Source organism: Staurois parvus, unplaced genomic scaffold, assembly GCF_062004578.1.
Source record: "Staurois parvus isolate SC_StPar_1 unplaced genomic scaffold, SC_StPar_1.0 ptg000015l, whole genome shotgun sequence".
Taxonomy (NCBI): domain Eukaryota; kingdom Metazoa; phylum Chordata; class Amphibia; order Anura; family Ranidae; genus Staurois; species Staurois parvus.
In genome coordinates this window covers 8575542-8685000 of record NW_028317811.1, presented here as the reverse complement: position 1 = coordinate 8685000, position 109459 = coordinate 8575542, and the positions used below count along the sequence as shown (strand labels likewise).

Here is a 109459-nt window from a genome sequence, read left to right as displayed (position 1 = left end):
AACGGAATAAATTTTGGCTAAGATTTATGATGAAATATTATTTATTTGCAAAATTTTATAAAAAAAACACTTTTCAAAATTTTTGGACATTTCATTTACATAGCAAAAAAAATACAAATCCCAGTGGTGAATAAATACCACCAAAATAAAGCTTTATCTATCTAAAAAAAATGGTAAAAAATTCATTTGGGTACAGTGTTGCATGACCGCGCAATTGTCATTCAAAGTGTGATAGCGCTAAAAGCTGAAAATTGCCCTGGTCAGGAAGGGGGTAAAAGTGTCCGGTCTGGAAGTGGTTAATATTGCTCAGAAGCTAGTTCTGCTTTAAGATTTGTTTTACCTTGAGTTCACACTGATGCGGTGCGGAATTAGCAGCGGTTTCTGTGCAAATTCCGCACTGCATCACAATCACACCCCGTTCATGCGAACTGCTGCGGGTGTGTATGTTAACTACACCCCAAATTGGTCCCGGACCATGCAAAGCGATGTGTAGAATTGGATAGCATAGGTGTGAATACCCATGCGATCTGATTCTAGTGCGGACCGAAAAAAGGGTCCTGCACCTTTTCGGTGTGGATGCGGTGCGATTTGAGCAAATCACATGCGATATGCCACACCGGACAAGTGTGAACCCAGGCTCAAGCATTAAGGTGAATGAGGAACGAACAAACAGAGGGCGCACAGGCCTAGTCCATTACCATAAAAAATGTTTAATAAAAAATAAAGTAGGTGTTGTACTCACAAACGACAATATAGTCAAGGCACATCATAAAGGACAGCTGACTCTGAGGAAGAGGCAAGTCCTCGAAACGCGTCAGCCTATTAGATGTCTACACTCCCTATTGCAGACTGTTACTCAGCGCGGTGTTGACCCAGCTGTTCTTTATGACGTGCCTTGACTATATTGTGGTTTGTGAGTACAACACCTACTTTATTTTTTATTAAACATTTTTTATGGTAATGCACTAGGCCTGTGCGCCCTCTGTTTGTTCTTTCCTCATTCAGTATATTTGGATTCCCCCGGTCTATTTGAGGGCAGCAAGGTGTGCATGTTCCAGGACATTCTTAATGTGGTTGTAGCCTGCATCAAGTCCATCCCCAAGCGCAGGTTCAAGCATTAAGGTGTTCTAGAAGGTTATTCAAAACTTACACATAACAAATGTATCCTTACACTGTAGCATTTGATGTGTGTCTGTTAACACTGACCGATGTGGCAGAAACAGATCGCTTTACATAAGAGCTTAGCTGCTCTATGTCCAAGTGCTACTTGCTCGGGGGCAGATTCACTTTAAGGTTTCTACTGTTATTTTGAAGCCAGCAGGTTGGAAGCGCACTCCCTTCAAAAAGACCAGCAAAATTTGCAAGCTTTTTACTTACATGTGAATATCTCCTGGTTGTCATGGTAACCTTGCATTGTAAAGGCTGCGCCTGCACTCTAAATCTGTGAGTCAGAAGCAGTTTGTTTATCGAAGAAAATTGACAGGCTATTGAGTCAGTTGTCTTTCTTTTTTTTGCAACCCACATAAAGCTGCTAAAAATAAATGCTAGTGGAAAGTCACAGCAGGTAAAACTTGGACAGATCTGTAGAATATTTACATAAAACATTTTCTCTAACCTTAGTAGTTTGATAGAACTTTACATGAGCTGTTAAAGCATAGAAGGCAAAAATTTAGAAACAAAAAGCACACACATGCAGCACATCTCTGCAATATGTGCACATGCCCAAATGTCTTATCCCTTTACAGACCCTGCAGATACAGAAACGTACTTGTTGATCTAGCAGAAATGCACTCTGCTCCTGTTCTGGGCTGAAAACACACAGCATTTTTATGGATTAAGTGTTGTAAGTCCTGCCCAGTTTATTTTGCTAAACTACTAAAACCCTCCCTCTCTCGTATTTATACAACATAGGATACAAATTCTGTAGTACCGGATAAGAAATAGGAGGGCTAAACAGCCTCTTTGAGATCAATGATCAATGTTTATTTTTTTCCATTTAAGTTATTTGTTAGAGTTTACAAACACTTTAAAGAGACAATGTCGCCTTGCCCATGCAATATCTTTACAAAGGAGCCTTTCTAACCTAGAAATACTCACCTTGGCAGCACCCCCCTCACCGGCAGAGTGCTTTCAGGTATGGAGGAGCACTGGCTTTCCTGCCATGTGACCGTATTAGTTTCCAGCTTCCAATAGGTAGGTTTGAGGAAGGTTCAACCACTTTCAATTAGTGTTCATTCTCAAAGCAGACAATCACCAACAGTTTAATAAATAAAAAAAAAATGTAAAAATCACATTAAAGTCAAATGTTATGAATCAGGTCTTCTCTCCTGAAAGACAAATCTGTGCTGTGTGACAGAACTGTGGAAATCTTTGGACTTAATGGACAAAAATACAAATCCTTTGGCTGGTAATCAGCTCCCATACATATGTATTCCATCTCCGTATTTAGTAGTTTTTCTAGACTTCCATTTCAAGCTGGCTCTTTTGCATGCATACAGTACAATTTTATGGTAGCATATGCAAGCCTGCTTGATTACAGCAATGCACACATGACTGCATATGTTTTTGTACACTGCATATTTGCCATAACCTGATAAAAATATCCCCTTGCAGTGGGGTTGCCCCTGCATTGCAAGGGTTAAATGCATATTTAGATATATGGTACCAGAATAAGCAGTTCTACTTACCTATCTCCGCTCTTTCGCAGCTGGCCATTTCCTGTTCTCCCCTTAGTCTCTGGCTTCTTGACTGTTCATTGGTGTCCTCATGTCCAATGCAGGGCTATCGGCCCTGCATTGTACTTGATGACAGCAGAGGGCATACGACCACTGGATCATAGAGGAAAACAGGACAAGGATGACAGTATTACAGCCTGGAGGAAGCCTGCCAGAGCAGGGGTTCAAGTAAAATCTTAATCACACAGTGCAGGACACAGGCTAGGTATTCACAGACCAAACTGGCAGCCCTCCAGCTGTTGCGAAACTACAAGTCCCATCATGCCTTTGCCTTTGAGAGTCAATCTTGCATTGCCTCATGGGACTTGTAGTTTGGCAACAGCTGGAGGGCTGCCAGTTTGACACAAGTGGGTTACAGGCTGGCACTTTCAGGTGATTGGACAATGGCAAAGCTTTGATGGACACACCTCCCTCCACGAGTGCCCCAAGGATCTCTTTTCCCTACAGCGAAATCCTTTGTGTCACTAGTTTATTACTTTACTTTGGATTCTGCAATCAACTCTTCACTTAACACGGTCTTCTAATATAACAATACCCTATGCTGTGGGGACAGCCTGTAATGTTGTTTCTGACACTGGATCCTACACAGGCACTCAACTCAGAGCTTAGTGCAATGTGTGTAATTAGCAGCAGGATGCTATAAAAGTCCAAGGCCATGGTCTATCTCTATGGCACTTAGACCCGAAGACCCCTCCAGGGGTGTGCTCACTAAGACAGGCGAAGCCTGGATCCTGGTTAAGATCCAGTGACATGAATATGTAAGACAGGTTTACCCTGTACTGGACAGGTACTGTAGCTTTGCTATTTACAGTTTTCCTAAAAAGTATCAGTTTAACGTTACATCTATTTTGTCTTGAGGATGTCGTTATAAAAGACTGTCTACAGCAGGGTTGCTGCACACTCCTTCATGGATATGCTTACCCCATTACTGCACTCCATTAATACTCCATAGGGGAATATCCAAACTGTTTGCAATGGTGGAAGCCAGGTTCAATGGAACTGTGGCAAAAGCTCAGGCTAACATTTGCTCTGTTGAAGGCCTACAAAAACAAACTATGTCACTGAACAATTTGAGTGTCTTGCAGGACTTCGGCAGAGCAAACCTTTTTCTGCACTTTTTCTGCACTTCCCTTGCATTGATATTGAGGGGAAAGTAGGGGACTTAAGAGGTAGTGTAGAGGAGGCCATGGAAGGTTTTTCACCCCTAGCATCTCATACATCTTATGTGATGGCTTCATGCAACATGCTTGCCAATGTGGATATGGTCACAGAGCGTCTGCATTGTCACATTTGGTGCTCTTCTATCTTGCCATGTTTCCTTGGGTAGTAAGAGACCTGCAAAGTATAAAAAGACATTCCCCATACATGCACAAATAGAATGAGAAAATTACGACTGGATTAACCCCAAAAGGATTTCCACTCCTCCCAGAATCATTGCTGAACTCTACCAAGTAAAAAAATAGTTCACTAAAAAGTGGTATGTTCTGGTAGTTCAGCTCGAACTTAAGATCAAAGAGACATTCCTCATTAAGATTCTCTAAGAGTTCTGGGCCCCATGGTAGCCTCATTTGAGGAAGTACCCTTCGCTCAATGTCATTCAAGGCCTCTCTAGCAAAAGCATCTTGTTGGGCCAGAACAAAAATGCTCCTTCTCTCGACTTCCCTAGGTGTCTCTCTAGGCAAGCACCTAACTCCTAAGCTTGGTGCATTCACAATCCAGCCTTGACAAGAGGGAAGTCACTTCTACCACACCCATGCAGAGTAATAACAGATGCTAGCCTCACAGGCTAGCATAGGAGTGTTCCAATCCCTCCCAGTTTGGAGAACACGGTCCCCCCAGGAAAGCCAAGCTACCACATCAACATCCTGGAGTTCAGAGCAATAAACTAGCTTTGTTTCACTGGACCCCCGTCCTTCAGAGTCACCTAATCAGTGTACAATCATTCATTGGCACAACTGTGGCCTTAATCAACTACCAAGTAGGTAGCAGGAGAAAGGCAGCCTTAATGGATGTATGTCTGATCATCTCATCAGCAGAAAAACACTATCTAGCCCTCTCTACTGTTCACAGCAGTGGACAGTTGGAAGGTGGATTACCCTAGTCGTTCTTATCTGGACCAATGGGAATAGGCTCAACATGCTGACATTTTGAAACTCCTATATCAGAAATGAGAAAATACAGATGATGACATCCTGGCCTCCAGGTACAACAAGTTCCCCGTTTGTAGCCAGGACAAAAGATTCTCTAGCACTGGCATTGGATGCTCTCAAAATTCCCTGGACTCTGTTCCAGTCGATATATGGCTATCTTCAAGTGCAAATTCTCTGTCAACTAGAGTAAGAAAAGACACTGGTGATTCTCACTTCACCAAACTGAGCCAGCAGAACCTGGTACACAGACATACTCATACTTCCAGGAGATGATCTCTGGCCTCCAAACAGGCCACACCCTCTGTATCAGCGCCCCCTGTTCTGTCCTCAGGCACTGGCATTAATAGCATGGCTGTTGAATCCCAGAGCCTGAGGGACAGATGTGGCTCTAATTATATTGTTCCCACATTAATCAAAGCCAGAAAAGACACTTCCAGAAAATTTACTATCAAACCTAAAAATCCTTCTTTGCCTGGTGTGAACACAGGCATTTCAGTCCAAGATTTCTCTGTGTTTTTTGGCCTTCCTACAATTGCGACCTGGCCAGAATTTGTCCTTAAAGCAGAAAAGTGCTGCTATTCCTCCTCCTCCACCCCTGCCTCTTATAATTTGGATTTTTTTTTTAATGGGAAGGAGGGTTCATTTTTTGACAGATAAATTCTCCACCTTGCTCAATTCTTGCCTAGGCTTGAAGGCAAATTCCATATCTTGAAATACAGTAAAGGACATAGGTCAAACTTCATGGTGTTCCTGCATTACTCTTCATTGCTTTCTAAAAAACTGAGGTCTCATGGAGTGAAGTAGGGTTATAGGGATATGCCCAGGGGTGAATGTCCAATCTCTATGCTCTCCACTGCACCTGGTAGCCAGTGAGGTGAGGGCACTATAGAGAAAGACATTGCCAAATGAAGGCTAAAAGAGATCTAGGACTCTTTACCAGCGGAGTCTAGTCCAGCTTTGGAAGTCACCACACTGACGTTGATCTAGAAGAAGCTTTGTGATATCATTAAGTCATCAAGCATAGTTTCTGCATATGTGTTGGGCAGCCTCAGATAGAAACAATTTCAACCTAACACCTTTACTGACTGAATATTCAGATTCAGGGTGAAATAGGGGCCATGTAGAAGTTAGAAGCCCATAGCAGTCAGAGTGGCATCGTACAAATGAAAACATTTGACATCATTAGGGGCATTAAGAAATTTGCCTTGTTGCCTCCAGTTGTTTGCTCAGTTCCAGTGTCTGTGGAGCAATCTTTTACATCACATTTTAAAGCCAGTTCATTTATATGTCCAGCTCAAACCTACGCTCTCCCAAAGTGTTCATAAAACACAGAGTTTTTACATCTTCAGTAAAGGAGGATACAATATCTGCAGTTCGAATAGGTGATCGAATATGTGGTACATGACATTTATAACAATTGTATCCTGTGTTTTTTCTGGATTTTTGGTTGATATTCTGTCTCTATCATTTAAAATACATCTATGATAAAAATTCCAGACCCTTCACTTCTTTGTAAGCGGGCAAACGTACAAAATCTACAGGGGATCAAATAATTAATTTTCCCCACTGTATATGTATTTTTTTTGGATATTATTTTTATGGAAAAGAAATAATAAACTATTGATTTGACAAGATTGGGTTTGTGTATGTTTAATTTTCCATTTGTTTGTATTAATAATAGTGGTTGGAAAGGAGTAGGGACGATGGTACAATGAGGGTATATACCTTTGGCAAAGATTGAGCTGCAACTTTGCAAAGTTCATTTTGCAAGTGTCCGGTACTGAAAGATATGGAATTTACAGGCAGATCAAAATTCCCCTTTTCCTTCTTAAAAAGAAAAAAAACAAAAAAAAAAAAAACTTTTCCTGGCACTCTAAACATAAATGTGCATTTAAACCTTGTAGTGCTGGGGATGGGGAAGCCCGACTGCATGGGAGGACTTTTGTTTTTCCTAGAATTTATCTTTAAAGGTGGAACTCCACTTTTTTTCTTACCATACATTACGGGTACAGCTTTGTATATCATATTTAATATTTTTTCAATTATACCTGTGCAAACAAGCAATGGCTGCAAATGTGAAGCAGTTAGGCTAGGCATTCTGCAATGGTGTTCTGCCTTCAGCTGACTATCATATACACAGTCACAACATTCTAATATATGTCTACAGTTTCTACAAGGCAATAGGCAAATCTGTCCACTTATTACTGGGTACAACACATACCCTGAGAAAGCCTGTACAGGCATAACAGAACAACCTATGCAAAGTGAACATCAGCCAAAGAGTGTACCTTAATCCTAAACCAAAAATGTGATATTTTGCAGGTTACTAATGTATAGTGTGATAATTGCATTTGTTTTCTTTTTATTCCAAGCTTCTCTTGCTTTATTTTCACCTGGCATTGCTGCAAAATAACACACTTCCTGTCCCTGGTTGCTATGTCACGCTATTACTATAGCTATGAAAAGAGTCACGGCTGTCCATATCTTTATCTCCATTACATGGAGGGCAGGGCAATTGGCACCTTACAAAAGACAGCTAGGAAGGAAGGTATTCTTCGGTAGAGCTAACAGGAAGTGACAAGTACACTGCATTTCTGGCAAGATCAAGAGGTATTTTTTGAAAATGTTCTTAGCTTGGAAAAAAAAAAAAAGAAACCAAATGCAGCCACCACATCTAAGGACTATTTGCTGCAAAATTTAGCATTTTTCTTTTTAGGTTTAGTTATCCTTTAAAATCTGGATAGAGAAGGGAAAAGTTACTTCTTCCCACTCAACTGAAAAATACACCCCCTCAAAAATATTGCCGTTTTTATCTACATTGGAGACAATTCAGAAACCAAGGTAAATCTTCCCAGTGAAGACACAGACCGTATACACACCTGACAGTTTCTGACCTTTTTACAATTTACCCCAAAAAATAAGGTTTTGTCTAGAATTGGGTGTTAATATATACAAATTTTCAAGATTGATTTGAAGCTTTCTGGCATTAGGATATAAAAAAATCACAATAAGATGAAAACATGTCAGTGCATGTTACAATCTATTAATAATACATTGCAGGTATATCCCATTGTTTTACAAAGCTGCCCACAGCTATGTCTGCCTCTGTATATGTCTATTAGTGTTTGAGTTTAGAGTTTCAATATTTTTCTTACTTTAGTCTGTTGCAGGGCAGGTTAAACCAACATAAAACTTGGTTTATATAACTGAACAGTTTGTAACATTTACAGATGCAGATGTTGTAACTTCAAAAGCGTTTGTAAACACACTGACCACTTGAAGACACCATAGTCATCCTCTGCTCAGGTTGGCCATAAATGACCTGATCTTCTCAAACGATGCACCTGATTTAAATTGTTACTAAACCCGCAACAGTAAAATCAGTGTGTATACGAAGTAAAGCATGCTTGTTATACTCACTGTGGAACCTAAGGGTTTAATGTCTTCTCTGATCCTTCCCTTCTACTGTCCCCCATCCATCTGCTGATAGAAAAGAGCCTTGGGGGCAAGCTGCACATGCTCAGTTTGGTGTGTATTGCTAGAGAGTTTTTTTTTCTTGGGAGAGTGCATGTGATCAGAACAGGGACAATCAGTGCTGTCCAGACAGGTGATCATGGGTTCTGCAGCCTTACTGGACAATCAGGGCAGAATGAAAACTCCTCCCACAAGCTTTAACCAGTGCTCTGAAGGACACTGACAGAAGTCACAAAACTGCTCTAACTGCTAATGAGAAAAGGTATTTAGCAGTTTTATTTACTAAAATAATTGCATTTCCAAGTTCTGCTTATTGTGTACTGTGGGAGACCAGATATAGTGAATGCAGGATCCTGGGTTTAGTGACACTTTAAGTACTGAATGAGGATCAGGCCATGTGGGGCTTCCCCAGGTGACAGTGCAAAGCTTGGTGGACAATCTAGGTAAGCAGGTGACAATGGTGTTCCTTCAGAAGGAGAAAAGGAAAGGTATTACCATACATTAGCTATATGTTCACATCAACCAAGCCGCACAGAACATGCCACTAAGCAGATCTATGAGAGGCTTAGTGATGGGCACACAAGTGCCTACTATTCTTGATATAACACGTTCCCCACGTTTCCTATTTCTAATTTTGCCTAAATGGAGAATAAAACCAACAGCTGCACCTGACTTTGCAGAAAATATAAATATAGTACCAAATATCTAAAGATTTATACAGATTTGGTGATAAACCTGTGATTGCAATGCAGTAGTACAGTGTAAGATATACATGTGCGCAATAGCTAGCCTGTGATACTTATGATAGACTGTTCAATATAGTCAGTTGTCCTGTTATTCCTTTTATTCCAAACATCCTTTGATTGAAAATTTGAAAGAGCAGGGCAAAACATCGTTGGCCAAACAGCGGCAGCATCCAATCAGATGCAGCCATATTTTGGTTTGTCCTAGCTGCCAGTTTATAACATTTCATTTCATTTAGTACTTTTGTAGCCACCTTCTAGCTAAAAGCACAATCTCCTATTAATATAAAATTTCCTAGTTACAATATGTCAAGATGAATATAAGGCGTGACCTCAAAATGTACCTTGAAGTAGAAGACTTTGGTACATATTACAGTCTTGCAGAATTTGTTTTAAGTTTGCAAATTAAAATTAGTAACAGCTATTTTCATTACTAGTAAGTAAATTCTATTTAACTTGGCAATTTATAAAAGAGATTAAAGCTATTGTAAGACACTATGATTTTACTTACCCAACATGAGCACAGTCTCGATACGGCAACACTGAAAATATGCTACAGAAAGATCTTCTTCCACTTATGAGGACTATTCTGTAAATGACATCAAACAATGAATTCAATTGAAATTACAGTTGTGAAAGTTTGCTGTGCATCTCTACTGACCATACCCCACTGGACTAATTGCAAGATATTTAAGCCGGCCATACATGGATCGAAATTCAGCTGCTTCAGCAGGGACCGGCCAATTTTTGATCCATGCATGGGCAGGGTGGTTGTACAGAAGTTGATATACCAAATCGATTTCTTTGGAACCGCCCTGTTTGAAAATTTCCACTCAATCAGTTATAGCCAGCACTGGTGATCAATGTATTCTGATAGCCAGGAAGTTTCCTTGCTGTCAAAATACGGAGCCACAGCGGGAGAATCCCCCCTCCACATTGAATGCATGGATGGAATTTTTTTTTTTTTTTCCATTCAACCCTCTGGGTGAACGAAAAATAAAATCATTTATGAGCTGCCTTAGTAGTGTTTGCCATAAAATTTGACAACTGACAAAGTGCTATTTAAAGAAAATGGAATGCCTTGCAGTTAAAGGATCAAAGCACTCAAAAGTGATGCTTCAGTTAGGCAGGGAACACACAGTGAGTTTTTTTTCCTTCAGGGAATACACAGTGAGGTTTTTTTTCTTCAAACGGGGTTGAAAAAAAAAAAACTCACAGATTTCTGCATCCAGACAAGCGATGTGGATGCAGGAATCTCCCCTGCTGCACTATTGTATTCTGACAGCAGGGACTGTCCCCTCCTTTCCCCACCAGAACATGGTTTTACAGTAGGACCGTTCAACAGGAGTTGATGTTAGACAAGCTTCTGTTGAATAAAGAGGGATACACACACATCGAAATTTGGCCATTTTCTGCTGAACAGGCCAAATTTTGATATGTGTATACCCTGCGTTAGAGTCTGGTGGGCTAAATCACTTGTTAGCTTGTAAAACCTTGAGTGCTGATTTGCATACAATACAAGCCAAGCGTTTTTGCAGAATTGCATTTAAAACAAGCACGCCACTTCCTTCAAACAGTGAATGTACATGCCAATGATTCAATAAAAAGTCAATATTTTTGCAGTTGGGATGTAATCACAAGCTCCAATCTGATAAACACAATAATATTTTGTAAAGCGCTGTGTAAACTGTTGGCGCTATATAAATCCTATATAATAATAATAAGAATATTTAAAATCTTTATTTTTATATAGAGAGCAAAATTTGCCTTATGGTTTTATTTCTGCTGTCAGGCAAGGCTTGATTACTGCGACATTTTGTAATTTTCATAAACTAAGGAAGTCCATACAATAGTAGACAAAAAAGTATCAGCAGGTGAAAAAATAAATACAATTAAATGAATTTGTAGTTTGTCTTGACAAACAGAGGAAGTGCTTGTTTGTAGTGTTACCTGCCACTCCTTGTGTCGTGCTGCCTCATGCTCTTAATAAAATGGACCTTCTTGAAGTTCTTTGGTCTGGGTGAACCGGACAGAGTCCGACATCTGAAAAATAAGGCAATTAAAGCCCGAAGTGAGACCTTTCTTGGCATGTCTGCACAAAGACAGGAAGGAAAGATCAGACAAATGGCTGCAGTCTACCCACTTCTCAGACAGCAGAAGTGCACTGAACAAATTACACAAGACAACAATTAGGAGGTCTTTCCCCTACATTGTAATAGTTTCTCATGGAAAAGTCTTTACCTCTCATCCAATGCACATGTTAAAAGACAAATTCATTTAAAATAAAGTGCAAGGACATCAGTGCAGACCTTCCAAACTGCACCTAATTAAATGAGCAGCCAATGAAAAACATCACAGATGAACCTTCCTGAGCACAAAGGCATGAATTTATGAGAAATGGAGTAAAGAATGCACTAAGCACTGCTTTTCCTTTATTCAGTCAACACTTATGATATGAAAACTCAAACCTGACTGGATGCTACGAGTAAGAGCTCTAGTTTTAGTCAAAGTTTCTGGAGCCACATGTCATTTTTACATTTGATTTGTTCTCCTGGTTTTCCTAGTATCATTGTTTCCAGACCAGTAGGCCAAATTTATGGAAATGTATGATCTGAAAGCTAGTTGTGCAAATCTGACCAACAGTGAGTGCTCTTTAGACTTTCAGGTGAAAGCACATCTTGCTTAATTAAAAGCGTATTTTTCCATGATTTTATTGAAAAAAACTTGAAATTATGTCATGTTGATGACCAAGGACTGAAGTTGAGAATCAATGATCCAAATTATAATTTAGTGCACCAATTAAAATGAAGCTATTTTATACACTGGCCAATATTCTACTTAGAGCATTTCTTTAACCACTTTGCAACCGCGCTATAGCCGAATGATGGCTACAGTGCGGTTGTCCAGTCATGGGAGGGAGTCATACAACGTCCTCCCAGAACACGCCCTCCCGGCGATCTCAGTGATTGCTATGTCCTATGGACACAGCTGATCACATGATGTGGTAAAAGGCCAATCACAGCAGCCTTTTGCCACGTTATCAGCTGTGTCCAAAGACACAGCAGATCACCAGTAACTGCAGTTGCCGGTTATCAGCTGCACTTTCCTCACGCTGTCACGGCGTTAGGAAAGTACTGCCGATAACCGGCAACTGTCAGAGGACGGATCGGCACCAATCATCAGGGAACTGATGATCAGTGCCCAGCAGTGCCACCCACCAGTGCCCAGCAGTGCCACCCAGCAGTGCCCAGCAGTGCCACCCAGCAGTGCCCAGCAGTGCCACCCAGCAGTACCACCCATAAGTGCTGCCCATCAGTGCCCATCATTGTTGCACATCAGTGCCAGCTTATCAGTGCAGCCTCATCAATGCATATCAGTGAAGAAGAAATATTACCTGTTTGCAAAACGTTTTTGCTTTTTTTTGCTTATAGCACAGAAAATAACACCCAGCAATGATTAAATACCACCAAAAGAAAGCTCTATTTGTGTGAAACAAATGATAAAAATTTCATATGGGTACAGTGTTGCATGACTGCGCAATTGTCATTCAAAGTGTGACAGCGCTGAAAGCTGAAAATTGGCCTGGGCAGGAAGGGGGTATATGTGCCCAGTAGGCAAGTGGTTAAATTGCATAGTTGGGAACAATTAGAACTTGTGCCAGGGTTGGCAGTATCCACTTCAGAGAGATTTCCCCTTACGTCCTGTTCTATAGACATGATTTGAAGTGAAGTGCAAAATTCCTAAAAAATGAGGGGAAATAACACTTTTGAAACATGTTACCGTACACTTTCACGAAAGCAAGCCAATCAATTAATCAGGAGCTTACAACATGACTATGAAGTAAAGCAACATTATGTATTCCCACACTGGTGGCAAGCCTTTCTGTCCTCTGAAAGGATTACAGTTGACAACCAGTTTACAGGCATTAACAACCAGCCGCCCAGCCACTGTATAAAAACGGTGGCAGGGCGGCACGGCTGGGCAAAAGCACGTTTTAAAACGTGCTGTTTCAAAACAGGTAGGGGGCGCGCGCGAGGTGCGCCGCCGCCCTACCTTTACCGCCGATCTCAGCCACAAGTGTCAGTCGCTGGGTAACAGCCGGTTATTATCAGCTGTGTCTCGGTGATTAGCGGCAATCAGTGACAGAGAGCAGGGCTACAGTAGCTCTGCTTTCTGTCAGTTCCCTGACAGTTCCTGACAAGCTGACCAGGAGAAAAGAGTTTCTCTGTCCCGATCAGCATGTCTCCCTGCAGTACACACCCCCACCCCCTAGTAAAACACTCCCCTCACACAGTTAACCCTTTCACTGCAAAAAAAAGTTAATCCCTTCCTCCCCAGTGCCATTAGTACAGTGTCAGTGTTTTTTTTTTTTTTTGCACTGATCACTGTATTGGTGTCACTGGGGATGTCAGTGACCCTAAGTCAGTTCCCTCCCAGTGTCAGAATGTCCGCCGCAGTCCCGCAGTCCTGCCATAAGTCGCTGATCGCCGCCATTATTAGTATAAAAAAAATTAAAAATCCAAGTATCTCTCCCGCCATTTGTAAACGCTATAACTTTCACGTAAACCAATTAATTTACACGGATTGGGTTTTGTTTTAGCAAAGACATGTCGCAGAATGCATTTTGGCGGAAATTTATGATGAAATTTGATTTTTAAATTTTTTTTTACTGGACATGTTTTATAGCAAAAAGTACAAAATATTGTTTTTTCTCAAAATTGTCAGCCTTTTTTTTTTATAGCGCAAAAAATATAAAAACCGCACAGGCGATCAAATACCACCGAAATAAAGCTCTATTTGTGTGAAAAAAAGGACATAAATTTCATTTATGTACCGTATTGCATGACCGCACAATTGTCCGTTAAACTAGCGCAGCGCTATATAGCAAGAAAATGGCGTAAATTGCAGTATCTATACCATAGTTTGTAGACGCTATAACGTTCCCAAAAAGCAATCAATATACACTTATTGGGATTTTTTCTTACCAAAAACATGTAGCAGAATACATTTTGGCCTAAATTTATAACTAATTTTGAGTTTACTATATACTTTTTATAGCTGAAAGTAAAAAATATCATTTTTCTTCAAAATTTTTAGTCTTTTTTTGTTTATTGCGTGAAAAATAAAAAGCGCACAGGTGATCAAATACCACCGAAAGAAAGCTCTATTTGTGTGAAAAAAGGACATAAAATTTGTTTGGGTGCAGCGTTGCATGACCGCGCAATTATCAGTTGAATTAGTGCAGCGCCGAGTAGCAAAAATAGGCCTGGTCATTAAGGGGGGTAAATCCTCAGGAGGGCAAGTGGTTAATGAGGCGATACTGCCACCCCCTGCATCCCTGTTTGATCAAGCTCAAGGGAGATTTTACATTGACCTACCATGTCACAGCAATAGCCATGTTTGGTACAGTTCTGTGGTGCATTCCCGTTGTCTTCAGTTGTTAACCTAGTCTCTTAAATAAGCTGGATAGGCAAGATTGAAACTCTTGATAGACAAAAGCTATTTCTGCATGTGCCACCCACCTGTGCCCAACCACATGTGCCCACCGGCACATGCTGCCAGTCAGTGCCCAGTGGTTGTGCCAGTCAATGCCTATCAGTGCCGCCAGTCAGTGCCACCTATCAGTGCCGCCTATCCGTGACACCTCATTAGTGCTGCTTATCAGTTCCCATCAGTGCCGCCTATTAGTGCCCATCAGTGCTGCCTCATCAATGCACATCAGTGAAGGAGAAAAATTACCTGTTTGAAAAATTTTATAATAGAAAAAAGAAACTTTTTTTCAAATTTTTTGCAATTTTTTTGTTTATAGCGCAAAAAGTAAAGTGATTAAATACCACCAAAAGAAAGCTCTATTTGTGAGAAAAAAAAGATAAAAATTTCATATGGGTACAATCTTGCATGATCGCACAATTGTCATTCACAGTGTGACAGTGCTGAAGTTGAAAATTGGCCTGGTAAAGAAGGGGGTATAAGTGCCCGGTAGGCAAGTGGTTAAAAGTACCAAAAATACCAAGAATACTTGAAGTAAATAAAGTTTAATTTTACCATTGCTTTCGCAAAAGGAAGCAAACAAGCCCATACCCATAAACAAAATACCAATACCTGAGACTTTCACTTCAATCATTTTCTTAAGTTAAATTTAATACAAATCCAATAAACACCATACAAAATACAACTCACAAGTAACTTAAAGGCCATCCCTAGGATGACTGCCACTGGAGTCACCAAGAACACAGCATGTTCATTCAACCTACCAGCAACCACACAAAACCAAAAGTTATTTTTAAATGCTAATACAATAGATTTTTTTTAAATTACCTCCGCAAGGGAGCATTTTCTTCAATGTCTTCAAGGGTTTCTAGTGAAGACCGCTGAGAGATCAGACGTCTCCTGTATGGATAAAAAAACAAAACCCCTCATTATTAAAACGCAGTTAACAGGGTAAAACCAAAACCGTACAGGTGACATTTGCACATATCCTGGAGATATCCATTATGCAAACACTAGTTCCAGCAAAGACTTCTGTATTGGGAACCCCACTAAAGCAGCATCAATTAATTAAAAAAAAAAAATCATGACCATGAAAACAAGCAACAAAATTGGGTACATACTGTAGGTTAGTTCAGATCAGGGCAGTGAAACAGATGTTATAGGACTGTGTTTTAGGAATTTTAGGATCTACAAACTAGTAAAAAAAACAACTCATATTACATACACAGTATAGTTAAATCATATTTTTGAAAAAGAAAATATTACAGCTATAAAAAACACAAAATGCTGTTATGGTTATCTGGATGTAGATGTGCTTTCGGGAATGTTGCTGCAATTTCTAAGGCAGGCAAATCCACAGACATGAGAAAATACATTATTTTTTTTTTTTAGTGGAGCCTGTTTCCATTAGAGTGCTACATTGTCACATGCTGGACACACGTTACAATTTGGTGGGCAGACCTGATTTTTATCACTCAACTGAGGGAAAAAGGGGGGGGGGGTGTTTAAAAAGCAATGCAGTACATTAAAAACACATTTCTAATGCAATACACATTATGGCATATTGCACAAAGTTTTCTGTCACCTGACCATCACACCTATATGAGTTTGTTAAACATGCCATTCCCAAACCATGGGCATTAATTTCAAGTCAACACCCCCCCCCCCTTTTTCCCCCTCTGCCCTGGTTGCAGCTTTAAATTGCTAAAAACAGCGCTAAAAAATGATAAGTACCAATAATAATAAATGGTACAAAGTAAGCGCTAGTGCAGCGCCTATAAAATGGTATCGTGATGAATCGTCTCTTAATGACGTAACAGAAAAATATATATAAAGTCAATACAGTTGCAAGAAAAAGTATGTGAACCCCTTGGGATTACGGAGTGGAGTTTTGCATGAATTGGGCATAAAATGTGCTCTGAACGTCATCGAAGTCACAACAATAGAACACAGTCTGCTGAACATAATACTACACAAACATTAGATGTTGCCATGGTTTAATTGCACATAACATGTAAACATTCACAGTGCAGGGAGGAAAAAGTATGTGAGGCCCTAGCTTAATGACTTCTCCCAGAGCTAATTGGAGCCAGGAGTGAACCAACCTTGACTCCAATCAGTGTGATGATTTTGGATGTGTTGCTGACAGCTGTCCTGCCCTTAAAAAACACACACCTGTTTTGGGTTTACTGGTTTCAAGAAGCACTGTCTGATGTGAACCATGCCTCGCAGAAAAGAGCTCTCAGAAGACCTACGATCAAGAATTGTTGACTTGCATGAAGCTGGAAAGGGTTACAAAAGTATCTCCAAAAGCCTTGATGTTCGTTTGTCCATGGTAAGACAGACTGTCTACAAATGGAGAAAGTTTAGCACTGTTGCTACTCTCCCTAGGCGTGGTCGTCCTGTAAAAATCACTGCAGGAGCACAGCGCAGAATGCTGCATGAGGTAAAGAAGAATCCCAGAGTGTCAGCTAAAGACCTACAGAAATCTCTGGCACATGCTAACATTTTTGTTGACACATCTACAATAAGGAAAACATTAAACAAGAATGGAGTACATGGGAGGACACCAGGGAGGAAGCCATTACTGTCCCAAAAGAATATTGCAGCATGTTTGAAGTTTGCAAAAGAGCACCTGGATGTTCCACAGCACTACTGGCAAATATACTGTGGACAGATGAAACCAAGATTGAGTTGTTTGGGAAGAACACACAACACTATGTGTGGAGAAAAAAAAGGCACAGCACACCAACATCAAAACCTCATCCCCACTGTAAAACATGGCAGAGGGAGCATCATGGTGTGGGGCTGCTTTGCTGCCTCAGGGCCTGGACGGATTGTTGTCATTGATGGGAAAATGAATTCCAGAGTTTATCAAGACATTTTGCAGGAAAATGTACGACCATCTGTCCGCCAACTGAAGCTCCGCAGAGGATGGGTGATGCAACAGGACAATGACCCAAAGCATACAAGTAATTCAACAAAACAATGGCTGCAACAGGACAAAATACGCCTTCTGGAGTGGCCCAGTCAGAGTCCTGACCTCAACCCGATGGAGATGCTGTGGCATGACCTTGAGAGCGATTCACACCAAACATCCCAAGAATATTGCTACACTGAAACAGTTTTGTGAAGAGCAGTGGTCCAAAATTACTCCAGATCCTTGTGCAGGTCTGATCTGCAACTACAGGAAACGTTTGGTTGAGGTTATTGCTGCCAAAAGGAGGGTCAACCAGTTATTAAGTCCAAAGGTTCACATACTTTTTCCTCCCTGCACTGTGAATGTTTACATGTTATGTGCAATTAAACCATGGCAACATCTAATGTTTGTGTAGTATTATGTTCAGCAGACTGTGTTCTTCTATTGTTGTGACTTAGATGACGTTCAGAGCACATTTTATGCCCAATTCATGCAAAACTCCACGTAATCCCAAGGGGTTCAAATACTTTTTCTTGCAACTGTATATAAAGTGACTGTAATGCATCAGAAGAATGAGAAATGCAAATCAAGTCCAGATAAATTGGTGATCCATGCTGGTGATCTCTATGGTGAGGGCCAGTAATATGAATGCACTCACCAGAAGCTCAAAAGATATGCGTATGTGTATATACAACTCTCCACCAGTGGTCATCAAGGTCTGGGCAGGGGCTGTGGGGTCATCAGGCACACAGGGTAACACTACTCCCTCACAGGACACACTCTGCTCCCAGGGACAGCTCCACGTTATCATCAGACCACCAGATCAGAAGTATCCCAAGGACAGCTCCACATTATCATCAGACCACCAGATCAGAAGTATCCCAAGGACAGCTCCACATTATCATCAGACCACCAGATCAGAAGTATCCCAAGGACAGCTCCACATTATCATCAGACCACCAGATCAGAAGTATCCCAAGGACAGCTCCACATTATCATCAGACCACCAGATCAGAAGTATCCCAGGGACAGCTCCACATTATCATCAGACCACCAGATCAGAAGCATCAGAAGTTGGGGGATATATCTCCACCTTAGGGGCGCGCATATCACAAGCCAGAGACAGATAGGTACTGATAGTGTAGTATTTTTATTAAGACTCCAGCAAAATATGTAATAGAAAAGCACGCACATGTATCTGGGATCAAGTAAAATGGCCGCCGGCCTTCCTTGCGGCGTGACGTCACTCTGGTAGGCTCCTCCTGACGCATTTCATGCACCAGCACGTTATCAAAGTTCCCTTGAACAGCACGGAGCATGGATCACCAATTTATCTGGACTTGGTTTGCATTTCTCTTTCTTATGATGCACTACAGTCACTTTATATATTGACTTTATATATATTTTTCTGATACGTCATTAAGAGACGATTCATCATGATACCACTTTATAAGCGCTGCATTAGCGCTCACTTTGTACCATCTATTATTGTTGTTACTTATTTTTTAGCGCTGCATTTATACTTTATTGCATTAGTTGGAGGTCTAGAGGTTTACCTTTCATGCCAGCTGCTGTTCTTATTTTGCACTCGCATAGTTTCCTCATTTTAGCATTAAATTGGTTGTAAACCTTTAGACATGAATTATAAAGCATATCCCTCTATAGTGTGTACTTATCTCAATCTAGAGCACTAAGTGTCATTTCTGTCTGATGCTTTGTTCCTGTGCTATAAGCATGAGTCACTTCTGATGAGTTTTCCTGACACCAAAGGAAAAATGGTGACAAGGAAGGGCACAGCATGTGATTGACAGCCTCAGTTCTGTTCTTCTGCGCTGTGTGAAGGGGGTGTGTCTCTTTCCTCCAATTAGCTCTCAGAACTCTCCTCAGGGATGTAACTTCGACTGCCCACCCCCTGCTTTCAGAGCAGAGAGATCCTTTGTAAATTCTGCACTTAACTGTATGTAGGAGAAAGGTAGCTGCGCATAAACAGGTACAACGTATGTAAGAGGATTTGTTTCACCTTTGTGTATCACCGGAGGCTGCTCACTTCACTGGGTATACAGTATGTAAGGGTTTACAACCACTTTAACAGCCTTCACCCTTCCACCTGATATTGGATAGTGTCTATGGGAATTCATGATCATTCAGCCAAAAGAGCATTTGATAAAGAGACCAGTCGACCTCACCACACCCCCGTCTTTATGGAGCTGGCTTTGTACACAAGGGCACAGTCATACTGGAACAAAATAGAGCCTTCCCTAAGCTGTCATACCAAGCTAGAAAGTGCACATTGTCTAAAACCTCTATATGCCATAGCATTAACAGTACCCTTCCCTGGAAACGCCTACACTTAATCATTTGAAGATTCTCTACATATTTTCAATACATGCGTAAGACATATATTATATGTTCAAGAGTGAATGAGCTCTTAGAAAAGAGCACAAGATTCTGCTTTCACTCTGAACAACACTTCTTACTTACAAAAGTCTTATTATCACTTGTTTATTGAGCCACAATGCCCAACTATCACGAGTGAGGCTAAAATCAGCTGCATTGCAAGCAGAAAAGCCTACCTAAAACTTCCTGCAGATGTTAGATGCTGGCAGAACATGCAAATGCCACCTGCCCGCTGAATTATCAAATTTGGAAAACTTACACGTCTGTGGTATGAAGGAGGGAAGATACAGAATTGTGTGTGCTAGCCTAGCTAAGTGGGGAAACAATAGTGACCGGCGCTGTCTTCCACAGTTCAGGTCCTCTTTAAAGTTGAATTCCAGGCTCTAACTAAGCCTAAAACTGCTCTTACCCGCCCTCTCTCTCCCATTCCAACTACACTGTATAAGGAACAGGCTTATACTTACCTATCGTCAGGGTGCTTCGGTCCAGTTGTGTGATCTCCTGGCCAGCTTCAGAGCAGAGAGTGCCGACAATAGATGGAATGCCTGGCCGGTGACCTCACTCATAGGCATACTATGGGGCTTCCATTGTCTGCTGTCCCTCTTCTTCCATGCTCTGTGCAAGGGTATTGCACAGAGCAGCCCTGAACCTCCTCTTCTGGGGTCCCCCACCCGGCACTCTTGGCTTCTCCTCTTCTCCATGCTCCACCATAGAAAGCTGCTGCCTATGGTGGCACATGTGCAGGCTTGCTCCAGAGCTGGGCTTTGTGCATCCATTGCCCCTCTCCCCCACTCTCTGGTTTTGACTGACAGCAGCAGGTGCTAATGGCTCCCATTGCCCTCAGCCAAGCCTGTGAGAGGGGGGAGAGGGAAGAGAAGACCTGCAGACCAACACACTGCTGGATCGATACAGGTAAGTATTTAGGTGGTGGTGGGGTTTTGGGGGCAGCTACTGAAAGGTTATTTACCTTAATGCATTAAGGTAAAACAAACTATTTGACTTTAGATCCACTTTTAGTCTTGACTTGAACAAATTCTAGCCCAAGTTTTTAAACTGTGCACTGTGTTGCACAGCATGAATGTATGTGAACTAGCCAAACAGAAATGAATCTGATTTTTACTTGCAGTATGCCTTCATACAAATCATGTGTTTTACAGCATGAAAGTGAGTGAAGACCTTATTAACTGGGCTACACAGCTATCTCAGTCTTGCTAATTGTAAGTAATCATACGTTTTGAAACGAAGAACAGGAGCTGTAATGTGAATCACAGAGGGATGTGTAATATTGTTGCGCCATTGCATGATCTTCTATGATTATCATGCCCAATGCTGAACCTCACAAATTGTAATGGCTGTGTAATAGTGCAGTATTCGTCACAGCATAGCAGCACAATAAAGAAATTACTTTTTTACAAAGACCTATCAGCCTGCCTTTTTTTTAGCAGCATTACAAATATGACATTTTTGAAAGCCTGCTATTATGTAGGAGTAACTACTGATTATATTTTCCTCTGCAGAATGATAAAGTGAAGAAAAACTTGTTTGTGCTGCACTTGTGAAGTGAAGCAAGAGACATGTGCAAAGCTGATACATTGCCAACTCTTCTAGTCCCGGTCTGTATTCTGTCCTCTCTTGTATTGTTCTGTCAACAAATGCTTTCAGAGCCCCTGTGTACACTGGAAACAATCAATTGACTGACAATGATTGGCTTTAGTACTGAGGCTGCCACTGTTTGTTTTTATTCAAGAGATGCTTGCAACCTTTTCACAGGAAAGCTCAAGCTCATCTTAAATAAGATTAAAAAGAAAAGAAAACAGCTGGAAAGGGAAACAGAGGTTTTATGAAAAAGGTAGGTGAAAAGGCACATCTGTGAACAGACTGATGCAATATCAACAATATGTAATAACATTACAGCACCCACTTTGTGCACAATGGCTCTTCAGAAAGGAATGCATTTACCACACATCTATACAGTGCAGAATTCACAGTTAGGGCTGCCCATAGACTGTCAACGTTTTGGCCGATTCAGCAAGAGCCATGGACGGCCCTGTCTATACCACCTGGTTTAACAAAAGTTTAGTACCACTTGCCATCCGTCAACAGTAGCTATACTGTGACCGGGCGGCATCTGCAGGCTCAGCAACATAAACACTAAGAGCCCACCTCCAGGTCTGAGGCACGCACGTTTCCCGCTGCTAACCTGCTCTGTAGTTGGACACAGTGCAATTTTGTCAGCAGGTCCCAGCCAATGATTTATAAACCTGCTGATTGGCTGTGTCCAATCACAGCACACAGGCCTCTGTTTACAAACAACACAGGGCTCTGTACACAGAGAAGCGATCTGGCTGTTTCTTCTCCCTGCAAGGCAGGAAGGAAAAAAAAAAAACTTGCCAAATCTCTTAGTACAAGCGGCACACATAACCCACATTACACTTGTTAGGCACACAGTTAACCCTTTAATTGATCCTTTGTGTTAACTCCTCCCCATCTAGTGTCATTAGTACAGTGAGTGTACAATATTAGCACCGATCACCACACTAGTGTTGCAGTCCCACTATAAGTCGCTGAACACTGCCATTACCAGTATAACCTCATAGCTGCATAAATTCCAGTATATATACACTATTGTTTGTAGTGTGTATACCCTATCGTTTGTAGGCGCTATAACTTTTGTACAAACCAATATACACTTACTAGGATTTTTTTCTACCAAAGATGTGGCAGAAAAAACATTTTGGCATAAATTTAAGAAGTAATTTAATTTTTTTTTATTGGATAGGTTTATAACAGAAAGGAAAAAATATTGTTTTGTTTTTCTACAATCAAAAGAAAAAAATTAATTTGGGTAGAGTGTTGCATGAACGAGCAATTGCCAGTCAGTCTAGCACAGTGCTGAATAGCACAAAAATGCCCAGGTCGTGAAGGTAAAACCTTTCCAGAGGACAAGTGGTCAAATCAACTTTTTAGGAAAAGAGCCAGGTGGAAAATTGTCAGCTGAACAGTAAGTGCATCCAATCAAATGTAGACACTGTTGGAGTATTCTGACAGCCACTTCTGCCAGCTGTCAAATTACATTAGCCAGTAATGGAGATTCCTTCATATCTTTTTAAAGTGATAAAAAAAAAAAAAAAAGCTAACAAAAAGGTTTATACTTACCTACTCTGTGCATTTACACTGCACCTCCTCTTCTCGGGTACTCCGCTGGTGCTCCTAGATCCTGATTTCTGGAGAATGCCCCAATAGGAAGCTTCTTTATATGGGGGTACTCATGTGGGCTTACTCCCGAGCCTCCCGACTGTCTATAGACACATACCACAGTACTTGCCCCGCCTCCACTCCATCACTGGATTTGATTGACAGCAGCGAGAGCAAATGGATCCTGCTGCCTCAGCAAAGCCTGAGAGACCAGGAAACGAGGGGAGAGACAAGCTGAAAACGAGCACAGCAGTGGATTGAATGAGGGCTTAAGTAAAGAGTGCCATGGTAGGTCATTGAAAACTACAAGCGAACAGCTGCTAAGGCTGTCAGAACTTGTAGTTCATTCATTCACAGAACTTTGTGAATGAAAGAGAACGTTGCGTGGGCGGAGCCTCGCACAGCTGTGCTCTATTCAAAAAGTAATAGCTTGTACTGCTGTCACAGGTGGGGGGGGGGGGGGGGGAAATCGGGCAGCGGCTGCAGCATTGTGAACATAAAAACGGGTGGAACATATGATATGTTCCCAAAGGTGAACGTATCCTTTAATTGTCAGCTGAACAGTGATGTACATCCAATCAGATGTAGACCCTGTTTGAGTATTCTGTCAGCCACCACTGCCAGCTGTCGAAGTACATTAGCCAGTAATGGAGATTCCTGCATTTGTGTATGGCTAGCCTAAAAAAACAGGTTTATTTCAACTGTTTTTATGAACAAACTTTTTTTTTGGATAGAGTATGCCATGGCTAAAACCCCTGTCAATTTGTTTACTGTATCTATCCCAGTGAGCAGATTACCATTCACTTCCTGTCTATGAGACACAATAGGAAGTCAGAGGAAATCCCTTCAATGTGAGGGGAAATCATTTTGACAGCAGTCACTGGAAAATGTGTCCAGATTTATCTTGTATTCTTATTGCAGTGATGATATATTCTCCCATCTACTTTTCCCTCCTGGCAGAAATCATTTTCAGGACAAGCACAGAGGATGACTGTACCCAACAAGGCACAGAAAGCAAAACATACGAGAGGGATTCCCTTCCATGCTGTACCTAAAACTAAATATCCTTTAAAAAATGTGCAACGAGCAAGGATATAATCAGAGCTATTAGTTGATGTAATAAAATGCTAAAGACTGATATTTGATAGATTTTCATTGATCCTAGTCAAAGATCTCTCCTTATAGTGATTGTTATTGGATTTTTTTTTTTTTTATTTAAAAAAATAATTTATAAACAACAGGTTTATACTTACCTACTCTGTGCAATTCCACTGTGCAATTCCACTGCACCTCTTCTTGGGTCCTTCGTCTATAGCCACATACCGCTAAGGCTGTCAGGACTTGTAGTTCATTCATTCACAGAACTCTGTGAATGAAAGACGCGGCCGTGGGAAAAGGGGGGGGGGGGAGGGTGAAATCGGGCGGCGGCCCCTAAAAATGGGTGGATCATGTAACGTTCCCAAAGGTGAACTTATCCTTTAATGCATAGAAGGCATTAAGGTAAGAAAAACAAAATAAATTGGGAGTTCAAAACCACTTTAACATGGCTTGCATTAAGGAAGCCCATTCGTTTTGAATGAGCTGTCCATGCACTGCAATGTGGACCTGCACCATTTTTTCCAACGCAGTGCACCACAACGCTCAGGTGATTCAAGGCTGTAGTACATTAAACCACAAATGCTGGGGTGAGCTGGTTAGATGTGTTGGGAGTGCCATTTATAGTGATTGGAATTGCACTGCATGGACCTTATTTTTGTGCACTTTGGAGAGGTGCAGTAAAATGCACATATTACCACGCGATATTGCAATGCATATATGTCAATACAGCATTAGGATTTAGGTCTACATTAACAAATGACTGGAATCATAAACAGAAACCTCAGTTTTGTGAAGTAAAAACATCCTCGTCCGATCATATATGCACACTGAAAAGTTTTAGTTTATTTCACATCCCTACTAAACATATCTGTAGATGCCATGTAAGGCAGTACCAATGCACTTGCTGAAACTAAAATCGGCAAAAGAGTATTTATTAATCTTTGTGTGGATGGACTCAGTTTATGAACATTGTGTTTTGTATAGAAACACCGTGCTGCTCAAAAGCAAGGAGATTGTTATAGGGAATAAGGATTATGGGGGATCTAGTGTTAAAACTTACTACTATTGCCAGGGCTGCAAAAGAAATGTAAACTTTTTTTTGAGTAGCTCTGACACAGGTTGCAGATTAAAATGCAAATGTTAATTTAATTAAAAACAAAACTGAATTTTCTGTAAAAGGAATGTGACAGAATCAAAAGAATTAGGGCACAATGCAAGCTCAAGGAGGGTAAAGATGGTCATAACAATACCCTTATGTAGGGGTTAAAAAAATTGCTGCCATTTGCGCAGAATTTTCAACAGAGGAATTAAATATTCAGTTGCACAATTACTACTTTGGAAATAGCCATGACTTTACCTATAATTTTGAACGCTTGTACCAAACATCTTGGTGTTTCAGACATGGCTGTTTAATCAGTTATGAGAACTCAAGATTTAGTTCATCTAAAAATAATATTTTAGTTCTGGTTAGGCGCCATCAGACTTTCCAATCATGAAATCTCAAGGCTTCCCACCTGTCACAGGCAGTACAAGGAGACTCCAGAATCTATAACAGAAAAGAAGCTTTCAGGCATGGGAGGAAAGCTTTGGTTTACCGTGTTCTTTAAAATTAGGTTTATTTGACAAAGTATACTTGTTCTTTCAACCTTACTATCAGTGTAACCGGATCTACACACCTATAAATTAATTTTGCCTGTTATGAAGGGAAGCAGAAATATAGATAGGATTAAAGTTAGGCAATCTTGGGAAATGGTCAATACAGAAGAATGAGAAGTCAGGGAAGACATCCAAGTTGTTTTCATCCTGATCAACAATGTTTTCCTAAAACAATAATGCCTTCCCTCCACACTTCCAGCCAGGATACTAATACTCTATTTATTATCAGAGTCTTTATCAGCAACTTCTGTTGACTTGGGTACACAGGACAGGAAACCAAGGCAGAAACCACGTATATTTTCTAAACAAAGTTTGGTTAGCATTGACAACATTTTGTGTTTGGGATAAACTTAGCCTTTCTCCAGATAAGGGTCTGTGATTTTGTTTTGCTGAGTTTAACAACCTCACCAATTTTGCAACATGCCTGTTTTATCTCAGCGGAGAAGAAAACAAAACACAGTTTCTGGCACTCTGCCTCCTCATTTGGGTAGTTTGCGGAAAGACGAGGTCAAACAGGGAAAGTAGAGTAGGAATGTTTTAAGTGATGACTACTTCTCAGTTATAATAAAAACAAAATACAGAGTTTCTTAATGTTAATGCAGTTTTTTTTAATAAAGTATAACTAAAGACCTTTTTTTTTCCATTTTGGATAGAGTGGAGAGGAATGAGAACACCTGTTAGGTATTCATTGCTGTCTGTGCCCCCATAAGAGAGATTCACCCTCACTTTGTCTTGTTTACTGTTATCACCAAGAGTGAAAGTGAAAGTATGGGTTGTCACCAGAACAGAAATCGATGAGTAATCTTCCAAAGTGGACAGTTACAGCCTATGGGAACTTAACGGAGTCACCACTTGCTGCAAAGAAAACTGCAGAGGGGAAGTTACAAGCCCACTGGCCAGAGGGCGAAGGAGACTGGTTTTCTTAAGCAGGTGTTAAGTGGATAGAGGCCTTTACATGCAAGCATGGGTTTCTGACTGCCTGAATACCTAATACTACAAAGAAGAACACATTATTTAAAGGCAGGACAGCACCTTTATACAATATCAATACAATTTCTTCCTGCAGTTCAGTTTTAAAGTGATATCATATAAACATGCAAATACAAAAGAATGTACACATTCAAATACAACACACACACACACACACTCTGACAATGGCGGTGTGAAGAAGCACAAGCTGATGCCAACATCATTTCCAAGTATGGGAAACAAACCAGCTCAAATGTGGTGCTCAAGTATCAGAAGACTCTCACTGTTACTGTTTCAAGTTAAATTCCAGTCCTTAAAATATCCACCATGCTTTGCTGCGCTCTTAAGACTGGGGTAGTCCAAACTCACGTAACACTGAAAGAACAAAAAAAAAAAAAACCCACACAAGAGGGCACACTAGCCTAGCACATTACCATTATACACCATTTATTGAAGTAAAAACAAATATTATACTGACAACCCAATGTATAAATATGCTCATCACAGAAATCTAGAAACAGAAAAGCAAGAACTGCTGCGTGTACTACTTGTCTTGGAAAGAAGCCACAGGGGTCTACAGAGGCCAACGTGTTTTGAGAAGGATCCTTAGAGCAGAGGACAGCCAAGTTGAGGAAGCTACAGGCAGAGAGTTACAAATGAGATGCACAACCACACTTGGATTACGTGGAAAAATGCAGCCACTGAAACGACATACGAGCATCCTGTAAAGCTTGAAGAAACAGAAAAGACAGAACCACTCTCGGGAAGAGCCATGTGGGTCTACAGAGCTTAAAACACATTTTGAGGGGGATCCCATCCTTAACAGAGCTTCTTGGGTCCACTCAAGATGGGGAATTCTCCGCACTGTGCCTTTGTATTCTGACAATAGGGAGACTTCCCTGTAAGAATACACTATAACCTGCTGATCGTGTGGAAATTCTTTAACAAGGTCACTGAACAGAAGTTGATAGGTGAATTGGATTGCTATCAACCACAATGCCCATACATGGATTGAAATTCAGCCTGTTTAGCAAAGACCAGTAGAATTATGATCCATGTATGACCAGCTTTAGGCTTTCAACACTTGAACTAACACACACAAGTAAGAAGACCAATCATATGGTAATGAACAACAAATAGGGTATTTACTGCCATCTTGGATTTTATCTCCTGAAAAGAAAAAACTATTCATGGAACTAGTTGTAAAGGTCAGCTAGATTGGTCAAAATGTTGCTGAAATTGTGTGACTTGACCATTGCCTATGACAGATCTATGTTCACTGTATGAGAAAACTGATGGCAAGGGAATGTTGGATGATATTAACGCTGACCACTTCTTCTGAAAATACTAGTTTCCTGGCTGTCATGCTGATCTAATCGCTAAAGTACGTTCTGTGTCACTGACTTCGCATCAATCCACACACATTAACATTCATTTGGATGGGAGCTCAATGCACAGTTTAGTAAGTGCTGATGGACCAGCACCATAACGCACACACCATGCATTGGAGTGAAATGTGTAAACACACAAGTCCTGTTTTTGTTCCATTGCCATAAAGCAATGCAGGTTATTTTGCAAAATAATCTTAATGTGTGCACAGTAACACGCTCCAATTGAACAGCACAAAGTGAAGGGGGTTTGATGATTTAGTTAAGTTTATCAGACAGGGTCAGGGATATGTGGGCACATACTATTTTTAAACTTCTCTTTTGGCACTGAAACCCCAGCACCAAGAACTACCACTGCTAGAATAAAAAAAAAAACAAAAAAAAAAAAAAACGATATAACAGACTGCAATATTACTCATGTACCCCAATTAATAACAGAAAACACGTGGAAGCCTTTTTTTCAATGTGCAGAAAATTAAAAAAAAAAAAAAATTTGAAAAACAGTGTGCAACATACAGTGTATCCTTTTCACAATAACTTTGATTTATATTTCAGACAATATACAAATAATGTCCATTTAACAAAAACATATCTTCCTGCAAAGTTTTCTGGGTTTAAAGGATAAGTTCACCTTTTCACAAAAAATAATAAAACGCACAGGAAATTTTTCTTTCTTTCTGGAGCTTCTAAAGCATTGCACCAGTGACTCATAAAGTCCCACTTAGGGGCATTTGCTTGGCAGAAAAACACAACCGACACTTTGCTTATTCTGAAAAAAGGTGCACCCCTTAAAATAAAATGATTATATGACATCCATGATTAGAACAGTCATAAGCATATAAATGGCATTGTAGTGCTTCAGCAGCATAACAAGCATTACCTCAACGAAACAGCACAAATCCCACACTAAGCTTTATCAGAGAGAGAAAAATAAAAAAATTGTTTACACAATTGACAGTTTTTGCTTATTGGTGAGATAGAAGGATAAGCAGTAAGAAAAGCTCCATATAGAATGTGAATACTCCTCCTTTTGTACTCTCTAAAAAATAAAATGGACACAAAAAAAAAGAGCACAAGTAGGACCCTCACAATGGTTGAAAAAGGTGCTTAGCCATTAAGTGGAACTTTTCCCATAAAAACTTGATTTAAAAAAAAAAGTTCTTTAATAAGAAAAACATTCTCCATTATTAATTATGCTACCAAAATTAGTGCGTGTAGTAAATTGCCTCCAGCAATTTTCCATTTTCTTCTTGTCGGAGGCTGCCATTTTGCTGAAGCTCAGGGCCCCTGAGCAGCAATAAATCTTTAGGCTGTCAGTACAAAAAAAAATGCAACTGAGCATGTGCAGAGCAGGGTGAGACAGTGTATTCCTGGATTTTAAACAGTATAGGCACTTATTTGTAATATTTTGCTATACCTGCAACAGGAGTCAGCATGAAGTGATCTAGCAGGACTTAATTTTCGGACTAAAGTTCCACTTTAAGAACTAACTCCTCATATCATATGGAACAAAAAAAAAAAAAATCAGCAAATACATACTGTATCTTATCTACATTATCGAACATATCTTACCACCAAAGTCCATGAGACTCATAAAGCAGAAATAAACTCCCTGCTTCTCTCAAGTGCAGACATCTTCACCCAATGTTTCCAGGCTTGCGATTTTTGGCCATTTAGTTTGGTGGGAATGGAAGGAGTTTACTCAATCTGGCACCAAGTTATGCCTAGAATGTACACTGAGTAGCGCATGCACAGCTCAGTGTAAATTTCTAAAGAAGATTGCAAAGAGGCACATATATTTTATAAACTGAAGAGAATCCAAAAAAGGCATTCAGGGGAGTTGATATTAACGTTTGGCCTGTGTTACATTGTATCCCTTAGGCACACAAGACTGTTTTATTATAAAAGAGGCTAAAGCATGTCTCTTCTGCAATAAAGAGCTTGCTAGCTTGAAAATTTCTAAATGTTTTAGTTTACTTATACTTTAAATTGGTAGGTTGTCTGCAGATGTAAACTATATGCGATACCACTCTCTGTCTTACTGTTCACATATTCCCTATCAATAGCACTGGCTATATATGGCTACGCATTGACTTGTGATATACTGGTTATAAAATCAAGAAAATATATATAAAAAAACGAAAAAAAATTGTTGTTAGGTCTTTTCAAAAACTGAAATACTTGCTTTAAATGGACTGACCAATGATATCTGGGCATGCACTTTATATGGACATGCGACTCTTTTCTTCTTTATTTTATTACAGGTAGTAATATAGCGCTGACAATTTATGCAGTGCTTTTACATCTATATTGTATATTCACATCAGTCCCTCAAGGAATCCAGCGACAGGTACACACTTCTGTCATAAACATAAAAGTCCCACTTAGAAGCATTTACTTGGCAGAAAAGCACAACACTTTGCTCATTCTGAAAAAAGGTGCACCCCTTAAAATAAAAGGATTATATGACATCCTTGATTAGAACAGTCATAAGCATATGAATGGCATTGTAGTGCTTCAGCAGCATAACAAGCATTACCTCAACGAAACAGCACAAATCCCACACTACGCTTTATCAGATAGAGAAAAATCAAAAAGAAATGTTTACACAATTGACAGTTTTTGCTTATTGGTGAGATAGAAGGATAAGCAGTAAGAAAAGTCTGCTTATGTAATCAGGTATGGATGCCTCTATGAACACACACAATTACAAAACCATGCATTAGAAAAAGAAACATACATTAAATTTTTTCCTTGTTTGACAGACAATTTATTGTGAACGGTAACAAAATCTTTATATAATTTCTGTATATAGTTTTGGGGTTTTTATTTTTGCATTTTCTGCTAAAATAAAAATATTCCCCCTCCCTGATAGCAGCAGCTGGGTCCTCTCAGGATGCAGAAGAGGAATCTCAGGGGTGATGCCACTGTTGGGCCTTGGCTGGATTGGGCATACCTGCAGTGCTGGATAGGGCATACCTGCAGTGCTGGATAGTGCCATCAGTCCCATGCTCCTGGAAACAGCAAGGGTCACAGAAGGCAGACTTAGAGCCCATTAATGAGGGTGTTCTGCCAGTGAAGATCTACAATTTTTGCCAGTGGACATGCCCACAGTGTGTGCGAACAGCCACAGCTGTAGTATACATCAGTAACAAGCTGATAAGCATCACTGCTGCTCACATGTAACTGCACATCCAAAACTGCCCAGCCCTGGATGTAGACAGCTTGCTCCCAGGTACAGCATGTGCAACCACCCAAACTGGCTTGTCTGTATGTGCTGCTGCTGTGTCCGGGGTGACCTCTGGTGAACACAGAACCCTATCCTGCCCAGATCACCTGGCTGAATGAGCCCCCAAGCATGAGCTTCAGAAGGGGAGAACAAATTAACATATGTAATGAATTGGGAGTTAAATCCACACAGCTGTCACTATTTTCTACTCCATAAGCACTCTTGTTTGCTGTAGAAATATAACACCTCATTAATACGTGTCTTCTCTATGTAGATAATAATGATGTGATAAAGAAAAAAAAAAAAAAGTCAATAGCCCCAAACGAATAGGAAGCGAAAACAGCATCATGTTAAGAGGATACATCTAACTCTTCTGTCACTAAGCAACTGGTTAATCAGAGGAAGTCTGCAGAAATCCAGGATGTATCAATGCAAGGGCCAGCTGCTTTTATCAGATCGCCAACACCTGCCAAAAGGTGGGTCTGCCTGTGAGCAGAGAGGAGGAGTGGGATCTGTGCAGGTCGCACTGCGTGGGAATTACATGCATGCATGGGCATTAAGCCTGGCAGATGCGTGTGAGCTAAACCAAAAATCACATAACCTGTTTTCCAGAAACATAAAATGACAGGACTGTACAATTATATCTTCCATTTACAAAGGCAGTTGACAGATAAATACTGGTTATTAGGAAGTCAACAGAAGTACAGAAGTATTTAAGATTCATATGTAGTGTGATAATTATTTTTTATCTTTCAAAAAGAATACACCAGCCAGTAACAAAAAAGTAAAATAAAAATTTGGGAGCATGCAGCTTCTGTGTCCTGAATACAACTGCCTGCATACGGATGCATGGAGCACCTGTGTAGGAAAATACGGCCCTTACATAGGTGTATACTGAAGTATGCCTGTGCGGACAAGGCCTAAGGCAGCCCATAGATGAGTCCATTTTTTTTCCATTCAACCAGTGGTGGCAGCAAGATGCCTTGGGGATACTTCTCTGTAGGAGGCCCTATCAGGCTTCTGATGGTAGAATAAATGCAGTAAAACACAAATCTTGGAATGAAACCTGATTTGTGTCCTGCCTTGTCTTTCAACAAGATAATTATCCAAGCATAAACCCAGAACTATACCAGTAGGTCTTAAAAAATGTTAAAAGTGATACCAGAGTCATATTTAAAAGAAAAAAAAAAAAAACATGTCATACTTGCCTGCTCTGTGCGATGGTTTTGCAAAGAGCAGCCCCAATCCTCCTCTTCTTGGATCCCCTGTCGACGCTCCTGGCACCTCCCTCCTGCTGGGTGCCCCCACAGCAAGCAGCTTGCTGTGGGGGCACCCGAGCACATGCTCCCAAGCCCCATGCTCCATGTGTCCATTCACACATGGAGCCGCAGCTTGACCCCACCCCCTCTCTCTTTTCATTGGCTCACTGGCTGTGACCGACAGCAGCGGGACCCAGTGGTTACCTTTTGTACCACCTCCCCCTCCCTTTAGATTGTAAGCTGTATGAGCAGGGCCCTTCTATTCTTTCTGTATTGAACTGTATTGTTCAATTGTACTGTCCCCCCTTATATTGAAAACAGCTGTGTAAACTGTGGGCTCTATATAAATCCTGTATAATAATAATCCAATAGAGAATTTGTGGCTGTTTACTCACAATTCCTATGCAACCTGACATAATTGGAACAGATTTGCAAAAGAGGAATAGGAAAACACACCATACAAAGTGCATTTATTAAATACTGACTGAGAGGGGTGTATACTTCTATAGTCAGCTTTTTGGTGTGTGCATTTTGTTGTAATTTTCAGTTTAAATTTGTTGCAAAGATTCGTTTTCATGTTGTCATGAAACAGTATCTTGCTTATGGTCAATGAAAGGGAAAAAAAAAAAAAAAAAAAAGACATCCACTGCCATTTTATGTTCTTTTGCAACAAAACCTGTAAAGAGGTGAAACAGTTTGTTGGCACAGTATGTATGTATTTTCTAACAGCAAACAAAATGCCCAAAGTTAAATATGCAAGAATTCAGCAGATTAGTTTTCATTGTCAAAATACTCCCACTAACAGCTTTCATACACAGCTCATACAGGCGGACTTACAGACAAGAGATTCAAGGTCAAAGCAGCATTCAGGCACAAAGAGTTATTATGTTCACAGTTTATACACAGTTTGCAAATCTCTTTAGTTTTCCTTACCTAAAAATAAAATTAGTATTAGTGCTTAACCTTAGATTATCACATTTCAGAAAGAAGATGTTGCATAAAACAGCACTTCAATAATTACCATCTCCTACATGCCAAACTTTCCAGTTTGGGGTGTGAGGAAATAGAGTAGCAAAACTTTGGCAGAGCACATTTCACTAAGAGTTTAGATTTAAAGGACAATAGCTGGTTTACAAAATTACAAGTTTTTCTTTTAACCAGGTATTGTCCTTCCTTTATGAAAATATTAAACTCCCTCTGGGTTTCCAGCAAAGACAATAAGTCAGTCTAACCTCCTACCACTAGTATGATGCTTATTATCCTAGACATGTGTTTACGGTCTATCCAAAACCTACTGGAAACCCAAGTAATAGGAAAGGTCTTAGAAGAAAGCCAGAAGGATTTACAAACCAACCCGAGCAGTCAACGTCTCCTCTGACCTGTGGTATGGAAGACAGATGTGCAATTCCAATTTTCCCCCCAACTTCCACAACCATTAAAATGGGGGCCTCACAATTTCCTGATGAATTCATAATGAAGAAATAAACTGAGAATTCTAACTGCAACTGATATTTTATGGCTTTATGGAAGAGAACATAGATACAACCGCTACAGAGATATATTAAAAGCCTGTGGGTGATGCAACCCACACTCACTTTTGGGAGGGTGCAACCATTCAATTGAAACTCCAGGCTTTGATCTATGCTCTCAATTATAGCTTGGAAAATGAAAAAAATAAATAAATAAAAATAAATAAAAAAATGGTAAAAACAGCATATTATAAAATCTGAACTGCAAAAGTAACAGGTGAAATGTGGTTTCCGAACTAATACAGCTGCATTAGATCCTCTTTTGTTGATAATAATGGTAATGCACTGACACTTTGACACCATTTTATTAAATTTCATAGTACATAGGTAAAACCACAAGTCATTCAAAAGTCTACAGTCAAGCTAAAAGGTACTCTGACAAGCCATTAGGCTGAGCTACTTGTTTAGGGTTAAACTCCAAAGTATGAAAACAAGTAGCTCAGCCTAATGGCTTGTCAAAGTACCTTTTAGCTTGAGAAGGCAGAAGTCCTTATCTGCAGGGGCAGTAACTTCGCAGTATGGACGTAAGAAGATCATGATGACGTGCAGTTATTAAGGAAGGCTTAGCAATGGCAGCCTCCAGGTTTCTCTTAGGCCTTCTTTGAAGGCCTGGAAGGTCTGAATGTCTCTTCTGTGTTTACTTTGCACCAAGATATCCATCAGGCTGTCTCAAATATAGAATTCTGAACACACACCAGTATCTGACGACTTCAGCCATCCAATTATAACTGCTTTACTTCTAGGACAGTTACAGTGTCTGCATGCAACCATGGTCCAGGCACTGGCACATAAAAAAAATTAAAATAATACATGAAGTTTTGTATATGCTTTACCCTAGCTACCATTAGTCTAAATGAAACATGCACTTGCTGGAAACTACAATAAAAATGCAGCAATCTGGGTTTTAAAAAAAAAGTACCACACTATGAGAGATCACTCACTAGCACTGAAGTGACAATGTATTGTTCGGGCAGCCCATAGGCTGAGAACCAGCAGGGGCGATGCCTGAACAATAATGGTGCTGTTTTTCTAATGAGAAAATCAGAGAATACATTGTCAGAGTATTGTGAGAAGTAATGAATACCTGTGTAAAACATCACTTAGCATATATGCACTAAAAGAGAATGGATAGGTTTTTGTACAGCTTTTCTTTAATTACTGTGTTTAGGTCAAGAAATATGAAATATTGGAAATGAATATTAAAAACCAGTCTAAAAGCTAAATCTCCTTAAAAAAGAGTTAAAAGTATTGAACCCAAAATCAATGTAACTTCCATTTACTATGCAAATATCTAACACCAAGCCCAGTTTAAGAATGCTTTTAAAAAAAATTGCTTTAGTTTGCCTTGTCACATAATCAGTGCTTGCGGCCGTGACATAATCCATCCTTAAGACTTGCCATACAGGTCTTGAAAGCAAAAATAGGTCTGAAAATGTCTGCAGAAATTCTGTAACAGCAAACATCTCATTCCTTACCACCTGAAAGCCGTACTGATGCCTGAACCTGAAAATGCTTAAAACAGAACATCAGGCAAACCACGAACTACACCTTTAAACAAACAGGATTACTGTTCTGGCAGTAAAATGATATCTACCTCTGTACAGCCAATCTTGTGATTTACACATCTCTGTCAAATTGAACAGCCAGATAGGCCACACTTTTTTCTAGTTCTGTAATGCAACTTTCCATGTTGCTATTCCATCTCTAGCTTGTTCGATGGACCAGCATCAATAGCTGTATTCAATTAGCAGAGAGGTGATTTAGAAGTAGTAGAATGGTTCTCTTGGCTGTGCAGTGGTGTGTAAATTGCAAAACCATTTGACAGGTAAAGTAGTAACAATAAATGCATTTCTTACAGGATAAATCCGCCTTTGGGAACATGCTACATGTTCCACCGAATTATAGGGTGAAACAAGTAACATTTTCCCACCGCTGCAGTCTGTGCCTGATGTCCCCTCCAACAGTATTAAGGGGAGCAGTTCCCCATACTAGATGTCAGTTTCTGAAAACAGCGTGGCTGTGCGGGGCTCCACCCACACTGCGGCATCATTCATTCACAGATTTTCTGTGAATGAGCTACAAGTCCTGATAGCCTTTTTACAGCTGTTGGCTTTTAATTCTCAATCAACTACCATGGCGCTGTTGAGTGCTGTGGTAGTTCAGTCTTCTTGTCAGACTGTATCTGCTTGCCCATACGGGATATACAAGCAAGCAGATACACTAACAGTTTGCAGGAGTATTGCATGGCACTAGCAATCTGCTTTCCAGGCTCCAAAAAAAAGAGAATGCAATTTTTTTTACATGCAGAAAAATGGGCATTTATTTTTCTTAAGTGAACTTATCCTTTAAGTAAACATTTATTTACTGACCACTTCAGCTCACACACCTATATACCCCCTAGAGCCTTGAGCAATTTTCACATTTCTGCTACAAACCCATTGATTCAGCAATACCTGTGTCATAAGGGCCCTTTCACATGGAAGTTCAATATAGATCAGTCTGTCAGTTCATCTAGACCAGCGGTTCTCAACCTGGGGGTCGCGACCCCTTTGGGGGTCGAACGACCATTTCCCAGGGGTCGCCTAAGACCATCGGAAAACACATATTTCCGATGGTCTTAGGAACCGAGACACCGCTGCAGTCTCCGGCGATGTGTGGGCGGGATGATACGCTGCTGTCACCTGGCCACACCTCCGGGATCGCTCAGCAGCTCCGCCTCCTCGCCGCTGATTGGACACCGGAACTGTAGCTCAGGAGAGGCACACAGGCGGCCAATCACCGGCGAGGAGGTGGAGCTTGGAGAGGAGGAGCCGAGCGGCAGCGCGCGTACATCAAAGAAGACCGAGGGAGCTGCCGGAGTGAGTGAAGAGGAGAGCGGCCAGAGAAGGAAGACAGCTGACAGGTAAGTGAGAGAGCGAGCCCAGGCTGGAGCAGGGGTCAGCAAGGTAAGTATCATTGGTGTCAGTGGGAGGAATAGTGCCCCATCATTTGTGTCACTAATACCAACGATGGGGCACTATTCCTCCCCCCACTGACACCAACGATGGGGCACTATTCCTCCCCCCACTGACACCAACGATGGGGCACTATTCCTCCCCCCACTGACACCAACGATGTGGCACTATTCCTCCCCCCACTGACACCAACGATGTGGCACTATTCCTCCCCCCACTGACACCAACGATGGGGCACTATTCCTCCCCCAACTGACACCAACGATGGGGCACTATTCCTCCCCCCACTGACACCAACGATGGGGCACTATTCCTCCCCCCACTGACACCAACGATGGGGCACTATTCCTCCCCCCACTGACACCAACGATGGGGCACTATTCCTCCCCCCACTGACACCAACGATGGGGCACTATTCCTCCCCCCACTGACACCAACGATGGGGCACTATTTCCCCCCCCCCTGACCCCAATGATAGGGCACTATTCTCCCCTCCACCACACTGACATCAATGATGGGGCACTATTCCTCCCACTGACACCAATGATGGGGCACTATTCCTCCCCCCACTGACACCAACGATGGGACACTATTTCCCCCCCCCCCCTGACCCCAACGATGGGGCACTATTCTCCCCTCCACCACACTGACATCAATGATGGGGCACTATTCCTCCCACTGACACCAATGATGGGGCACTATTCCTCCCACTGACACCAATGATGTGGCACTATTCCTCCCACTGACACCAGTGATGGGGCACTACTCCCCCCACTGACACCAGTGATGGGGCACTACTCCCCCCACTGACACCAGTGATGGGGCACTATTCCTCCCACTGACACCAATGATGTGGCACTATTCCTCCCACTGACACCAGTGATGGGGCACTACTGCCCCCACTGACACCAGTGATGGGGCACTACTCCCCCCACTGACACCAGTGATGGGGCACTATTCCTCCCACTGACACCAATGATGGGGCACTACTCCCCCCACTGACACCAATGATGGGGCACTACTCCCCCCACTGACACCAATGATGGGGCACTATTCCTCCCACTGACACCAATGATGTGGCACTATTCCTTCCACTGACACCAGTGATGGAGCACTACTCCTCCCACTGACACCAGTGATGGGGCACTACTCCCCCCACTGACACCAGTGATGGAGCACTACTCCCCCCACTGACACCAATGATGGGGCACTACTCCCCCCACTGACACCAATGATGGGGCACTATTCCTCCCACTGACACCAACGATGGGGCACTATTCCTCCCACTGACTCCAACGATGGGGCACTATTCCTCCCACTGACACAAACGATGGGGCACTATTCCTCCCACTGACACCAACGATGGGGCACTATTCCTCCCACTGACACCAACGATGGGGCACTATTCCTCCCACTGATACCAACGATGGGGCACTATTCCTCCCACTGACACCAACGATGGGGCACTATTCCTCCCACTGACACCAACGATGGGGCACTATTCCTCCCACTGACACCAACGATGGGGCACTATTCCTCCCACTGACACCAGTGATGGGGCACTATTCCTCCCACTGACACCAGTGATGGGGCACTATTCATCCCACTGACATCAGTGATGGGGCACTATTCCTCCCACTGATACCAACGATGGGGCACTATGCATCCCACTGACATCAGTGATGGGGCACTATTCCTCCCACTGACACCAGTGATGGGGCACTATTCATCCCACTGACATCAGTGATGGGGCACTATTCCTCCCACTGATACCAACGATGGGGCACTACTCCTTCCACTGACACCAATGACATGGCACTACTCCTCCCACTGCAAAATTACAGTTATGAAGTAGCAATGAAAATAATTTTATGGTTGGGGGTCACCACAACATGAGGAACTGTATTAATGGGTCGCGGCATTAGAAAGGTTGAGAACCACTGATCTAGACTGATCCAGACTGGACCACAACGTTTGTCTATGGGTAGGCAGATGTAAATGGAGATGATCACATCACAGCCTACATTAAATGTCCAGTCATATCTGTTTTTTTTTTTTTTTTTAAATGGCTTTGTTCTTTTCTGTTTTGTTTACATCTGTTCAGATCCACCTAATGTAGTTTGGTTGAAGTCCATTCCTTTTATGCCCATTGTTTGGCAAGAAACATTTTTTAATTTATACTTTTGTCACCTATGATTCAAACAGCTAACAAAACTGAAGTGAGCCAAGCTGATCTATAGCTAAACGGAATAAAATCCTTCTATAATTAGTCCCATGTGTGAGACATGACATCTAAGCAGGGCCTGGACAAAAGGGGCCAAAGGGGCAGGAGCCGTAGGCGCAACAAGTTACAAGAGAGGGGAGGGAACAGGTGGAGTGCAGTGATGACACAGCGCAGGCAGTGCCAGCTAAAGTCTGTCTGAGGGTGGTTGAACATGCACAGCAGTGCACAGATCACTGCCAAATTCCAGAACAGACCCTGCACAGTGCCCTGGCAGAGCTCCAACAGGGTGCCAAGTGTTGGATCTCTCCCTGCGCTCCTGCACCCAGCACTAGAAAACATCCATTACACTTGTATGCAGGGCAGAGTGATCTCCAGCCAACAGATGACGTGATGTAATTCAGAGGCCTGGACACGAAGAGAGAGGGGTACTGCGAGGGAGCGTGCATGTTGCTTGGATTAGGGGAGCATCAATTTAAGCAAAGTACAGGAGAATAAACATTGCCTTACAGCATAATGTTACAGTGGCATAGCCATAATTCCTTGGGGAGTGTTGGGGGGTTTGTGTCATTAGTGAGCAGTGGCAGTTAATCCCTTGCATCTGCATTAGTGGCCAGTGTTGGTGTTAATTATCTCCTTCATGCTGCTATACAAAAGGATTAATTAACACAGACACTGGCCACTGATAATTTTGTGATCATTAGCAGTGTTAATAACCCCTTTGTGCTGCATTAGTGGCCAGTGTCAGTGTTTATTAAAGTGGTTGGAAAAGCTCAAGGTTTTTTACCTTCATGCATCCTATGAATGAAAGTAAAAAACTACACTGTGCAGCATCCTCCCCAGCCTCCCTAATACTCACCTAAGCCCCCTCTCTATCCAGCGATGTGCACTGGATTCTCGGATATCCCGGGACTCCCCTCTCCTCATTGGCTGAGACAGCAGCAGGAGCCATTGGGTCATTGGGAAGAGAGAGGGGGCTGGGCCAAGCCACGGCTCCGTGTGTGAATGGACACACAAAGCAGCAGCTGGGAAGTGCTGCTTGCTGTGAGGGCACCTGATGGGAAGGAGGGGCCAGCAGTGTCGGCAGAGGACCCAAGAAGAGGAGGATCGGGGCTTCTCTGTGCAAAATCGCTGCACAGAACAGGCAAGTATGACAATTTTTTTTTTCAATTTAAGCCCTTAGAATCACTTTAACTCCTTCATAACCCAGGGATTTAAATGACATAACGCCACTGACCACCTATACTGCGGTTATTTTTGTATATACTGCACCAATGCTAGGGTATATTGCAAAAAACAGACACCACACTGGGAATTATTATTGCTGCTACTGACACCAGTGCTGGGGGTCATGTCATGGAAATTTTGTATTGTTGGTTGAACTTTAAATGTGTCATATGTTAGCGTTATTCATATGTCTCTCGTGTGGCTTAATTAAAGCTCTGAAGGCTGCAATTGGGCCATGCGCATGTACAATGTATGTATTACAGTACTCAGCTCGGTAATGGATGAGATGGCAGATCTGCGCTTATAGACAGGCGTGTATACCACCACGGCATTCGATGCGAATGCCGCCGGCAGTAGGCCGCGGGCCTGTATCCACATATAAGCAGCATAGTACCACATGGACTTCATAACGCAAGGCGCCAAGCGGTGTGAACTCCGCGTGTAGGCTTATGCATATCTTACAAGCCATTACCAACCTGAAACTGTATCTGGATGGATGTGTTTTAATAAAGATCGTATCGGGCCCATCCAGGTACAGACTGGCGTTTAGCCTGGGGGATGCTTGTACAGAGAATGAACATACTGCTAGGAGCTGGGACAAGAAATATGCTCTCCATAGAGGGCTCATGGGGGGAAGGGGAGGAGATATGCTCTCCACAGAGGGCTCTTGGGTGGAAGGGGACGAAGTCTGCTGACCTCAGAGGGCTCATGGGGGAGGACCAGTGATAGATAATAGGAAAGGCTATGCTCCAATCGGAATGTACATCCTGTGTATAGGCACTCCCCATTGCATTGTTCTATGGGAGGGGATTAACCTTATTCATGTGGGGGGCGTGTGTGTGTTTGTAATAAAACCAGGGGCTGAGTCTGAAGGCAGCCGCTATGTGAATTCCAACAGCAACCTGAAAGTGTCGTGTGATCATTTCCAGGTATAGGGAGCTCCATTCCCCACATCTCAACAGAAGCTAAAAGCAGTTGGAGGGGCAGGAATCGTGTAGTTTAGCTGCAGTCGTGGTAAGCGAGATTCGCACAGCTTTATGGGGGATTTCTGCGCATCCAACTGCGAGTACTCACGGTAAGGAGAAATTCGTTAAAGCGAATTTCCAAGACAGTCACTATTTTGTTAACCGACACCGGAGCTGGGAGTTTTTCTTGTAGAAACGGGCAACAATGTGGGGGGGGTTATTATTGCAGAAACTGGCCCCTACACTGGGAGGTATTATTGATGCTACTGACACCAGTGCTGTTGGTTAATATTGCGAAAATTTATACCAATGCTAGGGGTTTTATTGCGGCTACTGACACCAATGCGGGGTTATTATTCCATAAACTGGCACCTATGCTTTGGGCTATCATTACAGAAACTACCATTTATGCTGAGAGATATTGTGGCATAAACTGGCACCAATGCTTGGAATTAGTATTGCTGAAACTGGCACGGATGCCTGGGATTAGTATTGCTGCTACTGACACCAATACTGAGGGTTATTATTGCATGAATGGGTACTGATGCTGGGGGTTATTCTTTTATAAGAAACACGGGATGGGGTAAGGGGGGTACGCGCAGCTTGCCATTTTCGCCCTTGGCACTGGATGACCTTGTCCCAGCACTACATCCAAGTGATGAAATGCCTTTTTCCAAGTCTAAGTGTATTTATTGGCTTTAGGAGTTAAACGAGCATTTAAATGCATCTGGGGAGCAGTATAAAAGTCAGTCTGACTGTGTCCGTAAGTAGGACTCCATATTATCAGTGTAGTGTGATATTAAATTCACTATGTGCATTACATTGAAAATGGAAGTCCATGAAATCAGAGAGGATGTGGATTGTATCATGCAATAAACTTAAAATCCTCTATTCCAGAAAGTACTGAAAGCAGATATAAGAAGAGAAGAGGGAGAGGAGATGTAAGGTGAAAAGAATACATACACCAGCAACTGAAAGAGGGAAGAAAAGGGGTGGTCATTTACCTGAATCCTGTCTGTGGGGTCCCTGTACATGGCCATGACTATGGAGATAAACATATCTTGAACGTCTATTTGTGAGAATAAAACTCTAACAAAAGAATAGCACATCTACCGAAAAAAGGCATCAGGGGATAGAGTGACATTGGGCGAGGAATATCATATTGTTGATTCTCTGGATTCCCTGCCAGGGAGACAAAACCCAGCCTGGTCCAGATGGATTAGGCACAGCAGAATATGAGTCTGAGGTAGAGTTGGTTAGTCGTGTAAAGAATGGGTAACGAGATCTTGAAAGGTTTTATAAAACCTAATTAATGTATCCATCTGGTCCTAGACTTCTTTCCTGTCACTGATAATGATAGATCTTTTAGGAATTCCATGTCCTTTGATAGAGCATTTAAAGCGGTAGTAAACCGTATCTGAAAAACAAACAAAACAAATCCCCTGTGAGGTAAAGGCATAATTTGCTAGTATGCATCGCATACTAGCACATTATGTAAAATTTACCTTAAAATGAAGCCCTCCAAAAAGGCACACTGTGACCGCTGACAGGGCTTCCATCTTCACCTGGTCTTTTTTTGGGTTTGCGGGTTCCAGCAGCTTGAATGGGCGAGCAGCGATGAGGTCACTCCCACACATGCGCGTGGAAGTTTTACTACCACTTTAAATCCCCTTTAAATCAACATGGAAAGCTATATGGAAGGCAGTTTCAGACATGTTAAAGGATATTTTCAATTCTAAATCATCAAATTTGCACTTGATGTATAAGGTAGCAAAAAATGTCCAAAAGGTCTCAACTATATTTGCAGGAGTGTGATTCATAGTGCCATTGTGGGTTTTGATTCTAGATACATGAAAGAAATGCATGTCAACTGTGTATTCAGCTGTTTGTGTAGAGCAGTGTTTCTCTGTCTTTTTTCAGAAAGGCACCCTCTATTTATTTATTATTTAAAATTATGCACAATCTTAAAGCACCCATTCTAAAACTTAAAAAACTAAACTAATAGTTTAACATATTGCAGCAGAATCCACACCCAATGTTCAAGGTGATTTATTCTTCTACAGGAAATAAATCTTTGAACACTGGTATGGACTAGTATTCCAATATTTCTCTTCTCCCTCGGTTTCTCTCCCTCTCTCAGCTAACCTGACCCCAGTGCTGATGGAGAGTGGCAGGGGAGGGGTAAACTAGGACGCTGTGCAGCCCCCCCCCCCCCCCATGTCCTCCTTATCAACTGATGTCATTGGTTGTTAGGATGCCAGGGACTAGAAGGTTGCAATGGTGCACAATGAAAACTTGTGGCTTTGTGTTACTAAAAGTCAGGCTTGATCCACCTGATGGCTTGTGTACAATTTTTAGGCACTTTGCCAAGGCACCCCTGAAGAAACCTGAGGGCAATCCCTGGTTAAAAAAGGCTAGTCTAGAGTTCCATGTTAAAATATGAGAACAGTTACGCTACAACACTCATTTCTACAAATGTACATTTTAAAGAATGAAAAATTGTATTCAAAATTCTAGGGCCAATCAGTCCCATTTACTGATCAGTCACTTCTTCTAGCACAAATTCTGTTTAAAAACAAAAATTTAGCTGACTCATGGGATTTGTCCATCCTTGTGAACTTTATCATGAATATAATTTATTTACTTTGCTATAATAGTGCACACACAAAAAACTTTTACCTGTGCTAGTGTTCTAAAATGTATAAGTATACTACATTAATAATGCATTCCAGTTGGGTAGAGCTCAAATAAAAAGATCTATTAAAATGTAAAGACATAGGTTAAAAGGAGTTAATCCAGATAGCCATCAATACAAATATATTGTTATCTACTTCTGTGCTTAGTGAAGTATTTTCCCATTTGTTGAAAATAAATTGTGATGTATTAGTCAGTGCTCACTTAACTATAAAAAGTGAACATTGTGCCAGAATGTATGGTAAACAAGCAACACCCAAATAAAGTAAGTTTCTGAGTCATGGTATTTTAAACCTAGTCAGTTTCATAAGCCATGTCCAACGTGAGGTTAGAAGGCTAGAACGGTCACCAATCTTCCCCACAACAGCCAGTAAGACGCTCCCTTTTAGTATGTAAGGATAAGAAAGAGAACCAGGCTTGTTGCTAAAGGATAGCAGAGACTAAAGTCCTTCAGAAATTTCCATAAATGAAGCGAACTATGAATTTTTGCAGCAAAGCAACTCATCAACACTTCACCAATAATAAATCAGTTTGCAGGATACTACGTAAGCACTAGTATACTGTTCCAACACAGCTCACCCCCTGCAACCCTGTTCCAACAGTTTTCACCCATGCACCAGTCTTGCAACACTAGTCACATCTGCAACCCCTGCAGCTCTCTTATGACATTGCTCAATTCTGATCCCTTTGCCCCCCCCCCCCCCCGCTTCCTCCAGCAACGCTCACAACTGCATCCCTGCCACCCTTTTCCAAAACGGTTTACCCAACAACTCTCTTCTACTGCTCATCCCTGCCAATGGTCAGACTGTAGTCCTCTTCCAATTTTGATCATTACAGCTTACCTGAAGTTAGAGCAGGACTCCTGTTCCTGCCAGCAGAGGTACCAGGGGCTGCGACGCTAGGGTAGAGCCAAATGGCACGGCTCCAATCCATAGCCTGTCGGTCCAAGTCAAATAATTGGAGAAAGGGCAGGGATGTGCAGAAGTAATATAACTGGTAGGCAAGTGGCGGCTCAGCAGACAGTGGGTGAATAGGATGACCCAGCAGCACAGAAGCTGTAGCCCAGAGACAAACCGCAGTCCAGGGGTTGATAAAAACTACTTTAGTACAAAAAAGTTACTAGTAGGTACACAGACCATAATAAAATTCTATACTTTTTGCTGGTAAGCATGTTTGTATTGATGTATTTAATATGCTGTTAACTGTAGGTGTTTGTTTAGGATGGCAGGATATGTTGTTATACAGAGAACCATAGGTTGTGTGCAGGGATTATACACTGAGCTTGGCTATTTATCCAACATATGACATTTCTACTCAACAAAAATCTTATTGATTATAACAGTGCAGCTTAGCTAACAGCTGATGGACAAAGTCACAGTTAGGTATGTTAAAAACAAAACAAAAAAAAAAAGTACAGTAAGCAAGTGAGAACATTCACCTGGATTCAGTACACGGAGGTGTAATTGGTTGGTATAGGACACCACACTTTGCACTGCCTAATTCAGAATTCAACCACCAAGTGAATGACGCAATTCTATTTATCAGAAAAATGCTATTTCAACTAGTCTTACACAATGTTTGTAGAGATTTAACAGCCAATATAATCACCAAAATAACAAGAGACTGTCAGTCTGTGTGTGGTTTGTTTTTATTAAACATTTATATTACATCGTGTTTGTAAAAGATCGATGCAGATTATACTAATGACTTCATTTGAACACATACGTATGTGACAAGGGTGCATCTGTGAGTTTACATACAGTAGGTATAAAAGTGAAAAGTAAAAATGGTACTAAAGCCTCACATTTTTTTTTTCCTCGGAATTAAATCTACACAAGCCAGTTGAGCAGAGTACAATAAATGTTTGCTTCAAGAAAAGTGCAGAAACACAATTTGTGTTGTTCATAAGTGCAACCTCTGGGTTTCTCTGCTCCGCTTCCCTGAACTTCTGACCGGGGAGCATGCTGTCATAACTTTATACAACTGATCCCCCTGCTCCAGACTACTGTACATGTCCCATGATTCCAAGTGCCATTGCGCATGCGTGCCCTGTCTGACTATGTGTGCATTTTAGTGCAGGCAGAGTCATAAAGTAGGCTTGAGGTTTACACTATATTGTCAAAACATGAACTTTAATGGTTTCCCAGTCTTTGTCCGTAGAGTTAAATATTGAGGTGGCCCACCCTTTCCCGCTGTAACAGCTTGAACTCTTCTGGGAAGACTGTCCACAAGGTTTAGGAGTGTGTCTATGGGATCGTTTGACCATTCTTCCAGAAGAAATGGCCTGACTTGCAGACTCTGCTCTAATTCATCCCAAAGGTGTTCTATCGGGTTGAGGTTAGGACTCTGTGCAGGCCAGTCAAGTTCCTCCACCCCAAACTCGCTCATCCATGTATTTATAGACCTTGCTTTGTGCAGTCGTGTATAGTCATGTTGGAACAGGAAGGGGCCATACCCAAACTGTTCCCACAAAGTTGGGAACAAGAAATTGTCCAAAATATCTTGGTATACTGGCGCCTTAAAAGTTCCCTTCACTGGAACCCTGGAAGGGGCCAAACCCAACCCCTAAAAAACAACCCCACACCATAATTCCCCCTCCACCAAACTTTACACTTGGCACAATGCAGTCAGGCAAGTACCGTTCTTCTGGCAACCGCCAAACCCAGACATGTCCATTTGATTGCCAGACAGAGAAGCGTGATTCGTAACTTTAGAGAACACGTCTCCACTGCTCTAGAGTCCAGTGGCAGCGTGCTTTACACCATTGCATCCTACGCACTGCATTGCACTTGGTGATGTAAAGCTTGCACGACCATGGAAACCCATTCCATGAAGCTCTCTATGCATTGTTGTTGTGCTAATCTGAAAGCTACACAGAGTCTGGAGGTCTTTAGCTATTGACTCTGCAGTTGGCTACTTCTGCACACTGTGAGCTTCAGCATGCACTGACCTCGCTCTGTCATTTTATCTGGCCTACCACAGCAACTGTTGGACCACCTCAACTAAGCAAGGTACATTTTTTTATGTAGAAGCAGTACAGTTAAGTACACAGGACAGCTGCTATAATTGTTAAATATTTTAAGGTTTTAGAACACTTTAAGGATTTATTTTCCGTAGCAATCTGTATTCCTAATCTATGCCTTACATGAAAGCTGAAGCTTTATCGGTTTACTCTATATTTCCCGATTCCTCTTGTGCCCCCTCATCAATGGGCTAATGACATTTTTAGATGTAACCCTTTATTTTTTTCCATTACACACCTTATTTCTGATACAGTAATGTCACCACTGATTCTCTGTGCTTCCCTATGCAAAGCAAGCCAATTGTGGTTGGTGGGAGAGACCAGCATGGTGCTGTACATAGTTTCTGAAAACCATTACTGCCCCTGCTTTAATACTTCTCTCACGAACCCTCAGCTCTAATGCAAGCAGTGGTCTGGCTCTTGGGAGGAGTTATGCACATATCAAAATAATGCCTTCAAATCTGGTGTCATGCTCGAGATGTGGGGGTTCCTAGGCAGCCTGCATTTTCAAGCAGACTGTTCTAAGTAACATTCACATACAATGCTGAGGCCCCACGACTGAAAGAACTAAAATCATATAAATTAAAGAGGTGGGCCAAGGAGAGTAAGATGGGAGAGGGAAGAGCTAGATAATGCTAGGCATCCTGCAGCAAAGAAATGAGGTAAGTGGACTTGCTGAAGCTAATAGGAAGTTCCAGATTAGACTTTTTTAGCATTACGGGAAAATAGCCTGTACAACTGTGCAAGACTGGAGAGAAGGCTAGAATGATCGCTCTGCACTGAACGTTTTTGATATATCTGGCACAAAATGTCATTCCTGATCTGGCTAATGGTCCCTGTAGGCTGTAGAATGGCAATATAATGGTAGAGACATTATACCAGAGCTTAGAGCAGTGGTCTCCAAACTGCGGCACAGGGGCCAGATGTGGTCCTTTGCCTACCTTTTATCCAGCCCTTGGGGCACTATTTTTCTCCACCAATACCAACAATGGGGCATGATACCCCGCCCCCCCCCCCACCCCCCACTGACACCATTAAAGGAGCAGAATAACTCCCAATGACAGGTCACAATTCCTTCCAATGACACCAATGTTGGGGCACAATTCCTCCCAATGATAGCAACAATGGGGCCCAATGACAGTAACAATGGTGCGCTATTCCTCCCAGTGATACCAAACATGTGGCATTGTTTGTTCTGCGGAAGTCAGGACCCTTTCTACTCCCAATAGTCTGGCCCCCCTTAGTTCTGAAGGATAGTAAATTGGCCCATTGTTTAGCAAGTTTGGAGACCCCTGGCTTAGAGTATACAAATGAGATGAAACCTTTCAGCAACAGCAGCACCTCTTTTCATTTTCCTCTTTTTGTTGATGCTGCATGCTATCGTGTTTTCCAGAGAAAAACTCCCAGTTTCAAGTGACTACACATTACCAACTTAAGCTTGGTAGCAATCTCTCCAGCTAGATTACATCTTTTGAATAAAAAAGACAGTAAAATCACGTGACCTCATTTTAAACGATCATTTGCTAATACTTTAACAATAAGTACATTTTTTTAATGCATGTATTGAGCGATTTTGTTTAATTGAACTACACTGCTGCCTTGGGTTCAAGGAGAAAAGTATTATAGGTAGAGTATTTTTTCTAATTTAGGCTAAGAAAAAAATTATCTCAATTCCACTCCAGCCAATGGTAATCAGGATAGAGTAATTCAATTTAAATGGACTGCTAGCAGTTCAGCTAGTATTCGAAAGATTAACTGCAAAAAGTAGGACTAGCCTGTACTGTTTACAGAGGCCTGGATCCTTTCCTGGTGAGGGCATTACATATACTTAACCACTTCAAGTCCGGACACTTTTACCCCCTTCCTGACCAGGGCAATTTTCAGCTTTCAGCGCTATCACACTTTGAATGACAATTACACGGTCATGCAACACTGTACCCATATGAATTTTTTACCATTTTTTTGAGACAGATAACATTTTATTTTGGTGGTATTTATTCACCGCTGGGATTTTTATTTTTTTGCTATGTAAAATGAAAAAGTCCAAAAATTTTGAAAAAAAGTTATTTATTTTTCAAATAAATAATATTTCATCATAAATCTTGGCCAAAATTTATTCCATTATCTTTTTAGTAAAAAAAAAAAAAAAAAAAATAAGCCAAATTAGTTTATAACCAAAAATGATCATTTTTAAACTTTTTTTTACATTTGTATATATATATTTTTTTTTTTTTACATACGGTCACCCTAGCAGTAAAGTGTCACCATGATGACACTGTACTACTTTTGGGGGGTAATGATTTTTTTTTTTTTACACTCATATAGGATGTAAAAGCAATCATTTCTCTTTCTCTCTGTCTGCATTCTTGCAGCCATTGAGAACTACTGAGTGAGCTGTGATTGGTCACAGCTTGTCATATGGTACAAGGCTGTTGTGAATAGCCTTGTACCATGTGACCTCTTGGATCATTCACAGATTTCACACGTAGTAAGCAATGATGTCACAAGTGACGTCTTGCTTACTACTTTGCATGTGATCAGGACCTCGTACAGAGGTCCCGTCCGATGACCGGTGTTTCACTGTGTCCGGAGGACACAGTGGACACCGGATCGCGGTGCTGCGCACTCCCGGGGAGCGCGCACAAGCAGGGTGCGGGGAGGCAGTTTATAAAAGGCCACCCGACCCTGCAGTGCCACCGTCCAGCTGTTTATATACAACGGCCAGGGAGGTGGTTAAACAATTATTCATTTAGAACAAGGGTCTCCAAACTATGGCCTTCCAGGTGTTGAGGAACTGCAAGGCCCATGAGGCCTTGCAAGACTCTGACAGTCACAGGCAAGACTCCCAGAGGCATGATGGGACTTGTAGTACTTCAACAGCTGGAGGGCAATAGTTTGGAGACTCCTGTTCTAAATGAATAAATTGTTTAAGTATATGTACTGCCCTCACCAGGAAAGGATCCAGGCCTCTGTAAATAGTGCAGGCTAGTCCCACTTTTTGCAGTTAATCTTTCGAATACTAGCTAAACTGATTTAGAGTGACTGAACAAATGAAGCTTATGAGCATATATCAACAACATGCACTAGTGCAGTTCCCATTCGAAGATGGGCAAATATCTCATTGCCCACCATTCTTGGGAAAACATCTGTCTCTAGGTGGTCTTATGGTATTATTTCCCTGGTATCTCTTTAGCAAGTACAGTAAATGCTTGAAGTTTAAATATAGTATAAGATTTTTGTGTACTGTCGAGTTGTTTCCCTACATGTGATTTGCAAATAATTGAAATGAAAAAAAAAAAAACAAAACTTGGAACTGACTGTGGAGCCTTTAGAGCACACACACAAGAATTATGGGGGAAAAAAAAAACTGTAAATTAAGACTTCAGACCAATGTATTATTTCTTGGCCTGAGTTCCATCCTTCATCCTCCTAGTCTCCTTTCCAAAACTACACAAAGCCATTTATTTATCCAATAGCCAGCGCTTGTCCATGTTTCATGAAGTACAGCCAAATCTAAATGGCACAAAATATTAGAGAACAAAGCACGTCAGCGACTTTAAAAGATCTCTGTGACAGTACTACTGCAGGAAAAAGAGACCTAAGGCACGGAAGGGTTCACTGTAAAATGTGGAGCACTGCTTGAGAGTTAGATTGCAGTTTCCACAAACACAAACTTCTAAATGACAAGTAAAATCTAGATAAATTAGCCAGGGTCTTGAATTATCACATTAAAAAATACCATATTTAAGCTTCATATAATTACATGCCAGGGCTGCTAGAGCTACCATCTGGTCCATAAGATTCCTGTATTTTTGGCCATACACTATCCTTGTTTTACATACTGAGAGTGCCAACAACCTTGTTTTATTTTCCTATTGTTATTTTTGAATACCTAAAAAGTGGAAGATCATAATAATTGCAAGTGTTCTTAAAAATTCTGCCTCTTCAGCCTACTACCTATGCTGCATATCCGATATAATAAAAAAAAAAAAAAAAAAAAAAAAAAAAAAGATATACACAGATCTTTTTTTTTATACAAGCTATGCAGAATAGGTGGTAGGAATGGGATGCAGCTTTTTTAAGAATTCTTTTAATTAGCCTTTACGCCCACTTTATTGAAGCAGCATCACAACAACATAAAAATCCTTGCTTAATCTTCCAGGGGACCAAGTGTATCCTGGTGTGATTTGTGACCACATTGTGCAAAAAAAGCACATTTCTTTTATGTATATCCTGGATGTAGCTCCACCCCAGGCTGAATTCCAATTTATGGGTGTTCCGGAACTACAGCACAGCACTCTAGCCACTACCCCCTCTCTCACTAAAAAGGATCATGCAGAGTGTTCAAGCTTGCCAAATCAGCTAATTGTATAACCTCACCTGCTGCACCTTACACAGAGATAAAGGGAATGCAGTCTATCACAGTATTTGTTTTCTAGCAGCTGGTTGATCATGGCAGTTTCTAAGTTTCCCCCTGGTGTCCTCAGTTGCCTGGACGCACCTCGGGAAAGTTATGCAAACTATCCTGACACAGTCAGTACAGCATATGTTTACTAGCTGCCAGCCAATCACACAACTCCACCAGCGCTGACTATGCAACTTCCCCCAAGGCACGTCCAGCCAAAGACAAGGAGGAAGCATTAGATATTATTCTGCCAGTCAGCACAGTGTATGTTTACTAGCAGCCAGCTGAAAAAACAGTCCTGGCAGCACTGACTGATGCCCTGAATGATGGCACTGGTCTCCAACATGTTCCTGGCGCCAGAAACAAGCACTGTCAGTCACATCTCATTAAATATTTGTAACTGCTTTTTTAAAAGAAAACCTGTGCTAATCAATAACGCAAATTACAGTAGACATCGGTGGGAGTATTCTCCCCATACCAACATGACAATGCTGGGCCAAAAACCAAAGCATAAGCAATGTCAGCTGGGGAGTTTCTTTGCACCTGGCAGGCTAAACTAAGCAGCTGGGTGGGAAAATAGGTTAATATATGCTTCTTAGGAGAGGGCCATTAACTCAAACCCTTTTTTTGCTCTGCAACTGCAAAACACAGGTTCACTTTAAAACAAACATTAGCAACTGTGAGCAACAGCATTTCTGTTTGCTAAAGCGGAACTACACTCTCTCAATCAACATTGGCTATTTGTAATCCTTATGCTGCTAGCATTAGTAAATGGATAGGAAAATATATCATATATGAGCAGGGCCCTCCTTTCCCTCTTGTATTGAACTGTATTGACAACATAAAAGTGCAGCGCTACAAACAATATCTTTATAACAATTATGTGAAATAACACATGAGAAAAGATAATTGTCCAATGTAATAATATCAGATGTGGTAAGCAGTTCAATTATGAAAAAACTTCCAAAAACGTTGGTGTAATCCAATCCAATATCGAGGGATAGATAGATTGCCCACTTACCAGAAGCGCAATCTCAGTGCGCATGTACAGGTCACATGTAGCTGAGGTCTCATGCAGGCGCTGCTTGGTGGTACCCGGGTGGTCCCTCAATGATAAGTAGATATTGGTCTGGTCGGATCACACTGCTCCTTAGATCCACGCAGAAGCCTAAAAAGCTGGGGCTGAGGTATGAGGACTCAGTGCCAGATATAAGAAGTAAAAGTACTCATAGTGTAGTATTTTAAATAAAAATTTATTAAATCCAATGTGAAAAAATCAAATAAGGATTACAAAGCACATGCCTGCAGCCTGTAGCCAGTAGAAGAGGCTGTAAAAAACATCTAAAACACTGACCAGTGAAAATCAAGGGTTGGCCGCCGGACCTCCTGATCCGGCGGCGTGACGTCAAGGCGTGGCAAGGCTCCTCCTAGACGCGTTTCGTGTCAATACACGTCTACAGTAGGGGTGATGCCATGCATGCCTGACATCTGTATGATCCTTTATATGTTCAAAAATCGTGCCAAAATGCGCTGGCGCCGTCTTGCTAAAGATCGGCGCAACTGCGCATGCGCGGGCGCCATTTTTCTGGTGATAAAAAGTGACTCCTTATCACCAGAAAAATGGCGCATGCGCAGTTGCGCCGATCCTTAGCAAGACGGCGCCAGCGCATTTTGGCGCGATTTTTGAACATATAAAGGAGCATACAGACGTCAGGCATGCATGGCATCACCCCTACTGTAGACGTGTATTGACACGAAACGCGTCTAGGAGGAGCCTTGGCACGCCTTGACGTCACGCCGCCGGATCAGGAGGTCCGGCGGCCAACCCTTGATTTTCACTGGTCAGTGTTTTAGATGTTTTTTACAGCCTCTTCTACTGGCTACAGGCTGCAGGCATGTGCTTTGTAATCCTTATTTGATTTTTTCACATTGGATTTAATAAATTTTTATTTAAAATACTACACTATGAGTACTTTTACTTCTTATATCTGGCACTGAGTCCTCATACCTCAGCCCCAGCTTTTTAGGCTTCTGCGTGGATCTAAGGAGCAGTGTGATCCGACCAGACCAATATCTACTTATCATTGAGGGACCACCCGGGTACCACCAAGCAGCGCCTGCATGAGACCTCGGCTACATGTGACCTGTACATGTGCATTGAGATTGCGCTTCTGGTAAGTGGGCAATCTATCTATCCCTCGATATTGGATTACACCAACTTTTTGGAAGTTTTTTCATAATTGAACTGCTTACCACATCTGATATTATTACATTGGACAATTATCTTTTCTCATGACTTATTTCACATAATTGTTATAAAGATACAGTTTGTAGCGCTGCACTTTTATTTTGTCAATTTCAGTTGGAAAGGTTTTGTGGTTCCTTTTAGTGCATTTGCTGCTCACTGGAGTGCGCTCACTAACTTATCTACATACATATTGAACTGTATTGTTGCTGTACTGTCTCCAGTTATTTTGTAAAGCGCTGAGCAAACTGTTGGCGCTATATAAATCCTGTATAATAATATTTACTTACTTAATTTTTATTTTTTTTTTTACATTTCTTCGGGTACTTCCTGGTTTCCATGTCTAGGCATATGATATCATACATCCCAGGAGTCTTCAGGAGGGGAGATGGATTCCAGGAAGTAAATATAACATGAATCATCTGCCCTTACTCAAGATCATTATGGCCAGAAATGCTAGGGGGTGTTTTTCAAAGTGATTTCTCAGTAAAATAAAGCCTGGAGACAGGGATGGATGAAGGAGTTTGGTTTGAATATTAAGAACTAATTAAAGTAGAGTTTTTGGTTAGTAGAACTCAGATGCAGTGTAGTTACACTTAAAAGTCCCTGCAATGTACATAGATCACCCAGAGGGGAATGCTCTTTTCCTCAACAAAAGTGGAGTTATTCTTTATCATCATACAGTGGGTGGGGCCAAAACATAATTTTTATAATAATTTTACTTTACTAAGCTGACTGTACAATTTACTTAATATTTAACAATTTATGTAAAAGCAAGGCTCGACAAATCCCAGGTGCCATGTTACCATGGCAACTAGAAATTGCATCCTGGCGCTTGGGTCACACACTACCTCCCACTGACTTCAATGCAAAATCGCATCCCACTGATTTGAATGTAAAAACATCTCCCATTGACTCCTGTCCAGCAATCCTATGTGAACACTTATTTCCAAATGCCACTCTATCACTTGCGAGTCTGGCATGCACCGCTAAAAACTCGTACAGGACCCTTTTCATACTAGCACCCCAAACACAATGCGTGTGGATCGCATCTGTGTGAACCACCTCAATAGGAACACATATCTAACCGGTCATGTGAATCTGAGTTTGAAAAACACATCCAGAATTGTATGAGTGAACCTGGGTGGCTCCATTCTCACCCGGACATTTTGGGATCACAGCAGAATTGCTGTGACTGCAAAACGCAAGTTCAGGTGCCATTATTTTAAATGGCACCTAAAACATGATGCGTTTTTGCTGTGATTATCGTGTGAAGCTTGTCGCCTAAAGGTTGCCTTGCCCCAGGCACGGACGACCCACGCTACTCAAAAAAACAAAACAAACCCTGACAACTAAGGTTTTTTAGCTGGCTCCTAGATTCAAAGCAAAATTTGTCAAGCCCTGATATATGCTGTAAGTAGACAGTGGGAAGATTCAGAAAACAAAAATGATCATAATAAGCAAAATGCAACTAGACTGGTTTCTGTAGGGAATGCTCCACTATTGCATCAGTTTTTGTAAAGCATATGTATGTTACTTAATGTCCCCTCAATATCCTGCTTCTTGCTTGTTAAAGAGCTACCCTTGTTGAAATTACCACACTGTCCTAGTAGTTGTGAAAGTTTGAAGAAGTCTCTTCTTTTGGACATCAAACACCACATTTTAACATAAAAAGGGGAGGTCAGTAACAGTTTTCATATCTTTCAGTGTAGGTTTCCTTTATGGTGACATGTCATGATGTAACCTACTATACAACAATTTTTCCTGTGGCCAGGTCAAACAAACTAAGATTGTATGCCATACTTCTAGGGAATGTTTAATAATAAATACATTTAGACTAAATCAAGCTATGCAGGACATTTTTAGTCATCAAAATACATAAATTAAAACAAATTAGGACCTGGTGTATTTTTAATTGCTTCTTTTAGAGGCATTTCAAAAACATACAGTATTTTAAACATGACAAACTAAAAAGGCCTGAAAGCCCCTAGCCCATTCAGTGATGGTTGTTCCAGTTTGACGTAGAACACCTTTTTCCACCTCCCTGTCCAAAATGTGCACCACACAAGAATGTCCCTTTTCCTTCCCAAGTCAAACCGAAACTACTATCACTGAAGAGGGGTGGGGGCTTATGGCACCATCTATCTTCCACATATAATGCCCTTTTAACATATCTTCTCTGGCAGATTGACAATTCACACCTTCAGCCAGGTAAATCAAATAAAGCCTTTTTGAAACCAAGGATGGGATTATGTAACTAGTATAGAGTGTTTCAATTGCATGCCTCCTATCCTTTCCTTAGACAATAACATCTGCATTTCCTTGGTAGTTGGATTAAGGCAGGGTGCTCAACCTTTTGAAGAGTGAGGACCACTTAATTGATTTGGTAACCTTTCGTGGGCCAGAATGAAATTAAATGGCTCAGAACTGCATTTTTTTTTTTTTTTTGAATATCATAATGAACATTTTCCTCTTGCAGTTGCTGAATGGCAGGGGGAGGAAGGAGGAGGGGAAGCCAACTTTCAGCTGTTGCAAGAGGAAATGAGGAATGGTTCCTGTATATGTTGCCCCTGCTGCCCCTCCTATATAAAACAGAATGTGACAGGGAGGCCTCACAGGGCCCCATGGAGCATGGGATATAGTCAACGTTGTGAACCCTGACACTACACCAGTGGTTGGAGGCGTGTGGTACAAACACGTCTTAACTATGGGATCTTACTGCCCCACAAACTGCAAATTTAAACAAGCCCTTACTGTCCTGAGCCCTCTATAAGGCTGCATTCACACTGATGCGCTGCAGTTTGCCTGCAACACAGTGCACCTGCGGCTTTCCTGTGGGTTAGCTATGTTTTACCACAGACATGTATTATATATTGCGATTGTGGTGCACTTTCTGAAAGTGCACCAAACCCACAGGTTATAACAGACGTGCAACTCTCAGATTTATGGTCAAGGGCCACATCAGAGGGCTTCGAGCGCCACATGTGGCCTGGAGGCCACAGGTTGAGCACCCCTGGATTAAGGCGTCTGTCCTGTTTAAATAAAAATGCTAGGATTTTTTTTAGGGTATTTGTCTGACACTCTTTAGAGCTGAACAAGTGACTTGGAGAAGCAACAAAATGTATATGTAAAAACATGCCAACCGCAAGTTTAAAGCTGAATTCCAGCAAAAAAAGAAAATATTGTCCAAATACAAGTCATGTGTATTCACATTTGAATCTTGGTGTGCTTTGAATATTTCTTCCAGATCGGTCATGCAGTGTGAAACTTTGCCTTTGTGCATGAGCTTCCTGTAATAAAGACTGGTCCCTGCTGCTCTTGCTCCTTATGTAGGATGACTGGTCTTGAATATGCCCTTTTCTGGAGGCAGCCTGTAGTGGATGGGTCCGGTGGGTCCCTTCCACAGCTCTGCTCTCTGTACAGCACAGTGATAATGTAAATGTAACATTTACAAGGTAATAACTGGATTTTTGCAAAGACATTTGGTGCACACAGAGCAGATTCATAGCCTTTGTGGCTATGAAGATATTTGTAGCACCACCCTAGCAGGAGCCACTTGGTAACTTTATTTCGCTGTTTTGTGCCTCGACTACAGATCACTGCAAGCAAGGACAAATACACAAGTGTAAAATACCTTTAACCTGGCTGTGGGTTACCAGTAAATAGACACACACCTGTTTAGTGTGGTTAATCTATTGATACGGGTTAGAAAAAAATGGCAAATTGAACATAAATGAGCATAGAGCTGACTGAGTATAACATAGTCTGCTAGACAGAGTAATAACTATGTTAAAATTGTCAAAAATTTGATTTTATACCCTTAACTAGGATCAGAAGAGCAAGGCAGTAAATCTGCAATAAACAATATTAGTAAACGTTAAATGCAATATAATTGGTATCACTACACTAGGCTGGAGTGCACTTTAGAGGATAGGGGATAGGGATGCAGGGTCTTCTAAAGTGTTACTAAACCCACAACAGTAAAATCAGTCTGTATATGCAGTAAAGCATGCTTGTTATACTCACTGTGGAAGCCAAGGGGTTAACCATTTGCATTGTGTAAAAAGGATGTTTGATCCCATCTTCTCTGATCCTCCCCTTCTTCCACTGCTCCCAACTCATCTCCTGATAGAACAGAGCCTTGGGGGCAAGCTGCACATGCTCAGTTTGGTGTGTATTGCTAGGTTTTTTTTGGGGAGGGTGCATGTGATCAGCATAGGGCCAATCAGCACTGTCCAGACACAGGGTCAGGGGTCCTGCAGCCTCATATGACAATCAGAGGAGAATGAAATATCCTCCTACAAGCTTTAACCAGTGCTCTGCTGGACACTGATAGAACTCTCAACAGTGCTCTAACTGCTGATGAGAAAAAAGGTATATAGCAGTTTATATTGACTAAAATAATTGCATTTCCATGTTCTGTGTACTGTGGGAGACCAGATATAGCAAATGCAAGGCCCTGAGTTTAGTAACACTTTAAGAGGTACTGTACCACTTTTTTTAAAAAAACAAAGAACACCACAACTCAGGTCTGATGGCAGCAACTGTTAGGTGCAGTCTTTAGTTTCGACTCTTCATCTGGAACTTTGGGGGACTGTTGGCATGCGTTAAGGCGGTGATATAGAACCTGCTGGAAGTATTAGAACTTTGAAGTAGCTGTAACAGTGGCAACAGGTATTGGCAACAAGACCTTCCCACCAGACCCAGTGACACAGCAGCAGTGGTCTCTCCAATCAGGTATCTGCTTACTCTGGGTTGCCCATGATGTCGCCAGTAGGTAGCTTTGTCCCTACGTATTCAGGTCACACTCTGTACTCACATGACTGTGAGCTCTGGTGACCAGGCTTTGTTAGCTGGAGTTTGACATGGACTTGTCACATTCCAAGGAGAATCCACATCTGATTCAGGCACTCTTCCTGTTAGGTGGAGTCCCTTGACATGGTCCTGTCACAGCAATTTGCTGTCACACTCTGAGAAGAACCCTAATTGCGGAAACATCTGGTTCTCTCCTCCTTACTGCCGATTGTTCCATGGCTGCTGCTAGGAGAGAGGGGGAAGAGTCTACACACACCATCCTCAGCAGTTAAATTCTGCACTACTCACAGGAGAGTGGGGGGGGGGGGTAGGGAGCAGAGGGCCATATACATATTAGAATGGAATTTTTGGTGGCCAGAATTCAGCTTTAAATCTCTCTTGCAGTGTCTGCTTCATAAGGGAATAAGCAGAAAGGACGCATTAATGATGAAAATAACCCAGGGCTATCATCAATTTGGTAATGATCACTAGTACTCAAAAAAGCAGGCAGGTGGAGGGCCAATGGTAGAGATATGGAAAACGTGACAGTCATACCTCAGTTATTGCACTGCATTAAAAAAAATGTTTTCTGCATTTTTGGTGTTGCTTCTGATGAATGGTAAAGCGTGTTTAAATGTTCTAAACTGCGACTGCACATGAAAACCAAAATCAAGAAAGTAGCCCAACTCCTGCTAGAGTATGATTTTTATCTGTGTTAGTCAAACTGGACATTCACTTTTTGAAGTGTTGAACACTTATTATTGCTATTTCCTTGACTTTTTACATTACCCTGGTATTTCTAGCAAGAAAAGGAACAAATACTAAAAAATTTAGACATAATGACCAATGCCATCAATCATATTTAGGTACGGTGGTGAAATGTTGCGTTCTGTCACTGTTCGAACCGTTCTTATTGTGCCCATTGCTGCAAAACCCATTAGTAATGCAATTCTTCTTATGGCAATGACTCACGTTATAGTAATAACGGTTATGATAATGCAGATTTTCTTCAACTGCACAAACAACTAAAGGAAAATAGAAGAAGTGGTTAGGAAAACAGAAGAGGATAATTCATGAGTGACAGTTCATATCAGAAGGGATAGTTATGATAAGATTTCATAGCATTAAGAGTCTACGAAGATTCTGACAATCACCTTGGACTAGGAAGACTGGTTTTTCCAGGTTCAATAAAAAGGTGACAAGTGTGGCATAAAAACAGGAGTGTCAGCACATTGTAAGAGAAAGATTACGCCCAAAAATCACCCGACGCTTGACAGAGCACAGTTATTTCATAACACGTTGCATATTTAAAACAACTTCAGTCTACTGATAATATTTCTATAGATAAGAGCAGTGCTTATCTACATCTCTTATTGTAGACGAGGATTGACAAAGACAGGGAAGCTATAAATAAATATGCACATTAGTGGACACTTGGAAATATTTTTTTTTTTTCAGTGTCCACCCTATATGAACATCCTGGGTCATATATCAACTGCCATTCCCTATTGTGGGAAGAAACAACAGCTCATGCACTCTCTCCGTGTCTGAAGTAACAATGCACTAGCAATGGCACATCCAAATCAAGGGGACAGAATTGCACCTAATGGGAACAAGATTTCAGCATACTTCTGAACGAACACTCACATTTGGGGTTTTGCTCCAGTAGCACTCACACAAAAGAAGTGCCATAAGAAGCTTCATTTGTGTGTCAATGTAAAGTAGTAAATATAGAAGGCTATCACACAAGAGGTAGGTAAATGTGGAATATTTTGTATTATGTAGTCTTTTTTGTAACCTCACATTTTCTTCTCGAACACATGATGAGGGCAAAAGTTCAGGGGGAAATTTACATACTATAGCTCATGCACAAAGCCAATGAAAATATGGTAGTACGTAGGATTTTCTGGCAGAATTTGGCAACATAGTCCTGTGTAGCAAAGGGGTCTGTATGCTCTACTTATGTAAAGTTTGAGCAATGTTTACATACATAGTGTTAGAGCATAGATGGCTCTGTTGCTAAGACACAGGTAGTTTCTCAATAAAGCCGCCTAGTGTCTTTCCATTGCTAGGATGCAGGCAGCTTCTCAAGGAAGACACCTTGGCAAATGTTTTTAAGTCACCAACCCAACCATCTACCCCACCAACAATTGAACATTGAAGGAGTTATCAGAAGACTATCCATCTGCATACTCTCCACTGATGATACACTTAGGCCTGGTTAACACTAGTGCGATTTCTGATGTGACATGAATCGCACAGAATCACATAACAGAAATAACAGGGTTTTCAATAGTGCCTGTTCACATCAATGCAGTGCAGGTGTAATGTAATTTGGGGAAAGGGTTCTGTGCTACTTTGGAGCAATGCAGTGCAATTTTGTGGTCCATAGACTTCAATGAAAATGCATGTACAGGAGTTTTTAATGCACTTTTGTTGAGCAGTAGCAGCTGAAGTAGAAGTAGTAGTAATAATCATGTCCAAAAATACATACCAGTGAAATCGTATTACAATCTCACAGCACGTGCACATAATTCGCATAGAAGCTGCACTACATAATAGCACCTGAAATGGCTTGCAAAACTGATTGCATAGTGTGAACCAGGCCTTTGATTTGCTTTATAAGTACAGTATAGTAGCCTCTTATTCTCTTCTCCATGAAGCTCCCGATGGTCTCCTGGAATCATGTACAATGCAGGACTATTAACCCTGGGAGAGGGCTTGCAACCATGGCAGAGAGAGACAGAGAGGTGGTTTCAGGGGACCAGTTGCACAAACCAAAGAAGCCTGTCGGAGTGAGAAGAAGGTAAGCAATACTGCATCTTCTGCAACCCCGTAGACCAGGGGTGTCCAACCTTTTGACATTCCTAGGCCACACTGGAAGAAGATGATTATAAAAGTGAAAGAGGGCAACACAAAACTACTGCAACATTTGACACAGTTTTTGATACACTAACACATCAATATCTGGGGTTCGATGGATGTAGTAGCAATTTTAAACAAATTCTCAAGGTGCTCATCATGTATTTTGGTTCTAATTTTGGTCTCCGTGTGATTCACCCTTGAAAGTAGTTGCTCACAAATATAGGTGCTGCTGAAAACGGATGACATGAATAATGTGTAATCATGAAGAGTGGGATATTTTTCTTTGGGAAGACAAAACGTATAAAAATCCGCTGTCAAATTTTTCTTCGGCCGCATGTGTTCGCCAAGTGTAAATGCATTCCAAATAAATAAAACATCTTAACGTTTACAATTTTGTGTTGGGCAGCAGGTTGGACACCCCTGCCCTACACTCAATGAGCATTTAGCTCTTACATTGTGGAGGGGTGGGGGGGGTGCATTGGAATGGTATGTTTGTTATTGTGCCTAGAGTTGGGCTTTACCATTACCTTTTAAATATGAAATTCAGCTTTACCAGAGTTTATGTAAGGGGCAACTTTAAAGGTTTGATGAAAACCACATAAGTAATCTTGTACACCAAGACTGGAAAAGGTGTTGAGGAGGTGGCAGCCTTCTCAGGAGGATCATGCAGTTCTATTATGTCTCCCTATAAAGTATCGCGATTTTTTTTTTTCTTTTACACTAACACAAAATACTGTTAGCCATGTACAAAACTGGGTTTAATAAATAAAAATGAACATTTTGTGATTATAAAATATTTTTGTACTAGCCAAGTAAGATCCTTCCTCAATCTGCTGGCTGCAATAGAACTTGGTCATATGAGAGGTGGAGACTAACAGCTGTAATGGAAAAACAGAATGGTTGGCCACACAAACAGCAATGTGGTAAGTAAAGTCATTAAGTAATGACTAAGCACGTGTTCTTGTGAAACGCATATACTGCTCCTCTGTGCTGTCTTGGAGCTGTCATGTTCTATCATATTGCATGTAAAGGATTCCAATAAAGGATTTCATCCACCACATTGCTGTTTGTGTGGCCAACCGTTCTGTTTTTCCATTGCATCTGTGATCACGGTTCGGGCCAGCACCTGGGTGTCTGTGGAGGAGTTATGCAGATTCAGCACTCACCTGGAGCGGATCTTTTGCTCTTTTAGACTGACAGCTGTGCCAATTCCACTACAAACTACCAACGCCACAGATGTCAAAACGAAAAGGGGAGTGAAGCAAAAACAAACAATCATAAAAAAAATATTAAAAGCACATAGCCTTCTCTCCCAAAAATATTCACAAAAGAAAAGTGATTTTGCTGAAAGCAGTTGATTATTTGTTTACATTTTGAACAAAAGTTTTAATGTCTTTTAAATGTAGCAGATGATATAACTTACAAATAGAAGATGCACAAATTTACAGTATATGCTGTGCTTAGAGCTATAACATCACAGTAGGTGTTTTATGGAATGGGGGGGGGGAATCTCAATCACTTTATGTGATTTAGCAGGGTGGGGAAAACTGCTGTACATTTTTAGGAAAGCATATATTTAAAGCTATATTTCAGTAATGGTCTAAAACAATATTTGACATGCCCATCAGAACTTACCTGCTTTATGTTCAAGTATAATTTTTGGAATTTAATAGCTGACCACCAAAATAATACTTGGTAAGTCAGTCTATTTGTATTCATTCAAAGTTGATCTGACCCATAGGACATGGATTAAAAACCTAAGAGTATTGAAGTGCAGTTACTCTTCAGTACTACTAAGTAGGAAGCTGAGCTTGCAAATATTAAAAAAAAAAACAACAATAACATACATACACACACACATATACAGTCAGGTCCATAAATATTAGGACATCGACACAATTCTAACATTTTTGGCTCTATACACCACCACAATGGATTTGAAATGAAACAAACAAGATGTGCTTTAACTGCAGACTGGCAGCTTTAATTTGAGGGTATTTACATCCAAATCAGGTGAACGGTGTAGGAATTACAACAGTTTGCATATGTGCCTCCCACTTATTAAGGGACCAAAAGTAACGGGACAATTGGCTTCTTAGCTGTTCCATGGCCAGGTGTGTGTTATTCCCTCATTATCCCAATTACAATGAGCAGATAAAAGGTCCAGAGTTCATTTCAAGTGTGCTATTTGCATTTGGAATCTGTTGCTGTCAACTCTCAAGATGAGATCCAAAGTGCTGTCACCATCAGTGAAGCAAGCCATCATTAGGCTGAAAAAACAAAACAAACCCATCAGAGAGATAGCAAAAACATTAGGCGTGGCCAAAACAACTGTTTGGAACATTCTTAAAAAGAAGGAACGCACCGGTGAGCTCAGCACCACCAAAAGACCCGGAAGACCACGGAAAAACAACTGTGGTGGATGACCGAAGAATTCTTTCCCTGGTGAAGAAAACACCCTTCACAACAGTTGGCCAGATCAAGAACACTCTCCAGGAGGTAGGTGTATGTGTGTCAAAGTCAACAATCAAGAGAAGACGTCACCAGAGTGAATACAGAGGGTTCACCACAAGATGGAAACCATTGGTGAGCCTCAAAAACAGGAAGGCCAGATTAGAGTTTGCCAAACGACATCTAAAAAAGCCTTCACAGTTCTGGAACAACATCCTATGGACAGATGAGACCGACATCAACTTGTACCAGAGTGATGGGAAGAGAAGAGTATGGAGAAGGAAAGGAACTGCTCATGATCCTAAGCATACCACCTCATCAGTGAAGCATGGTGGTGGTAGTGTCATGGCGTGGGCATGTATGGCTGCCAATGGAACTGGTTCTCTTGTATTTATTGATGATGTGACTGCTGACAAAAGCAGCAGGATGAATTCTGAAGTGTTCCGGGCAATATTATCTGCTCATATTCAGCCAAATGCTTCAGAACTCATTGGACGCCGCTTCACAGTGCAGATGGACAATGACCCAAAGCATACTGCAAAAGCAACCAAAGAGTTTTTTAAGGGAAAGAAGTGGAATGTTATGCAATGGCCAAGTCAATCACCTGACCTGAATCTGATTGAGCATGCATTTCACTTGCTGAAGACAAAACTGAAGGGAAAATTCCCCAAGAACAAGCAGGAACTGAAGACAGTTGCAGTAGAGGCCTGGCAGAGCATCACCAGGGATGAAACCCAGCGTCTGGTGATGTCTATGCGTTCCAGACTTCAGGCTGTAATTGACTGCAAAGGATTTGCAACCAAGTATTAAAAAGTGAAAGTTTGATTTATGTTTATTATTCTGTCCCATTACTTTTGGTCCCTTAAGAAGTGGGAGGCACACATGCAAAGTGTTGTAATTCCAACACCGTTCACCTGATTTGGATGTAAATACCCTCAAATTAAAGCTGCCAGTCTGCAGTTAAAGCACATCTTGTTTGTTTCATTTCAAATCCATTGTGGTGGTGTATAGAGCCAAAAATGTTAGAATTGTGTCGATGTCCCAATATTTATGGACCTGACTGTACATATATATATATATATATATATATATATATATATATATATATATATATATATATATACATATACATACACACACACACATATATACACACACACACACACACATATATACACATATACACACACACACACATATATACACATATACACACACACACACATATATACACATATATACACACACACATACACACATATACACACACACACACACACACACATACACACACACACACACACACACACACATACACACACACACACACACACACACACATACACACATATACACACACACACACACACACACACATATACACACACACACATACATACACATATATACACACACACATATATCATAACAAAAAAAAAAAACAGACACCAATAAGCAAAAAGAAAAAAAAGATATGCAACAACTACAACATTAAACAGAACATTAAAAGAATATACTACAGAAATCTGGAGATACCCTATACCTCTAGGTCCCATGCTGATAATATTTATTGTGAAACCCCCAAAAAATCCAAAACACCCAAAACATAACAGAGACTGGAAACACATTTACCTTTTTGCCAGACATTGCATATTACATGAACAGCTTTCTCATGACCTTCCAACGCTAACAAGGGTACAAAGTGATCTCTGGGATATTCTCTATATTGAAAAATTGGCATCCGTGGAAAGTATCTATGGAGATTCTCAAACCAAATGAGTCTTCCAGTGCTGGAGATGAGCGATAGAACATTTTACTCCTCAGAGAATCAAAACAATTCTTTCAAACTTCAAAGATACTTCAATATATCTACATATACAATATGCTGGAGAGGTACTGAAATGTGAAACGTGCAGTTACCAGTGTACAGCAGCAGCCTGTCACTGATTTGCGCAGGCTGCTGCCTGCGGCTGTATGCAAACATAGGCAACTCCCGAGTGCAGAAATATATACACCTCTGTGAAATGACCTAAAAAAGCAGATGCCAGTTTTGTCCATAGCAATCACTGACTTCAAATGACACATTCTTCTGATGTTGGTTAGAAAAGGAACGAAGGCTGCTGTGACAGGTTGCATCCAAGCTTTCATATACATGCAGCTAGGGAAGAAAATATGAAGTAGGACTGAATGAAGTTCATACAGCCAGTACCACAGTTCATCTAGAAATACCAACAATGTTTTGGGCAAACTGCAATGAACAGTCTGCCTCCTCCATTTGTGGAGCATGTTTCATTGCGGTGTATGTAAACCCCAACAATGAACTTCTCTCATTTGCTCCTTTCTTTGGCCTGTTAAATACTATTGGAAGCATTGTGTTAGTTCTGTTTGATAAGTTCCAAAAGGTTCTGCTGATCTTGTCAGAAATTCAGAGCTGTCCTGCGATCTCCGACCACTTCCTGTGTTACCTAAAAGTGGTCATCTAGCTCTCCTGGTTCTGATCATGAACTACAGAATGAGGAATCTTTATGTTGTAGAGATCTGAGAGTATGAGTGGTTGAGAAGATTAGCAAAAGACACTGAGAATGGCTGATGCCACTCAGTCCACAAAATGATGCCTTGTCACCCACAACATAACTTAGGAGCCGAGTGCCTTTCTGGCAGATCAACAGGTATTTTTCTGTACTTGCAGATAAAACATTTTTCCCTTGACATACACTTTAACATAACTGCCCAACTTTATACAATGCTTTGGCTATATATTTAGTGAATTTTCATGACGTCATAGGTAACAGAGGCTTTTGAAAATCAGAAATGTGTTTTTTTTTGTGTTTATGTACTCTGCAGTAATAGGAACAGTAGTTAAAAAACACGTCCATCAAGTTTGAGCACAACAGCTCAAACACTGTGGGCCATGATAAGAAGCTCATGGTGACCCATATGGTTATCTATGCTAAAGACGACAGAGACAGCTCCATGATTGCAGGAGAGCTGGTCACGTGACTTTACTATCAATATGTTTATTAAGGATTTTAAGTACAAAGACATCCAACAGTCCAATGTACAGAACATAGGTGAATGGTCATGTGACTTTCATGAGGAACTTTGCTCAAAATCATGAAAACAATTGCCAATATACCACTTATCGTTGAAGCTCGTTAAATTTAAAAAAAACAAAAAAAAACAAAACACATACAAACTCGAAAACTCAAATTCTGCGTTGGCCTTTTCTCCCCAGTGCTCTTCTGCTGCACATACCATCCTGCACTGCGATATTCAATCTCCCATAACAATTAATCTCCCTGTCATTTTTGCAGTTGCCCTCCTGATGACGCTCCTAGGAGCAGATGTGTCATGGGTCTTGAATGACATGCAAGCACATAATGTCTAGATACTTCAGCATGGCCATCTGGGATGTGCGATGTGAATATCCCAGGAGGCTGCAGGCTTCACCTTTGCCTAAGAAAAGAATTCAAACTGTGTGTGGGCATTGCGAAAAAAAGACACATGCTTTCTGCAGTTGTGAATAGGAAGGGGGAGATTTCATGTGTGAAGGTCCACTTCAACAGGTCACATGACTGGGCTCACTTTCCTTTTTTTCTTCTTTCTGAAGCCATGACTGTGCCATATAAATGTGCACAACCTTTTTTTTTTTTTTTTTTTAAAGCAGTAGTAAAACTGCAGCATGTTAGTACTGATGCTTTATGAATTGGCTTCTTAGACCTCTTGGATTAAAGTGTAAAATCCTCAAAATTATATCATCCCCTAGTAAAACAATCATTCATTTTTTCAATAGCTGGTCACATTGTTATTCATTATATTTATGCCTGCAGTAAGATTTTAAGTAAGCATGCAAAGTTATAATAATTACCAGACAGATTCTAAGCACAGTAATGGCGTGTACTCAAAAAATGTGTACCAGTACTTGTATGTACCTGTATGGATATAGCAGAAGCCACATTTGTGGATCTCTGTAACATAGCAGCATGCCAATTTATACAATTTTCTCAGAGAATGAGGAGGTCAAAATGCAGCCAGTCAACGTACTTTTTACTTTATTCTCAGTCTGAAGAGATTCTTCATTTATGGGATAATTAAACCTGATTCATACATTATTTATTGCTCTTCATCTAATGAAGGCTTAAAAAGGGGCATGCCAATTATCATTTAGCTTATTATTTATGAGAATAAAGAAAAAAACAGTTACTAAAGTATAAGGCTGTACAATCTATGGGGGATCTACTTCGCAGGAGCATCTGGACTACTGGAGGATTTTGCAGAAGGATGTGTTGTGGGGATCCAGAGTGTAGGATAAAAGTAAATATATACATGGGAGATGGGGTACTTTAGGGTGGAGCAGCAACCTAAAAGTACACTTAACCTTTAAGGATTTTTCAACCTTTAAGGATTTTTCTTTTTCATGTCTATCTAAAAAGGAAAGCAGTCACAATGAGTAAAGATTGCTTCCCAAGGTTATATTGGGTACAAACTCTCCAGAGGCCTAAATGGAGTTTGTAGTACAAAAGCAGGAGTCTGGCAGAGAAGATTAGATAGGAGGCTGTGCAGTGCCAAGGAAGACTGCACACAGGTGAGTATAGGACTAGGAACGGCCTTCAAAAATAAGTAACTGTACTGTGACCTGTTGTGTAGTATATTTATTGACATTAATATAGCTCTTGCGTCACCTCCCATGATTACAAGCGCAATTCCTGCAAGCTGCAAATACATAACGTCACGAGTTTCAATTGGAGGGTTGTACTGCCAATTCAAAACTAAATGCATTAACACACATTGCATTAAGAAGATTTGCGCAAAAACATCCAAATTATTGGACTGCAATACCTGCGTATTGCCTTAGTGTACTGGAATACAAAATAAATGGTACCTCAACGCTTATAAGGTGCCGCAACCCATATATGTAAATAGTCTCTTGTTGTTTTACAGAACCTTTGTCCAATTTGAATAATATAAAAAAAAAAAAAGTTTCTGTAGCCATGAGAAACCATATGTGTTACCTCATTAAGGTATATAAATAGACAATTGTAGAAGATATAACCAAGACATTGTGAAACACAGAAATCCAGTATGGTCACCAACAATGTTAAATTGAGATAAATTGGTAAACTATATGCAATACCAATTACAAGAAATCATCATGTCCCATCTGATGCTTGGTGGAGCCGCACTTCACGGCTTTGGTGCCGCCCGATTGCAGATTGCTGCCTACCCTTCTCACAAGTCTATGGGCAGAATTATCTCCTTGGTGAGGGCATTGCTCCCATCCCCAAGCTTGCCTATGCGTTATGAAGCCAGCTATCTATGAAGTGCTATTCCTGCTTTGGTAAGTACAATGAAGCAGTGTTATCTACTCCTGTCAGTGCAGCCTTTACTAAAGCTAAAATACATGGAAACCATTCACCTGCCTTAGTTTAAGGGGGCACACTGACCAGTAGTTTAAGAGGGGACATTAAGCATTGGCTACTAATTTAAGGGACACACTGAGCACTAACCACCAATATAAAGTGGCCTACTGAGAGCTGACCATAAATATAAGTGGGAACTGATCACCAATATAAAATGGACCTGCTAAAAATTGACCAATAATGTAAGGGGGCACACAGAGCACTGATCACCAATGTAAAGGCGCTTGCTAAAAATTGACCAGCAATGTAATGGAGCTGAACACTAAAGTAAAGGGGCACACTTAGTACTGAACGCCAAAAAAGGGAGGTACATTGAGCATTAACCACCAACTAAGTGACACACTGAGGACTGGTCAACAATTAAGTGAGCATATTGGAGTGTAAAGAGGCACAATGAGCTCTGATCACCAATGTGGTAGGTGGGGGGGAAAGGCACACTGAACACTGGCCACCAATTAAGAAGATGCACTAAGCGTTGACCACCAATGTAAGAAGGCACATTGAACTCCAGTGTAAGGGGGCATGTTGAGTAAATGTAGCACACATAAAGATACACTTACTCCTGACCACTGCACTCTGAAAGCTGTGTTATGCAATTACATAGTCCTGTCCCCTGCACATATGCAGTATGTTGTACATTACACAGTCCTGACTGCTGCACTGTACACTTAATTCTGTCCTATCATAATCCTACAATAGAGGAGTTTAAACTTTTTTTTTTTTATTTACTGTTCGGGTATAGGGGCTTTTTTTTTTTAAATTACAGGGTCCTGGTCTTGCAATAGCTGAGAACCACTGTGTTAAATCAATGGTGGATAAACTATATGGATCACACATCAGTAATAGTGATGTGTCCTCAGTGTAACAGAGTTATGTATATCAGTCATTGGATTCTGCAATTCAGTGTTGTTACTACAGTCACAAACTCCAAACCACTGTACAGGGAAGCTAATTAACCACATAGCTTTACTCTGTGGGAGGAAACCAACTCAAACACACAAATCACTTGGTGCCTTGGTGGGCACTGTACAGACTCAGCAGTGGATTTGGCATATATGAGTATACTTCAGGTTTCTCCTTGTGCAGTTTCCAAAAAAGGATCAGCCTTTAATGACAATGCAGAGCTCTCACTAGTTCCTAAATAACCCACATATGACCTATTTCAACTATATGCAACTTTTTTTTTCTTTTTACTAGTGTCTGTTTTTTATGGGCTTGTTCATTTTGCAGTGCTAAAAACTCCACACCAATACAACAGCCTTTATGTATTTTGCCTAAGGGCTCATACAGACAGGTGCAAAAAATATGCTGCTCTCAGAGGTATACAGTGGTTGACTTTTTTTTCTTGCTCAATATATTTTTATAAGGTTTTGCAGTACAAAATAAGTGTAAACAAACCTGTGTCCATTGTAAGACATAACTGAAATATGTGGAGAAAAAAAAAAAAAGGAAGGTCCAAGATATCTCTCGACCTACCTAAAAAGAGGAGTCTGGGAACATCAATGGTAAAGAAATTGTACAATAATGTTGTATGAGAGCTTTTTATTTCTCTTAGGGCTCATGTACACTGCAACTGATAAACTCACGTTTAGGAGCTGTTCAGCGTTTTTTTCAGCAGCCCCTGAACTCATCCTAATGTTTTCCTATGTGTCCATGTACACATCGTCCTTTACAGTCGTTTACAGGCATTTAGTTTACAGTCGTTTTTTTGAACGCAGAAAACTTGCGTTCAGCAGTCGATTTGATCAGCGTTTCAAACGCAAAATGCTTTTAAACGCAGCAAATAGCATTTATAAGCATTTGTGTCTGAAAATGTTTTAACTCTTCCATTTCCCGATGCTGTCCAGATCCTTTTTTCATCATGAAAAATGCATGCAAAGTGTTTTCAAGGTACTCAGATGGACAAAACACTGAACACAGGATGTTCCTACCAAGCTGGTCACACATTGTAATGACCAATTCACACCTCAGACCTCTCCCACCCTTGGAAACAAAAGATATGTTAATGACCATTCACACCTCATATTCCTCATGAAGACCCCCTGCCAGGTGGCCTTAATGACTCACTCCACCAGACATCTTTCCCACCCTTGGAAACAAAAGAAATGTTAATGAGCAACTCACACCTAAGCTAATTTCAACAAATACTGCTGTCTCTGCTTCTACTCTCTGTATTTCTCTGAAACAGTCTGAAATAGTGAATAATTTACCACTTTTCAGTACATTCTGGGCATTTGGGAGGTTCTCCTGTGCTTATCTTTAAAAAACACTTCTAAACGCAAAATGCACTTTAATGCGCATAAATGTGGCTAAACGGATGTTTTTTAATCTACGTTTTCCAGCAGTCATTTTCCATCATTCAGAAGTGTCCCGTTTACATGGGGCCTTACACTTCTGAAGACAGATCTATTACAGCCAATGTGTCCATGTACACGGTGACATTTAGATCTGTATTCTAGAGCAGCATTCAGGGACCTGCGTTCTAGGAGGAGAGTACTGGAATAGTTGAGGTGCGTACACCTAAAACGTGTAAATGAGCTCACTTACAGGCATACACTTCTAAATGCTGTTCACAGATAAAAGTGAGTACTCTGTGCACCATTACATGCATTTTTGGTGCTAGATCTTTCTTCTAGCTACTACCAGTGTTTACATGAGTATTTAATTATGCCCATTTTCATGAGCGCTAAAGAAAAGTAAGGCTGCATTCACACTTATGAGGTTTGTAGCTTGAAGCTCCAAAAATGCTCAAACTTAAAAAAAAAAAAAAAAAAAAAAAAAAAAAATCAATTTTCCTCTAAGGTGCCTGTTCACACCTGATCGCGTTAACAGGCACCACAGAGAACAATAGAATTTTTAAGTTTGAGCGTTTTTGGAGCTTTGAGCTACAAATCAATCAAGTGTGAATAGAGCCTAAAAAAGGCAGACTCCAGGGATATATTCCCTGTCCCTCTGGTGTTAAAGACACAGGTGTGAACTGACTGCAGGTTTTTAAAGAACTAGTGTGAATGAGGTCTAACTTGTACAGCATAGAGACATTTGTAATAGGCGATTTCCCTTTTTCTAATTAATCCTTGAACATACAACTGTTACCAACATAATAGTTTTCCTAAACTGTATCCATAACAACGCAGAAATTGCTAAACTGCTTGTGATCACTAGAATATTACAGGCGTTTTGTGAAAACACACAGTCACATGGCCACTAAGCAGACAATTCAGCTCTAGGCTGCATGCTTGCACATTAAATGAGAGATCTAGGATCCAGGCTGAAGTGCTGTCATGCAGTATGTGTACTTCCTCTATATAGAACATCTATAGTCTAAAAGAGAAAGTTTATTATGCATGTATACATTTCAGGGAAAGGATTACTGCAGGTTAGATCATAATCACTTCTGTAATCCACAATATATTTACATTGCTGGCTTGACAGGTACTGTCAAACTACAATGGCCAGCATATGGCTGACAATGGAACTAGGCATATTTTACCTATCTCCTTCAATGCAACTGCTGTGAATAAAATGCAATGGTTCTACGTATATTAAAGGAATAAAGTGATAAAACGATCAATCATTTACTGCACTAATAGCATAGAAGACCCAGGATGTTTTTTTTTCAGTATAGATCAGCAAGGCTGAATCTAAAAGGCAAGTACGGCAAGGCTGCTGGTGGCTACAATAACAGATTATTTAGAATGCTACAGACTTTCAATTATTTACATTTTTAAAAGACTCATTTTGTAGTGGTCACCAATTATGCTATAGTAGCAGAACAATACGTACAATTTCTCTATAGAAACAGTAAGCACACCACATACCAGTTTACTGAGATTTACTTTATATCAGCTACAGATACACTAAGGCATTGCTATGGAAACAATAAAGAATAGTTTATATGGAGTGACGGTGGTTCTGGTATTGTATAGAAGTGGTCTTTATCATTTGGAGCACCATGACCTCTGTGTTACTCACACTGCCTAGTATACTATCCTCAATATTGTTTAGCACCGTTCTTCCCACTAACTGTAAGTGGAAGGTTTTGCAATTGTATGTGCATATTTTTCCCAGAAAAGCAGCAATGTTTTACTCCTGTCTTTCTGGTCTGCGGAACTTTCTGGATAACCAATTGTTTGATTGGATTTTTTTCCTTACCGTGACCTCTGGATTTCAAAGGCACTGCTGGTCCCACTCTGTATTTGGTCACTACAGCTGACGACAGGGGTGGCTGAAGTCCTGCAAAAAGCAGCCGGTAAAATAGCAGAGGTGAGGGAGTTAAGACGGCCTCTGCTACCTATACAAGGTGGTTGGACAGGGACCCCGCTCCCTGCGGATGATGGAACACTGCTTGTAAAGGCATCCTCCTCCTCTTCTTCCTCATCATACTCAATTAACTGCTGTTTCCTTAACTGCATCTCTTGTTCCATGAGCTCCCGTCTCCCACCCACAGAAATAGGCAAGGGTCCTGATGGAGAGGTTAGTCCTGTCTTGCTGAACGGTGCATGTTGAGGAGTTGCAGGAAATGTTGCATTAAGTGATGTATTGTGCATTGCATCCTTTTCTGCAAGATGAGAAGTCTGCGGAGTCCTGCTTAGTGCACATGCAGCACCCTCCCTTGCTACCCCATTAGCCTGCAGGGGTCGCCCATCCAAGGAGATGTTGGTAAGGAAAGAGAGGGCAGCCTGTCTCCTGCGAGGATCCATGCGCTGCTGCCTCCTAATGTGATCCAGGCTATAGGAACCTGGAGACTGTATGGAGCCCACTGTCATCCCATTGATGTTGCTTTTGCTGCTAGTTGCAGCAGCCATAGTATATGCTAGAGAAAGATCAGTGGAGGCTGCAGGACAGCTTCATAGCAGCGGAGTGCCAGAGTACACAGCACACAGCAGCTCACACACAGCAGTAGCAGCAGCAAGGCACTGCTTGTTATTGCTGCGTGCTGGGCGGGATCACAGATGACATGCTTCCTCTCTTCCCTTCCCCTGTTTATGCCTACTGCACGTGTGCAATAATGGGATGGATCTCCCCAATTTGCTTACACTAGCCGATATAAAGACCAACTGCTCCCCCATGTGGATTCATCAAATATTACATTATAAAGCGGAATCCACTCAGTCTGATTAAACATTGCAAACAAAACAACTCAAAGAACTAACAACTGTGAAGTTCCAGGGTTACTATAAAACACAGGAACATTACCTTAAAAAGGAATTAAAGATGTCCATGCAGGGAATGCTTTAATATTTGACAGTATACTTGGCAGCACAGTGCCTAAATGGTTAGCACTTCCACCTGGCAGTACTAGGGTCGTTGGTTCGATTCCCAGCTACGGCTCCTCCTGCCTGGAGTTTGCATGTACTCCCTGTGCCTGCATGGGTTTCCTCTGGGTACTCCGGTTTCCTCCCACACTCCAAAGACATGCTGGTAGGTGAATTGGATCCTGTCTAAATTACCCTGGTATGTATGAATGTAAGCTAGGGACCTTAGATTGTATTCCCCTTGAGGGTTAGGGACTGATGTGAATGTATAATATGTATGTAAAGCGCTGCGTAAACTGATGGCGATATAAAAGTACCTGAAATAAATAAACAGCTGGAAAGTGTCAAAAATATATATTGAAAAAAATACCTTAGATTGTAAGCTCCAAGGAGCAGGGCCCTCCTAACCCTCTCGTATTGAACTGTATTGTTGCTGTATTGTCTCCTGTTATATTGTAAAGCGCTGAGCAAACTGTTGGCGTTATATAAATCCTGTGTAATAATAATAAATATATTGTAAAGCGCTGAGAAATCTGTTGGCGCTATATGAATCCTGTATAATAATAATAATAATATATATATTGTAAAGCGCTGAGAAATCTGTTGGCACTATATGAATCCTGTATAATAATAATAATAATAATATATATATTGTAAAGCGCTGAGAAATCTGTTGGCACTATATGAATCCTGTATAATAATAATAATAATAATAATATATATATTGTAAAGCGCTGAGAAATCTGTTGGCGCTTTATGAATCCTGTATAATAATAATAAAATACAACACATGCATACACAGACACATTTGAAAACAGAACACATCTTAATCTATTAATATACGGATTGCAAGGCAAACTAACAAGGCTCAATCTACTCACTGAAGTAACATTCAATATTCTAACATAAAAAAAACAAACTATTGTATGCATACTTTCATTGAGGAAATCTGGCCTATGCGTATGCGTTTGTTTCCTGCATATAGTCAAACCTGCATTCAAATATATTCCTCAACAGCAACAAAAGATATGAATCCACTTTGTGCACACCAAAAGCCCTTTACAAATTCAGATATTACCTTGTAAAAATAGTGGTGACATCATCACTGTGCTGTGCAGACAACAGAGCTGTGGAAGAGACCCGGCAGGCTCCAACCACTACGGATTGGCTGCAGAAAACTCTGGTGCAGTGGGGGAAATATCAGAGACAAGACCAGTCACTTTGCAGAAGAAAAAGGATAGCAGTGTGGTGCCTATTACAGAGGTAAAGTTTCACAATGGAAGACTTCACAGATCTTGAAGAAATACATAAATACACTAAGATTGAATTAAGAATAAGCATGCCTCCTGTAATGGACAATATTTGCTTATCCTGGAGTTCAGCTTTAAAAACAGTCAGCTGATGGCTGAGAAGCTGGATATGCACCAGGGACAGACAACGTAAAGTGTAACTAAGGGCTCGTTCACACTTGACTGTTTTACCAATGCTTGCCAAACACCCCTATAGCATTTGGCAAGCGTTGGTCCGGTGTTTGCAGAGCGTTTTTAACGCTCGGCAAACGCCGCATGCGCGGTTTAGCGGTGGTTGCTAGGTGTTTGCTGAGCGTTAAAAACGCCTATAATGAAGTTTAAATGGTGTTACCGCTCCGCAAACGCCCCACAACCATGCCGCAAACGCCGGCTGGGCGTTTGCGGAGCGGCACCATAGGCTAGAACAGGAGGCTTCAACGCCTCCTGACTCGACCAGAGGCGTCCGGTTTGCCGTGACGCGACCCTAACGCTCCCGTTAGAACAGCACCATGTGATGCAATGTGCAGAATTGTCCGAAACATTTGGGAAGCGGTAAAAACGCTTCCGAAACGCCTCTCTGCCGCCTGCACACAATGCTAGTGTGAACGTAGCCTAAAGCAAAACTTTTTAAAGTTTTGGATAGAATCCAGTGGGCTTCGAAAACCTGTCAGTTTGTAAAGTGATTCTCCAATCACCCCCCAAAAAATGAAAGGACTCAGCAACTACAAATACTGCTGCTGCTGACTTTTAATATAACGGACAACTACCTGTTCAGAGATACAGTGATGTCCTCACCTGAGTCGATTCTTCAATCGCCTTCAGGTCCCTAGCGCTGACATCTTAAGCAAAGGAAACTGGCAGTGAAGCCTTGCGGTTTCGCAGCCAGTTTCCCAGTTCGCAAGCGCAAGTCGCACTGAGCTCCATGAATGGTCCGCAGTCTTCTGTGACAGCTTTATTGCTGTATATGTTAGGGAGATTCACCTTCTCTATTTGTCTTGTCTACTGTTATCATCAAAAGTGATAAAAATCCCAAATTCTGGATGGACATCAGAACACTAATAAAGGGGACATTTTTCAATAGGGACACTAGTCCTGGTGACACACTGAAATTCTCTCACTTTGGGAGGGACTTCCTCTCACTTCCTGTTTTGGCGATGGGGCAGGAAGTGAAGGGGAATCTCTCCAATGGGCACAAATGGCAAAACACTTTACACTTTAACCACTTCCATACCGGGCACTTTTACCCCCTTCCTGCCCAGGCCAATTTTCAGGTTTCAGCAATCTCACATTTGGAATGACAATTGCGAGGTCATGCAACACTCTACCCAAACTAAAATTTTATCATTTTGTTCACACAACTAGAGCTTTCTTTTGGTGGTATTTAATTGCCACTGGGGTTTTTATTTTTGCTAAATTAACAAAAAAAAGACCAAAAATTTTGAAAAAAAAAATAATAATTTGCTTCTATAATAAAAATTTGCATATAAATAACTGTTCTTCATACATTTAAGCCAAGATGTATTCTGCTACATTTATTTGGCAAAAATAATCCAAATCAGTATTATTTAGTCTGTAGAAAAGTTAAAGTTCACAAACTATGGGATATATCTGAAAATTGATCAATCCTGAAGTACTGACAGCCAAACTAATTTCTTGAGGCCCAAAAATGTCAGAACAGTACATATATGCCCAAATTAACCATTTTTGCAAAGTAGACAGTCCGATGTATTTCATAAGAGGTATGGCACGTTTTTTGAAGTTGTAATTTTTTTCTCATAATTTTTCGGAAAATGAAGAAATTTACAGCATCATCATACAACTGGTGTGGCGGTGATCAGGGACACTGACTGGTAACAGTATGAAAAAAAAATTATAATTTTTTTTTTTATTTTTTTTTTTTTTTTTACACAATTTGATTGCTTATAGCAAAGAATTTCTTTGCTATAAGCAAGCATTTAACTGAATGAAATTGATTCATTCAGGGGTTTTTTGTTAAGATTAGCTGTGACTGGCCACGGCTAATCACATGACACAGATTAACTGTAATTGGCCCAGCCTGTGCATGTGATCACTGTGACCATTCACAGCTAGACACACTTTTACACAATGGATGGCATGAAAGGAAGTCAACCATTGTATACAACTGTCATGTGACCTGCTGTGATTGGTCACAGCAGGTCACATGGTACTGGCAACAGGGCCAGCACACAGATCTGTTAATCAGCATTGTCCGAGGTACACGGCCGGTGACAGATCTCGCCACAGCGTGGCCCTGCGGGCACGTGCAAAGTGCGATCCGGGAAGGACGTAATATGACGCCCTCCCAGAGGGATGAGATGTTCCACCAGCCGTCATTTGACCATAGGCCAGGAGGCAAGTGTTTAAAGAAAAAGTTCATATTTAGATCATGTCACATGTTCCACCTATTTTTAGGATAGAAAATGTAATATGTTCTAGCTCCTGCACTGTCTCTCCAGAACCCCCTCTCCAGTGAACGGGGTGGGGGTTCCACACTCGCTGTCACTTTTTAAAGTAGCGTGGTAGTGTGGGGCTTCCCCCACACAGCAGCACCGTTCACAGTTTCCTGTGAATGAATAAACTACAAGTGCCATCAGCCACTGTGGCATACATATTTGAAGTTTGAATGAAGTGTAAGTGCACTGATCAGCACTCCGGTATTTCATTCACTTTGCCTACAGATCTGCAATGACAGCCAGTACAGAGATACGGGCAACAGAGCTGCAGGCACTGTGTGCAGGAGACTGACGTTGCACTGAGGATATGTTGATCCCGGGTGCAATGATTTCCAGACTCCTGTTTCAAAAAATGAAAAAAAAAAATGCTAACTTTTTTACCTGAAAAAGGATGTACATTTATTATTTTTTTATGTAAAGGTGAACTTGACTTTTAACATGGATCTATTGACCTCCATTTGACTGTAAAATGTTCCTTATTAAAATAATGTTTCTCGTATCCAACTTGTCTGCTCACAAGAATATACAGTAAACTAAAGGTCATAACAGAACAAACACAGATAGAATATATAAACAATTGTCACTATAACTACAGTACACTATAATCAACATTATTGCACAAGCATGGCTTCAAAACCCTGGATATTTACAGTGGTATAAGCTAGGGATGCACAGATATACCGGACAAAAATAGGGCTATCGGCATTTTGCTGATAAGAAAAAAAAATGTGCTGATAATGGCATGCTGTGTCCTATAGACTTCAATGCAAAATAGCCACCTAGTGACTTCAGTGCAGAAATGCCAGCCCCATTGATTAGATTAAATAAAAAAAAAAAAAGTAAAAAAAAAACCTGTCAGTTTTCAGCCAAGTGCATCCTGAATTTTCGGTTTCGGCACCGGAAATTTCATTTTGGTGCATCACTAGTATAAGCCAAGTAGTAAATATTATTTACAGAGCTATCCAATAGTTCTTCTATACAATAACTATATCAAAAAGGAGCAACTATACTTGAAGTGGCTCTGTCAGTGCATTGAAGGCAGCTGCAGTGCCTAGAGCTTCAGCAGGGGAGTGCAAACAATACCTTTCATGTGGGTGGTACTGAGTATCAGTTCGCTCTGCTGTTGTGTACAATCCATTAGCCATAGACAGAACCTACAAAACACATGCTCTGCAATCTGAGCTGTGTGTTTGTAAACAACTACAAAAATGTTACTACAATCACTCAGACATGTAAAGTATATAGTTACTGAATTCTATTATATTAGAGTGCCCACTGATCCCCCAAACTCTGGGTACTCTCCAAAGCTCCATTCAGAGCTAAGCATAGCGTTTTTTGTACATATATGTCACTGTGATTTTTACGCGTTTTCATACGTTTTTAGCGGTTTTTGAGCATTGCTGATTTTTTTAGTAGCCAATAGAGAAAAATATAATTTGTTGTTAGGTTTTTCTGCTTCTTTAGCTTTTACATTTTTTTAATTATTTTATCATTTTGTTTGAGTAAAGGGTTAAAGTTAAGGTTAGAATTAGTGTTTGGGTTAGTACTTTATTATTTTCCTATTATTTATTTATTTAGGGTGTTAAAGCGGAGCTCCACCCAAAAGGGGAAGTTTTGCTTTAAGGACTGCTCCCCCACCATTATGGATTGGCCCCTTTGGGGAGCGGAGGGGGGTACCCGGCTGTGAAGCCACAAGCTATCAGAGCCGGGTGCCCACACTGAAGATGCAGGCCTCCTGGAATACAGGACGGCCAGTGAAACGAGCTGCGGGGGACACACCACGGGACCGAGGGACAGGTAAGTGGCTGTTTTTTAAAAGTCAGCAGCTACAGTTTTTGTAGCTGCTGACTTTTATTTTTTGATAGGTTGAGTGGAACTCCGCTTTAATAATAACCACACATGAATACACAAACAAATAAAAACAAATACTATGTAGTAATAAATAATAATTAACCCCTAACCTTAACCCCCTAAACCTTAATAAAATATTAAATAAAACACCTAAACTCAAACAAAAAAAATACAATAATAAAATGAATAAATGTAAAATAAATACACAATAAAATTAATCAATTACTATGTAATAATACATTGATAATTAACCCATAACCTTAACCCCTAACCTTTAAAAAAAAAGTAATAAAACTGCAAATTATTATTATTATTGTATTTTTTGTTGGGGTAATCATTATTAGTATTATTAAATTTCATTTTTTTCCAAGGTTAGGGGTTATTATTTATCCTGATTTTTTATTTATACGTGTATTCATTTTACATTTACTCACTCATATATTACTTTTTTTTTTTTTACTATTTTCATTTGAGCAGAAAATTGTGCAAACCATGCGTTAAAACATGCGAAAGCAAGCAAAAACGTGCCAATTGCACGTTTTTATTTTCTATGGGTAAAAACGCACCAAAAATGTGCAAATCTGCCCAATTTGAGCTACAAAAGTAGCTCCAAAACTTTTTTGAGCTTCAGGCCTTCTGCTGCAGGCAACTTGAAGTGGAGATGTGAACCATCTTCATAGGTGCGCATGCGGAGAGAGAGAGATACTAGCAAGTACACAGCATAGAATCGCTAGTAATTGTTTGGAGTTTATATGGAACAGCGCTTTTTACATCATCCACATGTGAGTGTAATGCAGTGTATTAATGTTTTAAATAAGGATAAGGCACTATGTTTTGATTTCTCATGGCATATGAACCGATGGAGGAGGACTACTAAAGAAGTGAGGAGATCCAGACCCTTTAAGATAACAATCCCATCTATCCACAGTCCATATAAGGGACACAAGCTTTATATGACCTCAATGGTTTGGTCACATTTACCAGGTAAGAGCACAACTAGTGAAGGTGCATGAGTGGTTGTTATGATAACACACCAGAGGTGAATCAAGCAACAGTTGATTTGTCCACATCTCTTGAAAAAGTGAATTATCATGGATGTGACATGGACAATATGTTTCATTTTGGAAGAGATATATACATTTTCGAAGAGATATACGAGTCTGGAAGTTTTATATGTACATATTGGTTACCAGTGGAGTGCGGCACTAATTTCTTGTAGTTGTATATTGTTGACACATTTGTATGGGTATGTGTATGGTGCAAGCGATCTCCTATTTTTCACTTAGTCTGGCACAAATAGTTAATTAGGTACCACAGCAGCTCGCAAGATTTCATTTTATATTATTCATGAAGAACCCCGGCTGAGAACACGTTTTAAAACAACATCAGACTTACTAAAGTATATTTTGTAAAGTGCTGCACAAACTGTTGGCACTATATAAATCCTGCATAATAAAAATCATAGTTTTAGAGAAAGTACAGTTTACAGTTATCCTTTTGGCCTGACGTAAAGCAACCTTCCCTCCCCTTCCCATGGTGCATACTTACCTACATTAGATGGTCACAACCCAGAACAATCTTCAGACTTTCATAGGAACCTTTCAGCTAAAAGCTCTGAAGATTTCTGTGAAGCAGGGTACTCTGATTCCAGGGAGACTGCACACACTAGGGAATCGATTTGGAAAGTGCTCTACTTCTTAAATTGAATCGGAAAGCTGATGAGGGTGGGGCTTAGTACTAGGAAGGTGGGGTTTTACCTCTTGTCCACAATCCAAGGGGCTCCACAGGAGACAGAAAGTGAATTGAAGACTTCCATAGGTATTGTTTCTGCAATTCAATAGCACCTTCATCTTAGTCACTTTTTTGGTTAGGATCACTTTGGCCCTTACACTGCCACCAATGTGACCATTACGTTAGCAGCAGCACTGGCATGTAAAACAGACTTCCAGCTAATAGATCGCTTGTTTACCATTTCAGTCTCAGATGCATGCTCTTTTGGAGAAGTGTTTCTGACGACTGTAAAGCTACCCATTTACTTATACATGTACTGTAATTTGCTCCCCACCTATCTGGCACTCCTTCCCTTACCTCCACCATGTGCCAAAGGCTTACCTGCCCCCCCAGGTGCCCAGGACGTCCATGGAGGGTATCAGGATGCAGAATGGTGAAAGATCAGCAAACACCTGCTTACTGATCTCCCTTTGGGGAAGTCAGAAGTGCTCAGCTCTGAAATAAATGAACCCCCCAAATTTTTAAAAGCCCCCACCTCCACAAATGGACAGACCAGGTGCACATGCATACTAAAACAATTACAGTACCACATGTATTACAGTTGCCAGAAAACGTATGTGAACCCCTTGGGATTACGTGGAGTTTTGCATGAATTGGACATAAAATGTGCTCTGAACGTCATCTAAGTCACAACAATAAAAGAACACAGTCTGCTGAACATAATACTACACAAACATTAGATGTTGCCATGGTTTAATTGCACATAACATGTAAACATTCACAGTGCAGGGAGGAAAAAGTATGTGAGGCCCTAGCTTAATGACTTCTCCCAGAGCGAATTGGAGCCAGGAGTGAGCCAACCTTGACTCAAATCAGTGTGATGATATTGGATGTGTTGCTGACAGCTGTCCTGCCCTTAAAAAACAAACACACCTGTTTTGGGTTTACTGGTTTCAAGAAGCACTGTCTGATGTGAACCATGCCTCGCAGAAAAGATCTTACAGAAGACCTACGATCAAGAATTGTTGACTTGCATGAAGCTGGAAAGGGTTACAAAAGTATCTCCAAAAGCCTTGATGTTCATGTGTCCACGGTAAGACAGACTGTCTACAAATGAAGAAAGTTTAGCACTGTTGCTACTCTCCCTAGGCATGGTCGTCCTGTAAAAATGACTGCAAGAGCACAGTGCAGAATGCTGCATGAGGTAAAGAAGAATCCCAGAGTGTCAGCTAAAGACCTACAGAAATCTCTGGCACATGCTAACATTTTTGTTGACACATCTACAATAAGGAAAACATTAAACAAGAATGGAGTACATGGGAGGACACCACGGAGGAAGCCATTGCTGTCCAAAAAGAATATTGCAGCATGTCTGAAGTTTGCAAAAGAGCACCTGGATGTTCCACAGCACTACTGGCAAAATATACTGTGGACAGATGAAACCAAGATTGAGTTGTTTGGGAAGAACACACAACACTATGTGTGGAGAAAAAAAAGGCACAGCACACCAACATCAAAACCTCATCTCCACTGTTAAACATGGCGGAGGGAGCATCATGGTTTGGGGCTGCTTTGCTGCCTCAGGGCCTGGACGAATTGTTGTCATTGATGGGAATATGAATTCCAGAGTTTATCAAGACATTTTGCAGGGAAACGTACGACCATCTGTCCGCCAACTGAAGCTCCGCAGAGGATGGGTGATGCAACAGGACAATGACCCAAAGGATACAAGTAATTTAACAAAACAATGGCTGCAACAGCACAGAATACGCCTTCTGGAGTGACCCAGTCAGAGTCCTGACCTCAACCCGACTGAAATGCTGTGGCATGACCTTAAGAGAGCAATTCACACCAGACATCCCAAGAATATTGCTACACTGAAACAGTTTTGTGAAGAGGAGTGGTCCAAAATTACTCCAGATCGTTGTGCAGGTCTGATCTGCAACTACAGGAAACATTTGGTTGAGGTTATTGCTGCCAAAAGAGGGTCAACCAGTTATTAAGTCCAAAGGTTCACATACTTTTTCCTCCCTGCACTGTGAATGTTTATATTTTATGGGCATTTAAACCATGGCAACATCTAATGTTTGTGTAGTATTATGTTCAGCAGACTGTGTTCTTCTATTGTTGTGACTTAGATGACGTTCAGAGCACATTTTATGCCCAATTCATGCAAAACTCCACTTAATCCCAAGGGGTTCACACACTTTTTCTTGCAACTGTAGGTTTCACCAGACACACTGGAAATAATGATTTTTTTATAAACTGACCTATGGACAATTGCGGGTACCGTAGTTTTTCACAAGTGACAATTTTGAGGTTTGATATATTTGGCATCTATTAATCCACTGAAATCTCATCTTTTATATTTTACAAAAAAATAGTGTTTTATGCCTGCATGCACTAAAATATTTTTTACGAAAAATAAAGATTTTATAAGCAGCAGCACAATTATCATGTGGCATAAAAAAATTGCAACATCCACCATTTTATTGTCCAAGGTCCCTGCTTTCAGAAAACTGATGTTATGGGCGTTTTAAGTAATCTCCAGGCCTAAAATGTGCATTTCAATATGCGGAAAAAGGTTCTGGCAGCCAAAAGGTTAATGCGAATAGTAGGCAGTAGATTCGTCCAGGTATCTCTTCATTCCAGCAGCAGCGTGTGTGCATGTGTGTTCAAATGATCTGAGATTTGATCATTTTAGCACAATCAGTGTTTAAGTAATATTTACTAATCTGCTGTGATCTGCAGACTAGTGAGCACTGGTAGCATTAGCCATTAGCATTCTTGGCTGTTTTGTACAAACCTTAAAATGAGCAGACTTTGTCCTAAATCCTGGTGTGGGAAAGCATTGGGTCAAGGTGAAATGAAAGTCATCCAATGAAATGCAATAAGGCCATTACACTCAGGGTAACATGACAGCATGCCAATTAAAGCTGAACTCAAGGCACACATTAACGCAGTCCTATAATCATTAATACACCATTAAAAGAACTTTTCAAGTGCAAGCTGTGCAAGTACCTGAATTTGACTTTGTATCAGTCTTTTGCAGTGTAATGTCCAGTCTGTACACATGCAATATAAGCATAGGAATACTTTCATGACTGTTGCAAGGGTGCTCCAGCTTTCCCCCAAAGGCGCAGCTTTCAAAAGACAAAAGAGTGATGTCACCATCTCCGTACTGCCCTGGTGTCTAGTAGGGCTGTCTGGATCAGAAGACCAACTGAACAGAATTACCTTTATAAGGCAGCAAGACAGTTCTTAAAGTGGTCATAAAGGATGAAGGTGTTTTACCTTCATGCATTCTATTCATGTAGGTAAAAAAAACCTTCAGTGTGTAGCTCCACTGTATTACCTGAGCCTGATCGCGATCCAGTGCTGTGCATGAGAGCCTTAGCTCTTGTAGGTCTCTCTCCTCATTGGCTCAGACAAAGCAGTGTGAGCCTTTGGCTTCTGTTGCTGTCAATCACACCCAGTGAGGAGGCAGGGGAGCAGGACCGAGCCACGTTCTCTATGTCTTATGGATGTACAGGGCTGGCTCAAGAGTGAGCATACAAAAGTGCCCCCAGAGCAAAAAGCTTGTTCTAGGGGCACTCGGCAGGGGGGGGAGGGGTCAAGAGCACCAGTGGGGGACCTCAGAAGAAGAGTATTGGGGCTGCTCTGTGCAAAACTATTGCACAGATCAGGTAAGTATAACATGTTTGTTATTTGTAAAGTTTTCTTTTTTTTTTCCCTTTAAAATTCAACCATTTTAAATATGCATGTCACCTTACCAGCCCTCCTTAGCCACTCCAGTCTCATTAGCTGGCGTAAATACCGGCTGCTTCCAGGAATGAAGGAGCATGTGACCTACTCCTATGTGACAGTGCTCAGTCACTGTCACATGACCAGGGGATTGACACCTCTGCTTTACGTAGCATCTGACACTTTGGTTTATAGTGCCAACTGCAGTGGAGGCAGGAGCATAGAGGGAACTCTGGTAAGGGGATTTGACATAGACAATGTGTTCCCATGTAGCGGTAAGATAATTGTCTTTTTAAAGCAAGAGTTAATGGGTTGTTATGTGTAGGTGTAGACTCACAGTAGAGGAAGAGACTGCAATACTTAACCTAATTTCTCACTCCAGCAGGTCTTGAGCGCTGCCCGCTTCCTCAACACTCAGGGTTACACATAGGTCCTTGCCATCCTCACAAACACTGTAGGACTATGGGTCTTGCATTGTACTTGATGAAGTCTGCATGTGACAGCCAGCCTGAGTGCCTTAGAGAACAGCCTTTAGGGGACCAGTCGCACAAGCATAGAGGGAACCTGCATTATCAAGGAAAAAGGTAGGTATTGCACTTTATACATTGTACATCTACACCTAAGGAGCATTTAACCTTTGCAGTGTGTGGAAGGGAGCAGCAAGGGGAGCACTTCAATGGTGTTTTATGTGTAAGTCCCGGAGTTCAGCTTTAGTTAAGTGCATTCAACATCTGGTGAGCAGGAGTCCTCACTATGAACAATGATGTGATCACACTTTAACAATAAGCCTTGGGGTGACATTTGACTGATTTATGAGAACTCACTTTTTTTTTTTAAACCAAGCTTTCTGTATAAGAAAGGCAAACAGGCGTGTTCCAAGATCACCAGATAGTGTTTAAGTTGGCATCAAACACTCAATCCTAATTGCAGCTGCTAGATGTATGATTTATGTTCTATACAAACTACTTTACTAACACCTCCACCGGTTCCCTATTTCTGCTGCATTTCCAGTTCCCAGGTACACCCCTACGTCACATCCCTTGTCTCTATTTTTACCACAAATAATGCTCTCAGGTCTATGGAGTTTTTTTAATGTAGAGCAATTGTATACATTAATTTTAAATTAAAATGAAGAGACGTTATGCTTAGGATGAGGGTAGCAATTTTTCCCATCGGCCAGGCAGTTTTTTTTTGTCTTTGTTGTGACAGTCAATATATCTCATTGGTCAGCATACTGGGTTGAAGGTTCTATCCTCATTAATGCATACCTTCTCTTTATGGTTAATCTCTACTTTGGTTCTCTGAGTTTTATCATAGTTCATCAACATTTGAAATCTGGGGTTTGAAGTCTCATTTATATCTAATATAAACAGCACTACAAAGCACATAAAACCTGCTGCATTGGACTCTGCTCCATTAGGATCAATAATGTGTAAAGCATGGTGACATTAGCACCAACACATGCTAGGGTAGTCAAAACGTAGTAGATTGAAGTGCTGTGCAGTAACTGCAAGAAAGAATACACTAGTGGATACTACTGCTCTCAAAAGCTGGAAGAAAGCATTGACTGTCAATGAATGAGATGATCATCATTCATTTTCTTCTGTCACCAAATGTCATGTCCTGCCTTCCATGAGATAGTCAGAAGCAGTCAGTCCAGTGTTTATGGAAAATCAATTTAATCAGTTTTGAGAGGTTTCAAAATTCTGCATGTTTACAAAGGCGGCAAAAGATTGAGCCACTTCTGATATCACATTAAAAAAACAAAAAAAGTATTTTTTGAAAGGAAAAAAGATATAATTTTTTATCTGCTTACCATGAATAAATACATTTTTTAAAAAGAAAGGTCCCACCTTATTCTGTAGCATGCCTATGAAAAGTGACAGGGCATGATACGGATGGGGCTGAATAATGGAAAAGAGTAATTTAAAGCGATTGTAAAGGCTCAAGGGTATTTACCTTCATGCATTCTATGCATGAAGGTAAAAAACCTTTGTATGCAGCAGCCCCCCCAAGCTCCCCCTAAAACTTTCCTGAGCCCCATCGTGATCCAGTGCTATGCATGAGAACCTCTGCTCTTCTGGGACTCTCCCTCCTCATTGGCTGAGGCAGCAGCAGGAGCCACTGGCTCCCAATGCTGTCAATCACAGCCAGTGAGCCAATGAGGAGAGAGAGGGGGCGGAGCTGAGCCACGGCTGTGTGTGAATGGGCACAGAGAGCAGCGGCCTGGGAGCAAGCCTGCTTTGGTGCCCCCATAGCAAGCTGCTTGCACTAGGGGGAACTCAGGAGGGGAGGAGCCAGAAGCACCAGCGGGGGAACCAAGAGGAGGAGGATTGGGGCTGCTCTGTGAAAAACCACTGCACATAACAGATAAGTATGTTTGTTATTTAAAAAGAAAAATGCCTTTAATATCACTTTAAGGTCCCTTTCACTGTTATGCACCAATGAGCCCCAAAACTCCCACCTGTCCTCACCATCACCACCCCTACACAACACAACGGAGCTTAGATCTGATGACCACTGGTTTCTAATGAGACCTATGTCCCACACCGCATCTTTTACTATACCCAGGAACACTTCTTTTAGACTAGGTTCACACTACTGTGATGTGCTTATGACTTGATTTGCAGTGCAACTTTGATTGTACTTTGCATATTCTATGGGGCAAATCGCACCACAGTAGCACAGGTCTCCTTTTCCAAAGTCACATCGTAGATGAGCTGCATTGACATGAATGGACAGCATTGACCATGTTATTTCCATTGTCGTGCAATTTAGTGCGACCCAAGTCGCATCTGAAATAGCATCAGTGTGAACCAGGCCTTACAATGCTTGGCACTGCTTTTATAAATGCTTCTTTTCATTTTTACTATAGATGGCACAGTTTCTTTTACTGTGCTTGCCACCACTTCTACTATGACCAGTGACGCTTTTCTCCTTTACTATATATGGCACGATTTTGGGGTTTTTTTTCACGATGCACATTCAGCTCTTTAGCACTGACCTCGATTCCCTTCCCCAAAAGTACACAAGCACTCCAATGAAAAGCTGAATGTTGGCAGTAGGCATGCCTGGAACAGACCACAACATCAGAAGCATCCAGAGGTGTTCAGGGGATGAGATAAGTGCACTTAACATTTAGCTGAACTACGGGCACAGTAGCTACATACAGAACAAATGTTATTAAGCCCAGCCATTTTCAAACCTTCAGCTTTCCTCAGGGGTGCCTTGGAAAGATGCAAAACTGTATACAAGCCAACTGGTTGATGAAACCAGCCTTTTAGTTACAAAAAGTCACAGGTTTTCATTGTGCGCCCTTAACACCTTCCAGCTGCCAGCATCCTAACAACCAATCATCAGTTAATAAGGAGGACGTTTGGTACCTGCAGGGCCCCTATTAGAAATCATGGGGCCCCGTACAGCCTACCAACCCCCCCCCCCCCCACATACAACCTACCTGCCCAGCTCCCCCCCAGATGTGGAGGTGCTGAAGGCTAGGCAACCCTGGAGGTCAGAAATTAGGGGATGAGGGAGTTGGGAGGGTGTTCTACAGGTGAAACTCGAAAAATTAGAATGTTGTGCAAAAGTTAATTTATTTCAGTAATGCAACTTAAAAGGTGAAACTAATATATGAGATAGACTCATTACATGCAAAGCAAGATAGTTCAAGCCGTGATTTGTCATAATTGTGATGATTATAGCTTACAGCTCATGAAAATCCCAAATCCACAATCTCAGAAAATTAGATTATTACATGCAATCAATAAAACAAGGATTGTACATATTATTATTATTATTATACAGTATTTATAAAGCGCCAATAGTTCACTCAGCGCTGTACATCACAAAGGGGGACAGAACATGTGATAGAACAATACCAATACCAATACAATGAAAAAACATGAGGGGATCGAGGGCCCTGCTCTTTCGAGCTTACAATCTAGGAAGTAGAGCAATATCGGACCTCTGAAAAGTATAAGCATGCATATGTACTCAGTACTTGGTTTGGGCCCCTTTTGCAGCAATTACTGCCTCAATGCAGCGTGGCATGGAAGCGATCAGCCTGTGGCACTGCTGAGGTGTTATGGAAGACCAAGATGCTTCAATAGCGGCCTTCAGCTCTTCTGCATTGTTCGGTCTCATGTCTCATCTTTCTCTTAGCAATGCCCCATAGATTCTCTATGGGGTTCAGGTCAGGCGAGTTTGCTGGCCAATCAAGCACAGTAATCCCACGGTCATTGAACCAGGTATTGGTGCTTTTGGCAGTGTGGGCAGGTGCCAAGTCCTGCTGTAAAATTAAGTCAGCATCCCCATAAAGCTCGTCTGCGGAAGGAATCATGAAGTGCTCCAAAATCTCCTGGTAGACGGCTGCGTTGACCCTGGACTTAACGAAGCACTGTGGACCAACACCAGCAGATGACATGGCTTCCCAAATCAACACAGACTGTGGAAACTTCACACTGGACTTCAAGCATCTTGCAGTGTGTGCCTCTCCATTCTTCCTCCATACTCTGGGTCCTTGGTTTCCAAATTAGATGCAAAAGTTGCTCTCATCAGAAAAGAGGACTTTGGACCACTGAGCAACAGACCAGGTCTGGTTTTTTTTAGCCCAGGTAAGACGCTTATGACGTTGTTTGTTGTTCAGGAGCGGTTTGACAAGAGGAATACGACATTTGAAGCCCATGTCCAGGATCCGTCTGTGTGTAGTGGCTCTTGATACACTGACTCCAGCCTCAGTCCACTCCTTGTGAAAATCCCCAACACTTTTGAATGGCCTTTTCCTGACAATCCTCTCCAGGCTGCGGTCATCCCTGCTGCTTGTGCACCTTTTTCTTCCACACTTTTCCCTTCCACATAACTTTCTATTAATGTGCTTTGATACAGCACTTTGGGAACATCCAACTTCTTTTGCAATTACCTTTTGAGGCTTTCCCTCCTTATGGAGGGTGTCAATGATGGTTTTCTGCACAACTGACAGGTCAGCAGTCTTTCCCATGATTGTGATTCCTACTGAACCAGACTGAGAGACCATTTAAAGGCTCAGGAACCCTTTGCAGGTGTTATGGCTTAATTAGCTGATTAGAGTGGGACACTTTGAGCCAAGAATATTGCACCTTTTCACAATATTCTAATTTTCTGAGATTGTGGATTTGGGTTTTTCATGAGCTGTAAGCCATAATCATCACAATTATGACAAATCACGGCTTGAACTATCTTGCTTTGCATGTAATGAGTCTATCTCATATATTAGTTTCACCTTTTAAGCTGCATTACTGAAATAAATGAACTTTTGCACAATATTCTAATTTTTCGAGTTTCACCTGTATGTTAGCTCACCTTCACATGTTTTTCTGTTAAGGTGAACATTTTATATGAGCCTTAAAATCAGCTGCACCATTCACTATAGTAATTATTAAGAAATCTTCATGGGCTTGTTGCACTAGCATAGCTCTCTAAAAAGTGATCCATACCCAGATTGCTCTTCAGAGAGCCTTTGACAGGAAGTGAGGAAGCATTGTTATGCCTCCTTACCACCTGTTTTAATCACTTAGGCCTCCTTCACACAGCTATTTAGCTGCATCCACCAGATTTCAGCTACAAGAGTCAGTGAAATCATGCTGCTAGGATGACAGGTGCTTGTGAATATGACAGCCGCTCAGTCTGTACAAACCAAGCTGTTATCTGTGATTAGGGGACAGTAAAAAATGCAGAGCCATGTTTTTACCACCCCAAAAACAAGTGTACATGCAGCCTAAAAGAAATTCTCTCACTGTGTTTATGTGATCATCATCATGATCACGCAGTACAGGACCTGTACTGTGTGATCATCATGGTGAGAATGAATATGATCACAAAAGCACAGTGAGATAGATGCTGCGGCTGTGTGCCATCCATGGCTGCAGAGTGTTTGCATTTGTAGAGCTATACTGTACAAGTGCGCTCTGCAGACATGGATGATACACTTGCGTGCTGTCTTACATAGTGTGTACCCAGGTAGGGGAACCCTTACCAGTAAAAGTGCTTGTGTGCAATCTCTACAAGTCAGCACTTCCTGCTACTGCTGTCATCCGGATGACGATCCCTAGCTGTGCAAAGTGTGCCCATCCACCACAATCCCACACAACACTGGCTGCAGCCCCCTCAGGAGTTATTGAGTGAAGTAGGTAGGCATCTCCCGCATATCCCTCTGCCAGCCAGGAATGGAACTTTAAACTTCAAAGATGTGGCACCAGCTGCCCATGAGCCCAAATTAAACAAAATAGTTCCTACTCTCTGGGCCCCTCTGATGATATAATGGGGCCCAGGGAAATGTTATTTTTAAGTAGACATTCTAGAAGCCGGTCATGCATTGCCTGCACATTATAATGTACCATGAAGCTGTCTGGGCCCCATTGTTAAACTGATGGGACCTGGGCCCCCTACAAGATGAACGATGATACCCCCTTATCAGTGGCCCTGTGTACCTGCACAGCATCCATGTTTGTCCCTCCCCTGCCCCTCTCATCAGCAATGGGGTCCCATTAGCTGAGTGAGGAAGTGAAACCAAAGAAAAAGAGAAACATTAGAATACCAGTCATTACCAGTGTGCGAAAGTGTATTTGCTTTGGAAGAATGAATCACCTCTAATGTTGGGTGTCCTACATGTGTGGATGTTTATGTAAAGTTATTTGATTAGTCTTGTACATTTTAGAATGGGATGACTTAAGAATGTGCCTTAACCTCTTCACGCCGGTCGCACACAAATGTGTGGCCTCCCAGCGTCTGGGCCTAGATGCCGAGCGGCCGCACATTTGTGTGCAATTAACAAAAAACATATGTGCTGAGAGCGCGCTCCCAGCACACATGTCCGGTACTTACGAAAAGGTCCCGGTCTGCTCTTTTGACCGGGACTTTTGCCGATCATGTGACCGCCGTGATGACACATCACGGCGGTCACGTGATCCCTAAACCCCGCCCCTCCTGGCTTCTGAAACTCTTAAGGGCCAGGAAGCGCCGGCGGGAGGAGGTTATGATTGTGCATAATTTTAAAGGGTGGCTTGACTGAAAAAAGGTTAAGAAACACTGATCTAGCCTGCAATTATATGACCAACTGCTGTAAAATATGTCAGTTTCCACAAAACAGGGTGCCTATATTAGTTTCTTCCGTACAGTTTTCTGTTTGTGGACTAGTCACGGAAGCAGTTTGCCTACTGACGTGGTGGCTGACCAGTTTATAGCAGGCAGTGCTGGCATCATAACATCAGAACTGCCTGGAGTGGGAGCTCCCAGCAGTATTGTGTCGGGATTTTTTCTTGCTCCTTTCTCTCTTGCTTTTTCATGTGACCAGAGGCAACTGACATACCAGTAAGTTACATGTATCAGAGTGTATCCCATTACCTGCAGGCAGCTGCTTCTGCTAAAAATCTTCCCTGCTGTGCCTGCTTCGTAGCCGCTGGATACTGCACGGAGCGGCTGTCTTCCAGGTGATGTGAGAGTTAATTGTAGCCTCTGTTACTGAGAAAAGTTGCTCACCCCATTCTGGTATCTCCACCATTCACAGAAATTAAATTACTACACTCCCTCGATGCACTGTTTTCTGTGAATGGAGGAGAAAAATTCCACTGCTTATTCACAAACTTAATGCATTGAGGGAGTGTGGTAATTCGAATTCTGTGAATGGCAGAGAGAGCAGGCAGAGAAGGAAGCACAACTTTTTTCTGTAAGCTGCAGTTAACTCACAGCTCTGGGAAGACAACCACTTATCCAGCAGGAATGAAGGTGCACGCAGGGTGGAATTTTAGCAGAAGCAGCCTTTATGTAATTGGATACAAACTATTACACATAATTAAAGTGTATGGTGCTATATAAAAAGAACAAAAAAAAACACCCCATAAACTTCAGCCTCAAAGTAGCATACACTGGGGGGTACACGCCTACACAGAATACAATCGCAGGGGGTCCTGCACATCCTGCTGCTGCAATGACGTCAACTAGTCCAGGTCCAATAGAAGGGTATCTGGAAATAAAACCAGCACTTCTACAATGAATTATTAAAAATATATTGTACCTTGGCAGTGATAACATAGAAAGGGATCAGGCAAACTAAATACTCAATGGGCCAAAGTGTAACGTTGTAGCACTTAACTAAAATACACTTTTTATCCAATTTTCACTTCCTGCCATATAATTTACACAGAGGTCTGTAGGTTGCGACAATCTGAATGAATACTCCAAGAAAATCAATGACAGAATAGGCCAATTCACACAACTATTATTGTGAATGGCACTTAAATGCACCTGCTTCACAGTGCACTGCAATATGCAGTAACGCACTAAGATGTGCTGTGCTAGCAGAAAATACAGCAGGTACGAGTTTTGTTCTGCTGTGGAGTATTAGGAAGCCCATTTAAATGAAAGGGCTGCCTTAATGTACTACTTGAATGCACCACAATGGACCTGACGGGTGTGACTGGGCACTATAGGTATACTCGGATCAATCCTGCCCGATTTGACAGCGATACTTGTTCAAGTATTGGGTCATATTCAGTGTTCCTACTTGTTGGAAAATCTTTGTGCTACAGGGATGATTCTTTGGTTTTGAGACAGTATTAAAAAAAAGGACCTTGTATAAAAATTCAAGATAAATTTATCTTGCATTCCCACCATTAAAAAACAACAAAGAATGCAATAAAGTAAAACATCATATGATTATATTCCTCACATCTTGACTTTCAGCATGCTCGTCTAGGCAAGGGGGACATCCCTGAGCATCACTGTGGGAGCTGCAGACCCCAAATCCCACAAAAATGGACTTCTACACACTGCTGAAGCATCTCCTGGTGAGATTTTGGATCCTGAGCTTTCTGCAGTATGAGGTCACTGGCACCTGCAGGAAGTGTCCATAAGCTGTGGAGTAAGGCAATTGTTTTCTACATTTATCTTCTGATATATTTTACCTTTTTATTCATTTTATATGGATGGCTGCAAGATCAGCAGACCATGCAAGGGTTCCTTTAACCATGCTCTTGCCATATCCATCCACTGAGCAAGTTGAATAAGAAGAATCAGAAGCAGGTGTAATATCGGACAGGCACTCATGTTTGTATATATCTGACTGTGGTCAACCATTCAACCACTAGAGGCAACACACACAGGTGTCAAACTGGCGGCCCTCGCTACAAGTCCCATGAGGCATTGCAAGATTGACAGTTACAAACATGACTCTCAAAGGTAGAGGCATGATGGGACTTGTTGTTTCACAACAGCTGGAGGGCCGCCAGTTTGACACCCCTGAGCAAGAGCATCACTAAATAGGCTGCCTGTCTGTCCCTATGAAAATCGCTACCTCTGCAGGCACACACAGCAAGATGTCGCTCTGTTCCTGGCTGAACCTCGAATGCTAGCTATGGGAGAAACATCTCCCTACCTTGGCTATAAAAAGAATGACAAGCAGGCAGCCTCTAAGGCTACGTTCACACTAGACTTGTTAGCAAGCGGCAGACAGGCGTTTGGGAAGCGTTTTTACCATTTTCCAAACGCCTGGGAAAATTCTGCACATTGCAGCACATGGTTCTGTTCAAATGGGAGCGTTAGCGTCGTGGCAAAACGGACGCCTCTGGTCGAGTCAGGAGGAGTTGAAGCCTCCTATTCCAGACCATGATGCCGCTCCATAAACGCCTGGCCAGCGTTTGCGGTGCGGTTGCGGAGCGTTAACACCATTCAAACTTCCTTATAGGCGTTTGTGGGGCGTTTTTAACGCTTGGCAAACGCCTAGCAACCGCTGCTAAAACACGCATGCGGCGTTTGCGGAGTGTTAAAAATGCTCAGCAAATGCCGTACCAAAGCTTGTCAAATGCTATAGGGGCTTTTAGCAAGAGTTGGAAAAACAGTCAAGTGTGAACGAGCCCTTAGTGGCCCTGGCAGTAGTGATTTTGACAAACTGTAGTAGGCTAGTGGCAAAGTCGCCAGTGCGTCATCAGTCTAAAGCCCCGTGTAAACAGGGTGTCCAGTTGCTCTGCATCCAATCTTAGTATTTTACGGCACCCAGGAGGCTCAGGTGCAACATCCAGCCCCACTGATTGCAACCTGTCAAATCTATGACAGGCTGAAATACGCTGTTCCTGGACAAAGGCAGAATGCTGTACATGTGTTTAGGGCCCCATGCATTCAGGGACAAATGCCCAGAACGTGGGTATTCAGCATTCTGGGCTATCGGCCCTGGATCCATATGGCCCTAAAACTGAATGCCACTTGGCACAGCATCCTGGCATAGACTTTGCAGCTGGGCCAATCCCCAGGAAAATATGGTTTTCAATGTCTAGTGACAAGGCGGCACTGTTCTAGTAGAGATATGGCCTCGTTCACATGGGGTGTATCAATGTGTATCCCGTATGAGAACTGTGTTTACCTGTACAGATGTTTTGTGCAATCCTGTGTAGGCAATCCCAGTGGTGTCTATTGAGATGCAGCAGCTGCATTTACACAGCTGCTGCTCCCAATCTGACATCCATGTGGGTGTGTGGCCCCAAACTCTTCCTGTCTGTGTCCACCTTCACACGCCTGGATGTCAAATTGAAAGAAGTGGCCGTGTGTGCAGCTGCTGCAACCCAATGGAACTGCCCATAAGGGTGTACAAATCCTCTATGTATCCCAATGTGAGTAAACACGGCCCTCACACGGGGCACACATTGATACCCCGTGTGTACAAGGCCTAAAGCTTCATTCAGATGGCTGAACAGGCGGCACCATTAACACGCAGCAAAACGCCACATCTGGACGCAGCAACACTCTGCATAGAAATGGCTGATGATCTGCAGTCAGGTTAGGTGCGTCCAGAAATGCCGGGCACAACCAGAGTCCCTAATCCCATGTCACCTCTCCTTCTCTGAGCGATCACATGCAAACTGCGGCGTACAGGGTTCAAATCTGGCGGCAACGGTTGGCGCACACAGTGTACATGGGGCTGGAGGTCTCCACTGAAGATTCTTGTGGCAGAGATGCTCATGGCCCACCTGAAGAGCCGTAAAGCAGGATGGTGGTGCTGCAATACTCAGTAAGTAAAGCCTGTGTTATGAGAGCCCCCTCCCTGTCCATACAGCATGACAGAAGGACAAACATTTCCTATAGACCCCCCCAGGACTGTACAGAGCTGGGTGCAGAGGAGCCCCTTACCTGGCCCTCTGGTTGTCTATGGCACTGCACAGCACTCCCTGCATGGGCTCCGCAATGGAGAAGCTCTGCCCGGCACAGGTCCGGCTGAAGGCGGCGGGGAGGATCCCATAAGTGAAGGAGTTCAGGCGGCCCCGGGGACCAGCACCGAGCGGGGTGATCGGGATGGCCGGCGTCCGTCTCTCAAACGCATCCTCCGCTTCTGCCAGCTGCTTGCCCGCTACGTACAGCTCGTCACCCTCCCGCAGGAACCCGGCTCTGCACCGGGCTGGCACGGGCTGGGGGGAGGCCCGGAGCGCTTTGCTGAGCTGAGCATGTAGCTGGCGCCCCGGAGTGCCGGGTACCGGCTCCTTCCCCTCACACTGCGGAGCAGTTCCACTCCTGCCGCCTGCACCTGCATCCCCGTCCGGAGCTCCGCCGATATCCTGCAGGGGTCGCCCGTCCAGAGAGATATTGGTGAGGAAGGAGAGGGCAGCCTGTCTCCTGCGAGGGTCCATGAGCTGCTGCCTCCTGACCTGCTCCAGGCTGGGGGCGGACTGCACGGGACACGACACCAGCATCGGGCCATTGCCGCCACTCTGACTGCTGGTGGCGGTGGTCATAGTGCCCGGGGAACGGGGGTGTCAGGACACGGCGTGTGACGGCTCCATGAGCACACGAGTGCGGCAGGACCAGCGGCGAGGCAGTGCTTGTTATTGCTGGAGTGGGGCGGGATCACTGATGACACGGGCCTTCCTCCCCTCCACTCCACACCACTCCGTCCCTGCAGTACTGGGCTCAACTTCCTCCGAATGCTGCTTCTCCCTCCTCACCTCATTCCTTCACTGACTGCATCGCTCCTAACTCCACTTCTCCCTCCTTACCTCATTCCTTCACTGCATCATTCCTGACTCCTTCACTTCTCCCTCCTCACCTCATTCCTTCACTGACTGCATCACTCCTAACTTCTCCTTCCTCACCTCATTCCTTCACAGACTGCATCACTCCTAACTTCTCCTTCCTCACCTCATTCCTTCACAGACTGCATCGCTCCTAACTTCTCCTTCCTCACCTCATTCCTTCACAGACTGCATCACTCCTAACTTCTCCTTCCTCACCTCATTCCTTCACAGACTGCATCGCTCCTAACTTCTCCCTCCTCACCTCATTCCTTCACTGCATCATTCCTGACTCCTCCACTTCTCCCTCCTCACCTCATTCCTTCACTGCATCACTCCTGACTCCTCCACTTCTCCCTCCTCACCTCATTCCTTCACTGACTGCATCACTCCTAACTTCTCCGTCCTCACCTCATTCCTTCACTGCATCATTCCTGACTCCTTCACTTCTCCCTCCTCACCTCATTCCTTCACTGCATCACTCCTGACTCCTCCACTTCTCCCTCCTCACCTCATTCCTTCACTGACTGCATCACTCCTAACTCCACTTCTCCCTCCTCACCTCATTCCTTCACTGACTGCATCACTCCTAACTTCTCCGTCCTCACCTCATTCCTTCACTGCATCATTCCTGACTCCTTCACTTCTCCCTCCTCACCTCATTCCTTCACTGACTGCATCACTCCTAGCTCCACTTCTCCCTCCTTACCTCATTCCTTCACTGCATCATTCCTGACTCCTTCACTTCTCCCTCCTCACCTCATTCCTTCACTGACTGCATCACTCCTAACTTCTCCTTCCTCACCTCATTCCTTCACAGACTGCATCACTCCTAACTTCTCCTTCCTCACCTCATTCCTTCACAGACTGCATCACTCCTAACTTCTCCTTCCTCACCTCATTCCTTCACTGACTGCATCACTCCTAACTTCTCCTTCCTCACCTCATTCCTTCACAGACTGCATCACTCCTAACTTCTCCTTCCTCACCTCATTCCTTCACAGACTGCATCACTCCTAACTTCTCCTTCCTCACCTCATTCCTTCACAGACTGCATCGCTCCTAACTTCTCCCTCCTCACCTCATTCCTTCACTGCATCATTCCTGACTCCTCCACTTCTCCCTCCTCACCTCATTCCTTCACTGCATCACTCCTGACTCCTCCACTTCTCCCTCCTCACCTCATTCCTTCACTGACTGCATCACTCCTAACTTCTCCGTCCTCACCTCATTCCTTCACTGCATCATTCCTGACTCCTTCACTTCTCCCTCCTCACCTCATTCCTTCACTGCATCACTCCTGACTCCTCCACTTCTCCCTCCTCACCTCATTCCTTCACTGACTGCATCACTCCTAACTCCACTTCTCCCTCCTCACCTCATTCCTTCACTGACTGCATCACTCCTAACTTCTCCGTCCTCACCTCATTCCTTCACTGCATCATTCCTGACTCCTTCACTTCTCCCTCCTCACCTCATTCCTTCACTGACTGCATCACTCCTAACTCCACTTCTCCCTCCTCACCTCATTCCTTCACTGACTGCATCACTCCTAACTTCTCCGTCCTCACCTCATTCCTTCACTGCATCATTCCTGACTCCTTCACTTCTCCCTCCTCACCTCATTCCTTCACTGCCACACTGACTGCATCACTCCTGACTCTTCCACTTCTCCCTCCTCACCTCATTCCTTCACTGCCACACTGACTGCATCACTCCTGAGTCCTCCACTTCTCCCTCCTCACCTCATTCCTTCACTGCCACACTGTCTGTTTCACTCCTAACTCCTTCACTTCTCACCTCATTCCTTCACTGTCACACAGTCTGTTTCACTCCTAACTCCCTCACTTCTCCCTCCTCAGCACATTCTTTCACTGCCACACTGACTGCATAACTCCTACCTCCTCCACTTCTCACCTCATTCCTCCACTGCCACACTGACTACATCACTCCTAACTCCTCCACTTCTCCATCCTCACATCATTCCTTCACTTCTCCACTACATCACTTCTCCTTCGTCACCTCAATCCTTAATTTCTTCACTGACTCCTTCACTTCTCATCCAACGCCTTCACTTCTTTCTCATCGAACTCTTTTACTTCTCCCTTACCCGACTCCTTCTCTTCTACACTGGCTCCTTCACTTCTCATCTGACTTATTTTACTTTTCACCCAACTCCCTCACTTCTCCCTCCTCACCTCAATGCTTCACTTATACACTGACTCATTAACTTTTCCCTCAACTCCTTCACTTCTCCCTCCTCACCTCACTCCATCACTTCTCACCCAACTCCTACACTGACTTCTTCACTTCTCTTCCAATTACTTCACTTCTCACCTGACTCCTTCACTTCTCCCACCTGACCCGACTCCTTCACTTCTCCCTTCTCACCGACTCCTTCACTTCTCCCTTCTCACCGACTCCTTCACTTCTCCCTCCTCACCCGACTCCTTCACTTCTCCCTCCTCACCCGACTCCTTCACTTCTCCCTCCTCACCCGACTCCTTCACTTCTCCCTCCTCACCCGACTCCTTCACTTCTCCCTCCTCACCCGACTCCTTCACTTCTCCCTCCTCACCCGATTCCTTCACTTCTCCCTCCTCACCCGACTCCTTCACTTCTCCCTCCTCACCCGTCTCCTTCACTTCTCCCTCCTCACCCGTCTCCTTCACTTCTCCCTCCTCACCCGTCTCCTTCACTTCTCCCTCCTCACCCGTCTCCTTCACTTCTCCCTCCTCACCCGTCTCCTTCACTTCTCCCTCCTCACCCGTCTCCTTCACTTCTCCCTCCTCACCCGTCTCCTTCACTTCTCCCTCCTCACCCGTCTCCTTCACTTCTCCCACCTGACCCAACTCCTTCACTTCTCCCTTCTCACTCGACTCTTTCACTTCTCACTCGATTCCTTCACTTCTCCCTCCTCACCCGACTCCTTCACTCCTCCCTTCTCACTCGACTCCTTCACTTCTCACTCGATTCCTTCACTTCTCCCTCCTCACCCGACTCCTTCACTCCTCCTTCCTCACCCGACTCCTTCACTTCTCCCTCCTCACCCGACTCCTTCACTTCTCCCTCCTCACCCGACTCCTTCACTTCTCCCTCCTCACCCGACTCCTTCACTTCTCCCTCCTCACCCGACTCCTTCACTTCTCCCTCCTCACCCGACTCCTTCACTTCTCCCTCCTCACCCGACTCCTTCACTTCTCCCTCCTCACCCGACTCCTTCACTTCCCCCTCCTCACCCGACTCCTTCACTTCCCCCTCCTCACCCGACTCCTTCACTTCCCCCTCCTCACCCGAGACCTTCACTTCCCCCTCCTCACCCAACTCCTTAACTTCCCCCTTGTGACGATCGCGGCATCAGACCCCAGCCCTTCTCACTAAACTCGTGACCGAAGGACTAGCTAGTCTAAAACCACGCTGTGACGTGCGTAACAATGCCACGCCCAGCTGCACCCTGCACAAAGATTTTCCAGCTAATGGACCACAACCTGTGTGCCGGCAGCCTGGGAGCGATTGTTACTGGGTCAGGTTAATTACGCAATTAACCATTCACACTGCCACCACCTCCTTTTTGTACAGAGCAAGAGGAAACTTGGCAATTTCAGCAATAACACTATGAAGGATAATCGTCTGTATACCACTGTCACTGCAGGCAGGTTATACAGAGGGTTAAACACACACACAGTAGCTTCAGAGGCAGGAATTCGTAGTTTGCATTAAAGAGCGTTAGAAACAGTTCAATACTTTCAGAAAGTAAGATTTATTACTAAAAGGTCAAAAGGGTGCAATACAAAATTAACAAAAGATGTAGCCAATATATACAGAAAACAATAGCACAGCAAAGAGATAACAGGAGTTTAGAGGGTTAAAGTACTTGCCAAATGTCCTGGTTTAAGCAGATCAGGTTTCATGAGCCAAAAGGATGCCTTATCTCCCAACCTTAGTTCCGATGTTAAAAAGAGAATTCTTTCACTTCAACTCAGCTTAGCTCTTTCTAGGAGCTCCACAGGGTGTCTCCCTGAAACGGAGAACCAATCGCCTCATTTGGGGAGGGAGTTGTAGGTGGAGACCTCAGGCTATGACCAAAGCCTGCCCAAATTATATTATGATTCATAACTTATTCTCGGTGCATTTAGCAGCCTTGCCACTAGTAGATTAATATGCAGACGCATCTGCGGAATGGTTAGATATGAAATATGACATATCTACTTGAATGATTCAGGAGATATAATTTTCTGCTCCCCTGTACATGCCAGCTAGGGGGTGTAATATACCAGGTGATTTGTATCAATGTTAGCCATCCGAATCTGTGCTCCATGTTTGTGTAAGTCTTTCATAATCCAAGATATGTAATCATAGGGGAAAATGGATGTTGAATGTGGTGTCTGGTTTATGACTTATCTGGAATGTCTTTGAACTCAATAAAGGACTTGGTTTATGGTTTTACGATATCCCAGATTGCACAGCTAACAGACAGCTAGGCCCCAGCTTGGTTGTGGGATTTATAGCCATGATGCCCTCCCATGGAGTTTGCTGCCTGTGATCTGCATCAAACAGATCATATGTCACTCAACAGAGAGGGAGGGGGCATGAGGAAACCTGATTTGGGAGTAGAGATGATAGAAGATGGAAGACCCTTAACAAGATGGAGGACCGCGTCCATCTCTGTATGCATGATCGCTACACCCCTCCTCACCCGACTCCTTCATTTCCCCCTCCTCACCCGACTCCTTCACTTCTCCTTTCTCGCCTGACTCCTTCACTTCTCCCTCCTCACCCGACTCCTTCACTTCTCCCTTCTCGCCCGACTCCTTCACTTCTCCCTCCTCGCCCGACTCCTTCATTTCTCCCTCCTCGCCCGACTCCTTCACTTCTCCCTCCTCGCCTGACTCCTTCACTTCTCCCTCCTCGCCCGACTCCTTCACTTCTCCCTCCTCGCCCGACTCCTTCACTTCTCCCTCCTCGCCCGACTCCTTCACTTCTCCCTCCTCGCCCGACTCCTTCACTTCTCCCTCCTCGCCCGACTCCTTCACCTCTCCCTCCTCGCCCGACTCCTTCACTTCTCCCTCCTCAGCCGACTCCTTCACTTCTTTCTTCATCCAAATCTTTTACTCCCCTCTCATCTGACTTGTTCTGTTTCAAATCCTGCTTTGTGAATTGACATACCTTAGACCCAGTCTGTATAGACAGTATGGTAACCTGCTGATTTGGCAGCATTCACAGGCAACTTTCCTCCTCAATAAGACACAAAAGTTGAAATCAACACAACTTTCCTCCAGATAATTGCAGCACAGATGATTGATATGCACCTGGTTTGCAGCTTGCATCAAGTCTCAGTTGCAGTAATGTGGAATCAAAGTTTTTTGGGCTCTCGCTAGGACTCTCCACCTGAAGCGACATTAGTGTTTTGTTGTTGCCATGTGTAGTTCCATTGATAAAAGGAACAGTCTGAGATTACAGTCAGTTCACTGTGAGCAACTCTGTAGTATCTACTGAAATAGATGGTGATTTAGGGTCCATGCACACTGGACTTAAAAAAAACACTAGTTCCCTTGGCAGAAAAACACATGTACAGGAGCTTTTAGGAGAGTTTAGAAGCATTACGCGTTTTGTTTTTTTTTTCCTTCCAGAAAATGCTCTCAAAATCGCAAAACAGAAGGGTTTTTTTCCTGCCACAAAATGCTGAGCTTAGAATATGCCTCTAAATGTCCTAATGTTCATGGACAGTTGGAAGAGTTGCTAGTTACACAGTCCATGAACTGATGAACATCAGTATTGTTGCACAGGATCTCAGCATTAGTTGATTTTTGGACATCTATTGAAAGATCAGTCTTTTTGCCGTCAGTAGAAGTTTGAGATGTTTCACTGACTCTACTGTAAGACAATTCTTTGAAGTAGACTTTATTGCATACAGGAAGTCAATTTGGGTTTTTTTCTTCTTTTGAGATCCTGTAGTACAAGGATTGAGAGATGAAGGGGATGTCTTGAGTTCTCCCAACAATCATTTTACAAATGCATGATTCTGCTTCTTACTGGAGTGAGGTGCATCCATAACAACCCAACTTAGTTTGGTTCTTTGGGCATAAGGATCATTATGATCATCACCTGTGCCCTGTCCTTGTACCTTGTTGACTTCGGATGTCTCTTCCCCAGTAAAAGCATGAATTTGGCATTATCTTCTAATGGTGGTATGTAGACTTTCTGAAAACTTTAAAGTCATACATGTAATGTGCATCTTCTGGGGCAGGGATTTTCTCTCTGTCATTAAGTCTTTGATTGCATTTGATAAGTATAGGAAGATGAATTCCTTCAGTTTTTTTCATACCTGATATAATTAATTTCCCAGCAGGGGCAATTCTTTCTGTTTTTACTGTACCGCCACATGTGTAGAGTATAGTGCAGTATTTCTTCCCTTCCGTTAAACATGTGTGTGATACTTGTGCGCACAGATATGGACAATGACAACCATAATTTGGATCATACTCTGCAAATGTCATTCTCACTCCAAGTCAGTCCCCCTCCCTTTTTTTTGAATGGCATGTGGTGTGTGTGTATGTTGGGGTCACAAGGCATTGGGCACAGCTGGATACGCATCATGTTTGTAAACCCAATTAGCTGGTTCCATGATGTCTGACAGACCCTTGCCTTAGCCGGGTCTTAAAGCTATAAACCAGTCAGTCACTGGACATGAAAGCATTCCAGGGTGGCAGTAAAACATACATCCCACTTGAAACCACTTTTTCATACAATTTCATAAATCCCGGCAGGAACAAGGTACAATAAAATGAAGCATATATTCAGAGAGGTCAGTTTAATACGAGTCACCTGACACTTTACACCCCTAGATAACGTCTACCAGAGAGCAGAAAGCGATATCTCTTTAACCGTCACAGCCAGATATGTCATATTTGATGTCTGGACGTTCAGAATATGGTTCTGCATATTATCCTGCCAGTGGCTAGGCTGCTGCATGCACCTATGGAAGGTTATTGACCATGGTATAAACACGGGAGGGATTTGGTTATAGCCAGGGTCCCCGCCTAAACACCCCTCCCCATATGAGGTGATTGGTTCTCTGCTTTAAGGAGACACCCTGCTGGGTTCCTAGAAAACAGGCTGTCATGCCTGGAGAGAGAGATGAAGAGATTCTCCCTTTTAACATCAGGAACCAACTTCGGGAGAAAATGTACCCTTTTGTTCAGGACACTTGAACTCTGCTTAAACCAGGACTTCTGCAAGTATTCTACCTTCTTAAACTTCTTTCTTTTATCTCTCTGTTGTGTTATTGCTCTTTCTATTTATATATATATTGGTTACATCTTTTCTGTAAATATTTTTATTGCACCATTTTGACCTTTTTAGTAATAAATCCTATTTTCTGAAAAGCGTTGAACTGCTTCTAAAGCTCTTTAATGCAAACTAAGAATCCCTGTCTCTGAAGAGTGCTACTGTGAGTTTTAAAACCTCTGGATACATCTGTCTGTGGTGACAGTGTGTATACAGACGCTTATTCAAACATCATAGTGTTACTGCTAAGATTTGTGCGTTTCCTCCTTCTCTGTAAAAAGGTGGTGGTTGCAGTGTGAAGGGTTAATTGCGTAATTAACCTGACCCAGTAACAATCGCTCTCAGGCTGTTGGCACCTAGATTGGGGTCCAGTGAGCTGGAAAATCTTTGTGCAGGGTGCAGCTGAGAGTGGCATTGTTATGCAAGTGGCAGCGCGGTTTTAGATTGGTTAGTCCTTCGGTCACAAGTTGGTGAGAAGGACTGGGGTCTGACGCCACGCCTGTCACAATGTGAAATAACTCCTAAAGTGGCAAATTAATGCTTTGGTCATATAAAACACAGTACTTTCACTGGTTGTCCTGAGGAAACACTTTTTCACTAGACATTCTAGCTGTTTTTTGACAGAAGTCCTTTGTGACATAGCGAACTATATTCAGATGTAATAATTGGAGGTGGCTACTCATAGATCTCCCTGTCATGACCTGATGCTGGTGTAAGGTCTTCGGTGGATTTAGAGTCTCATTTAACAGGGCCTCTGTGTCAGGCTGATACGTGTCTGTTGCTATTGTAGTCTGATCAGTTAACTGTAGCCTTGCAGTCTTTGTCAAAGTGTTTTGTGGATGCAACAACTGAAGCAAATGTCATGGTTCCTTAGACACTCCTTGCATTCTTTAAAAAGCTTTCCATTGAATGCACAACACTTTCTGAGAGGATGTAATTTGCCTTGATTGAGATAGTAGAAGTTTCGGTCTTTTTTGCTAATCTTGCCATTGCTACTGGTTTGTCTGAGGGACTTTAGTCCCTTGGATGAAACATATCAGATGGTAGCATATTGACACTGCCACGTTGACCAGCAATATCCAATAACTGCTTAAATAGCAGGTGATAGACACTGAACAGCCACTTTGCAGCTCCTTGCAAGGGATTTAGTTTATGTGTGCATCAAGATGACAGGAGAAGCAGGATATTTTTGCATCAGAGAAATCAGTGATCGGACAGTGAAGAGGGAAGTGGTGATCTTATGAGCATTAATTGAAGCACAAGGAAATGTGAGTGATCTGTTTTTACGTTGAATTACAATATATATTTTTAAACGACAAAACACTACTTCAAGTGCTTCTATCTTTTCTGGCTTAAAGCTAGACACAGAAGGGGTTTGCTATGAAAAATAAAAACAAAGCCTTTCAGACCTTGTTAAGTTAAAGGTCAATGAATTCCAGTGAATTATTTAGGAAGAGCACTGCTGCTAGAAAAACAAGTGTGTAGAGAATTTGCAGCAGTGGTTTTTTTTTTTTTTTTTTTGAAAGGAAAGGACAGGACAGATTGGAGTATCTTTTGCAAAAAATACCTTTTTATAGAAGGATATTTAATTCAGTTATTGATGCAATATATTAAGTATCAAGAGGAAGAGGTCCCTGGATTAAATTCATTTTTTTCCTCAACATTCTACAAACAATACCCCATAATGACAACGTGAAAGAAGTTTGTTTTGAAATCTTTTCAATTTATTAAAAATAAAAAACAAAAAAACCACATGTACATAAGTATTCACAGCCTTTGCCATGACACTCATAATTGAGCTGTGGTGCATCCTCTTCCCACTGTTCATCCTTGAGATGTTGCCACAACTTGACTGGAGTCCACCTGTGGGAAATTTTGTTGATTGGACATGATTAGGCAAAGCATAAACCTGTCTATATGTCCCACAGTTAAGAGTGCATGTCAGAGCACAAACCAAGCCATGAAGTCCAAGGAATTGTCCGTAGACCTCCAAGACAGGATTGTGTCAAGGCACAGATCTGGGGAAGGGTACAGAAAAATTTCTGCAGCATTGAAGGTCCCAATGAGCACAGTGGCCTCCATAATCCATAAATGGAAGAAGTTTGGAACCACCAGGAATCTTCCTAGAGAGGGCCGTCTGGCCAAAATGAGCGATCGAGGGAGAAGAGCCTTACCCAAGGAGGTAACCAAGCACCCGATAGTCACTCTGAAAGAGCTCCAGTGTTTCTCTGTGGAGAGAGGAGAACCTTCCAAAAGAACAATCACCTCTGCAGCACTCCAACAATCAGGCCTGTATGGTAGATTGTCAAGACGGAAGCCACTCCTCAGTAACAGGCAAATGGGAGCCTGCCTGGAGTTTGCCAAAAGGCACTTGAAGGACTCTCAGACCATGAGAAACAAAACTCTCCAGTCTGATGAAGCAAAGATTGAACTCTTTGTCCTGAATGCCAAGTATCATGTCTTGAGGAAACCAGGTACCGCTCACCACCTGGCCAATACCATCTCTACAGTGAAGCAAGGTGGTGGCAGCATCATGCTGTAGGGATGTTTTTCTTTTTTTTTTTTCTTTTTCTTTTTTTTCATTATATCTTTTATTAGATTTTTTTCTCCTTTAAAAAAAAAAAACCAAAGAGCAATAAATACACATAAATCTGAAAACAGAGAGAAACCAAAACAATAACAAGCTTCTTCCCAATTACCTCATATCATATTTTTCCCTACCCCCCACTCATCCCTCCCCTCTCCCCCCCTAGCTCCCCAAAGCTACACCACTTCCCATCCTTATCATTATCAGTCTATATCTGTATTTTCTTCCTCCTATCCCTTTTTCTCCATGGACAATCCTTAAAAACTCTCCCCGGTACTCATTTTCTTATGTTCCATGTAGTTCAAGATATCTTTTAGTTGTTTTATAAGCCAACCACTTACTCCATGTTTTCCTAATTGTTTCCATTTTATCCTCTTTGATATGACACAACTCCTCCATCCTATAAATGCTTTCTACTCTATTTACCCAGTCATTCATACTTGGATTGGGGGCAAGCCAAGATTTTGGAATCAGGCCCTTAGCCGCACTACCTAGATGGTATAGTACCCTATTCTTGTGTAGATTTATCAAAGTTTCAAATTTATAAAATAAACAGATCCACGGATCTCTCTGTATAATTATTGCACATATTTCCTGAATATATTGTAATACTTAATTCCAGTATTCTTGTATCTTCCGGCAGTCCCACTATATATGTGCCATTGTGCCCTTTCCCCCACAACCTCTCCAACATAAAGGTGAAACCTCTACTTGTTGTTTGTGCTTTACTCGGTGTGATATACCATGTAGCCAAACATTTATAATTAATTTCACCATGTTCATGTTTGTTACCTCGTGTACCAATTTAAATAAATTGTTCTGTGTGGATATTTTTCAGCGGCAGGAACTGGGAGACTAGTCAGGATTGAAGGAAAGATGAATGCAGCAATATACAGAGACATCCTTGCTGAAAACCTGTTCCGGAGCGCTCTGGACCTTAGACTGGGGCGGCAGTTCATCTTTCAACAGGACATTGACCCTAAGCACACAGCCCACATAACAAAGGAGTGGCTACGGGCCAACTCTGTGAATGTCCTGGAGTGGCCCAGCCAGAGCCCAGACTTGAACCCAATTGAACATCTCTGGAGAGATCTGAAAATGGCTGTGTACCGACGTTCCCCATCCAACATGATGGAGTTTGAGAAGTACTGCAAAGAAGAATGGGAGAAATTGCCCAAAAATAGGTGTGCCGAGCTTGTAGCATCATACTCAAAACAACTTGAGGCTGTAATTGGTGCTAAAGGTGCTTCAACAAAGTATTGAGCAAAGTATTGAGCAAAGGCTGTGAATACTTATGTACATGTGTTTTTTTTTTTTTGTTTTTTATTTTTAATAAATTGCAAAGATTTCAAAGCGAACGTCTTTCTCATTGTCATTATGGGGTATTGTTTGTAGAATATTGAGGGGAAAAAATGAATTTAATCCATTTTGGAATAAGGCTGTAACATAACAAAATGTGGCAAAAGTTAAATGCTGTGAATACTTTCTGAATGCACTGTATGTGACAGGTTGTTAGAGTATTAGACACTTGCTATTTTGTTGAGAAGAAAAAAATCAATGTTGGAGGATTTTAACATTTTTAAAACTATTTGTGCTGTTTTGAAAAGCATATACTGTATTTTTCTTTCCATAAGAAGCACTTTTTTTCACCAAGAAATGGGGGAAAATCTCTGTGTGTCTTATGAAGCGAATATGGAGCGGCCAGCCCAGTATTCCCACC

The 109459-nt window shown here is 42.0% G+C and overlaps 1 protein-coding gene and 1 long non-coding RNA gene across 4 annotated transcripts; one reads left to right on the top strand and one right to left on the bottom strand.

The window, feature by feature from the left end:
* Positions 1–9603: 9603 nt before the first annotated feature.
* Positions 9604–97846, bottom strand: LOC149473460 (CDK5 and ABL1 enzyme substrate 1-like). 2 transcript variants are annotated; one of them, XM_089678448.1, is made up of 4 exons: positions 96991–97846; positions 15421–15492; positions 11053–11145; positions 9604–9691 (listed from the first exon to the last, which is right to left on the bottom strand). In XM_089678448.1, exons 1-4 carry the CDS (start codon positions 97587–97589, stop codon positions 9610–9612), a joined length of 846 nt encoding a protein of 281 aa, XP_089534574.1. In that variant the 5' UTR covers positions 97590–97846; the 3' UTR covers positions 9604–9609. The 2 variants fall into 2 exon arrangements, with proteins under 2 accessions (XP_089534574.1, XP_089534567.1); XM_089678441.1 differs by lacking the exon at positions 96991–97846 and adding an exon at positions 73648–74419.
* LOC149473459 (uncharacterized) lies at positions 96836–109093 on the top strand. Of its 2 annotated transcripts, none has more exons than XR_016312883.1 (2): positions 96836–96871; positions 108578–109093. It is a non-coding gene; the product is annotated as an uncharacterized LOC149473459 (long non-coding RNA). The 2 variants fall into 2 exon arrangements; XR_016312882.1 differs by lacking the exon at positions 96836–96871 and adding an exon at positions 96959–97443.
* Positions 109094–109459: the final 366 nt, after the last annotated feature.

What these genes read in the sequence shown, in the direction of transcription:
- LOC149473460 (XM_089678441.1), bottom strand. Translation starts at nt 74,300, where the DNA reads ATGGCTGCTGCAACTAGCAGCAAAAGCAACATCAATGGGATGACAGTG. An exon ending in TTTGAAATCCAGAGGTCACG is followed by an intron (nt 15,493 to 73,647) that starts GTAAGGAAAAAA and finishes TTATCCATACAG; the next exon opens with GAGACGTCTGATCTCTCAGC. An exon ending in GAAAATGCTCCCTTGCGGAG is followed by an intron (nt 11,146 to 15,420) that starts GTAATTTAAAAA and finishes CTTATTTTTCAG; the next exon opens with ATGTCGGACTCTGTCCGGTT.